Raw genomic sequence first — 121,896 nt, 5'->3', positions numbered from 1 at the left:
TTCCGCTGGTGCCCCCTTAAATCCTGCCACCAGTTTTAAGGCTTCTTTAATTCCTTCCCTGGGTCCTGGGGACCACCTTTAGTGACTTGAACCTAAGGGAGTCCCCACTTCCATTGCCTGGGATACCTCGGGGAGGCATCTAATCACACAGCAAGTGGGAGAGAAAGTTGTATTACGAATATCCCAGGTGGGGCCTTTGTGAACACATTCCCACAGATACACTATTGCTAGTGATGCTTAAGGTTTATGGTTTGATTAGTATAGAACTGTCTGTACAGGATAGAGTTGCAGGAAAATGTCCTTAAAGTTTCCACCAATGATCTTGTCATTGAACTTTGAGCACATGATTCATTTAAATGTTGGGACTTCTTATAAGCTGATTCTGCTTCTGTCACTAATACCTGAAAGAGTAGTCTCACTACTCCCATTTACTCTCATGTGGTCTTGCGGGAGGAGTCTGGAAATTTGATGTCAGTAAGTGTAAAAGAGTCTTTGCTATGAAGTTATGTTTGCAAGTTCTTTTTAAAAGTCATTGCTTCAAGGTAGTTGGTAAACCTATTTTATGACAACTGCTCGGAGATCCAAGTACTGTAGAGTGTTGTTTTGTTTTGTTTTCAGAAAGGTTGGATGGGAATACGTTAAAATGAAAATGGCTGGCAATGAAAAGAGGTAATAACTCCCTTCAGCCAAGTCATAGGTCCTAGTGTATGTCTAATAGTAGCAGACAGGTTAGACTAGACTGTGCTGCAGTAACAAACTACCTAACAATCTGCGGCTTATAACAACATTAGTTTCTTGATCACTCACACTGTATGTCAAGGATGGGCCATGGCTCTGCTCACGTAATCTTTACTCTGGGATCTTGGCACATGGAGCAGGCCCTATCTGGGATGTTGCTCATCGCATGGAGAAGGGAAAAGAGATGATGAATGACAAGTTGGCTCTTAAAGCTTCTACCCACATTTAATTGACCAAAGCAGGACACATGGCCATTTCCAAGCTCAACAGGACAGGGATGTATAATCCTCCACACGAAGGGGCAGTGGCCATTCTGAACAATAATAGAACCGACTACACTAATATTGTGACTTTAATCTCAGGTGCATATGGAAACTACAATGTCCAGACCAGTCCTCTCTCCAGCCTGCATCAATGCTACAGCTTCTGAAACATTCACGGTACTTCAGCAAAGGATGAGAATAGTTGAGGAACAGACCAGTTCTCTGAGGGATGACCAATAATGTTGGACTTTGGTGAAAAAAGGTAACAAATTGAAAAATTGTGTTACAATATCTTTGTAGGTTGAAGAATTTTGCCTCACTGGTTACTAATAAGGAGTCACAGTGTGGGTGGTTTGGCAGGTGAAATAGGTACTTAGAAAAGAATTGAGAAATAACATTAGAATATTAATTAGAAAATATTTGCAAGATAAAGAGTTGTCCTCCTGTAATGGAGCTACTACCACTATTCTAAACAGATTTTTAAAGTGTGTTAATTAGGTGCACAAACTTTGATATCCTATTCTCCTTCAATACTTGATTAAAAACAAATGTAATTTTTTACATAATTAGAAAAAAATTTGGGGGCCTTTTTTAAAATTAAAAATAGACTTTGATATTAGTTAAGGTGAACATCTACAACTTGATTCATGCCATTAATATGGTCTGTATTTTCTTTCTCCAGATTTATTGTAAATTAAAAGAGAGGTTATAAGTCTTAAAAAAAATTCATAGTTTAGAATGAAGTGCTCAAAAAAAGAACTGTGTTTTTCCTTTGTGCTCCTGAAGAAGTTATTGCCATTAAAAGTTAGATTGTCAAAAGGCCTTGAGGAATCTGGGTGCTTAAGTGGCCAATGTTGAATTTCCTGGTGTGATTTTCTTTAAAATTATGTATATATTTCCTGAATGTCTCTTACAAAGACCTAAAATTGGTATAGTTGGTATTATAGCACACGTAGAAAAATAACTCTTCAGCAAAGATTAAATTTGTACCAGTGTTGAGTATGTTAGAACAAAATGGGAATGTTTATTATCACTTTGTTTAAAAGTTTTCTAAAAAGGATGTGAAATATTGCCTCCATACTAACTTTAATTCTTAGTTTACCATTATAGAATTAGCATTTAACATGTTTTATATATCACTTGCTTTTACATACAAAATAAGTTTACAAAAAATTCCGATGAAAATAACCACTAAAAAATCAGTGGTCTTGGGCTTCCCTGGTGGCGCAGTGGTTGAGAGTCCGCCTGCCGATGCAGGGGACACGGGTTCGTGCCCCGGTCCGGGAAGATACCACATGCCGTGGAGCAGCTGGGCCCGTGAGCCATGGCCGCTGAGCCTGCGTGTCCGGAGCCTGTGCTCCGCAACGGGAGAGGCCACAACAGTGAGAGGCCCGCGTACCGCAAAAATAAATAAATAAATAAAAAATCAGTGGTTTTTACCCATCCCACATTGGTCTCATCCTCTTTACCTAATCGTGCTCTCTGTGTTTAAATTTGCAGGGGCTATCAGATACTGGTTAACTAAAGACTATAGTTTTTATACTCAGTAGAAGTGTTACATTGATTCGATGGTTGGGATTACCCTATAATATTGTTATATTGGGATCTTTGTCCAGAGGCCACTTGGAAACTCCAAAATGTTTAGAAGAGCCTGTGAGCCAGGACATCATTAGCCCTATCCAGAATGAAATAATTTGTTTAGGAAAAACAGATATTTTATGGAAGAACTGTGAGTTTCTGGTAAATTGAATGTGCCGTCTGGAAAGCCTCATCCAGTCCTTGAAGATGAACATCTTCGTCTGCAAACTGAAAAAGATTTGAACCCACAGAAAACAGGTATAGAGAGAAGAGGGTCATCAGAAATTTGGTCCTGTGTGGGTGCTTGATGAGTTCATGATTCTTTTCCTTTCCTGACCTTCTTTAAACTGCTTGATGACCCTCCTGTCCTGTCTGATAGATTTTCTGAAGGAAAGACTGAATACAATACAGGAGGAGCATTCCAAGGATCTGAAGCTATTGCAACTGGAAGTGACGAATTTGTGCCAGCAACTAAGAGATGTAAAAGAGAAAGAAGGCACGGCACAAGATGAGGTGCAAAGGTTGACTGTGACTCTGCAGCTTGCCTCAGAGACAAAGGTTTGAGTCCAGAGTTCTGGAATACAAACTCACTGTTAATGTGTTAGCTGGAGGAGGCAACAGACCCATAAAGCTGACTTTTAAAAATAGGTGATGTTGGTGTGAGGATTCTTGACATCTGAAATTTATCTACATCGATAGCCTATAACATTGTGTGCTGTCAGTAACTGAGTATTTATAGATTCCTACCCTCTACCTGTGACTGTGCGGATCCAGAGATATGAGGGAGTCTGTGCTCTTCGAGAGCTTGTATGCTAGCTGGGAGAACAAGGCACAGCAGGAGAAACTAAAGAGAGAAAAGAAGGGTATAAGAAATATTAAAGGACAGTGTAGGACAATAAGCAGATATTGCCAACTAAGTGTTCTGTATGCAGGTGGGTTTGAGAAGGTGCGCATGTCCTGTCTAGAATAGATTAGGCTAGGCTTCAAGGAGAAGACGGGACTTGAGATGAGCCCTTAGAAGGCAAAGCAGTGAAGTGAGGACATTTAAAAGACCACACACAGAGGCAGCAAAAGATAAGACTAGGGAAAAAAAACTAATGATTTTGTTTTCCCTCCACAGGCCAGGCAGTGTAACAGATGTTATTTTGTTTAAAACATGTTTTGTTTAATCTCTGCAAAACCTCAAGATGTAGGATATTGTTGTCTTTTTTTTTTTTTTTGCGGTACGCGGGCCTCTCACTGTTGCAGCCTCTCCCGTCGCAGAGCACAGGCTCCAGACACGCAGGCTCAGCGGCCATGGCTCACAGGCCCATCCACTCCACGGCATGTGGGATCTTCCCGGACCGGGGCACGAACCCGTGTCCCCTGCATCGGCAGGCGGAGTCTCAACCACTGCGCCACCAGGGAAACCCTATTGTCTCTATTTTAATGATAAGTGTACTGGGGCTCAGAGAGAAGTCACCTCTCTGAGATCACACTTGCCTGTTTTCTTCCTGTAACTCAGATTTGAACCTAGATCTTTCCCTTGGGTGCAGTTAGGAGGCAATGCATAAACTAGCTGGACAGGAGTGAGGATTTGTTTGTGTAAAAGAAGTTGGAAATTGGCAAGGGATAACGTCATAGAGGATCTCAAAATCAAGAATAATTAAGTAGTTGGGCTTGATCCTATGGGGAGTGATTAAATTTTTGATAAGAAAGTGACATAATGAAAAGAAGAAAACTAATCTAGCAGTAGTGTAGAGTATCAATTATAGGAGAAGAGATTGGAGATAGGAAAACCCATTAGGAATCCATTGCCTTATTTGAGACACAGACCTTATTAGGTCTGAACTACGGTTGTGGCATTTTGAGGGGAAAGATATGTTAGAATGTGGTATTGGATAGGGGCTGAAGGTAGAGAAGAAGGCAAGGACAGCTTTGAGTTTTTACATCTTAGATTGTAGTGCCATTAATAATAATATAAAAGAGAATGAATAGTGAAAATGTTATTTATCTGGCAATGAGATACTTTGATCGTTTGCAAACATGATGTTGTCTGCTTTGCACTCAGTATTATCTATTTTTATTTCCTGTATGGATGTTTAGAAATTCTTTATATGAAAAATAATTGCTGGTTTAAAATAGACCATTTTAACAAAGTAACTTTCTTTTTACAAAAATGCTATTTTTCTATGATGTAAACAATTGTTAGGTGGCAGATTTTTAAGGAAGTTTATTGTATTTAAGACTCTGTATCCTTTGTGTGAGAGGAACCCAAAGAGGGTTCACATTTGCTTTAAAGCATATAGCCCTTACCTGTTCACAACTCTGCTACTTTTAGTTTATCTTAGAAAGAGATGTCAATATAGGCATTTTTCAGGGTTAATAAAATTAACTTTTCACAAAGATTTTTTTACAAATAGAGCTGTATGGTTATATTTGAAAATAACCCTCTTAAAACCAGCCAACATCCTTACGACAAATTTTTGCTGCCATATCCACTAGAATTACCAAAAAACATAGTTTCATCTTTGTGTCTGTGGGGATCCGCCCTGAGACCATACTTCCCCTCCTCCCACCCCGCCCCTTTAAAGAAATATGTAGTTTTACCTAGAATCATCCTTAATTAGTGTCTGCATAGTTTTCAAAAGTGCTAGAGACATTATATGTATGCCATTACAAAAGTATTATGAGGCCTATGTATTCTACTGTTTACTATTGCATTAACCTGCGCAAAGTTTATGCATTTTTTATGCGTTTGTCCCTTCTTTCTAAGTCGGGCGTTCTTGGGAGCTAACATTTCCTGAATGGTTTCTTGTCTTGTCTCCTCCCTCCCTCCTTTTCCTCTCCTTTTTTTTCTTTTTTTCTTTCTTCTTTTCTTCTCTCTCTCTCTTTTTCAGAAACCACCTTATCTATTTTTAGGCATTTCAAATTCCTAAAATGTGAACTATTGGGTGGTCTGCAGTTTGGCCCTAAAACGACTCTGGGCTTTCATGGCCTGTTTTTATCTGTACCTTATGATTTTATTTCATCAGAACTTCATGTATTTGGATGTTAATAAACAACACAGAATCCAAAAAAAAAAAAAAAGAGAGAATGAATAGTGAAAGCTGTGTTTTTCATCCTCAACTCCTAAGCATAGATAATATTTGAGGCTAGAAAAAATGGAGTACTTAAAAAAATAGGACTATACCCTGTAAGAAAAATGTCTAGCAATTACCAGGTTTTCCTCTGATTATTGAATTTTACATAGGAGGTACATGTGACTAATCATTTTTTAATTATCTGAAAGGGAAAATGATAGAAGTCATGAATGAAAGTAATAAAATAACTTTAAATATCTCATTGTAATAATTACTTTAGACTCAATAAGAAGTGTTTATAACTGTATTCAGAATAGCATTTATAGGTTGCCCCAAAAAAGTCTAGATTTGAACTGTGATATACCATAGACAGTTTCTTCCTGTCATTTCAGATTATTTAGAACCTTTTCTCCTTCTATTTTTAGAAGAATGCAGCCATTATTGAAGAGGAACTGAAGACCACAAAACGTAAAATGAACCTTACAATTCAGGAGGTAAGATAAAAAGGAAGCTGGAAGGTGAAGGGGGCGTTGGAATTGCAGAGGGGGAAGTCAAGGTAGTGGATAGAATGAAAAGAAACCATTGAAGAAGAAAATATGTGGCTGTTTATTAGGAAGATTTAAAAAATATGCCACATGAAGTTATACCTGCCCATATGTGACATTAAGACTTCCTTTCACCTCAATACTGCCACAAAACCAGAAATAAAAAATAAATGCTCTCTGAGCCGGGAGGGAAACAGTTACCGTGAAACTCATGCAGTTGCCCATATACTAGAGTTAAGTGGACATAAAAAGACCTTTTACACTAAAGCTGTGTTTAAAATAAAAAGCTTTTAATAAGTCTGCTCATCTAATTTTACCTTAAAACTTTCATTTCAGTCTAAATTTAAGTAGATAACAGATTGGAATTATGGAGTAGGTGGCTGCTAAAAGTTGTTGGACTAAAAATTTGCAGCTGAAAGCAGTGGAAGAGTCAGAAGAATTACCAATTCAATACACCTTGACAGTGGCCTAAAAACCTCAATATTCCCTGACAATAATAGTTGACATTAGTCCAAATCAAAGGATCAAGTTATATTTAAAATATTCTGTTATACAAAACAGAAATAGATATACTATTTTAAAAATTATGAATTTCAGTGTGTTTAGGGTGGTAAGTGTAGCTATCTGGGACATTCTCTCATGTAGAGTATTTTTTTTTGCCAATAGTTACTTATAAAAGCATGATTGTTCATTGTTAGTTGGAGTATATTGTTTCATGCTTTAAAAAAATATTTTGGCTATTTTAATAGATTCTTTTTAGAGCAGTTTTAAGTTTTTAGAAAAATTGTACAGAAACAGAGTTCCCATATATCCTTTCTCCCCACCCCCAGAGCCTCCTCTGTTATTCACATTCTGTATTAGTCTGTGATGAACCAGTTTTGATACATGATTACTAAATTCACAGTTTAGATTAAGTTTTACTTTTTGGTCATCACAGTATACAGAATAGCTTCACGGCCCTAAAAATGCCCTGTGCTTTACATACACATCACCCCGCACCTCCCTCCCCGACCCCTGTCTTTCCCCAAGCCCCTGGCAACCACTGATCTTTTCACTGTCACTCTAGTTGGAATCATACAGCATGTAGCCTTTTTGGACTGGCTTCTTTCGCTTAGCATATGCATTTAATCCGCCATGTCTTTTCATGGTTTGATAGCTCCTTTCTTTTTATCAGTGAACACTAATCCATTGTCTGGATGTACCGTAGTTTATCCGTTCACCTACTGAAGGACATCTTAGTTGCTTCCAAGTTTGGCAGTTATGAATAAAGCTGCTGTAAGCATTCATATGCAGTTTTTTGTATGGACATAAGTTTTCAACTCCTTTGGATAAATACCTAGGAGTACGATTCATACTTATCATATGATAAGCTTATGTTTAGCTTTCTAAGAAATTAGGGCCTCCCTGGTGGCGCAAGTGGTTGAGAGTCCGCCTGCCGATGCAGGGGATACGGGTTCGTGCCCCGGTCTGGGAGGATCCCATATGCCGCGGAGCGGCTGGGCCCGTGAGCCATGGCCGCTGAGCCTGCGCGTCCGGAGCCTGCGCGTCCGGAGCCTGTGCTCCGCAACGGGGGAGGCCACAACAGTGAGAGGCCCGCATACCGCAAAAAAAAAAAAAGAAATTGCCAACCTGTTGCAGTGGCTATGCCATGTTGTGTTCCCACCAGCAGTGAATGAGAGTTCCTGTTGTTCCACATCCTCACCAGCATTTTGTGTTGTCAGTGTTTTGAATTTTTGCCAATTTTATAGGCATATGTATAGTATCTTGTTTTAATTTGCAGTTTTCTACAGACATGATATTGAGCATCTTTTTATATGCTTATTTGCCATCTGTCTATCTTCTTTGGTGAGGTATCTTAGATCATTTGCCCACTTTGCAGCTGGGTTTTTTTTCTTATTGTTGAGTTTTTAGAGTTCTTTTTATATTTTGGATACCAATCCTTTATCCAGTATATGTTTTACAAATATTTTCTCCCAATCTTTAGCTTATCTTTTCATTCTCTTAACAGTGTCTTTTGCAGAGCAGACGCTTTTAATTTTTTTTTTTTTTTTTTTTTTTTTTGCGGTACGTGGGCCTCTCACTGTTAGGGCCTCTCCCGTTGTGGAGCACAGGCTCTGGACGCGCAGGCTCAGCGGCCATGGCTCACGGGCCCAGCCGCTCCGCGGCATGTGGGATCTTCCCGGACCGGGGCATGAACCTGTGTCCCCTGCATCGGCAGGCGGACTCTCAACCACTGCGCCACCAGGGAAGCCCCAGACGCTTTTAATTTTAATGAAGTACAACTTACCCATTTTTTTTCATGGATTGTACTTTTGGTATTATATCTATTAATAAAATATCATTGCCAAACCCAAGGTCACCTAGATTTTTCTATGTTATCTTTTAGAAGTTTTATAGCTTTGCATTTTACATTTAGGTTTTGAATTATTTTTTGTGAAAGGTGTGAGGTCTGTATCTAGATTCTTTGGGTGAGTTTGTGTATGTGTATGTCTAGTTGTTCCAGCACCATTTGTTGAAAAGACTATCCTTTGGATTGCCACTTAACATTATTTTTTTATTGGGGAAGTCTTAATTCTTGGTGCTGTAGTAAAATGTTGAATTTTCATTGAACTTGTCAAGGACCTGAAGAAGGACTGTGCTAGTCAAATAGGGACATTTTGAGGGTATGTGAGGCAGGAAGGATGTATTAGTCTGCTGGGGCTGCCATAACAAAGTACCACAGACTGGTGGCTTTAACAACAGAAATTGATGTCTCAACATTCTGGAGGTGAAAAGTTCAAAATCAAGATATCATCAGCAGGTTTGGTTTTTTCCTGAGTCCTTTCTCCTTGGCTTGCAGATGGCTGCCTTTTTTTCTGTGTCCTCACATGGTCTTTTCTCTGTGTACACATCCCTGGTGTCTCTTTGCGTACAAATTTCCTCTTCTTATAAGGACAACAGTCATGTTGGATTAGGGCCCACCCCAGCGGCCTCATAACTTAAACAACTCTTTAAAGGCTCTATCTCCAAACACAGTCATATTTTGAGATACTGGGGTTTAGGGCTTCAACATATGGATTTCAGAGGGATGCAGTTCAGCCCATAACAAAGGACTATACAAAGGTAAAGTAAATGCAGTATATATCTTTCTAAGAGATAAGAAATACATATATATATATGAAATCTGGTTCTGATGAACATGAAATAGATTAACTGATAGCCCTTCATAATGCTTTAGGGATGAATATCATAGTAGTATAATTATCAAATAAAGATTCCCTTTATAAGGCACTTAAATTATATCTTGAGCAAATTATACTATATAATTCGATGTAGAGCTTAGAAAAGTATATTATGCTACTCTAAATTATAAAGTGATTATAATCTGATACTAAAATAAAACCTGAAAAATATAGCCCAAAACAGAAACTATAACTCATTCTTAAATAAGATTCTAATATTAATATTTAACTGATTATTGGATAAGGAAGGAATTTCTAAGCTTGAAAAGAAGGAACAGGATTATAAAAAGCTCGATAAATTTGACCATATAAAAATTAAAATCTTATATTGTATAAAAAAAGCAAAACTAATAAAATAACAAAAATAACAAAACTAGACAGTTAATAATCGTCCCTTTTAAAGAACTTAAATGACTTAAAAAAAACAGAGGACAAAGGATAAGAACGGTTCAGAAAATATATAAAGAACTAATAGCCATATTAGAAAATGTTTAATCTCACTAGGAACCAAAGAAATGCAAAAATATTAAGGTGTTGTTTTTCATTTATTAGCAAAGATTTAAGAAAATGATAATCTGTAGTGCTGATGAGATTTATTCAAATACTACTGATAAGATAAAATTGGAAGGAGAATTACAAAATGTATCAAAATTCTAAAAAATGTTTATACCTTTAACCTAGTGATTCCTTTTGTAGGATTTATCCCAAGGAAATCATCAGAAATTCAATGAAAGATTTATTCACAAGCATGTTCAGCAGAACAGTATTTAGAATAACAAAACACTGGAAATATCCAAATGTTCAATATTAGGTGTATGGTTAAGAAAATCATAGAACATTTCCAAAACGGGCTATCTTGTAACTATTTCATGTCAACATATTTTTCATCTCATTTCACTTTTTAAAAACTTCTTAAATTGTTAAATATATCATCCTTCAAGAAAACACATATAAAGTGCATATGTACAATGTAGAGAAGAGTTATAAAGTGTACTCTTACGTCATGTTTACTGGGGTTTAAAAATAGAATTTCTGGAACTTCCCTTGTGGCGCAGTGGTTAAGAATCCGCCTGCCAATGCAGGGGTCATGGGTTCAAGCCCTGGTCTGAGAAGATCCCACATGCTGCGGAGCAACTAAGCCCGTGCGCCACAACTACTGAAGCCCACTCACCTAGAGCCTGTGCTCCACAACAAGAGAAGCCACCACAACAGGAAACCCGTGCACCACAACGAAGAATAGCCCCCACTCACCGCAACTAGGAAAAGCCCACGTGCAGCAACGAAGACCCAACGCAGCCAAAAATAAATAAATAAGTAAATAAATTAAAAAGGAAATTCTTTCAATTTAACGTCACTTCATAAAAGGAACAGCATTTTTCAGTTCCCATTTAAATTAGAAAGGATTATTTTACTTCATGATAAAGGAGACTCTTAACCTTCTTTGTATCTTTATCTGACTCATTTTATAGTCATTTATTGATGGAGATAAGGTCAGTGTACCCAAATTTTTGAGTGTTGTTTTTGTCTGCTGCTTAACAACTACTTCATTATTTGTTTTGATCTTTAAGTTCCAATACATGAAAAAAAAAATTCCAGTACATAATTGAAACAGCTTTCAGAGGCATGTTTATAATACTATGGGATGATATGTATATATATATATATATATATATATATATATATATAGGTGAAGAAATCAAACTACAGGAAAATAAAGAGTTAAAAATAAAGTTAGAAAATAGAGAAATACAGAAAATACATATACTAAGACATATTAGTGTTTTTCAAACTTCTTTTGACAGCAATACATTGTAAGACATATTTTACAGTACAACACCATACATACATGCATATACACAAACATTTCATGAAGCAGTACTTACCCTTCCTTACTACTTGCTATGTGCTCTGATATTTTCTACTTTTTTCTCCCCCCTTTTTCAAGTGCTTCTTGCAACTTACTAATGCGTCTTGACCCACAGTTTGGAAAACAGACTTACACAGTAGGAAGATGAGGGTAACAAATTTGTCTCTGCGTTTCCTAGAAGGTTATCCGTTAGGGAGAAACAAAAGCATGTTTCTGAGTAGTCATAAATGAACAAAGAATGGGGGTGAGATGGCGTGTCTGGTAAACTTTTCATGGTGACTTTGATCTTTGTTAAACTGCTATGAAGTTCCCTTGGTCTTGCCTAACTGCAGTGTTGCTCTATAGCTAAGGAGACAACTGTCTCAAGAGAAGCACCTAAGGGAATCTCTTGAGAAATCTGGACCAGCCATGCTACTCAAAATTCAAGAAATGGGATCAACAGTGGAGGTGGAACGGAAACAGGTAGAGAGATTTTCTCTCCTTGTTTATGTTGGGAAAGTGAAACCAAAAGGGAAAAGCTAATGTTTTACCTACAAACCTATAGTTTTGCTTATTTCCTCTAGATTTATTAAATTCTTTTCTTTAGTATTCCTCTATTAACATTCTTACTACAATTTTAAAAATTTTAGTGCAAAATAAGAAAAGACTCTGATGCCATTTAGTCCAGCGCTCTTAATTTATGAATAAGGGAGCTAAGGACAGAGAGGTTATTTTGTCTCGGGCTTCACAGAAGTGAACTCTTAGTTCCTGGGAGGGAATCCTTCCCTCTACACCATATAATCTCTGTTACAAGAATTGATTTTGGAAGGCACTGACCTAGTCTCATGTTATATGTATTGTATATGATGTGCATAGAAAAGAAAGATTTAAACTGAGCTGACATTTGAAGCAAGGAATAAGTCAAATAATCAGGAATGTGTTTACACTGCTGTTTTCAAGTCTCATTATTTATTTTAGCATAATGTTTTTGCTTTCATCAAAGTTGTTATTTGAAATATCTATATGTAATTTAGAATATTTTAAATTCTAAGTACCAAGGCAATTAGTAGTTTCAAATCATAATACCTATTATTAGATTACATAATTTTTATTACTTTAATGAGTGCTGTCCTTCTACAATGTCCTTAAGTAGAATAAAGAGGATTCTACTTAAAGAATTTGCAAATGATCCTTTATTGCTATACTTTATACTGCCAATATAGTAGGCACTAGCCACATGTGGCTATTTAAATGAAAAATAATTTTATTTGTTAAAATTACACAAAATTAACGATTCAGTTCCTCATTCACTCTGGCCACATTTTGAGTGCTGTTGAAGAGTGCACAGAAAGTTCTCCTGGACAGCACTGCTGTAAGACACTGCACTCTGTTGAGATCTTTTAACTGTAACACATAAACACCGCTTCTTCCTCCAGGAACATTAAGATCAGAAAAATCTACCTTATACCTGTGCTATAAGTTAGCTTAGTAGAAATCTTTACCTTACAGAAAAGGAGTTTTTCTTATACGATTTCAGGTGCAAATTTTGCAGCAAAACTGCATTGCTGTTTTCAGACCACCCAAGAACTACTGGCACAGGAGCGACAACAGAAAGGAGAGTTGGAGACCGCTACCTCACAGCTCAAGTCTGATCTAGGTACGAAAACAGATGCTAGAAATTACACTTTTGTTAGTTTTTTGAGATTTCATGCGAAAACTCTTAAGATTCCAAATTCTCGAAGTGGCCAGTGTTACTGGTATTTCCCACAGACCTGAATGTAAAAAGTTGCTGATTTCCTTTTTATCTGTGGCACTGAGAAAGACAGAGAATGTTGGTAATAAAATAGAATTTGACCCTCTTAATTGTCAACTTATGTGGATTTTTTTCAGGTTTATTTAACTGTGGACTTGGGAATATTTGGGTTCTATAAATCTAGATTGAATATTGGATAATAGAATGCTAATAAGGAAATGAGGTCATTAATCCTTGCTATCCTACTGATTCTAACGATTTATCATGTCAGACTCTCCATTCTTCAGGTTATCGACCTGTTTTGGTCAACTTGTATTTGTAGAAATGGATAGTTGTAAGGTACCATAGAGAGAAGTTAGATTAACTACTCGTTTGAGGAGGAAAAAACATCTGTTTTAAAAAAGAGTCCTAAAAGGTGACAGAGCTAGGAAACGGAAGTGTCTAGACTTGATCCCAGGTTGCTCAGAGACATGCTTCTTCCAACCCAACAGCCCTTATCAGACGACTGTTTGTTAATATATAATTGTAACAGCAGTTTTCAGGTAGATCTCACTATAGAGATCACACAGAGCTCCAGTGCAGTGCTTTACGCATGAATAACACTTCATGGTTTACACAGGGCTTTCACATACATTATCTCATGTCATACACAAAACTATCTGTAATTCCTAAAGTTACAAAATGAGTAAATGGTGAAGTGAGGCCTCAACCTGGATCTTCTAACTGCAAACCCAGTGTTCTTGCCACTGTGGCCTCCCTGCTCTGTGGCTGTCATGAGGACAGGGAATACCAAAAGGGGAATGAAAATTAGAAAAAAGAAACCATAAAGGGTAACCCATTCAATGCTTTTACTTACTGCTTTTAGCAGAAAGTATTCTTTTTCCATATAGTTGTTGAGTAATGAATTATTCTGTGAAGTTCTCACTGATAATGTCCCTAAATAGTTTTCTGTCTTCCTGTGACCGCATGCCTACAAAAATACATGTTACATTTTATTGTACTACCACATTATCCCATTTGAGCCTTACAGCAAACTAGTGAGAAAGATAAGAAAATATACCCCATTCTACAAAAGGATGAAAAGATCTATAGTGAAGGACCCACAGTAAATAGAATAGCTGGGACTAAACACAGATCTTTCTATTATATTAGTTGTCCTTCTGATTAAGTGATTTTTTAAAATGTTACTTTCTTAAAGGATTAATGCTTTTTGAATTTTGTAAGAATATATGGAAGACCATTAAAAACATTGAGATTAGAATAACAGTAATTCAAATTAACATAAAAAAGGAAGCCTGTCTGAATACCAGCTATATGCTTCATATTGAATAATAGATGCTTTACATGCATGCAATTTTATTACTTTAAGGTACAAATAGTTATTCTAACTATATTAATAAAAGGAATGCCTTTAGATACTTGCTTCAATGAATTTTAAAATGTACTTATTAATAATTATTTATTAGCAATAAACATTATATGTATATATGTGTGTGTATATGTTTGTGTATTAATTAATTAATTAACTAATTAATTAATTAAAGTGATTAAATTGTTCTCCAAAGTAGGATAAACATTCCCCTTTTAGTCTTTCTTTGATTAGTGGAATTTTCAAAATAGATCATGTAGTTTATCTTTTTGATCCTTCACATATGTTAAATTAGAATTTATTTAAAATGAGTCTTGGACTCATTTTCAAGAAGTACAGTTTTTCTGAGTATATCATAAATAAAATGAGTTTTTATGTGTTTTATAATTTTCTGGCTTTAGAATTTTTAAGTGAAACAAAACTAATAGATCCTTATGAATTTTCTATGAAGCCAAACATTAACCTCAGAAAAGTTTATATCTCTTGGCTACTAGTATACAGTGCCAAACTGTTCTCCTATTTCTGCCTTTGGTTTTATTTTCACTGTATATACATACTCTGAGTGGTTTCAAATCTTTTTTTTTTCCTACACCAAATCATCCTCCTGAGCTTCAGATGGTATCTTACTGCCAACTAATCATCTATATTTAGATGCTTTGCAGATACCTCAAAACACATGATGAAAGCTTAAGTCTTGCAGTCATTTTTACTCATTATATCCCCCAAACCTGCTCCTTGCCCTGAATTCCCTGTTAGAATCCACCAACCACCCCCACTGTCCAGGTCTGTACACTAGGTATTTTCCTTGACTCATCTATTGCCTTTACCCCACCAGTCAGTCACCAAGTCCTGATAATTCTCCCTGCTTGCTTTTCACAAGTCTTTTCCTTCTGCATCATTACCTCAGCCAGCTCTCATTGTTTTACACTTGGGTTACTGCAACAGCTACTAAACTGATCTCCCTGTCTTTATTGAGCCTTTGTCAGGGTAATCTAACAAAAGGCTTTTTGATCTTTTTGATTGTGTGCCTCTCTGTCTTGAAATCCCTCGGACTCATTATCATCTGTGCACTGAGTAAAATGTGACCTCATTTGCCATTGTACGTGACTGTGGACTAGTTTCTTGATAATTTCAGGATTTAGTTTCCAGTCTATAAAAATATGATAGAAATACTTGCGGTCTCCTTATTTCTGCAAAATACAGACTAAAACAAATTTTTTTTTTAATCAAAGTTTCTCAGGGAAAATACCATGTGATTTCGATGTACTTGTAAGTTACTATCATCATAGTTATGTGGACTTTTTTTGTTTTTAGTTTCTAGAGATGACCTCATTTCCAAGTTGGTTGAAGAAAATAAGGTAGGTTTTGAGGTTTTGAGTACAGAGGTTTTCTTTCATATCTTCACTAAATAGTATTTCCTCACTCATGTTGGTTTACAGTCCTTCTGATTCTCCTAAAATCTTTATTAAAAAAAGTTTCAGTGTAAATGAGTGTATATCCAGAACTGTTGTCAACTGGGTATTAGGAAATAAATCATTTCATGCAGGTTATTATAGTTTGAAAAAAGGTGAGTTGGCAAACCTAATGAGACTTATTTGCATTTTATACCTATTGCAAATGAATTGCTGTGAAGCTTTTTCTATGAAATGTAAGAAATATTAACTATTTTTGGTGATGGTTTATCAACAACATGAATGTATGTACTTACTACCACTGAATTTAACACTTAACACTTAAAAATAGTTTTAAGTGAACTGTACTCTTAGAAATAGTTAAAATGAGTATAGTGCTATACAGTAGGCCCTTGCTGGTTATCTATTTTATATATAGTAGTGTGTATATGTTAATCCCAACCTCCTAATTTATCCTTCCCCACCCCTTTCCCCTACAGGGGAAAAGAATCTGAAAAAGAATGCATATTGTTATATGTAATTATATAATAATATAATGTATATTTGTATATAATATTAATATTATTATTATTATATATAACTGAATCACTGTGCTGTACACCTGAAACTAACACAATATTGTAAATCAACTATACTTCAGTAAAAAAGACATTTCATTAAAAAGACTTAAAAATGGTTAAAATGATAAATTTTGTTATGTGTATTTTACCACAATAAAAAATAAAAAATAGAATAAATGTTACTACTTTTATATCAAGACATTTCTAAATCAGTCTCATGGTGTAGATGTTATATGATGTTAACTTTTCTTGAGATGCTTCTTTTGGAAAGCTAGAAAAGTGGTTCTGTCTCTGAAGGAAGAGGACTTAGACTTTGTTCTTCCCCATTTGACTAAGTACCTATTAGGTAAAACCCAGCCCAAAACTCACATCCCCATCACCTTTCCCTCATCTCAAAGAGAACATTTTTTTTCACAGAACAAAGGTGCTTTCTTCTGCTCCACCCTCAGGTATTCCTTGATGAAAATCTCTTCCCCTACTAATAATTTTAAAAGATCCTTGCGTGTGTTTCTTTGAAATAATAAGCTCATACTGCTAATAGGAAGAAATGCGTATGTAACATAAACTAAAAATATTTCATCCTAGTAGAATTTTTTTGATGTAAGGATACTAGGTAAATAACAAGGTTTGTTTTTAGGCAAATTCTTTCTAATTGGAGTCCCAGTATGAGAATATTTTTAATAAATACTTTTGATAAATAATTTATAAATTATTGGAGTTGGATATATCAAGATTTTAAAAAATCCTTTATAAGACACTCATCTATGTATATTAGAACTTGAATTGGTACTAGCCACAATACAGAACAGGTATTTTGATAGGGATACATGTAATAGCTCTTACATGTAGAAAAAGAGAAATTCTTTTTTTTTCCTGTAGAATATACAGATGTCTTTCAATAAGGAACATGAAGAAAATGCATATTTGAGGTCTGAAATAATATCCCTTCATGAAGCCTCAGAAAAAGCACAGGTAAATCTTCCCGTTTCTCTAGTGTTTAGATGTTAATTTTGTTCAGTTAAAGAACCAAGAACCAAGATTAATTCTGGTTACATGAATTCATACCATTGCCATCATCCAAAATTTTTATTTCCGTAAGATTTACTTCATTTGTGAAACATCATCAAATTAACTACATTTCCCATTTCACCCTCTAAATTCCTGTGATACGTAGGTATTTGAGATATACTGCTAAACCATGCACTAGTTTAAACTTTGCCTTGTTTGCTTTCTAATTTACTCACTAAATGTATACCTTTTATTTCCCCCAATGAAACTCTAAGCAGTTCAATGCCAAGGGCTATCTTATACTTTCTTTGTATCTTCTATGTCAAAGCACAGTAGGAACCTAATAAATACTTGCTGATTTTGGAGTTATGTGTAATCATTTTATGTGGGATGGTGGTTCCCAAATTCAGCTGATGTTTTCTGTATATGCATGTATATGGAGAGGAGTCACCACATACGCAAGCAACCGAGTTATTTCTCATAGGGCCCAAAGAAATAGTATTGATCGTTTAAAATAACTTTTTGTTAGTACAATTTGATTATTTCAGTGTTAGGATCATAGTGTTGTTATGCTCTCTTTATGATAAAAAAAATACAAAATGTGATCTTTCATAAAATAATGATAACAGTAACTACTACTACTCTTACTATAAATGATAGTTAACATTTACTGAATCCATACTACAGTCATGGCACAATTCTAAGCACTTCATGTTACTAACAAATTGTAATCCTCTCAATAGGACTTCTTTAGAACTATTATTATTACCATTTTAAAAATAAGAAAGTTGATATACAGAGAAGTTTAATAATATAGCTAGGGCTTCCCTGGTGGCACAGTGGTTAAGAATCCGCCTGCCAATGCAAGGAACAGGGTTCAAGCCCTGGTCCGGGAGGATCCCACATGCTGCAGAGCAGCTAAGCCCATGTGCCACAACTACTGAGCCTGCTCTCTAGAGCCTGCGAGCCACAACTACTGAGCCTGCATGCCACAACTACTGAAGCCCTCGAGCCTAGAGCCCGTGCTCTGCAACAAGAGAAGCCACCGCAATGAGAGGCCCACGCACTGCAATGAAGAGTAGCCCCTGCTCACCGCAACTAGAGAAAACCAGCGTGCAACAATGAAGACCCAACGCAGCCAAAAATAAGTTAAAAAAAATATATATATATATAGCTAGTAAGTGACCCAGTTGGAATTTGAGCCCAGCAATCTAGCTGTAAAGAAAATTAGCTATTTCTTTTCAAGGAGCAAGAGTTCTCCTCTGTCTTATCCCCAAGTATTCCTTGATAAGTAGTTTGTGCATCTGGTTATACCTTTAAGATGCCCATGAATGTATTCCTGTCTTATGATGCTGTCCCACTTACGATGCTGTCCAGATAATCTTTATCTCTCCTTTCTTGTTACTGTTTTTTTGAGTGTTTTTTCTATTAACCCTTCAGAGTTATTTGCCCCATCCTTAAAGAGTTTATACATTAAAACATAAGATCCTTACCAAATATACTTTGCAAAAATAACTGAGAATTAAGATAAATATTTTCCACAGGAATACAAATTTTCAAAATACCAAAAGGACAAGAGAATTATAAACTAACTACATGTATGTTGCAGAAAAGATTTTTGTTTTATTTTGGAAGGTTAATCTTGTGAAATGGCACAGTGATCTGTATTTTGCTTTTTTGAATACTGTAGTTGGTGATGAAGGAGCTTAGGTATTTTGTTATCAGCTAAACAATTCTGAAAGCTCATCATCCAGTTTTGAGAATGGATTTCTATAACATTGGCCATGCATCTACATTGTAAATTCCATTCTGTAGATGTCTTGCTGTAATTGACCAGCATTCAAAATTATGAAGAATGGAAGATTGGTAAACTGCCAAATGCTTCAGTTGTTCCACTGTATCACCAAATTTCCCCTTTTAATTTACAGTTGTTTAGGATGATGACTCCAAATGTTTGAAAGTATTTTATAATCTAATGAAATATCAATTGGGATTAGGTTAAATAAATTAGGTTCACATGTATTGTGAAATACTATGCCGTTGTTAAAAATGATGATACGTAAGTAAAAAGACTTATTTATTGGAGAGATCTGTGATTTGCTATATATGTTGTCTTAGATTTTGAATGACCAACTGACTAGAAAGTGTTCAGAGCTGAACAGAATGCTTCAGACTGTTAGAATGGAAAATGCCAGAATCATTGCTGACCACCAAGCCATTCTGCAGGTATTCATTTTTAACACTAGTCAATTTCTGGTAGAGTCATCAGGAAGCCTCCTTGGCTAAGAGATCAGGAAATACAAATAGCCAACTGGATACATAAAATATTTTAGCCATTAATTTCAAGGGTTTTTCTGAACTATTTTATTTTTTAATTAGTTGTTTTCTGTTTTCATCAGAGGGGTCATTTGGCCTTACACTCAGAGCTTTCTTAATGGTTTCTTCTCAAATATCATTACTTTAGGAAAAGTAATTACCTGTCCCAGTATTGATAGAATTATGGAGAATACTTCTGACTGACCCTAAAGTATTTATCTTTTTCCCAAAGACCTGTGCTTTCCCATTTTGCTTATGCCATTCCCTCTGCTGAGAATGGTCTTTACTTCATTTTCAACTGTTTGAGATTGTGTTCATTCTTTAAGACTCACTTTCACCCAGAAGCTTGATCACTCCAATCAGAAAAAATCAGTTTTGTCTTTTAATTTCTCCTTCTAGGACACTGAACAGGCTGTAATAATAAGGCTCTCTCTCTCTTTTTTTTTTTTTTTTTTTTTGAGCATACTTACTATATACCAAGCATTGTGCTAAGGATTTTACATATATTACCTCCTTTACTCCTACCAGTTACGTAAAGGGATATTTGTCATCCTTGTTTTACAGATAATAAAAATAAGATTTAGAGAAGTTAATCAACTTGCCCAAAATCACCCAGCTAGTGTAGGGTGGAGCCAGATTTAAATCTAGACTTGACTCCAGACTCAGTGTTTTTAATCATTTATGTTATGTTGCTTCTCTTGTTCTGCATTCTATAGTAGTAGTTTATGTGCATGGCTCATGTCCTGTACTACATTCCTAGGACATTGTCTTACATACCTTTGTTATTACCTATAGGGCTAAGCGTGTTTTGCACATAACAGGTACTCAATAAGTATTTTTTATTCAGCAAGCATTTAGTGCTTACCTCATGCAAGTATGTTGCTAGATCTAGATAGAATTATGGCAGTGAACAAGACAAGTCCCTACTTTCATGGAACTTACAATTTAGTAGACTGAATAATGTGACTTATGTATGCAACACTTTCACAAACATTTTAAAACTTTGGAATATGACACAAGTGAGATCCCATTTTACCAAGTATGAAGGTGTAAAGGTTTACCTTGCAATCAAATATTGTTCAAAAAGAAGTGTTTTAAAATATGTTTACAACTATAGTTATTAATATATACTCTATTTACAGAAGCTTTATAACTTGTAGGTAGAGGAGGTGTGCATAAACATGCTGTTTTGATAATTGAAAATAGTAAAGCCAGAGGAAATTGTGCAGAACAGTCTTAGACATCTGCTGTAGCAATATATGAGTGCAATTTCAGATACTGTCAAAAGAATTTACACTAAACTATGAAACATGATTGTCCCTGGAGAATGGAATTATTTGGAAGAGATGTGGGGGAGATAGAGGTGGAGCGATCATTTCACTTTATATACGTTGATATTGTTTTACTTTTTAAAATATAGTATGTTGAAATTTTGAAGTACCAAAATATACTTAATATAGTTTTTTTTTAATCTTTTTTGGAGTATGGTTGCTTTACAATGTTATGTTAGCCTCCACTGCACAACAAAATGAATCAGCCGTACACATACAGATATCCCCTCCCTCTTGGACTTCCCTTCCATTTAGGTTACCACAGTGCATTAGGTAGAGTTCCCTGTGCTATACAGTATGTTCCTATCAGTTGTCTATTTTATGCATGATATCTAAAAATTTGTTCATGTTAGGAGTTTTATAAATTTTGCAGCAAGCTGGATAAATAATGCCTCTTGATTATTGGCTAGAAGAGCTATAAAATGATAGAATTGTGGTCAGGTCAGGGTAGGTACAAAGAGCAAGCTGGACATTAAGATAAATTCTTTTAAAAAGAGGTTTTATTTATATAAATTAAATTTGTCTTTTGTAAGTATCAGTATCTTTGATCAGTTGTTTAGAGTGATACCCTATCAAATGACTTCTGGCATCTCAACTTTTAATATTGCTTCTAACACTCAGGAAGAACAGAAAATGATGACACAGACATTTCAAGAACAAAACTTAATTCTGGATGCAGCCCATGCCAGTATCACAAGTGAGCTACAGACTGTTCAGAATGAGAAAACACAACTCCAAATGCATCTATAAGTAAACTGTGGGCAACTTTTCGCATTTGTATTTCTTATCTTTAATGAAAATGTTTAATTCTGCATTTGCTGGGCCAGTCACAAAAATAAAGACTCTGGCCTCAAGGAACTAGTTTTAGAACATTTCAGTAACTGCTCTCAGGCAGGAGATATGTTCTGTAAGAACATTTAGTCTTTCTGTTAAAGAAGAACTCTCGTTCAGCTTTCATTTCTCCTTGTTCTCTTCCTGCAGGGACCATTTAGTCCTTGAGCATAACCAGTGTATCCAGAAAGCACAGGATGCTGAGAAGAGGGCAGCTGTGCAAAAAGAGCTGCTAGAAACAACTATTGCAAGATTGCAAAGTGAACTGGAAGCATCAATGCAAGAGAAGACCTCTCTGCTAGAGGAGAAAGAAGGACTTCAGGGAGAGGTAGGTAGAGGCAGATTTATGTTACCTCCTGGTTGTGGTGGTGATCTTGTTTTAAAATTTTCTTGTAAGTGCAAAAGACAAGAAATACAACCCAGAGGCAGTTTGTCTGAGTTGCCCATGAAAGAAACCTTTGGGTGGCTAATCTGTGTCTTTTAGCATGTGAGTGCACTGTGCCAAATAGTTGCCCTTATATAGCGTGAGTGAATGTTAACCATTCATACATCCTCATGTTAGTTAAGGAGTCAGATTTAAAACTCGATTTTCCCAGTAGAAGTGGGACAGTGTAGTGGAAACAGTGTAAGGGGAAACAGCCCTGTCTTCCTAGTTAGGAAAGAACCGGCAGAGTCTGACATGCAGACGTGTCTTTCTAATTTCAGGGCTATTTGTGAAGTCTGCTCTGCCTCAGAGACTCCCCGAGTGGCCCCTTTTCTGAGAGGATGTGCTATCTCTGCAGTGTAGGTATTAATTGACATGCAGAGTGTATCTGCTATAGTAGAGCCTGTCAGCTGTTTTTAAAATGACCCATTTCTTTTTTTCCCCCTTCTCTTGGGCAGGTTAATAAAACCGAGAAAGAAATAGCAGAAGAAAAATGCAACTTGGAAGAGGAATTAGCTAAAAGCAAGGTATTCCACATTTTATTTGTTGTTATGTCATTATATTTAATTCCTTCTGTATTGCTGCCTCCTGTATCAGCTTATCTGAATGAGGAGATGGGTTATTTTGTTGAATACCAAAACATGGGGGAAATAGAGAAGCCGCGAAGCTGGATGCACTTGGAGCGCCCCAGTCACTTCAGCATAAGGCTGCGTCTGGGGAATGTTTGCTCGTTGAGCATCTCGTGTTTGCCAGTGAGTCCTCACTGCCTCGGACCCTAGTGTTCACCGAGGAGTTTAGCCACGGAGTCCCCTGAGAGTGAGCTAATGGGCCTGTGGGCTGCAAAGGGATGATTGCTGACGATGCTGGTGTTTTTGTTTGTTTGTTTTTTGGTTTTTTTTAAAAAAAACTAAGCTTCCTAACTTGTTAGCACTTGCCACTTTATTTGTGAGATACCCCTTTCTGGGTTCTATGAAGGTAGAATGGCCAGAGAAACAAATACAATCCTTATTCAATCAAAAAAAAAACTTTAAGACATTGCTGTTTGCATTTCAAAATTTGAACAGGGTAAAGATTATGTCTCACTATCATCTAGAGAATATATCTGGAGCATCAAGGACTCTCAGCCCATCCGCATGCAATAAACCCAGCAACAGGTGTCAGATATAGTCATCAAGCCTTGACTGTTTCTTGGCTCAAGTAAATAGCATTCTTAGTACCATATATGTGAACTTTTAGCTTAAGAACTGGGGAGAGAAGAAAAGCTAAATTCTGAGCTGGAGCTCAAAGACAGTTCACTAAGCTGGCAGGTCCCTTCTGTGGTTTAGTCACTCATATCTAGTGACTTGAAAACAGTCCACCCCAAAAATCTTTTAAATAAAGCTGACTTCCTGTGGCAAGGACTTTGCTGGTGTCAATGTGGCCTCAAATATGTTTTTTAAAATTTGGGAATTTGGTGGATACTATTCAATTCATTAATACTTTTTGCTTTAAAATGCTAGTGAATATTTCATGGCTAAGGCAAATGCTATTTGTGATTAAAACATGGTATTATTATTTTGCTTGTCTGATTTCATTTGTTTTAATGTAGACTAAGTGTATGTTCATGGGGCTGAAAGATACTTGCTCGTTAGAGAGGTTCTATTAAGCCAAATGACAGTGCTTCTACAGAGTTCCGTTTTTTGGTCTAACTTGATATTTTTTACATGTGTACTCATTGTAAAGCTATGTTTTCTTAAAGTCAGGCTTATTGAGTTATAATTTAGAGTGAAGTTCACCCTTTTTTTTACTGTACAGTTCTGTGAGCTTTGATAAACACAATCATGTAACCACCACCACAACAATCAAAATATAGAACATTTCTATCACCCCGGAAGGTTCCCTTGTGCCTTTTAGTAGTCAGCCTCTTCCTCCATCCCCATCCCCTGGCAACCACTGATCTGTTCTTCTATCCCTGTAGTTATATCTTTTCCAGAATATCGTATAAATTGTATCATACAGTATGTAGCATTATAAGTCTGGCTTCTTTTATTTAGCGTAAAGCATTTGAGATTTGAGATTCATGCATGTTACTGTATGTATCAGTAGTTTATGTTCTGTTATATCACAGTTTCTTTACCTATTTGCCAATTGAAGAACATTTGGATTGCTTCCAGATTTTGGCAGTTATGAAAAAACCTGTATAAATATTCATATGTGAACATGTATTTTTATTTCTCTTGGATACATATCAGGAATTGGACTTCTAGATCCTACAGTAAATATATGTTCAACTGTCTTCCAAAAGATGTGTGCCTTCTTGCATTCCTACCAGGAATATATGAGTTCCAGTTTCTCTACACTCTCACCAGCACTTGGCATTGTCAGTTCTTTCAGTTTCAGCCATTCTGATTGGTGTGTAGGGGTATGTCATTGTGGTGTACTTTGCTTTTCTCCAGTGACTAGTAACATTGAGTACCTTTTCATCTGCTTATTTGCCATCAACAACTTAAAGTGTCTCTTCAAATCTTTTAACCATTTTTAATTCAGTTGTTTGTTTTCTTATAATTTATATTTCAGAGCTTTAAAAATAGTGTCCTATTAATCCTCATGTAATAGTTATTACTATTTGTATATAAACAAATTTTATATGTGCTTTACCTACTTTTCTTCTGTATTATGCCTTTTCATGCTCTTTTAAAGAGCAGAAGTTTTATATTTTGATTAAGTCCAGTTTATCAATTCTTCAAATTTTATGGATGATACTTTTTGTGTTGTAGCTAAGAAATTTTTGCCTAATCTAAGATTACATAGATTTTCTCCTTTGTTCTCTAGAACTTTTTTGTTCAATATTAGGTGTATGATCCACTTCAAGTTAATTTTTGTATATCATGCAAGATGTAGTCCAAGGTTCATTTATTCTTAGGTGGATCATCTGATTGTTTTAGTACCTTTTATTATTGAGATATAATTAATATACCATAAATTCACCTTCTTAAAATATACAAGTTAGTGATTTCTTAGTATATTCACAAGTTTGCACAAATACCACCACTATCTTATTCTAGAACCTTTTTTATCATCCTAAAAAGAAACCTAGTACCCATTAGGAGTCACTCCCTATTTACCCCTGCCCACCTCTGGCAACTACTATTCTACTTTCTACCTCAATGGATTTGTCTGTTCTGGACATGTCATGTAAATAGAATCAAATAGTATGTGGCCTTTTGGGTCTGGCTTCCTAGCATGATGATTTCAAAGTTTGTCCATTTTGTAGTGTATATAAGTACTTCGTTTCTTTTATGGCTGAATAATATTGCATGAATATAACACACTTCATTTATCCATTCATCAGTTGATAGGCATTTAAGCCGTTTCCATTTTTTGGCTATTAAGAATAATGCTATGGGGCTTCCCTGGTGGCGCAGTGGTTGAGAGTCTGCCTGCCGATGCAGGGGACACGGGTTCGTACCCCGATCCGGGAGAATGCCACATGCCGTGGAGCGGCTGGGCCCGTGAGCCATGGCCGCTGAGCCTGCGCGTCTGGAGCCTGTGCTCCGCAATGGGAGAGGCCACAACAGTGAGAGGCCCGCGTACCGCAAAAAAAAAAAAAAAAAAAAAGAATAATGCTATGAACATTTGTGTACAGTTCTTTTTGTGAGCATATGTTTTCAGTTCTCCAGGAGCAAAACTACTGGGTCATGTGATAACTCTGTTTATCATTTTGAGAAACTGCCAAACTGTTTCACAAGTAAGGTAGTTGCACCATTTTACAATCCCACTAGCAATGTATGAGCATTCCACTATCTACGTCCTCACCTAAACTTGTTTAAAAAAACTTAAAAAAAAATTACACCCATCCTAGTAGGTGTGAAGTATCTCATTGCGGTTCTTTTTTTTAACTGAGGTGCAATTCACATACTATAAAATCAGCCATTTAAAAGTGAACAATTCAGTGGCATTTAGTACAATATTCACAATATTGTGCAACCACCACCTCTGTCTAGTTCCAAAACATTTCAATACCCCGAAAGGAAACCCCATACCCATTAAGCAATCACTCCTTATTCCCTCCTTCCCCCAGCCCCTGACAACCACTACTCTGCATTCTGTCTCTATGGATTTACCTATTATGGATATTTCATATGAATATAATCATACAATATGAGATCTTTTGTATGTGGCTTCTTTCACTTAGCATAATGTTTTTGAGGGTCATCCATGTTTTTGTATCAGTATGTATCAGTACTTCATTCCTTTTTATGGTTGAGTAATATTCATTTTGTGTGTGTGTGTGTGTGTGTGTGTGTGTGTTGAGTTGGCTAAAAAGTTCGTTTGGGTTTTTTATAAGATTTTACAGAAAACCCAAACGAATTTCTTGGCCAACCCAATATATGTATGTGTGTGTGTATACACGCACACACACACACACGTATATATATGTACACACACACCCCACAATTTCTTTATCTGTTTATCTGTTGATGGATGTTTGCATTGTTTCTGCCTTTTGGCTGTTGTGATTAGTGCTGCTATAAACACTTGTATGTGTATTTGTAAGTACCTGTTTTCATATCTTTGAGATATATACCTATGAGTGGAATTGCAGGGTCATATGGTAATTTTATGTTTAACTTTCTGAAGAACCACCAGACTGTTTTCCACAGTGCTGAACCACTTTTTCTTCCCACCAGCAGTGTACAAGGGCTCCAGTTGCTCCACATCCTCACCAACACGTTATTTATTTATTTATTTAATTTATTTTACTTTTGGCTGTGTTGGGTCTTTGTTGCTGCACGTGGACTCTCTCTAGTTGCATCGAATGGGGGCTACCCTTCCTTGCAGTGCGCGGGCTTCTCATTGCAGTGGCCTCCCTTGTTGTGGAGCGCAGGCTCTAGGGTTGCGGGCTTCAGTAGTTGTGGCACGTGGGATCTAGAGCGCAGGCTCAGTAGTTGTGGCACACGGGCCCAGTTGCTCCACAGCATGTGAGATCTTCCTGGACCAGGGCTTGAGCCCATGTCCCCTGCATCAGCAGGCAGATTCTTTTTTTTTTTTTTTTTTTTTTAGTTTCTGCTTTATAACAAAGTGAATCAGTCATACATATACATCTGTTCCCACATCCCTTCCCTCATGCATCTCCCTCCCTCCCACCCTCCCCATCCCACCCCTCCAGGCGGTGACAAAGCACCGAGCTGATGATCTCCCTGTGCTATGAGGCTGCTTCCCACTATCTATCTACCTTACATTTGGTAGTGTATATATGTCCATGCCACTCTCTCACTTTGTCACAGCTTACCCTTCTGCTTCCCCATATCCTCAAGTCCATTCTCTAGTAGGTCTGTGTCTTTATTCCTGTCTTACCCCTAGGTTCTTCATGACATTTTTTTTTAATTCCATATATATATGTTAGCATACAGTATTTGTCTTTCTCTTTCTGACTTACTTCACTCTGTATGACACACTCTAGGTCCATCGACCTCATTACAAATAGCTCAATTTCGTTTCTTTTTATGGCTGAGTAGTATTCCATTGTATATATATGCCACTTCTTCTTTATCCATTCATCCGATGATGGACACTTAGGTTGTTTCCATCTCCTGGCTATTGTAAACAGAGCTGCAACGAACATTTTGGTACATGACTCTTTTTTTTTTCCCCCAAGGTTTTCGCTTTAATGGCACCATAGATCTTTCCATACTAAAACTTACAAAAGTCTTTCATCTACCTTCTTACTGGATTAAAAGGAATGTGCAATTTAAGGGAAAATTATGATACATTAGTTTAAGCAGTCTAATGTAATTTTGCTAAAAATTAAGTCTAATATCTATTTCTCACTCCCAAGAAGCCTAAATATCAGAAGAATGCATTTATTCCTTTTTTTTTTTTTAGTTTCTGCTTTACAACAAAGTGAATCAGTCACACATATACATCTGTCCCCACATCCCTTCCCTCCTGTGTCTCCCTCCCTCCCACCCTCCCTATCCCACCCCTCCAGGCGGCCACAAAGCACCGAGCTGATCTCCCTGTGCTATGCGGCTGCCTCCCGCCAGCTATCTACCTTACGTTTGGTAGTGTATATATATCCATGCCTCTCTCTCGCTTTGTCACAGCTTACCCTTCCCCCTCCCCATATCCTCAAGTCCATTCTCAAATAGGTCTGTGTCTTTATTCCTGTTTTACCCCTAGGTTCTTCATATTTTTTTCTTAAATTCCATATATATGTGTTAGCATATGGTATTTGTCTTTCTCTTTCTGACTTACTTCACTCTGTATGACAGACTCTAGGTCTATCCACCTCATTACAAATAGCTCAATTTTGTTTCTTTTTATGGCTGAGTAATATTCCATTGTATATATGTGCCACATCTTTATTCATTTATCCGATTATGGACACTTAGGTTGTTTCCATGTCTGGGCTATTGTAAATAGAGCTGCAATGAACATTTTGGTACATGTCTCTTTTTGAATTATGGTTTTCTCAGGGTATATGCCCAGTAGTGGGATTGCTGGGTCATATGGTAGTTCTATTTGTAGTTTTTTAAGGAACCTCCATACTGTTCTCCATAGTTGCTGTACCAATTCACTTTCCCACCAGCAGTGCAAAAGTGTTCCCTTTTCTCCACACCCTCTCCAGCATTTATTGTTTCTAGATTTTTTGATGATGGCCATTCTGACTGGTGTGAGGAGATATCTCATTGTAGTTTTGAGTTGCATTTCTCTAATAATTATCAGTGTTGAGCATCTTTTCGTGTACCTCTTGGCCATCTGTATGTCTTCTTTGGAGGAATGTCTATTTAGGTCTTCTGCCCATTTTTTGATTGGGTCGTTTTTTTGGTATTGAGCCACATGAGCTGTTTGTATGTTTTGAAGACTAATCCCTTGTCGGTTGCTTTGTTTACAAATATTTTCTCCCATTCTGTGGGTTGTCTTCATATTGTTTATGGTTTCTTTTGCTGTTCAAAAGCTTTTGAGTTTAATTTGGTCCCATTTGTTTATTTTTGTTTTTATTTTCATTACTCTAGTAGGTGGGTCAAAAAAGATCTTGCTGTGGTTTATGTCAAAGAGTGTTTTTCCTATGTTTTCCTCTAAGAGTTTTATAGTGTCCAGTATTATATTTAGGTCTTTAATCCATTTTGAGTTTATTTTTCTGTCTGGTGTTAGGGAGTGTTCTGATTTCATTCTTTTACATGTAGCTATACAGTTTTCCCAGCATCACTTATTGAAGAGGCTATCTTTCCTCCATTGTATAGTTTTACCTCCTTTGTTGTAGATTAATTGATGATAGATGGGTGGTTTATTTCTGGGCTTTCTATCCTGTTCCATTGAATTATATTTCTGTTTTTGTGCCAGTATGATACTGTTTTGTTTACTGTAGCTTTGTAGTATGGTCTGAACTCAGAGCCTGATTCCTCCAGCTTCGTTTTTCTTTCTCAAGAGTGCTTTGGATATTCAGGGTCTTTTGTATCTCAATACAGATTTTAAGATTTTTTGTTCTAGTTCTGTGAAAAATGCCATTGGTAATTTGGTAGGGATTTCATCGAATCTGTAGATTGTCTTGGGTAGTATGGTCACTTTGAGAATATTGCTTCTTCCAATCCAAGAACATGGTATATCTTTCCATCTGTGTCATCTTTGATTTCTTTCATCAGCATCTTACAGTTTTCAGAATAATGGTCTTTTGCCTCCTTAGGTAAGTTTATTCCTAGGTGTTTTATTCTTTTTAATATGATGGTAACTGGGATTGTTTCCCTAATTTCTCCTTCTGATCTCTCATTGTTAGTGTATAGAAATGCAACAGATTTCTGTGTATTAATTTTGTATCCTGAAACTTGACTGAATTCATTGATGACCTCTAGTAGTTTTCTGGTAGCATCTTTAGGATTTTCTATGTATAGTATCTGCAAACACCTGCAAACAGTGACAGTTTTACTTCTTCTTTTCCAGTTTTGATTCCTTTATTTCTTTTTCTTCTCTGATTACCGTGACTAGGACTTCCAAAACTGTGTTGAATGAAAGTGGGGAGAGTGGACATCCTTGTCTTGTTCCTGATCTTAGGGGAGGTGTTTTCAGCTATTCACAGTTGAGTATGACGTTAGCTTTAGGTTTGTCATATACAGTCTTTATTATGTTGAGGTAGGTTCTCTCTATGCCCACTTTCTGTAGAGTTTTTATCATAAATGGGTGTTGAATTTTGTCAAAAGCTTTTTCTGCATCTATTGAGAGGATCATATGGTTTTTATTCTTCAATTTGTTGATGTGGTGTATCACACTGATTAATTTCTAGAGACTGAAAAATCCTTGCATCCCTGGGATAAATTCCACTTGATCATGGTGTATGATCCTTTTAATGTATTGTTGGATTTGGTTTGCTAGTATTTTGTTGAGGATTTTTGCATCTGTGTTCATCAGTGATAATGGCCTATAATTTACCTTTTTTGTGGTATCTTTGTCTGGTTTTGGTAACAGGGTGATGGTGGCCTCATAGAATGAGTTTGCGAGTCTTCCCTCCTCTGCAGTGTTTTGGAATAGTTTCAGAAGGATAAGTGTTAACACTTCTCTAAATGTTTGAAAGAAGTCACCTGTGAAGCCATCTGGTCCTGGACTTTTGTTTGTTGGGAGTTTTTAAAGCACAGTTTTAATTTCAGGGCTTGTGGTTGGTATGTTCATATTTTCTATTTCTTTCTGGTTCAGTCTTAGGAGATTATATTTTTCTAAGAACTTGTTCTTCTAGGTTGTCTGTTTTATTGGCATATAGTTGCTTTTAGCAGTCTCTTATGATCCTTTGTATTTCTATGGTGATTGTTGTAACTTCTCCTTTGCCATATCTAATTTTACTGATTTGAGCCCTCTCCCTCTTTTTCTCGATGAGTCTGGCTAAAGGTTTATCAATTTTGTTTATCTTCTCAAAGAACCAGCTTTTCGTTTCATTGATCTTTTCTGTTGTTTTCTTTGTCTCAATTTCATTTCTTTCCACACTGATCGTTATAATTTTTTCCCTTCTACTAACTTTGGGTTTTGTTTGTTCTTCTTTCTCTAGTTGCTTTAGGTGTAAGGTTAGGTTGTTTATATGTGATTTTTCTTGTTTCCCAAGGTAAGATTTTATTGCTAGAAACTTCCCTGTTAGAACTGCTTTTGCTGCATCCCATAGATTTTGGATCATTGTGGTTTGGTTTTCATTTGTCTGTTAGTATTGTTTTATTTCCTCTTTGATTTCTTCAGTGGTCCATCGGTTGTTTAGTAACATATTGTTTAGCCTCCACATGTTTGTGTTTTTTACAGCTTTTTCTTGTAGTTTATTTCTAATCTCATAGCATTGTGGTTGGAAAAGATGCTTGATATGATTTCAATTTCCTTAAAGTTACCAAGACTTGCTTTGTGATCAGTCCTGGAGAATGTTCCATGTGCACTTCAGAAGAATGTTTACTCTGCTGCTTTTGAATGAAATGCTCTATAAATATCAGTTAGGTCCATCTGGTCTAATGTGTCATTTAAGGCCTTTGTTTCCTTATTGATTTTCTTTTTTTTTTTTTTTTTTCTTTTGTGGTATGCGGGCCTCTCACTGCTGTGGCCTCCCCCGCTGCGGAGCACAGGCTCCGGACGCGCAGGCCCAGCGGCCATGGCTCACGGGCCCAGCCGCTCCGCGGCACATGGGATCCTCCCAGACCGGGGCACGAACCCGTATCCCCTGCATCGGCAGGCGGACTCTCAACCACTGCGTCACCAGGGAGGCCCTGAAATGCTCTATAAATATCAGTTAGGTCCATCTGGTCTAATTTAAGGCCTTTGTTTCCTTATTGATTTTCTTTCTGGATGATCTGTTTTGGATGAAAGTGGGGTGTTAAAGTCCCCCACTATTATTGTATTACTGTCAATTTCTCCTTTTATGGCTGTTAGTATTTGCCTTATATATTGGAGTGCTCCTGTGTTGGGTACATATATGTTTTCGATCGTTATAGCTTCTTCTTAGATCGATCTCTTGATCATTATGTAGTGTCCTTCTTTATCTCTTGTAATAGTCTTTATTTTAAAGTCTATTTCGTCTGATATGAGTATGGCTACTTCAGCTTTCTTTTGATTTCTATTTGCATGGAATATCTTTTTCCATCCTCTCAATTTCAGTCTGTATGTGTCCCTAGATCTGTGGTGAGTCTCTTATAGACAACATATATACGGATCTTGTTTTTGTATCCATTCAGCCAGTCTGGGTCTTTTGGTTGGAGCATTTAATCCATTTACATTTAAGGTAATTATCAATATGTGTGTTCCTCTTGCCATTTTCATAATTGTTTTGGATTTGGGGTTTTTTGTGGGTTTTTTTGGCTGCACCCCTTGTTTTCTGAAATCTTAGTACCCTGACCAGGGATTGAACTTGGGACATGGCAGTGAAAGTGCCAAGTCCTAACCACTGGACCACCAGGGAATTCCCTGGATTTGTTTTTGTAGGTCTTTCTTCTTTCCTTCCTCTTTTGTTCTCCTATCTTGTGATTTGATGACTACCTTTAATGTTGTGTTTTGATTCCTTTTTCTTTTTTGTGTGTATCTATTGCAGATTTTCGGTTTATGGTTCCCATGAGCTTTTGATATAGCAGTCTATATATAAAGAAGATTGCTTTAAGTTGCTAGTCTTTTAATTTCAAATGCAATTCCAATATCCTGCATTTGTGCTCTCCTATCTCACAGTTACTGGTTTTGATATCATATTTGTGTGCAGATGATTTCCTACATTAACTGCATGTTTACCTTTACTGCTGAGCTTTCCATTCATAATTTTCTTGTTTCTAGTTGTGGCCTTTTCTTTTCCACCTAGAGAAGTTCCTTTAGCATTTGTTGCAAAGCTGGTCTGGTGGTGCTGAATTCTCTTGGCTTTTGCTCGTCTATAAAGCTTTTGATTTCTCCTTCAAATCTGAATGAGAGCCTTGGTGGGTAGAGTATTCCTGGTTTTAGGTTCTTGCCTTTAATCACTTTAAATATATCTTGCCACTCCCTTCTGGCCTGCAGAGTTTCTGCTGAGAAATCACTTGATAACCTTACGGGAATTCCTTTGTATGTTATTTGTTGCTTTTCCCTTGTTGCTTTTAATATCTTTTCTTTGTCTTTAGTTTTTGTCAGTTTGATTACTGTGTGTCCTGGCATATTCCTCCTTGGGTTCATCCTACCTGGGAGTCTCTCTGCTTTCTGGACTTGGGTTACTGTTTCCTTTTCCATGTTAGGGAAGTTTTCAGCTATTATCTCTTCAAATATTTTCAAAGGTCCTTTCTCTCTCTATTCTTCTTCTGGGAGGCCTATAATGTGAATGTTGGTGCATTTAATGTTGTCCCGAAGTCTCTTAGACTGTCTTCATTTCTTTTCATTCTTTTTTCTTTATTCTGCTCCATAGCAGTGATTTCCACCATTCTGTCTTCCAGCTCATTTATCCATTCTTCTGCCTCAGTTATTCTGCTATTGATTCCTTCTAGTGTATTTTTCATTTCAGTTATTGTATTGTACATCTCTGTTTGTTTGGTCTTTAGTTCTTCTATGTCTTTTTTAAACGTTTCTTGTATCTTCTCAGTCTGTGCCTCCATTCTTTTCCTGAGATCTTGGAACATCTTCAATATCATTACTCTGAATTCTTTTTCCGGTAGATGGCCTATCTCCACTTCACTTAGTTGTTCTTCTGGTGTTTTATCTTTTTCTTTCATCTGGGATATATTCCTTTGCCGTCTCGTTTTGTCTGACTTTCTGTGATTGTGGTTTCCATTCCGCAAGCTGCGGGATTGTAGTTCTTCTTGCTTCTGCTGTCTGCCCTCTGGTGGATGAGGCTGTCTAAGAGGCTTGTGCAGGCTTCCTGGTTCCTGCCCACTGGTGGGTAGAGCTGGTTCTTGTCCCTCTGGGCAGGGCCATGCTCAGGAAGACTTTAAGCAGCCTGTCTGCTGATGGGTATGACTGTATTCCCGCCCTGTTGGTTGTTTGGCTTGAGGCGTCCCCGCACTGGAGCCTACAGGCTGTTGGGTGGGGCTAGGTCATTGGGAGGAAATGGCAGCCTCCAGGAGTGCTCATGCTAATGATTACTCCCCACAACTACTGCTGCCAGTGTCTTTGTACCTGCAGTGAGCCATAGCACCTCCCCTGCCTCTCCAGGAGACCCTCCAATACTAGCAGGTAGGTCTGGCCCAGTCTCTTATATAAGAGGTCACTGCTTTTTTTCCCTGGGTCCTGGTGCACATGAGACCTTGTCTGTGCCCTCCAAGAGTGGAGTTTCTGTTTCCCCAGTCCTGTGGAATTCCTGCGATCAAACCCCGCTGGCCTTCAAAAGCAGATTCTCTGGGGGCTCTTCCTCCTCTTACCAGGCCCCCACGCTGGGAAGGCTGACGTGGGGCTCTGAACTTTCAGTCCTGTGGGAGACCTTTTCAGGCATAATTACTTTCTAGTTTGTGGGTCGCCCACCCAGTGGGTATGGGATTTGATTTTATTGCAGTTGTGCCCCTCCTACCATCTCGTTGTGGCTTCCTCTTTGTCTTTGGATGTAGGGTATCTCTTTAGGTAGGTTCTAGTGTTTTATTTTCTATGGTTGTTCAGCAGTTAGTTGTGATTTTGGCGTTTTTGTATGAAGGAGTGAGCTCATGTCCTTCTACTCCCCCATCTTGCAACTGTCATCCTGCACCCATTTTTTATTCTAAAAATTTTATAGTTTTACAGATTACATTTTGGTCTTTGATCCATTTTGTGTTAAATTTTATATGTGGTATGAGGTAGAGGTTTAACTTCATTATTTTGCCTGTGGATATCCAGTTATCCCAGGACGATTTGTTGGAAGACTGTTCTTTCTATTGAATGATCTTGGCTCCCTTGTCAAAATCTAGTTAACCATAGATGCATGGGCTTATTTCTAGACTCTCAATTCCATTGCATTGATATATATGACTATACGTATGCCAGTACCACATGGTGTTGATTACTGTAGCTTTGTAATAAGTTTTAAAATTGAGATGTGTGAGCCCTCCAACTTTATTTTTTTTGAGATTGTTCTGGCTATTCTGGATCCTTGCATGTCTATATGAATTTCAGGATCAGATTTTCCATTTCTGCAAAAAAAAGAGGAGCTGGGATTTTGATAGGGTTTGTATGATCCTGTAGATCAATTTGGAGAGTATTGTGATCTTAACAATAGAGTATATATTTTCTCTATATAAGATTGTGCCATCTGCAAATGGAGATAGTTTTATTTTTTCCTTTCCAATTTGTTGCTGTTTGTTTCTTTTTCTTGTGTAATTGCTTTGGCTAGAACCTCCAGCCATGAGAGGTTGAATAGAAGTGATGAGAGTAGACATCCTTGTTTTGTTCCTGAGTTTAGAGGGTTAGCTTTCAGTTTGGCACCATTAAGTATGATGTTAGCTGTGTGCTTTTCCTAAATGCCCATGATCAGGATGAAGAAATTCCCTTCTATTCCTAGTTTGTTGGGAATTTTTATCATGAAAATATGTTGAACTTGTTCAGTTGCTTTTTCTATATCTGTTGGAATAATCTTGTGGATTTTGTCCTTTATTCTATTACTAAGGTGTATTACATTGATTGATTTCAAATGTTGAACCAAGTTTTCCTTTGGGGGATAAATTTCACTTGATCATGGTATATAATCCTTTTCATATGTTGTTTGATTTGGCTTGCTATTATTTTGTTGAGGATTTAAAAATCTATATTAATAAGGGTTATCCCATAGTTGTTTTTTTTTTCTTGTGACATCTTTGGTTTTGGTATCAAGGTATTCAATAATATTGGCCTCTTAAAATGATTTGATAGTGTTCCCTCTCCTATTTTAAGAAGACTTTGTGAGGGATTGGTGTTAATTCTTTCAGTGTTTTGTAGAATTCAACAGTGAAGCCATCTGGTTCTAGGTTTTTCTTTGTGGGGAGTGTTTTGTTTTTAATTATTATTATTATTGATCCAGTCTCTTTATTTGTTATAGTTCAATTCATATTTCTACTTTGTTTTTGAGTTTTAGTCATTTGGGTCTTTCTAGGAATTTGTCCATTTCATCTAGCCTATGTAATTTATTGGCATACAGTTGTTCATAGTAGCCCCTTTTTAACTTCTGGGAGTTCAATACAATGTCTCTTCTTTCATTTCTAATTTTAGCAATTTGTGTATTCTTTATATTTTTTTCTTGGTTAATACCACAGCGGTTTGTCAATTTTGTTGATCTTGTCAAAGAACCAACTTCTGGTTTTACTGATTTCCTCTATTGTTTTTCTAGCCTCTGTTTTATTTCTGCTATAATCCTTATTATTTTCTTCCTTTTTCTTGCTTTGAGTTTAATTTTCTTTTTCTAGGTTCTTAAAATGGATGCTTAGGTTATTGATATGAGATATTTCTCTTTTTTAAAATATAAGTTTATACAGCTACAGATTTCCCTCTAAGCACCACTTAAGCTGCATACGATACATTTTGTTTATCATGTTATATTTTCATTTTCATTCATCTCAAAATATTCTTTAATTTCCTTTGTAATTTCCTCTTTGACCCATTGATTATTTAGAAATATGTTGTTGATTTCCCCATATATGTGAATTTTCCAAATTTCCTTCTTTTATTCATTTAATTTTATTTCATTGTTGTTGGAGAACATACTTTATATAATTTCAGTCCTTTCAGATTTGAGAGTTGTTTTATGGTTTAACATGTGGTATATCCTAGAGCATGCTTCATGTGCACTTGAGAAAAACGTGTATTCTATTATTGTTTGGCGGAGTGTTCTAAAGATGTCTGTTAGGTCCAGTTGCTTTATAGTGTTGTTCAAGTCATCAGCTGTTTCTTCATTGATCATCTAACTGTTCCACCTATTATTGAAAGAGGGATATTGAAGTCTTCAACTGTTAGTGTTGAATTGTTATTTCTCCCTTCAATTCTGTCAGTTTTTGCTGTATTGTTTTTGCTTCATTGGGGTTGTGTTGTTAGATGCAAATGCATTTATAAATGTTATCTTCTTAATGGGTTGATCCTTTTTTCAATATATAATATCCTTCTTTTTTTTTTTTTTTTTTTTTTGGTTTGTGGGCCTCTCACTGTTGTGGCCTCTCCCATTGTGGAGCACAGGCTCCAGATGCGCAGGCTCAGCGGCCATGGCTCACGGGCCTAGCTGCTCCGCAGCATGTGGGATCTTCCCGAACTGGGGCACGAACCCGTGTCCCCTGCATCGGCAGGCGGCCTCTCAACCACTGCGCCACCAGGGAAACCCAATAATGTCCTTCTTTATCTCACAGATTTTTGTCTTAATATCTACTTTGTCTCATGTTAGTGTAGCCACTCCAGCTCTTTTCAGATTACTGTTTACATCATACATCTTTTCCCATCCTTTTATTTTCAACCCATTTGTGTCTTTGGATCTAAAGTGTGTCTCTTATAAACAGCATACAGTTGGGTCTTTTACAAATTTATTCTGCCTGTCTCTGCTTCTTAGTTGGAGTGTTTAATCCATTAATATTTAACATAATTACCCATAAGGTAGGATTTACATCTGCCACTTTACTATTTTTTTATATGTTTTATGTGATATTTGTTCCTCTGTTTCTCCAGTATTGCCTTCCTTTGTGTTAAGTAGATATTTCTGGTGCACTATTTTAATTCCCTTAACCTTTCTTTTACTATATATTTTTGATTTATAGATAACTGAGTTACAAACAAAAACTACATATTTATATGTCTTCTACATGTACCTATGTTGCTACATTTTCTGGTACCCTTTATTTCTTTATGTGGATTCCAGTTATTATCTAATCCCCTTTTATTTCAGCCTGAAGAGCTCCCTTTAGCATTTCTTACAGGGCATTTTTTTCTAGCCTCACAGTCTAGACCCCACCAAAGGGTGGACACTGGTAAATTATCCCACACAATTTAAATTGGGATTAGAGAGAATTGACATCTTAGCAATATTGTATCTTCCTAATACAGGGACACAGTATGTCTCTCCATTTTATTTAGGCTTTTGATTTGTCTTGTCAGCATACTGTAATTTTCAGCATGTCAAATATTGGACATATTTTGTCTTAGATTTGTACCTAAGGGTTTCATGGATTTTGGTGCTGTTATAAATGGAACTTTTAGGAAATATCAATTTCCAATTGTTTGTTGCTAATATATAGAAATACAATTGATTTGACCTTGTATCCTTCAACCTTACTAAACTCACTTATTCTAGGATTTCTTTTGTAGATTCTTTGGGATTTCCTATGTAGACTATCATGTCTGTTGTAAGTAGAGACAGTTTTATTTCTCCCTTGCCAATTTCTATGCTTTTTATTACTTTTTCTTAACCTTGTTGCACCAGCTAAGGCCTCCCATATGATACTGAATAGGAATGGCAAGAGCAGATATCCTTGCCTTTTTCCCAGTCTTAGGGGAAAACATTGAGTCTTCCACCAATACTGATATTAGTTGTAGGTTTTTACAGACAGAATTGATCACATAGAGATGGTTCCCTTTCATTTCTAGGTTACTGGGGTTTTATCATAAATTAATTTGAATTTTGTGAAATGCTTTTTCTGTGTCTATTGAGATGGTCATATGGTTTTTCTTCTATAGTCTATTGATGTGGTGAATTATAGTAATTAATTTTGAATGTTGAACAAGCCTTGTATTACTGGAATAAACTACACTTAGTCCTGATTTGTTATCCTTTTATATATTGCTGGATTCATTTTGCTAATATTTTTTGGAGTATTTTTGCCTCTATATTTATATGCTCGAGTTAATATATAAATAGGTACCAAGTACCAGAAGGACTTTCACTTCTAGTAAATGTACACTATGCAATTTGTAATAACTCTCCTGCTAAAGACAACTACAAAGCAGGGAAACATATTCATAAGATACCATTTATTTTACAGTTAAAAATGTCATTTTAAAAACAAGATAAGGGCTTCTCTGGCGGCGCAGTGGTTGAGAGTCCGCCTGCTGATGCAGGGGACACGGGTTCGTGCCCCGGTCCGGGAAGATCCCACATGCCGTGGAGCGGCTAGGCCCGTGAGCCATGGCCACTGAGCCTGCACGCCCGGAGCCTGTGCTCCGCAATGGGAGAGGCCACAACAGTGAGAGGCCTGCGTACGGCAAAACAAACAAACAAACAAAAAACAACAAAAAAAAAAACAAGATAATATTTTTGGATCTGGCACAGAATTCTTTTCTCTTTTTTCTTCTAAAGGTAGGCATAAATGCATTAACCCGCAACCTGCAGACTCTAGAGGAAAAGAATAAGCAACTGGCAGATCAAATTGCTTTCCTAGAACTTGAGCAAGCAACTTCTGATTACCATTGGGGGTATAAAAAGTCAGTCTAAAGTAGCAACTAATGACTATGAGTTTGAAAAACAATCAGAAATCAGGAGATGGGTTTCCTTCATTTTTTTTTTTTTGATAATTATCACAAGTCTGAATAATGCAGGCTAAATATGTCAGAGAGCCCTATGGTATTCAGACAATACAGGATTTAGGAAAACAAGAGTTTAAGACAGCCTTTAAATGTCTGCCTACACAGATGATCTATAATGCTGAAAAGCACCAATATTTCTAACGTTTTAAAATATTTTCTTTTCCATAAATTGTGAGGAACAAACTTGTATTTTTTTTCTCTTTCTGACAGTTCCATCCATTAGGAAATCAATAGTAAGTTTGATTCCTAAAAGCTACTTGACAAGGTCAATCCATTACAAATAAATGGTAGAATTCTTAAAACATCTCCGGATGAAGGAGATTTAAAGAGATGATTGTTATGTTAAACAGCTAATAAGTTTTCCATGTGCTTCTGAATACTTGAGAAAGAATTAGCCATTGCTTCTATAACATGCAAATCATCTTTCAAAATTCCAAAGAAGGCCCTGTTGTGAAGTCTGCCTTAATCTGAACTAAATTCTTTCAAACTCTGTCATAAGCTGCTCATTACTTCAACTATAAAAAATTACAGAGACTAAATCTAAATCCTGGGACTTCCCTGGTGGTGCAGTGGTTAAGAATCTGCCTGCCAATGCAGGAGACACGGGTTCAAGCCCTGGTCCAGTAAGATCCCACATGCCACGGAGCAACTAAGCCCATGTGCCACAACTACTGAGCCTGCGCTCTAGGGCCCACGAGCCACAACTGCTGAGCCCTCGTGCCACAACTACGGAAGCTCGCATGCCTAGAGACTATGCTCTGCAACAAAGAGAAGCCACTGCAGTGAGAAGCTCATACACCCCAATGAAGAGTAGCCCCCGCTCACTGCAACTAGAGAAGGCCCGTGCGCAGCAATGAAGACCCCATACAGCCAAAAATAAATAAATAAATAAAAATTAAAAATATATGTATAAATACTCTTACATTTTCATGGCTTTAGATCCAGACTATCTATGTTTCAATTTTGGCTGTGACCTTGGGTGTGATCTTTAACCTCTCGGAGCCTGAGTTTCTTAATCTCTGAAAATGGGGATAATCATACTATTATTAGGAGGTTGTTGAGGTTAAGTAAGTTAATACATGTAAAGCATGTAGAGCATTCTAACATTTATTGAATTCTTAGTATCTCAACTGTCTCAGAAGAAAGCCTGTAAGTTCCTATCAGAGCAACAAGGTGCATTAGCTCTAATTCCTGGTATTGTCTCAAACCACGCCTCCCTCCCCCAAGATTAAAGATTCATCCATGTCCTTTCCTGTTGGCCAGGCCTCAGCTGGGCTTATCCACCCACCTGGTTTGGGTCTCTCTGGAAGACCATATCTCAGTCTGCATGATTCTTTCATGCCTCTGCTGCCAGTGAGCAGGCCTGTGGCCTTATCCTATTAGTGACTTTGACGGGTCTTGCGAGTGATTTGCTCAATGTTGATTCTTGCCTGTCCACAGCATCTCTTGATTAAGGTCTCCCAGTGATATCCCATACCTCAATTCCAGCTTATATGTCTATGCATAGCATCTTCTCTGACCAAACCTGCCTGGAAGTGCTTCACTTGGCTGTATGAGTCTTGAGGAAAGAGGTTAAGAACTTTTTTTTTTCAATCCGAGCAATGTCATTAAACCTATTGTTCGTTGAGAATTAACACTTGAAATTCTCAATAAAAACTACCCTCTAGTATAACCTCTTACTGATTTTTAGAGATATACATATGAATATGTGTTGTGTATGCCACACCACAGATTTAAATTCAGACCTGGTTACAATACTCAGCTCCATTTACTGTGTGACCTGGGCAAGTTCTTAACCTCTATGGCCTTCAGCACCAAGGGGATCTGCCCTAACTGTGGGGTTCTACTGTGCAAACCCATATCAAAATAGTTACTACATTTCTAACTGCTAAGTTAGAAATTGACCTGCTTATGCATCTGCCTTCACTCTCTTCTAATGCAAGAAGAGTAGTTATTCATCTGTATACTCCCTTGCCTACCGTAACGCCTAATACATAATAGGTGTTTAAGAAATGTTGATTGGGTAGAGCACAAAGAGGGTCATGTGTGTCTTACCAGGCTGTGAGGATTAAATGTCATACTGCGAGTAAAGTGCCCCTCACAGGGCCAACATATACAGTATACTTGTATAAATATAATTTCTTCTTTTTCTCACACTTCCTAATTTTAGGTTTATGTTTGCCATTTCAGCCTTTAATGACTGTGTGATTTTTAAATTTTTATTGAAATATAGTTGATTTACAATGTTGTGTTAATTTCTGCTGTACAGCAAAGTGACTCGGTTATACTTTTATATTTTTAAATATTCTTTTCCATGTGGTTTATCACAGGATATTGAATATAGTTCCCTGTGCTATACAGTAGGACCTTGTTGTTTATATATTCTATATATAATAGTTTGCATCTGCTAACCCCAAACTCCCACTCCCTCCCTCCCCCATTCTCCCCTCCCCCTTGGCAACCACAAGTCTGTTTGCTATGAATAATGGTGTAATTTAAGTCCGTTACCACAGGCAGTCATGGAGGGAAACACAATGAGAAAAGATCCAAATGTGAGAAGGTTACTATTCCTGGATTCAAGTTAACTGACTATCTGCCCCACTTCTCATTTGTATTTTAAACATACATTTTCAAATGGTAGCACCAGACAGAAGTAGAATTAGTTGCATACACAACTAGGATTATAATGACTTGAAATTAAACAATGTATTAAATGTAGTATTTCTTAAAACTAGGGTGACATTCAGTCAGTGTATACTTGTGAGGGTGACAATTGGTTCCATTTCCGGGGGGGGGCTATGTCATACTGGTTGTTAAACATTTTGAATAAAATTCGTACTTAACAATCTACTTATAAAACAGCTTTACCAAGATGCTACCATCTCTTGGTTTTATGTATCCTTCTAACAGCTTCTGCTAGCTTTTAGAGTTTACCCAGATTTTAAAAATTATTTTAGAAATCACTTTGTGGCTTACTGTTGATCCTTGTCAACCTACCTTTCATATCTTAAGATAATTCTTTCTGTGTTAGCTTCCTGCTTTTCCAAGGAGTGATGTTTTTGTGCTTGAGTTAAAATGTATATTCTAACCATTAGCATTTTTCTTTGTATGCTGTTTCTCAGGTGATTCTCCAGTTTCTGTTTTGCTCTGTATATTAATAATTTTTATAGTATATTGCCAAGATTATTTAAGCAAAGGTTACATTGAGTTCTGCATTCCACAACTCAGAATCTGAGATATTCACTCATTTAAGTGGTCTCTCTCTAATTTTTGGTGTTCCGCCAATTTTCTTAAGTACAGGGCCTATTTAAATAATCTGAAAACGGTAATTTAAGTTACTGCCTTAACATCTACTTTCCTTTAGCAACTGGAACAATTTATTTTTGTTTGTCATAAATTTAAATAAGTGACTTTGTGTCAAACAGTATCACATTTTGATTTTTCTTAGTTTTCACTTATCAGTGCATTAGTGTTCTCTTGGGTGGCAAAAAGGAAATTATTTTAAAAGTGTATTTGAAAGAGTAATAGAATTCTTTATGCCTTTGCCTAAAAGAGGGAATGTTATTGAGGAAAAAAGTGCCATTATTTTAAAAATTCTTGGACACATTTTATAAGAGACCCAGACTATCCAAGTTATTTAAAAAAATAAAAAGCCTTCCACATTCCAAGAAGGCAAGCAAAGTTATTTTTGAGTGTTTTTATTTGTAATAGCTAGCATATTTTTGGTTAAATCTGGCTCTTGACTTTTTATAAGCTATACCTACATTTTGCAGCACATTGGGCACCTTGATTTATAGGACTTGGAACTGAATTTTAAGTTTTAAATAATTCAGCTTTTATGGTTATGGTGTAGCTTTGTTTTTGTAGCATTATTGGCCATCCTTGTCATATATTTTCTGCTGAAGACTTGATCAAAACATAATCCCAGGGCTTCCCTGGTGGTGCAGTGGTTGAGAGTCCGCCTGCCGATGCAGGGGATACGGGTTTGTGCCCCGGTCCAGGAAGATCCCACATGCCGTGGAGCGGCTGGGCCCGTGAGCCATGGCTGCTGAGCCTGAGCATCCGGAGCCTGTGCTCCACAACGGGAGAGGCCACAACAGTGAGAGGCCTGCGTACCGCCAAAAACAAAAAAACAAAGACCTCTCATTATTAAAGGCTGTTTGAATGATTAAATATGTAATTTCATGAAATATAGAGACTTCAGTAATGTTTGTCCTAGATAACATTATGTTGAGTACTTGATCAAACAATGTTGGAGTTTCTGACAAACATTTCTTTTGTTTTTTTTTCAGTTTTTTTTTCTTTTTTTACTGCCTTTTACTATGGTAACTGAGGTGTCTGTTATTGACCAAATGGTTGTGATCATTTGTAGCTCCCATTGTCTTAAATAACTACAGTCATCCCTCAGTATCTGTGGGGGATTGGTTCCAGGACCCCCCAGATACCAAAATCTGTGGATGCTCAAGTCCCTTATATAAAATGGTGTGATATTTGCATATAATCTATGCACATTCTTCCATATACTTTAAATCATCTCTAGATTACTTATAATACCTAACACAATGTAATGCTATTTAAATAGTTGTCAGTTGCCCGTGTGTGGCAAATTCAAGTTTTGCCTTTTGGAACTTACTGAAAATTAATTTTTCCTGAATATTTTTGATCCACAGTTGGTTTAACCAGTGGATGTGGAACCTGTGGATACAGAGGGCCGACTGCATATAATCCTCAAACTGCATACCTGCAACCACTGATAAAACCACCCCACATCTGGGTTAGGTTGCAACTACAAAGGAATACTTGACATAACAAAAACAGAATTAGGAAACAAAGAACAACAGTGAGTCCTAAAGCACTCATATTTTCATTAGCAGTCTCTCTACATGTTTCATATTACACTATGATCAGCTGTCTAAAGACAGACTAAGAGATAGCAGTAGCAAATAAATATGAATCCTGGATTCATAACTTTAGAATTAGTAAGGGTATAAATACTTAAGAAAGAAAATGATTATTCATTCTATGCCTAGAGGTACTGATACCTGTGTTTGCTTTATCAGCTTGCCCAACAGCAGGTGGAAAATGTCTTGGGAAAAATTACTGAGAGTAAAAATAAACTGGCCTATGAAAAGGGAAGACTACAGGTATGAGATTTTGTTTTTTGATTTTTGTTTTCTAATTTCTTAATGCCAGTTGTCAAGCTAAATTTTGCTGGATTTTGAGAGGACTTAGCTCTGTCATTTACTAATTCTATAACTTTGGACAAGTTTTTAAGCCTCCCTAAGTTTGGTCCCTCATTCAAATCCAGGTGACTTCTATTTACACACCTATAATATAATACTGAAACCTAAAATTGTGAAGCCAAGGCTCATTCTGTGACAGTATAAAACTTTATTATAATTATTTTATGCATGGTCATTTGCTGCCAATGTAGAAAGCCTATGTTCTCTCTTTCTTTATCGAAGTATAGTTGATTTACAGTTTTACATTAGTTTCAGGTGTACAACAGAGTGACTCAATACTTTTATAGATCATATTCCATTTAAAGTTATTATAAAATATTGGCTATATTCCCTGTACTGAACAATCAGTCCTTGTAGCTTGTTTATTTTATACATAGTAGTTTGTACCTCTTAATCCCCTACCCCTGTTTTGCCCCTCCCACCTTCCTTTCCCCCACTGATAACCCCTAGTTTATTCTCTATTTCTGTGAGTCTGTCTCTGTTTTGTTATTTTCATTGCTTTGTTTTATTCTTTAGATTCCACATATAAGTGCTAACATATAATATTTGTCTTTCTTTGTCTGACTTATTTCACTAAGTATAATACCTTTCAGGTCTATCTATGTTGTTGCAAATGGCAAGATTTCATTCCTTTTTATGGCTGACTAATATTCTCTCTCTATATATATATGTGTGTGTGTCTGTGTATATATACGTACACGTATGTATATGTATATATAGAGAGAGAGAAAGAGAGAGAATATATATATATATTCTCACATCTTCTTTATCCAGTCATCTGTTGATAGACCCTTAGGTTGATTCCATATCTTGGCTATTGTAAATAATGCTGCTATGAAGGTTGGGGTTTTTTTCCCCCTAAAATAATGGGTTTATTGAGATATAATTCACGTTTAAAGTGTAAAATTTAGTGGTTTATAGTACATTCACAAAGTTGTGGAATCATTACCACTGTCTAATTCCAGAACATTTTCATCGTGACAAAAAGAAGCCCTGTACCCACTAGCAGTCATTCCCCATTCTCCCCTTCCCTAGCCTCTGGCAACCACTAATTTACTCTCTGTTTCTATAGATATTCCTATTTGGGACCATGTTTAACTTTTTTGAAGTGTAAAAAAGAATTCTTTTTTTTTCTGTTTTTTTTTACCACCCCCCCCAGCTGCTTTCCCCCCTTGGTGTCCATACGTTTGTTCTCTACATCTGTGTCTCTATTTCTACCCTGCAAACTGGTTCATCTGTACCATTTTTCTAGGTTCCACATATATGTGTTAATATACGGTATTTGCTTTTCTCCTTCTGACTTAACTTCACTCTGTATGACAGTCTCCAAGTCCATCCACGTCTCTACAAATGACCCAATTTCGTTCATTTTTATGGCTGAGTAATATTCCATTGTTTAAACATGCCACATCTTTATCCATTCGTCTCTCAATGGGCATTTAGGTTGCTTCCATGACCTGGCTATGGTAAATAGTGCTGCAATGAAATTGGGGTGCATGTGTCTTTTTGAATTATGGTTTTCTCTGGGTATATGCCCAGTAGTGGGATTGCTGGATCATATGGTAATTCTATTTTTAGTTTTTTAAGGAACCTCCATACTGTTCTCCATAGTGGCTGTATCAATTTGCATTCCCACCAACAGTGCAAGAGGGTTCCCTTTTCTCCACACCCTCTCCAGCATTTGTTGTTCGTAGATTTTCTGATGATGCCCATTCTAACTGGTGTGAGGTGATATGTCATTGTAGTTTTTTTTTTTTTTTTTTTTTTGTGGTACGCGGGCCTCTCACTGTTGTGGCCTCTCCCATTGTGGAGCACAGGCTCCAGACGTGCAGGCTCAGCAGCCATGGCTCACGATCCCAGCTGCTCTGTGGTATGTGGGATCTTCCCGGACTGGGGCAAGAACCTGTGTCCCCTGCATCGGCAGGCAGACTCTCAACCACTGCGTCACCAGGGAAGCCCTGTCATTGTAGTTTTGACTTGCATTTCTCTAATAATTAGTGATGTTGAGCAGCTTTTCATGTGCTTCTTGGCCATCTGTATGTCTTCTTTGGAGAAATGTCTATTTAGGTCTTCTGCCCATTTTTGGATTGGGTTGTTTGTTTGTTTTTTTTAATATTGAACTGCATGAGCTATCTATATATTTTGGAGATTAATCTTTTGTCTGTTGATTTGTTCTCCCGTTTTGAGGGTTGTCTTTTCTTCTTGTTTATGGTTTCCTTTGCTGTGCAAAAGCTTTTAAGTTTCATTAGGTCCCATTTGTTAATTTTTGTTTTTATTTCCATTACTCTAGGAGGTGGATCAAAAAACAGCTTGCTGTGATTTATGTCAGAGTGTTCTGCCTAGGTTTTCCTCTAAGAGTTTTATAGTGTCTGGTCTTACATTTAGGTCTCGAATCCATTTTGAGTTTATTTTTGTGTTAGGGAGTGTTCTAAGTTCATTCTTTTACATGTAGCTGTCCAGTTTTACCAGCAACACTTATTGAAGAGACTGTCTTTTCTCCATTGTATATCCATGCCTCCTTTGTGATAGATTAGTTGACCATAGGTGCATGGGTTTATCTCTGGGCTTTCTATCTTGTTCCATTGATCTATATTTCTGTTTTTGTGCCAGTACCATATTGTCTTGATTACTATAGCTTTGTAGTATAGTCTGAAGTCAGGGAGTCTATTCCTCCAGCTCCGTTTTTTTCCCCCAAGACTGCTTTGGCTATTCAGGGTCTTTTGTGTCTCCATACAAATTTTAAGATTTTTTGTTCTAGTTCTGTAAAAAACGCCATTGGTAATTTGATAGCGATAGCATTGAATCTGTAGATTGCTTTGTGTTGCAGTCATTTTCACAATATTGATTCTTCCAATCCAAGAACATGGTATATCTCTCCATCTGTTTGTATCATCTTTAATTTCTTTCATCAGTGTCTTAATAGTTTTCTGCATACAGGTCTTTTGTCTCCCTAGGTAGATTTATTCCTAGGTATTTTATTCTTTTTGTTGCAGTGGTAAATAGGAGTGTTTCCTTAATTTCTCTTTCAGATTTTTCATCATTAGTGTATAGGAATGCAAGAGATTTCTGTGCATTAATTTTGTATCCTGCAACTTTACCAAATTCATTGATTAGCTGTAGTAGTTTTCTGGTGGCATCTTTAGGATTTTCTCTATATAGTATCATGTCATCTGCAAACAGTGACAGTTTTACTTCTTTTCCAATTTGTATTCCTTTTATTTCTTTTTCTTCTCTGATTGCTGTGGCTAGGACTTCCAAAACAATGTTGAATAATAGTGGTGAGAGTGGACATCCTTGTTCCTGATCTTAGAGGAAATGCTTTCAGTTTTTCACCACTGAGAATGATGTTTGCTGTGGGTTTGTCATATATGGCTTTTATTACGTTGAGGAAATTTCCCTCTCTGCCCACTTTCTGGAGAGTTTTTATCTTAAATGTGCGTTGAATTTTGTCAGAAGCTTTTTCTGCATCTATTGAGATGATCATATGGTTTTTATTCTTCAGATTTTTAATATGGTGTATCACATTGATTGATTTGCATATATTGAAGAATCCTTTCATCCCTGGGATAAATCCAACTTGATTGTGGTGTATGATCCTTTTAATGTGTTGTTGGATTCTGTTTGCTAGTATTTTGTTGAGGATTTTTGCATCTATATTCATCAGTGATATTGGTCTGAAATTTTCTTTTTTTGGTAGTATCTTTGTCTGGTTTTGTTATCAGGGTGATAGTGGCCTCATAGAATGAGTTTGGGAGTGTTCCTTCCTCTGCAATTTTTGGAAGAGTTTGAGAAGGATGTGTGTTAGCTCTTCTCTACATGTTTGATAGAATTCACCTGTGATGCCATCTGGTCCTGGACTTTAGTTTGTTGGAAGATTTTTAATCACAGTTTCAATTTCATTACTTGTGATTGGTCTGTTCATATTTTCTATTTCTTCCTGGTTCAGACTTGGAAGGTTATACCTTTTGAAGAATTTGTCCATTTCTTCCAGGTTGTCCATTTTATTGGCATAGAGTTGCTTGTAGTAGTCTCTTAGGATACTTTGTATTTCTGCGGTGTCTGTTGTAACTAACTTCTCCTTTGTCATTTCTAATCTTATTGATTTGAGTCCTCTCCCTCCTTTTCTTGATGAGTCTGGCTAATGGTTTATCAATTTTGTTTATCTTTTCAAAGAACCAGCTTTTTAGTTTTATTGATCTTTGCAATTTTCTTAAATTTACTGAGGCTTGATTTGTGAACCAAGATGTGATCTATCCTGAAGAATGTTCCATGCGCACTTGAGAAGAAAGTGTAATCTGCTGTTTTTGGATCGAATGTCCTCTAAATATCAATTAAATCTATCTGGTCTATTGTGTCATTTAACGCTTGTGTTTCCTTATTAATTTTCTGTTTGGATGATCTGTCCATTGGTGTAAGTGAGGTGTTAAAGTCCCCCACTATTATTGAACATTGGGGTTTTTGAATTAGTATTTTCATTTTCTTCAGATATATACTTGGGAGAAATTGCTGGATCATATGGTAGTTCTATTTTTAGTTTTTTGAGGAACCTCCATACTGTTTTCCATATGGCTGCAACAATTTACATTCCCACCAACATTGCACTAGGGTTCCCTTTTCTCCACATCCTTGCCAATGTTTGTTATTTGTGGTCTTTTTGATGATAGCCATTCTGACAGGTGTGAGGTGATATCTCATTGTGGTTTTGATTTGCATTTCCCTGATGATAAGCAGTGTTGAGCATCTTTTCATGTGCATGTTGGCCCTCTGTACATCTTCTTTGAAGAAATGTCTATTCAGGTTTTCTGACCATTTTTTTTAATTGGGGTGTTTGGGTTTTTTGATATTGAGTTGTATTAGCTGTTTATGTAGTTTAGATATTAACCCCTTATCAGTCATTCCATTTGCAAACATTTTCTCCCACTCAGTAGGTTGTCTTTTCATTTTGTCAGTGGTTTTCTTTGCTGTGCAAAAGGTTTTAAGCTTAATTAGGTCCCATTTGTTTTATTTTTGCTTTTGTTTCCTTTGCCTTAGGAGAAAGAACCAAAGAAAGATTGCTACAATGTATGTCAAAGAGTGTTCTGTGTTTTCTTCTAGGAGTTTTGTGGTTTCAGGTCTTAATTCAAGTCTTTAATCCATTTCAAGTTAATTTTTGTAAATGGTATAAATTAGTGGTCCATTTTCTTTCTTTGTCAAGTGCCTGTCCAATTTCCCCAACACAGTTTATTGAAGAGACTACCTTTTTCCCATTGTATATTCTTGGTTCCTTTGTTGTAAAATAATTGACCATATATGTGTGGGTTTCTTTCTGGACTCTCTGTTTTGTTCCATTGATCTATGTTTCTCTTTTTATTCCAGTACCATACTATTTTGATTACTGTAGCTTTGTAGTATAGTCTGAAGTCAGGGAGCATATGTGAACTCCAACTTTGTTCATTTTTCTCAAGATTGCTTTGGCTATTCAGGATCTTTTGTGGTTCAATATAAATTTTATGATTATTCTAGTTTTGTGAAAAATGTCATGCGTTTTTGATAGGGATTGTATTAAATCTGTAGATTGCTTTGTGTAGTATGGACATTTTACCAAAATTTCTGTGAACATGGGATATCTTTCCATTTCCTTATATCATCTTTAATTTCCTTCACCAGTGTTTTATAGTTTTGGAGAGTATAGGTCTTTCACCTTCTTGGTTAAGATCATTCCTAGGTATTTTATTCTTTTGGTGTGATTTTAAACAGGATTGTTTTGCTTTCTCTTTGTGATTGTTCATTGTAAGAGTATAGAAAAGCAACAGATTTCTGTATATTAATCTTGTATCCTGCAACTTTACTGAATTAATTTATTCTAATAGTTTTTTGGTGGAGACTTTAGGGTTTTATATATAAGTATAATGTCATCTGCAAATAGTGACAGATTTACCTTTTCCCTTCCAGTTTGATGCCTTTTATTTCTTTTTCTTGTCTGATTCCTGTGTCTAGGGTTTCCAATACTGTGTAAAATATAAATGGGAAGAGTAGGCATCCTTGTCTTGTTTCTGATTTTAGAGGAAAAGCTTTCAGCTTTCCAACATTGCGTATGATGTTAGCTGTCGGTTTGTCATAAATGGCCTTTATTTATGTTGAGATATGTTTCATCTATGCCAAATTTTTTTTTTTTTTTTTTGCGGTATGCGGGCCTCTCACTGTTGTGGCCTCCCCCGTTGCGGAGCACAGGCTCCGGACGCGCAGGCTCCGGACGCGCAGGCTCAGCGGCCATGGCTCACGGGCCCAGCCGCTCCGCGGCACATGGGATCCTCCCAGACCGGGGCACGAACCCGTATCCCCTGCATCGGCAGGCGGACTCTCAACCACTTGCGCCACCAGGGAGGCCCTCATCTATGCCAACTTTGATGAAAGTTTGTATCATGAATGTTTGTTGAATTTTGTCAAATGCTTTTTCTACATCTGTTGAGATGATCATGTGATTTTTATCCTTTGTTTTGTTAATGTGGTGTATCACATTGATTAATTTGTAGGTATTAAACCATCCTTGCATCCCTGGAATAAATCCCGCTTGATCACGGTATATAATCCTTTTTATAATTGTTGAATTCAGTTTTCTAATATTTTGTTGAGGATTTTTGCAACTATATTAATCAGAGATGTTGGCCTGTAATTTTCTCTTTTTGTGTGGTGTCTTTGTCTGATTTTGGTATCAGGATAATCGTAGGCTCATAGAATGAATTTGGGAGTGTTCCCTCCTCTTCAGTTTTTTGGAGTAGTTTGAGAAGGATAGGTATCAGCTCTTCTTTATATGTTTGTTATTGATAGAATTTCCCTGTGAAGCTGTCAGGTCCTGGACTTTTGTTTGCTGGGAGTTTTTTGATTACTAATTCAATTCCACTACTAGTGATCAGTCTGTTCAGATTATCTCTTTCTTCCTCATTCAGTCTTGGAAGATTGTATGTTTCTAGAAATTTATCCATTTCTTCTAGGTTTTCCAATTTGTTGGCATATAGCTATTCATAGTATTCTCTTCTGATGTTTTTTTGTACCTCTGTGATATCAGTTGTAATTTCTCCTCTTTCAGTTATTATTTTGTTCATTTGTGTCCTCTGTCTTTTTTTCTTAAAGTGCCTGGCTAAAGGCTTATTGATTTTATTTATCTTTTAAAAAAAAACAGCTCTTAGTTTCATTGATCTTTTCTATTGGTGTTTTTTTTTTTAGTCTCCTTTTCATTTATTTCCTCTCTGATCTTTATTATTTCCTTCCTTTTGCTGACTTTGGGCTTTGTTCTTTTTCTAATTCCTTTAGATGGTATGTTAGGTTGTTCATTTGAAATTTTTCTTTTTTCTTGAGGTAGTCCTGTGTCGCCATAAACTTCCCTCTTAGGACTGTTTTTGCTGCATCTTGTAGATTTTGGAAAGTTGTGTTTTTATTTTCGTTTGTTTCAAGGTATTTTCTGATTTCCTCTTTGATTTCTTTACCTACCCATAGGTTTTAATAGCATGTTGTGTAGTCTCCACATGCTTGTGGTTTTCCCATTTTTCTTCCTGTAGTTGATTTCTAGTTACATACCATTGTGTTCATAAAAAAATGCTTGATATAATTTCTGTTCTCTTAAATTTGTTGAGACTTGTTTTATGGCCTAGCATGTGATCTATCCTGGAAAACATTCCATGTGCATTTAAATTTTATTTTTTATTTTTTAAAATTTTTGGCTGCATTGGGTCTTCATTGCTGTGTGCAGGCTTTCTCTGGTTGTGGCACGCAGGGGCTGTTCTTCATTGCGGTGCGCAGGCTTCTCATTGCAGTGGCTTCTCTTGTTGTGGAGCACGGGCTCTAGGTGCACGGCCTTCAGTAGTTGTGGCATGCGAGCTCCAGAGCGCAGGCTCAGCAGTTGTGGCACATGGGCTTATTTGCTCCGTGGCATGTGGGATCTTCCCAGGCCAGGGCTCGAACCTGTGTCCCCTGCATTGGCAGGTGGACTCCCAACCACTGTGCCACCAGGGAAACCCCCATATGCATTTAAAAAGAATGTGTATTCTTGTTTTTGGACGAAAGTCCAGTAGATATCTATTAAGTCCAACTGGTCTAATGTGCCATTTAAGACCACTGTTTCCTTATTGATTTTCTGTCCATTGATACAAGTGGAGTGTTAAAGTCCCGTACTATTATTGTATTGTTGTCATTTTCTCCCTTTATGTCTGTTAATATTTGCTCTATATGTTTAGATGCTCCTGATTAGGTTCACCTGTTTTATGTACATATATGTTAATGAAAGTTAATCCTATTCTTGTACAGATCCCTTTATTATTATATAATGCTGTTTGTTGTCTTTTGTTATAGACTTTATTTTAAAGTCTACTTTGTCTGATATGAGTATTGCTACCTCAGCATTTTTTTCTTCTTCCATTTACATGAACTATCTTTTTCCATCCCCTCACTTTCAGGCTGTGTGTGTGTCTCTGAGATGAGTCTCTTGCAGGCAGCATATAGATGGGTCTTCATTTTTATCCAGTCAGCCACCCTATGTCTTTTGACTGGAGCATTTAGCCCATTGATATTTAAAGTGATTATTGATAAGTGTGTACTTATTGCCATTTTGTCACTAGTTTTCTGGTTGTTTTTATAGTTCTTCTCTGTTATCTTCTTCTTTTACTTCCTTCCCTTGTGGTTTGATGATTTTCTTTAGTGGTGTGCTTGTATTCTTTTCTCTAGTTTCTGTGTATCTATTGTAGGTTTTTTATTTGTGGTTACTGTGGAGTTCATATATGTTGACCTAGAACTTTATGTGCTTATTTTAAACTGGTAGTCATTTAAGTTCAGATACATTTATACACTTTTTAAAAGCTACATTTTTTATCCCCCCCCCCCACATTTTGTGTTTTCAATGTCATATTTTACATATTCATGTCTATCCCTTAACTATTTATTGTAGTTATGGTTGATTTTATAATTTTTGTCTCTTAATCTTGTACTAGCTTATTTAAGTAGTTGATCCACAACCTTTATCTTATATTTGCCTTTACTAGTGGGATTTTCCTTTCCTATAAATTCTTCTTGTAGCCTTTTCCACTTAGAGAAGACCCTTTAACACTTGTAACATCAGTTAGATGAGCTCTCTTAGTTTTTGCTTCTCTGAGAAGTTCTTCAACTCTCTTTCAATTCTGAATAATAATTTTGCTGGGTAGAGTATTCTGGCTTGTAGGTTTTTCCCTTTCAATACTTTAAATATATCATGCCACTCCCTTCTGACCTGCCAAGTTTCTATGGAAAAATCAGCTGATAGCCTTACGGAGGTTCCTTTGTGTGTTACTCTTTATTTTTTTTTCTTGCTGCCTTTAAAATGCTCTTGTTAACTTTTGCCGTTTTAATTATATGTCTTGGTGTGGGTCTTTTTAGGTTCATCTTTTTTGGAACTCTTTGTACTTCCTATACCTAGAAATCTGTTTCTTTCTTCATCCTCAGGAATAATTTTTTTCAGCCATAATTTCATCAAATACATTTTTAACCTTCTTCTCTTGCTCTTCTCCTTCTAGGACCCCTAAAATGGGAATGTTGTCCCAGAGGTTCCTTCAACTATCCTCATTTTTTAAAATTTGTTTTCCTTTTTGCTCTTCTGAATTGGTGATTTCCAATATTGTATCTTCCTGATTACTTATGCATTCTTCTGTATCTCCTAGTCTGTTATTAATTCCTTTTAGTGTACTTTTCATTTCAGTTATTATGATCTTCAGCTCCAACTGGTTCTTTTTTATATTTTCTAGTCCCTTGTTAAAATTCTTACTCTGTTCATCTATTCTTTTCCCAAGTTCAGTTAGCATTCTTATTACTAATGCTTTGACCTCTATATCTGGTAAATTATTTATCTCTATTTCATTAGTTGTTTTTTCAGGGGTTTTTTTGTTCTTTTGTTTGAAATAAATTCTTTTATCTTCTCATTTTGTTTTACTTTCTGTATCTCTAGGTAAAAGTTACTTATCCCAAACTTAAAGGGGTGTCCTTGTGTGGGAGTGTCCCTGTGCAGTCTGCTCGTGTCCAGTGGCTTTGTTGGGAGAGCTGAATCTGAAGTGAGCACAGGTTACATCTTCCCCCAGGGTGTGCTGGCAGTTACCACCTTAGTGGGAGGTAGGGCCAGAGACGGAGGGGCTAGAGCCAGAGCCAGGTGTGAGCTGGCATTTCTCCTCTGCTCAATGGCTGTAGCCACCCTATCAGGTGTAGGGCCAGGTATCAGGGTGCTGGAGCAGAAGCCCTAAGGGTCAGGTCCAGGCTGGTTTTGTTCCCTCTTAAGTGTGCACTCCCTCTCCCCTCCAGCAATGGCAGCCTTTGCCCTAGTGGGCAGCTGCATCAGAGCAAAAGGGTCCAGAGTAGGTGCCTGGCATGGGCTGGGGTATGCACTGGGATGGTCCCAGCACGTCAGTAGGAGTTCCAGGTAGCTCCTGCCCCACCACTTCTGCACACACTGGTAATGATTGCCCTCACCCTATTCAGATGTAGGGCCCAGTCTGAACTGCTCCATCTCTCCCAAGTGCTTATCCTCCTTGACAATGGCAGCCTTTACCTAGTGGGGAGCTGCTCCACAGCAAGAGGGGCTGGAGCTGGCATCCGTGCAGGCTAGGGCAGCTGTTGGGGTGGTCTTGGGAAACCGGCCAGAGCCCCAGGCCATTTTTAATCTGTTTCCTCTACCTTGTTCCTGGGAGTAAGCAAGCGTGTGTGCACTCTTCAGGAGCAGAGTCTCAGGTTCTTACAGCTCTCTGGTATGTCCCACTGATTTTCAAACCAGCTAGTGGGATTCATCTTTCCATTGTTGGTCCCCAGGACTGGGGTTCCTAATATGTGGTTCAAGCCCCAAAATCCCCAGGGAGGATCTCTGAACCTGTGATATCCCCTCCTCTTCTGTATCCCTACTAGGGACATAGGTCCTGACCTGATCACTTCTCCCTTCCTACCAAACTCTGTGGATCTTTCTTTGCAGCCTTGGTTGTAGACATCTTCCTGCCAGTCTCCAGTTTGTTTTCACTGAGAGCTGCTACACATATAGATGTGTTTTTGATTTGTTTGTAGGGGTAGGTGAGCTCAGCATCATCCTACTCCACCATCTTGATTCCCTCCATCGCATATGTTTTCCTTTTTGCAGAATTTTTATAACATTCCTAAAAAGAAATAACCCTGGAAATTGAGAGGCAAGGCAATAGAATTGACTTGTGCATGAGATGATACTGTTCTTTCACTCCATGTGAGTTTTGTCCCTAAAGTATCCTCAGAGCAGGAAGCTTGCCACTAATAAGGGTAGACCTGCCTTAAACCAACTTCAGTAGAAACACTGAAGTCTAAATTAGTGGTTCTCAGCCTTACCTACACAGTAGGCTCCCCTGGGGAATTTTAAAAACTCTTCATGCTAGGAAGTGTATGATGTCTGCCATTTACTTTGAAATGAATCATCAAAAAAAGAAAAAAGAAAATAGTTTGGTAGATTGATACAGGAAATGATGGATGGATATATGATAAGTAAGTATAAAAATGTTAATGGTTGAATTTGAATGGCAGGTGTATGCACATTTCAATTTTTCTGTATATATAAATTTTTTCATAATAAAATATAAAGGGAAAACTCCCCATGACTGGGCTTGCACCCCAGAGCAATTAAATCAGAATCTCAGGAAATAAGTCATAGGCTTCAATACTTTTTAAATCCCCGGTGATTCCAATGTGCACCCATAGTTGAGCACCACTGGACTGAATGGTATGAAGTGAAGTCTGGTTAGCCTTGGCAGCTATAGAGCTGACTGAATAAGTAATCTCCCTAGAGATTTGCCAAACACCTCAGTGTTAATCTTATCTCATCTTCCCAAAGGACTTACCATAGGGTTAGCAGACAAGATCCAGCCCAGAAATGGCAGGTGATCTGAAAGGCAGTTGATAAACCATGGTTGTGAAACAGTATGTTGTCCAGTAAAAAGATAAAGCTGGGCTTCCCTGGTGGTGCAGTGGTTGAGAGTCCGCCTGCCGATGCAGGGGACACGGGTTCGTGCCCCGGTCCGGGAAGATCCCACATGCCTCAGAGCGGCTGTGCCCGTGAGCCATGGCCGCTGAGCCTGCGTGTCCAGAGCCTGTGCTCCGCAATGGGAGAGGCCACAACAGTGAGAGGCCCGCGTACCGCAAAAAAAAAAAAAAAAAGATAAAGCTATTTGGCCACTATTTGTGTGCTTTTAATTAATATTTTCCAGAGGCAGCGATGCACTTAAATATAATCATCTATACTTGTGTAACCTTGCACAAGTCTTAATTTTCTTGTTTCATCTTATTCACCTATGAAATGAGCTGGGGAAGTACACCTCTCTTATTTACTTCTCACTGGGAAAAGTGATCAGTGTAATAGGCTGGGTATATACTTTCTCCTTTGTGAAACTAATCATCTCGTAGAAGCTGTGGCCCATGATTTTGACCTGCTTTTAGCTTTCCCAAGAGAAATGAAGTATATTTTTAAGTGGGTGAGAAAACTCTTAAATACTCATAGCCAAATCTTAAACCCTTGATGCCAAACTTTAGCTGGGAGTTGAATACATTTTAAGATTTATTAGTGAGTCTGGTGTTACCTATATAACCTTTTAAACCTTGATTACATGTTAGAGATCATCCTTATAATCTTAAGGAAAATACATGCCTTTTTTTCTGTCCATATTCCTGTAATAAGGGCTGAACCTTTTTGATAGCCTTTGAAAGGTGAAACACTTTTGAAACTATTGATTCACTGGTGTTTTTATGTCATGCCTTGGGTTGGCACATTCCAAAAGGCACTGACCTCATCAGCCCAAGGGAAAGTGCTCTTATATAGCACATTATTTTCTTTTTTAATTGACAATCTTGTGTTAGTTGCTGGTGTACAGCAAAGTGGTTCAGTTTTATATATATGTGTGTGTGTGTATATATGTTCTTTTTCATATTCTTTTCCATTATACTTTATTTAAAAATATTAAATATAGCTCCCTGTGCTACATAGTAGGACCTTGTTGTTTATTTTATACACAGTAGCTTGCATCTGCCACTCCCAAACTCCTAATTTATCTCCCCCCCCCCCCACTTTCTCCTTTGGCAACCATAAGTTTGTTTTTTATGCCTGTGAGTCTGTTTCTGTTTTGTAAATAAGTTCATTTGTATCATATTTTAGAGTCCACATATAAGTGATATCATATGGTATTTTTCTTTCTCTGACTTACTTCACTTAGTATGATAATCTCTAGGGCCATCCATGTTGCTGCAAATGGCATTAGTTCATTCTTTTTTATGGCTGAGTAATAGACCATTGTGTGTGTGTGTATATATATATATATATATATATATATATATATATATATATACACACACACACACACACACACACATACATATACACACACACACATCTTCTTTATCCATTCCTCTATCGATGCATATCTTGGTTGCTTCTATGTCTTGGCTATTGTAAATGTATAGCATATTACTCTCACAAGATAATCTAAAAGAAGAGCTACATATTAAATGTAATCAAAACAATAGTCTGCTGTGTGTTCTCTCAATTGGATTATAATCGATTAAAATATTACATGTGAACCATATTAGATAAAATATTGTATTGTCAAAATTGACTTAATGATGTAAATACCGGGTTTTACGTGTTAATGCAGACTGTCAGAAACTGTCACCTCACACTCAAACATGATTTCAGTTTCATATATGGTGCTGTATACTATTGCATTATCTAAATATGCCCAAATGTATCTATCCTTTCTTATGTCGATGGAAATTTAGGCAGTTTTCAGTTGTTTGCAAATAATGCTGATATGATTAATTCTTGCACATGTCTTTGTACTCATCCAAAATATTCTCTATTCTAGGTATAATTCTTAGGAGAATTGCTGGGTTGCATGATGTACATAAATTGAAATTTACTGGAGTTTTTCAAATTTCTCCGAAAAGTAATTATACCAGTTTAGAAAGCAGTCTATATAAGAGGATGTAGAGTGACATGTGTTAACATGGATGAATCTCATAAAATAATACTACATACTGTTGAGGGATACATTTATAGTAAAATTATTTAAAAGGAATAGGGATGATAAAACACCGAATTCAGGATAGTAGTTAACTCCGGGATGGAAGAGATTTAGTTGGATTAGGCTACACAGAGGGTTTCAACTATATTAGTAATGTTTTATTCTTTTTAAGTTGAGTGATGAATAGAAGGGATGTTGCTATATATGCCTGAAAGATTTCCAACATTTTTTAAAAATAAATTTATTTTATTTATTTTTGGCTGCATTGGGTCTTCATTGCTGCATGCAGGGCTGTCTCTAGTTGCTGTGAGCTGGGGCTACTCTTCGTTGCGGTGCATGGGCTTTTCACTGCGGTGGCTTCTCGTTGCAGAGCACGGGCTGTAGGCCCGCGGGCTTCAGTAGTTGTGGCTCACAGGTTCTAGAGCGCAGGCTCAGTAGTTGTGGCGCACAGGCTTAGTTGCTCTGCAGCATAGGGGATCTTCCTGGACCAGGGATCGAACCCATGTCCCCTGCATTGGCAGGAGGATTCTTAACCACTGCACCACCAGGGAAGCCCCACACCTTTTTCTTGTCTTTAAACATACGTTAGTGCTTTATGCTCACTTTAATCTACCACTGGCCCCATCACTCTTATACCAACTAGATTCAAATATTATGTTAGCTGCCTAGCCCCTTAGGAGCAGCTGCATTTGTGATCTTAATTTAGAGATTATTTAAAGGTTTTGTTTGTTTTGTTTTAATAAATTTTTATTGAACTATAACATATTATACAGAAAAGTACACAGGATACAGTTAATGGATTTTCACAAAGTAGAGGTAACCATGTGACCGGCACACAGAATATTCCCAGCACCCAGAACCCATTTCATAGCCTTTTTCAGTCACTATCCCCCATGATGTTACTATTCATCATCCTGACTTCTAATACCCCAGATTAATTTTTGAACTTTATATAATAATACAGTATATAGTTTTTGTGTCTTGTTTCTTTCACCCAGCATTATAATTGAGAGATCCATCCATGTTGATTGTTGTTGTACTTCTTTGATTTGAATTGCTTCATGGAATTATATGACTATTATTAAGGGTGCTGTGCTGAAATGATCAGTTTTATGAATGTATTTTCATACTTCTAGTCAAAATACATAACTCTGGCAGTTTAGGTTGTTTCAACTCTGTAGCTCATTTCAAACTTCGGGGTAACGTTGTAGGCTTGTCCTACTTTATTTCCAACTTATCATATGTATCGAAGAAGAAAAAACTTAGGAAATTTATTAATAGCATTAATTTAGAATACTTGCATTATAAAACACATAAAAATAAGGGCTTCCCTGGTGGCGCAGTGGTTGAGAGTCCGCCTGCTGATGCAGGGGACGCGGGTTCGTGCCCCGGTCCGGGAAGATCCCACATGCTGCGGAGTGGTTGGGACCGTGAGCCATGGCCGCTGAGCCTGCGCGTCCGGAGTCTGTGCTCCGCAACGGGAGAGGCCACAACAGTGAGAGGCCCGCGTACCACAAAAAAAAAAAAAAAAAATTTCCTTTTCATCCATTTCTTAGGTGTCTCACAGTTTCTATAGTGTTATGTTTTTATAGTTTTATATTAGAAAATATATGTAAGGGGCAATATTAGGGTAGGAGATTAAGAAGTACTACTGTGTATAAAATAAGCTACAAGGATATATTGTACATTACATGGAATATAGCCAATATTTTATAATAACTATAAATGGAGTATAATCTTTAAAAATTGTGAATCCCTATGTTGTATAGTTGAAACTTACATAATATTATAAATCAACTATACCTCAATTTTTAAAAATATGTATCTCTATATATTTAGATCATTTGAAACAATAGGAGGATATGACCTTGACCTAAATACTGGTATTTCCGAGACTGCCTGGTAAGCTAGCTTTGGAAGCTACTTGGATTTTAATGACACAGAAACATCAGATCTCTGAGGGCAGCAGGATTTATTTGCTTCTGTGTTCTTCCCCATTTCAGTGTCCTGAATTAGAAATTCTTCCAAAAAAGAAACCCAGTATAAAAAGTAAAGTGCTTTATAGATGAGAACATGCCATCTGACAAGTTTCAGGGCATTTTATTGAGTACTCTGAGGCTGGGGGTAGCATAAGTTACCTGAGAAATATTGTGGAATAAGGATATTCTGTGTTTTGTTTGAAGAGAGGCAAATCTAAAATTCTTGAGTGTTCATCAGTATTTTCCACTGAGTTCTAAGGTTAACAGCAGTTTGCTTACGTTTAAAATGAGAATAAGTGTTGCATCAATACCTCTCTTTAGAGGAAGCCATTCTAATTCTGAACCTTAAGTGAATACACTTAAGGGGGAGCCATGGAACATGTTTTATACTGTACACTGTGGAAAAGAGCACCAGAAACAGGCAAAGATGAGAAAAAGGATTCTGCTGATGGAACAAGAGAGATTTCCTAAGACAAAATGTGTTTTCATGTGTTTCTAAAAAAAACTAAGTATTAGCACTCAAATTTTAACAGTTCTTGAAAACAATTAGTGGCTACCACCAAGAGGAGTTTGCCCTTCAGAGGTGGGAAACAAGAAAAGATACTGAGAGAGGAAAAAGTTGATTTAAATTAAAAATTTTGGATGAAATTTTTTCTGATTCAGAGATAGGTTCAGTAATGTTAATTGTCTATTTGTATTGAGAGGGTTGGGAATAAGAGGAAGAAAATGTAGAAAAACACACAATTTGGAGATTTGTGAGTAAATATTAATGATTTTATTCCCCCAAATCATCTTTTCTTTAAAGTGAAAGATGTGAGTAGTCAGCTTTATGAGTTAGTTTTCAAATAATAATTCAGCCTATAAGAATTCTGTTAATTCAACTTTCGTAATTCTCTGTGGGTAAACACAAGACTCTTGTCTCCTTACATATTGACAATTCTAATTATCCGTACTCAGAAAGGGTTTTGAATACTAGATACCACAATTTCTTTAAAATTGAAATATTTTACCCACAAAGTCTCACTGTTATATTCATGAGTCATGTTAATTTGGAGTTTCCATAAATGCTATAAACCAAATGAATTACTCAGTACATCTATAGGGCTATAGCCTATTTTATTTGTTGAAATAGCAATTTTAGTTGAAATAGCGTCATTAGAAAAACAGGATCGCTTTTTACAAGTTTTAAGGGTTTTTTTTTTTTTTCTGCAAAGCTTGTGACATCTTTTTTTTTTCTGTTTTGGAGTATATATATATATTTCGTTAATGAGACTTGTTTTTTTATTCTTCTGTTTTTCCTCTAGATAAAAGTTAAGCAGCTAGAAGAACAACTACGTTCTTTTACTGAAACTAGTTCACAGAACGACCATCTACGCAAGTTGAATAAGGCACTAGAGGGCAAATATGCTCAGGTGTGATTAATAGCTATAAAACAGATTGCTTCTATGTTGTTTTAATTAGCTTTTAAGAAATTGGTGACTTTCTCCCCACCTCACCGTATGATCCCAGAAAGATGAATATTCTCTCACTTGACTCAATTTATCAAAAATATTTTAAACACCCTCGATGTACAAGGTTCCACTCATCCACAGAAGAATTCATAAAGATGCCTGAAGCAGTATTGGGACATTCAACTTGCATGCTCTAATTGCAGGATTAGTAATGTACTCGGCAGACTTTATTATAGAATAGAAGGTTATGCCTTTCAGAAACAAAATAGATTGTATTGTGAGCATGCATAGGGAACATCATCATGATGAAAGCATCGAGAATCTCTATCATAGAGGAAGTGGTTTTTCAATTTGAGCCTTAAAACTTTCGGCAGACGTGAGGAACAAGTATCTTTGGGTTTTTAATTACAGGCGAACGCAGAACTCATTGCCAACAAGATATACCTGCAATAGCGCACTTGAAAGAGGTATTAGTAGTGAAGGTGCTTACTTGTTAGCATGGTGGCTATTGAGACTGAGACTATTGAGACTATTAAAACTGTTCATAGGTCACATAACAATTTAACATGAACAGAGAAAATTAGACAAAGAAGATATCTAAAACATTTAGTGAAGAAAATAATCCAGGAATATGTTACTAAAAGAAAGTGATTCATTTCAATGACTTACAAATTTATCACATTATTTAATTTTAATTTTTAACAGTGTAAGCATGTGTAACTTCTTTAACTATAACGTTTGTGTATGTATACCCTTGGTAACCAAGCAACTAGAATGTGTCTTCAAATGGAATGCTGCTAGGGTTCTAACAGTCTGACTATACTGGTAAAGGGGACCTCATTAGACAAGCTTTGTTTCTTCATGAGGACATACTTTACACTAGTATTTTCTTCATTCTGAAAGCAAAGGAACACATTTTTAAGTATATTTTCCATCCCAGCTTCATTTAGAATATTGTGTTGTTTCTCATAGTAAAGGGGGCACTCACTGAAAAATAATTCTAGGTTTAGTGGATTTTGTCTTTTTAAATTGGTGATGCCTCCAAGAAGAAGGAAGTTTCCAGAGAGACCTGCATCTTCAAAATTACTTGAAAGCCATAGGCCCCGTGTCAACAATGTAAAGAAACGAAGTTTATCAGTTGTTTTGCCCAGGGTTAGGCCAAACCCTACACACCATGTGACCTTTGCACCTACCCTGACTTCTGTGAGGTCTTCTCAGGAGATCGGAGACTCTGAGATCTCTCTAAAGACTCTTTTGAATGCCATTAAAACCATGGAGGGAAGACTGGAAGGTAAAATAGACATTCTTGCCTCAAGACCATTAGAAAATGATGAGTCACCAAATTTTCTTCACCGGGATTCGGTAAGTGAAGGCCACAAATTAAATCATAAGGAAATTTCAGATTTATACAACAGTGAAGAAAAGTAGTAACATCTAGAAAGATAACGTTTGGAGGTGTGAGTAACAACATGGAAAGAACTTCTTCACAAACAGGAAAAACTGATGATGTAGATCAAAACCATCATTCTGGCTATTGCATACTTAGTTTTTGTTTTGGACACAGAAATGTCATATTTGGCTTAAGAGTAACCATTGAGATTTTTAATCTAATTTTCACTTTAAAAATTAATGCTAATAGTCTTAACATTTACCGTAAAATGGGTAAAGCCTGATTTTAAAGTAGAAATACATAAATAGAAGCCCTGAGAACTTGAACACTGGAAAATACTTTCCAAAGAAAACTTACTAGAGCATCCATCTTTGTTTGGTATTTAAAAATAGGAAGTACTATAGCTTGTCTTCTAGAGTTAACTACAATTTAGACCCTTTCTGTAAGCACTTTTGCTAGTGGCCTTTTCATTTTTATAAATATTTTATAAACACTGGTAAAATTATAAAAAACTATATGCTTCCTAATGTACTTTTCTAGAACAAAGTCCAATAGGTTTTCAAAACCTTATAAGTTAGCATCTTTGGTACTATTCTTGAATCCTTACAGAAGATGTTAAAGTATTTTTAATGTTACAGGTTAAAAGTTTTAAGGAAGTATAATATTGAGGAAGATGTGGGGAAAAGGCATTCTTCTTTGCTGCTGTTTGGAGTGCCCTTTTCCTGTGGAGGACAATTTGGCTTTATCACTCTACACCCACAGTTGTACTTTTTCCTACAGATACACTAGCTTGTACATAAGACATGTTTACAAGGTTACTTTCTGAAGTATTGTTTGTTATTAGCAAAAGACTAGAAACAACCAAAATTCCATCAGTAAGAGGCTGGCTAAATAAATCATGGTATATCCATAGTTTGGAATACTGTTTGAAGATATATTTATCTTAATCATAACATATCTACTATTAGGTTAAAACAGTCAAGGTTCAGAAGAGTATACAGAGTATTTTACTATTTGTGTGCAAAAGGGTTGGGGCGATGAAGTATACATATGTATTCACTTTTGAATAGAGTCTCTCTAAAATGAATCGTAATAAATTGGCAACATTATTTTCGAGGAAGGAAACTGAGTGGCTGGGAGATTTTTCACTTTATCCTTTTGTACCTTAAGAGTAATGTGAATGTGCTACCCTTCCAGAATAATTTTATGAACATTTTATTTTCAACAGAAGTAAAAGTAGAGAAAGGATGGTCTTTTCAACAAATGTGCTAAAGCAATTGGGTATCATATGCAGAAACAAAAAAACAAAATACCTTTGATCCATACCTCTTACCATATATAAAAATTAACTCAAAATGGATGAAAGCCCTAAAGGTAAAACCTAAAACTGTAAAACTTCTGAAACATAGGATGAAACCATTGTGACCTTGGATTACACAAAGATTTCTTAGATTTGACATCAAAAGCATGATCCATAAAGAAAAAATGTAACATTGACAATGTATGCTCTTCAAAGACATTGTTAAGAAAATGAAAAGCTACAGGCTGGGGGAAAAAAACATTTGCAAATCACATATCTGATAAAGGTCTTGTCTCCACAGTTTATTAAAAACTCTCAAAACTCACTAAGAAGGAAAAACAACCCGAAAAAAAAAGGCGCAAAGTATTTTATTTATTTGGTGAACACACGTTTCACCAAAAAAGATATACGGATGATAAATAAGCACCTGAAAAGATGTTAAACATCAGTCATTAGGGAAATGCAAATTAAAACTGCAGTGAGATACTACCACACACTATTAGAATGTCTAAAATTGAAAAACTGATTACCCCAAGTGTTAGTGAAGATGTGGAGGAACTCTCATACATTGCTGAAGGGAATGTAAAATCACTCAGCCACTCTGGAAAATAGTTTGGTATTTTCTTTAAAAGTGAGACATACTACTACCATACAACCCAGCCAGTCCACTCCTATGCATTCACCAAAGATAAATGAAAGCATATATCTACACAAAGATCTGTATACAACTGCCCAGAGCAGCTCTACTTGTAACAGCTTAAAACTGGAACAACTCAAGTGTTCAGCAGAACACTATTCAGCAACAGAAAGGAAGAAGTATTGATATATAAAGAAGAGTGAGTGAATCTCAAAATAATTGTGCTGAGTGGAAAATCATTCAAAAATGAGTACATAAAATATGATTTCATTTATATAAAATTCTAGGAAATAAAAGTGAATTGATTGTGACAGAAAACAGGTCAGTGGTAGCCTTGGGTGGATGTGTAGGAACAGGGAGAGATAGAAGTGGGGGAAATTACAAAAAGGCATAAGGGAACTTTTGGGATAATGGAAGTGTTCATTATCATGATTATGGTTTATACATATATCAAAATTGTACACTTTAAATATACATAGCTTATTGTATTTCAGCTATATCTCAGTAAGGCTGTTTTTAAAAATGTGAATGTATTATACTAAAATTAATTATTTTTAAATGTTTAAAATAACATTCTTGAAATGACAAAAACTGTAGCGATAGAGAACAAATTACTGGTTGCCAGGGGACATGGGATGAGTTTGGGGGAGGGTGTGAACACAGAGAAGTAGCACAAGTGAGTTCTTTGCGGCAGTGGAGCAGTTCTGTATCTTGATTGTCGTGATGACAGGAATATGTGCATGGGGTCAAATTACATAGAGCTATGTGCATGTGTGCATACACAGATGAATGCAGGTTAAAAAAAATGGTGAAGGGCTTCCCTGGTGGCGCAGTGGCTAAGAGTCCGCCTGCCGATGCAGGGGACACGGGTTTGTGCCCCGGTCCGGGAAGATCCCACATGCCGCAGAGCGGCTGGGCCCGAGAGCCATGGCCACTGAGCCTGCGCGTCCGGAGCCTGTGCTCCGCAACGGGAGAGGCCACAACAGTGAGAGGCCCGCATACTGCAAAAAAAAAAAAAAAGTGAAAATTGTAAGTTTTGTAGTCTAGTTAATCTCATTAAAGTCAATTTCCTGGTTTTAATGTTGAACTACAATATAAGATGTCATCATTAGAAGCAGGGAAAAGAGTGCATGGGGACTCTGCACTAATTTTATAAACTCCTGTGAGTCTGTATTTCAAGATAAAGTATTTTTTAAAAGAGTGGTATTTAGAATAGTATGATGAATCTGAAACAACTGTGTAGATATACTAAAAGTGTTTCAGAGATGTAAAATTCTAATACTTCTAACTAGGATTAGGACACTATTTAGAACACTTCTGTAACACTGTTTTCTTGACACTATTTAGTACTTATTCACCTTTGCTTTTATGATATTAATTTACGTTGTATTTTCAAATTCTGTGATAATCAGTTTCTCCCCCGTTTTTCATCTTAGCATCATTGTCTTATCTCCCTTACCTTCATTCTGCGCTTTCATAGAGATTGACATATATTAGAGATTTGCCCATGTTTATTAACAGATTTTTTTTTGCTTTGTAGTTTTAAGGGGAAAAACAGCTACTAAAGCTAGTTTTTATTTACAATAGTATATAAGCATATTTAATTAAACATTTTAAATTTGGTTTCTAAATTGCTGTGTCTTATTCTAATTGCTGATTTGACTGTGCTTTGGGAGAATCATTTATCATTTCTTTTTTTCTACTAAGGTGAAATCCATTCTTGAAAAGAAAGAAGGGGAGCTCTCACGAGTTGTGAAGGGTCGGGCTGCAGCCCTGAAAGAGAGTCAGAAGTTGAAACGTGACCTCGAAGCTTTGGAGGGCAGGGAGAACAAGAAGGCAAGACATCAGTCCTTCCTGAAGTCTGTTACTGAAATGAAGCGCTTCTGAAATCTTTCATGAGCCATATTCTTTCTTTTCTTGTTACCTTTAGTAAAAAAGAATGAGGATTGATCAGAGGAGGATTTTTTTTTCCCTAAAGAAAGGATAACTTTAGAAGAGCTCTAAAATATTTCCTTTAAAAATACATGATTTAGCTCCCAATGTTTTTTTTTCTTCCTGTCTTAAAATAATCAAAAGTCCTATTTTTTTCTGTTGAAACACATCTGACCTTGGTAATAATAACCACCTACTTATGTATTATTAATGTGATATAACACTGTTAAGATTTTATGTTAAGTCAAATTACCAAATGCTTTCTGCTTAACAGTGTGTGTACTTAGTGGGAAGAGAGGTAACATCCCAAACTTCTTGACAGCAGGTGCTAGATTTTGCCCCTCTGAAGAGGGCTGTGAGTCACATCATTCTTCAGCAGCTTCCACTTATGGTCCTCTTTCCTCAGATAATTCTGATGGGCTTCAAATGTGTTATCTTCTTCTGACCCCATGGTAAGATAGCTGAGGAGGGCTAGCACAGGCCAGTCTGGAACCACCTCTAGACCCAAGAAGCTGTTGGTCCTTATGTCTCTAGTTAATATATGTGCTGTGACACGACAATAGTTAGGATGCACTGCAGAGTTCTTCATAGGATCCATATGATCTAGGGTCTAGTTTTCTTTTTCTCAAAGTCAGAATAACTTAAGAAACAAAATAAATATAAAATATAATTTAATTATTCCTCTTAGCATTCTACCAGACCTGGTTTCCATACTCTTCTAGAAGTCATGGGACTCAGCAGAAGAATAACCAGAAAGGATCAAATATCTTTGTCTTATTTCATTTTCCATTAGGTGGGAAAATTTCAGCAACAACTGGCAGAAGCTAAAGAAGACAACTGCAAAGTTACAATCATGTTGGAGAATGTGTTGGCTTCTCACAGTAAGATGCGAGGCGCTCTGGAAAAAGTGCAAATAGAGCTTGGGCAGAGGGATGCAGAGATTGCAGGCCTCAAGAAAGAAAGGTACCAGAGATTATTTTTCTGTCTTTGTACTTGTATTTTTCTGCTGCCTTGTAGTAAAGAACAGAGTGCAGTCAAGAAACAGTCATTTTCTATTGATTCCCTTGTGAAAATAAAGTAGTAAAATGGTATTTAAAGAACTAGCAAATTCAGGAAAATCTGGAATTATAAATAAAAATGATATCCAAAAATTCTCATATTTTGTAGTGATGTAAATAAGTATGTATTCTAGAAATTCATGTGATATATGCTGTTTTATCCTTGCTGTTTCCTACACCATTTATACCTGCCCTTGGGTCTACAGAATGGTAATTGTCAAGATTAAAGCCAAGTGTCTACTTCTGTTTGAATTAATTATCCATTTATTAGTATCCTATTTATTTTAGATGAATCATTCTGAGAACTACTTTTAGCCATGTTTTATAAGTGAACTCCTTTAAATGTTTCAAAAATTACATAAAAGTTTCCCTTTTAGGTTAATGAACAAATGGTTTGAGTTTAATCAGACCTCTAAGACATATTTTAATACAGTAGTGGTGCATATTGCCTCTGTGTTGTGGGAGAACAAGTGAGTTTCATATTCTTCATTGTGCTTGTTTTTTTACATATTATGAATCTGTATTACCTCTGAACTTAAAAAAAGTCAAGGGGATGGTATTAAAAATAGTTTACTATTCACAATAAAATTCTGGGTAAAAAGCAGAAATCTCAACAGCAAGCCAGTCCATACAGAGGTGATATATTTTTGTACTAGTAATATATATAGTATAAAGTTACCAGCCCATGTTAGTCATTAACATGTACTGATACTTTAATATATAAAGCCAAACTGAATCATAAATGGGACAAGTTTTTAATCCATAGGAAAATTAGTTTCTTAACCTGAAGCTGAGGCTACTAATTGTCACCTGCCAACTCTCAGATATTCTGAGCATCTGTAGCCCACTGCATATGCCATTTGGGCTTCCTGGAAGGTGCCCTGTAACTCCCAGTGGTATCATTCCTAGATGGTACTTTTCTATGGTCACTCTCCCTGTGCCCTTCATTTACAGGGCTCTAAATCAAGAGCAGGTACAGAAGCTGGAAGCAGAAGTGGACCAGTGGCAGGCCAGAATCCTTGTCATGGATTTCCAGCACAACACTAAGGTAGAAGCCAGGTTTTTATAGATGATAATGTTGATATTTTTTATTTTATTGGGATATTGCTATTTTGGAAAAATGGAGTAAAACAATCGGGTAAATTTCCTTTCCATTCAAGTCTGAGTTTTGTACAGTGACATATTTCCAAATGGGGAATGGGTCTGTGATCTTACAGTGAACCATTTATTGGCAAACCAGGACCATAATTATGCCTAACTCTCTATCTTATATGGTCTGCATTCTTTTCATGTATTAATGCATAAGTGAAGTTAAAGGGCTTAGAAAACAACATAACTTTAGTCAGAAGTAGCTAGAGTGATCCCACTTAATAAGGAGGCACACTCACATGTTTATAGGTGTATACACACATGAATATGTATCTACACGTATGCACACATATAAAATAGAGATATTTCCTATAAAAAGCTTTTTCTAGAAGGATATACAAGGAACAGTTGCCACTTCTTATCTCTCTAGGCAGTGAGACCAGAGGGTCATAGGATCAGGAAGGGGAGTTTAACTGGTTTAAAACCTTAGAAATTAGGATAAATAAGTTGGCTCTATTTTCCAAAACTCTCTAGTGACCAGTGGAGCATACCCTTCCCACCACCTTCTAAGAGTCTCCTAAGGACTGTCTGTAATAAGTTCTCACATATATATATTCCAGGCATCTGGAGTCTTTGGTTCTGGTTCCAAATAATTATTGTTTCAAAGTTTAAAGAGTGAATATACAGTGTTATGGACTTCTTGTATCTCTTACAGTGGAATTAAAAACAATCTTCTTTCTTCTCTCTTTCAGATAGAGGCTCTACAAAAAGCTCTAGATGTAGCTAGAGAAGAACACAGGAAACTGGCTAAGAGCCTGGAGCAAGCTCTCCAGACAAATCATCAGCTGCAAACAAAGCTTTATCCTGTTCAGGAGAAATTGGAAAGCAAAGAACGTGAGCGACGGAATTTGGAAACCTTCATGTAAGGGCAGTATAGTCACAGTGGAATTAGGGAAGAGCCTCTGGGAGAGAAAGTTTGGCTAATTCACATAAACCCGTTAAACCCTTTTTCCCTACTTTGAGCTAGTACTCCCAGCAGAGCCATGTGAAGGAAGCAGGCGTAGTTGAGCAGAGCAGATATTAGCTGGCTGGGGTACGGTCCTTTTCAGCTCTTCCCTCATATAGTGTCGGTCTTCTTCTGTACATGAAGGTTTAAACCAAGTTGGAAGGGATACTTACATGTTTCTGCCAAACCTTTTCTATCAGAAGCTTATGTGTCCTTTAAAAGCATGATTTGGAAAAGGAGGAACAGAAGCATGGATGGGAATAACCCCTCCAGGAGTGGGATAATTCCATTTAAGCAGCTGCTAAACCATTCATTGTTTTCCATTTTTTTCCTGAGATTAGTTAGGTCAAACCCATCAAGTTCAGGTCAAGCCACTAAAGTTTTTGGTTAAACTTTATCTAGGCAAATAGGATTTAGATATTAATAACATCCCATGAAAATTTATACCCAAGGGAAATGCATTGTGCACGTGGATCTTTATTCCTTTCACGTAGTGAACATACTGATATAGCAGACAAGTATAAGCTAAAGCAAAGAAGGTATTTTTCATATTTGTAATCTGTACAAATTTTATATTCTGGTGAAATGTTGCTGGCTCAAGACTACTCAGTATTGGTTAAAACAAGAGCATGTGTTTCACTCTTTTGGGTGGATCTCTTTATATTGAATAACTTTTTGTTTTTTAATGCTGTAGGTAAATGCTTATTTCTTCTTCTTTCTGTTAATGAGTTCCAGATCAGTGATTTTTACCTGGTGGCTGATCTGCTTCTCATTGGTAAATGACGCCTACTAAGATGTTTTCTAAAGGTGATTTATCATGTCTCTTTTTCAAAACAGAGAACGGATGAGTGAAGAATCCAAAATAGAAGCAGAGTTGCATGCTCAACGCCTAAATGCTCTAAGAAAGCAGTTTCAAATTGAGAGAGAAACTGCAAACAAAGCAGCACAACGGGAAGTGACTGAGGTATGGAGGCAAGCGAGAAAAGTCTCCCTCTAGGTGAATGCCTTTGAAGAGGAGAACCAGCTACAGGAGTTCCGAGAATGGCTACAGTTGTTCTTTGGTCCTTCTAATCCCCCTTTTGCCAGCAAGCCAGATACGTCTCTATGCTGTTTGTAAATTAACACACAAAAAGTTTCTGATATACAGTTATCTGCCCAATGAAGGAATGCCTTGGTGACAGCCTTCCCATTGGAGAATAATAACTGAGTGGGAAGGAGGAGACCGCCATCTGCTAGACAGATGGCAAATCACCTGTCTCCTCAATTCACTTAACTAGCATCCATCATGCACCTATCTCCTCCTAAGAGGCACAAGTAAAAACAGCAGAAGATGTGGTCCGTGCTAAATTACCCCTTATTTAATTGTCATCTCCACTCTTTACATGAGACAACTAGGAAGACATCAGAAGATGTTTCCTGGATAGCTAGAAGCTGTGTACAATTTTAAAGGAATTCAGAAGTAAGGGAAAGTTTGCTTTAGGCTGGTTGGGTGATCGAAGAAGAGGGGAAGCTTGACGCAATTCTACAGGGTTGAGACTGGCAGAGCTGACAGGGCTGTGACACTCTATGTAAGAGGATGAACAAAGCTTAGTTACAGAAATAAATAGGACATGTGAGCAAAGAAAAAGGATTTGCCTCTCTTGGTCAGAGCAGAGACTTTAGGAAATTTCTGAGAAAAGGGGGTTAGCTTAGATGAGACCAGCTGGTAGATGGCCTTGACTCCCAGAATGTTGGATGGAAAGTATTAGGTAACAGTAGAGCACTGTAGGTTTCTGAGAAGGCTGTGAGCACAATGTTAGGTCAGTTAGTCTGTTAGCAGTGGAGAGTAGGTAAGAATGAAGAGAAACTGGAAACATGGAGGCTAAGGGGAACTAGAGCATTTACTCTGGGCTTCAGATGATTAGAGCCAAGCAAAGTGTTTCTGTTGAAAATAGAGAACAATCAAATCAAAAATCCATTTTAATTAATAGAAAAATCAGACACTAAATGTATCATAAGCAAAGGGGAGGGAGTAATTAAAATAATTCCAAGACTTGGTTGGGGTGGCCAGTCTGTATTTTGCCAAATTTAGCGTATTTAGCAATTGCACTTGACAGCGCACAGTCACAAAATCAGATTCAACCGTTTATATGATGCTTTGTAAATTGACAAAGCACTGTATAAGTGTTAAAAATATTACAGAAATAATTTCTGTGGGAAACAAAAATGGGCACTGAAATTAAAAGTACCTTTATTCAGAGAGAGTTGTTCAGAATATTTAAAAGTTTAAATCCTTTTAACAGGGATCAGTAAAGATGGTGAACTTGTGCAGGAGAGACCAAGGAACAGTATGAGTGTGATGTCTTGAGCAGTCAGTGGCAGGGGTGGGCTCAGGGTGCACTGTTTAAGACTCCCAGCGCTGCCTCTTATTAGCAATGTGTAAATTTACTATCTGTGCAGATGACTTCACTTTTGAGTCTCAGTTTCCTCAATCAAAATGGAAATCATCACAACTGCTTTCCAGGGTGGTTTTGAGGGTTAGTTTTTAGGGCTTACCCAGTTTTGACAAAGCTGTGATTGAGGTAATGGTGGAATATCTAACAGAAATTTAGTTGGGTGATAATAAAAGACTAACACTGTAGTGTGAGGTTAGGATCTGAGGGAATGAGCTAGTATAAAGAGAAAAGGTAACAAATAATTTTGACTTTTTTCTTTGACATGTTAAATACCAGCCACAGAGAATACCACCCTCCTATCGTCTCCCTCCTCAGCTGCCGTCTCTTCTTCCTAAAAATCCAGTGGTACTCATTTAAGGGCATAGGAGGGAACTCTGTAAAATGATTTAAGTAATGTTAAAAGATAAATTGAGGAATAATAAAATTAAGTTTATTTGAACAAAAATCAATTTGAATCAGGCAGTATGCAACTGATTGCAATAGACAGGCGCTCTGAGGAGTTGTATAAAATGAAAGACTTTTATAGGCAGAGGGGAGCAGGAACAAGGAAGTTATACTAGGCAAAAAAGTAGATTAGTTAGTAGTAGCAGAGTTACTTCCTTTAAGGGATGGCAGGGGTCTGTCAGGCAGATTACTCACCTAATGCTGATCAGGCCATTCCTGATTGACTGGTTTAAGAGTCCTTTTCTGGGAGAGCCAAAACTGTAATTAAGTCTCAGTTTGGTGACATAAGGTTTAGCATAAGTGACTTCATTGTGGGCCTGTTGTCTTGTTTTTAATAGTAATCACTATGTTATTTTTCCACTAGACAAGTTTATTAAAATTTCTAAACAAAAAGCAGTATTCATAAGAAGTATAAACTACTATGTAAATAAGCTACAAGGATATATTGTACAGCACAGGGAATATAGCCAGTATTTTATAATAACTGGAGTATAATCTATAAAAATTTTTAATCACTATGTCATACACCTAAAACTAATATAATATCATAAATCAACTATACCTCAATAGAAAAAAAGCAATATTATAAAAATACATGCAAGGATAGTCAATAACCGATAGGTGTATTTACATAAACTCCATATAATTTATTTTCACTTCTCCATACATGAGGTCACAAGTGACAGAAAGAGACGAGCTTAAGCTTTAAAAAAAAAAAAAACAAAAAAAAAACCTTTAAAGCACAGCAATGAGCACTGAGCAATTAGTGTGTGCCAGGCTCTATATTCCTTCTCTGCCTCCTCTTGTTTAACTGTTACATGAATCCTATGAAGTAGGCTATTCACATACTTTTCCAATGATGAACCTGAAGCTTAGGGAAGTTAATTATCTGAAATTACTTGACTAGTGTGTGGTGAAGCTGAGATTTTAACTTCTGTCTGATTCCAAAGCCATGCTCTTAGAAAGCAAATGACGAACATACATTTACATTATCTGTTCTAAGAAAAACTGTGTTCTTTAGTGTTAAAAATTATGAAAATCACTGAGAGTGTTTCTCCACAAATCTACTTATTATTATTGCCTCACTTACCCTCCTTTTTTAAATATCTATTTATTTGGCTGTGCCAGGTCTTAGTTGCAGCACACAGGATCTTTAGTTGTGGCACACAGGATCTAGTTCCCTGACCAGGGATCAAACCCGGCCCCCATGCATTGGGAGCACAGAGTCTTAGCCACTGGACCACCAGGGAAGTCCCATCACTTAACCTCCTTTTTAAAAGAAAGGTCCAAAGAGAACAAAATATAGGGACACAGCTAAACATAAGCTTCTCTTACTGAATGGAAGGTTAAAATGTTCTAATTTTCCCTTTGTATCCCACAGCTGAAGAAAGCCCTTGATGAAAGCAACTTCAGATCAGTGGAAGTATCCCGGACCAACCAGGAGCTGCGGCAGAAACTGACAGAGTTGGAAAAGATACTGAACAGCAGCAAGGAGAAAATAAAGGATCAAAAGGCCCAAATTAAGTTCCACTTGTCAGCTAGGGCGAATAATGCTCAGAACATAGAGAGGAGGAAGGTTGTATGAGAAACCCTGACTCTCCTCTCCTCCTTAGTATCTGATGAGGATCCAGGCAGGCAGTGGTGTCTGGGGAAGATGGTTTCAGAGCCCCCCCACCACCATGTGTTCTCTGGGAATTACAGCTACACCTGGGAAGTGGGCAGATTGCCTGGGGGGAGGTGGGGGGAGACTCTTTGTCCCGCAGAGATACTGCTGCATCAGTGTTTGGTTTCTCATTAGCTGCCAGTGTCACATTCTGGCTCCCCAGCTGTCTCTTCCACAGTGATTGTACAAGACTTAGCTCTTTCGGGGTCAGGGGGCTGGATGGGAAGGAGAGCCCAGCAGGAACTGGTAACTGTGGATCTCATGTGGGATTCTTTCTGTCAGCCTATAGGCAAAAAGAGCAAGCCAGTTTTTCCACTGATCATCTTTCTATGTTATTTCCACATTTACTTTCAGCAAACAGAAACAGAATTGAGGCAAGTGGAGCTAATTAAGGATCAGTATCTGAAAAAAAGCTATGAACAGGTAGATGATTTCCACACACTCTGTTTACCATTCACATGAAGTCCCAAACTTGGACAGGTTCACCGACCGTCTCCCTCTTTGTGCCCTACCAGGCACTGAGTATCCAGAAATGTGTATCTGAAATGACTAACCTACAGCAGGAGATGCAGCTGTTGGCCAAGAGCCAACATGATCTGTCAGCTCAGAAGAAACAGCAAGAGCTGCAACTCGAGGCAGAGCAGAAGAGGAGGTGGGAGCTGGAGCATCGGTGCCAGGTAAAAGGGTTCCTAAGATTCATCTCAGAGATTACCAGCAAAGGCCATGTGCAAAACCCAGCATGAGGGCACCTGGCTTTTCTAGGCTCTATAGAAGAAGACAAACTTACAAGTCGTTCATCTTAGCTAAGTCCTTAGAATCATATCTAGGAATGAAGCCTGGAGCTTTGACTATGGCACCTCGTCTTCATGTTCAACTTAATAAAAATGATACTCATTTTTAAAGAACGGCTAAAGCTCACATATGCAAAGTACTAGTTACTAAGCAAAACTTGTGAACTTCATAGTCTTTCAGGAACTTTACACCCCTTGGTTCTTCCCCATAGCTCAGATACATCTGTTGCCGTTACAGGACTTTTATCTACTCCCAACCTAATGAAAAGCACATTTTATTACCGAAAAGGGACTTCAAGAGACCATCAAGCTCTTGCCTTCCAACAGAGATTATCTGCTATGAAAAGTATTCCCCAATTCTGGAAAGAGATGTTAATCATCTTTTCTCAGGAGAATCTGTAAATCAAAATCTATAATCATATACACAAATGTATACTGTAGGTTAAACTGAAAATAATAGTTTTTATCTTATAGTCTGGTAGCACTCGGAGTTCGAAAGTACCCCATCATACTTTCATAATTTGGTTGCTCATTTATTACAATATCGAAGCTTTTTCTTCCATATATAGTACATTGGGAGTTTGTCAAAAATCTTTGTATCACGTTTTCAGGAATTGGAAGAAACAGTTAGACACCTGAAGAAATGTAAAGAGGCAACAGAGGATAAACTGAAAGAAGCTAGTGTGGAATCAGAACAGGTAAGCGAGACCCACAGACATGAAGACTTAGACAAGCTTCCTCAGACACGATGACCCTGAAACACAAGTCCGTGTAATATCCTTCAGTAACACAGTTGTCAGGAGTGCAAAAGGCAAGAACCAATACCTTAGTATAGCCTCCGTTATAAAGAATAGTTTTAGATTAAGATTCTGTGTCTTGATGAGACATCATAGAATGCTAAAAGATTGATTGACATTGACTAATATTAACTTGGTAGTCCAAGCCCCTGAAATTCCAGAAATCCCTGGAATTGGGATTGACATATCTACACTAATATGTATAAAATAGATAACCAATAAGAACCTGCTGTATAATAAATAAATAAAATTCAAAGAAGAAGAGATTCTTAAGCTAAAGGTATCACAGTGACATTGCTGCCAGTTTATCCCTTTTGTAGCCATTAAGTTACATGATAATATGACTGTCAGAATGGTATATTAAAAGGAATATGGGGGGCGGGGTGAAGACGGGGCACTAGGAGGACGCAGAATTCGCGTCTCCTCACAACGAGGGCACCTACCAGGCACCCCGGGGACCACGGATACCTAAGGGGACGGGAGGAACCCCCAGAGACCAGGTAGGACCTGGGGTGTGGGGGGGAGTGAGGGGGGAGGAGAAGCTGAGGTGGGACAGGACTGGCACCTGGCGGGCAGCTAGGGGAGGGGAAGGGATTCCATGCCTGAAGGGGGAAATTTGGGTACCACTGGGAGGGCAGAGGATCAAAAGGGAGCAGGGCCAGGTTTCCCCTGCCCACTTGGGCCCCTGGGAGCCTGCTGAGATCCCGGGCCTGACCCTCTGCCCACTGAGGCCCCCTCCAGCTGTGCGGGTCCTGAGGGAGTGGGAGGGAAGGGGGAACAAAAGTAAAGGCTGGACCTGTGGGACTGGCACCCCTGAGGGGTGGCTGGGGGAGGGGAGGAGTTCCTACACCCAGCGGGACCCACCCACGGTTAGGGGTCCAGCAGCAATGGGGGGAGACCCTGGAGGAGACAGTGGGGGAGGGCACAGAGGAATGGAAGGAAACAGGGCCAGCGCTTTCCCTGTTGGGCTCCTGGGCCTAATCCTCGGAGCCTCCCCCCTACTACGCAGAGCCCAAGCCCTGCCCCTACACCCCCCACCCAGGGCCCCACCTCTACACTCAGAGACCCCCTCCAAGGCACTGGGCCTAAACCCTACCCACACACCCTCATTCAGGGCCTTACCTCCAAACTCCAGAACTCCACACTGCAGAGGCCCTCCCTTCCTTCCACCCAGGTCCTAAGCAGAGGCCCTGCCCCACCTTAAACCCCACCCCTGCCTAAGTTCCACCCCTGCCTAAACCCCACCCCCCCATAGCTAAGGCTTTTTTTTTTTTCCTCTCTTAGATTGGGGTTCTGTTTTACCTTGTTGACTAATTGTTGATTCTCTTATATTTTTATATTTCCTAATCTTTTATTTTTCTAATTTTATTTTATTCTTTATACTTTGTTATCGTTCTCTCCTTTTGGCTTGTACCCCCCCTTTTCTTTTTCTTTTTTCTGTTGTGGTTTTATTTTACCTTGTTGCAGTTGTTTCAATTATAGTTTTATATTTCCTAATATATTTTTTATCTTTCTAATTTTCTTTTCTTTTCTATTCTTTGATATTGTGCTGCTCTGGTCCTTTTTTTCCTTTTTCTTTTTTCTTTTTATTTTTTACAATGCCACAAAACTTGCAAGATCTTGGTTCCCAGGACAGAGGTCAGGCCCGAGCTCCTGTGGTGGGAGCTCCAAGTCTGCTGCACTAACAGAGAACCTCAAACCCCAGGGAATATTAATGGGAGTGAGGCATCCTGGAGGTCCTCATCTCAGCACCAAGACCCGGCTCTATCCAACTTCCTGCAAACTCCAGTGCTGGACGTCTCAGGCCAGACAACCAGTAAGATGATAGATAGGAATACAGCACCACCCATCAAAAAAAAAAAAAATGAAACGACCAAAAAAAAAAATGTTACAGATGAAGGAACAAGGTGAAAACCTAAAACACAAATAATTGAAGACGAAATAGGCAAGCTACCTGAAAAAGAATTCAGAGTAATGATAGTAAAGGTGATCCAAAATCTCAGAAACAGAATGGAGAAATTACAAGAAACATTTAACAAGGATCTAGAAGAATTAAAGAGCAAACAAACAAACAGTTACTGAAATTAGAAATACTCTAGAAGAAATCAGTAGAAGAATAACTGAGGCAAAAGAATGGATAAGTGAGCTGGAAGATAAGATGGTGGAAATAACTGCCAGGGAGCAGAATAAAAGAATGAAAAGAATTGAGGGCAGTCTCAGAGACTTCTGGGACAACATTAAACACACCAACATTCGAAATATAGGGGTCCCAGAAGAAGAAGAGAAAAAGAAAGGGACTCAGAAAAGATTTGAAGAGATTATAGTTGAAAACTTCCCTAACATGGGAAATGAAATAGTCAATCAAGTCCAGGAAGCACAGAGAGTACCACACAGGATAAACCCAAAGAGAAACGCGCCGAGACACATTAATCAAACTATCAAAAATTAAATACAAGGAAAAAATGTTAAAAGCAGCAAAGGAAAAGCACAAATAACATACAAGGGGAATCCCCATAAGGTTAACAGCTGATTTTTCAGCAGAAACTCTGCAACCCAAAAGGGAGTGGCAGAACATATTTAAAGTGATGAAAGGGAAAAACCTACAACCAATATTACTCTACCCAGCAAGGATCTCATTCAGATTCAACAGAGAAATTAAAACCTTTACAGATAAGCAAAAGCTAAGAGAACTCAGCACCACCAAACCAGCTTTACAACAAATGCTAAAGGAACTTCTCTAGGCAGGAAACACAAGAGAAGGAAAAGACCTACAATAACAAACCCCAAACAATTAAGAAAATGGTAATAGTAGCATACATATCAATAATTACCTTAAATGTAAATGGATTAAGTGCTCCAACCAAAAGACACAGACTGGCTGAATGGATACAAAAACAAGACCCATATATATGCTATCTACAAGAGACCCACTTCAGACCTAGGGACACATACAGACTGAAAGTGAGGGGATAGAAAAAGATATTGCATGCAACTGGAAAGCAAAAGAAAGCTGGAGTAGCAATTCTCATATCAGACAAAATAGACTTTAAAATCAAGACTATTACAAGAGACAAGACACTACATAATGATCAAGGGATTGATCCAAGAAGAAGATATAACAATTGTAAATATTTATGCACCCAACATAGGAGCACCTCAAAACATAAGGCAAATGCTAACAGCCATAAAAGGGGGAAATCAACAGCAACACAATCACAGCAGGGGACTTTAACACCCCACTTTCACCAATGAACAGATCATCCAAACTGGAAAGAAATAAGGAAACACAAGCTTCAAATGATACATTAAACAAGATGGACTTAATTGACATTTATAGAACATTCCATCCAAAAACAACAGAATATACTTTCTTCTCAGGTGCTCATGGAACACTCAGAATAGATCATACCTTGGGTCACAAATCAATCCTCAGTAAATTTAAGAAAATTGAAATCGTATCAAGTATCTTTTCTGACCACAACGCTATGAGACTGGATATCGATTAACTACAGGAAAATATCTGTAGGAAATACAAATACATGGAGGCTAAACAGTACACAGCTAAATAACCAAGAGATCACTGAAGAAATCAAAGAGTAAATCAAAAAAATACCTAGAAACAAATGACAATGAAAACGGCGACACAAAACCTATGGGATGCAGCAGAAGCAGTGCTAAGAGGGAAGTTTATAGCAAAAAAATCCTACCTCAAGAAACAAGAAACATCTCAAATAAACGACTTAACCTTACACCTAAAGCAATTAGAGAAGGAAGAACAAAATAACCCCAAAGTTAGCAGAAGGAAAGAAATCATAAAGATCAGAAACAAATGAAAAAGAAATGAAGGAAACAATAGCAAAGATCAATAAAACTAAAAGCTGGTTCTTTGAGAAGATAAACAAAATTGATAAACCATTAGCCAGACTCATCAAGAAAAAAAAAGAAGCCTCAAATCAATAGAATTAGAAATGAAAAAGGAGAAGTAACAACTGACACTGCAGAAATACAAAGGATCATGAGAGATTACTACAAGCAACTCTATGCCAATGAAATGGACAACCTGGAAGAAATGGACAAATTATTAGAAATGTACAACCTTCCGAGACTGAACCAGGAAGAAAGAGAAAATATGAACAGTCCGATCACAAGCACTGAAATTGAAACTGTGATAAAAATCTTCCAACAAACAAAAGCCCAGGACCAGATGGATTCACAGGTGAATTCTATCAAACATTTAGAGAAGAGCTAACACCTATCCTTCTGAAATTCTTCCAAAATATAGCAGAGGGAGGAACACGCCCAAACTCATTCTATGAGGCCACCATCACCCTGATATCAAAACCAGACAAAGATGTCACAAAGAAAGAAAACTACAGGCCAATATTGCTCATGAACATAGATGCAAAAATCCTCAACAAAATACTAGCAAACAGAATCCCTACAGCACATTAAAAGGATCATACACCATGATCAAGTGGGGTTTATCCCAGGAATGCAAGGATTCTTCAATATACACAAATCAATCATGTGATACAACATATTAACAAACTGAAGGAGAAAAACCATATGACCATCTCAATAGATGCAGAGAAAGCTTTTGACAAAATTCAAAACCCATTTATGATAAAAACCTTCCAGAAAGTAGGCATATTGTCCTCAATGATGAAAAACTGAAACCATTTCCTCTAAGATCAGGAAGAAGACAAGGTTGCCCACTCTTACCACTATTATTCAGCATAGTTTTGGAAGTTTTAGCCACAGCTATCAGAGAAGAAAAAGAAATAAAGGGAATGCAAATCAGAAAAAAAAGAAGTAAAACTTTCACTGTTTGCAGATGACATGATACTATACATAGAGAATCCTAAAGATGCTACCAGAAAACTATTAGAGCTAATCAATGAATTTGGTAGTGTAGCAGGATACAAAATTAATGCACAGAAATCTCTTGCATTCCTATACACTAATGATGAAAAATCTGAAAGTGAAATTAAGGAAACACTCCCATTTACCATTGCAACAAAAAGAATAAAATACCTAGGAAGAAACCTACCTAAGGAGAAAAAAGACCTGTATGCAGAAAACTGTAAGACACTGATGAAAGAAGTTAAAGATGATACAAACGGATGGAGAGGTATACCATGTTCTTGGATTGGAAGAATCAACATTTGTGAATATGACTATACTACCCAAAGCAACTTACAAATTTCACAATTTGTATGGAAACACAAAAGACCCCGAATAACCAAAGCAATCTTTAGAAAGAAAGACGGAGCTGGAGGAATCAGGCTCCCAGACTTCAGACTATACTTAAAGCTACAGTTATCAAGACAGTATGGTACTGGCACAAAAACAGAAATATAGATCAATGGAACAGGATAGGAGGCCCAGAGATAAATCCACTCATGTATGGTCACCTTATCTTTGATAAAGGAGGCAAGAATATACAATGGATAAAAGACAGCCTCTTCAATAAGTGGTGCTGGGAAAACTGGAGAGCTTCATGTAAAAGAATGAAATTAGAACACTCCCTAACACCATACACAAAAATAAACTCAAAATGGATTAAAGATCTAAATGTAAGGCCAGACACTATCAAACTCTTAGAGGAAAACATAGGCAGAACACTCTATGACATAAATCACAGCAAGATCCTTTTTGACCCACCTCCTAGAGAAATGGAAATAGAAACAAAAACAAATGGGACCTAATGAAACTTAAAATCTTTTGCACAACAAAGGAAACCATAAACAAGATGAAAAGACCACCCTCAGAATGGGAGAAAATATTTGCAAATGAAGCAACTGACAAAGGATTAATCTCCAAAATATACAAGCAGCTCATGCAGCTCAATATCAAAAAACAGAAAACCCAATCCAAAAATGGGCAGAAGACCTAAAGAGACATTTCTCCTAAGGAGATACAGATGGCGAACAAACACATGAAAAGATGCTCAACATCACTAATCATTAGAGAAATGCAAGTCAAAACTACAATGAGGTATCACCTCACACCAGTCTGAATGGCCATCATCAAAAAATCTACAAACAATTGGGCTTCCCTGGTGGCGCAGTGGTTGAGAGTCCACCTGCCGATACAGGGGACACGGGTTCATGCCCCGGTCCGGGAAGACCCCACATGCCACGGAGCATCTGGGCCCGTGAGCCATGACCGCTGAGCCTGCACGTCCAGAGCCTGTGCTCCGCAACGGGAGAGGCCACAACAGTGAGAGGCCTGCGTACTGCAAAAAAAAAAAAAAAAAATCTACAAACAATAAATGCTGGAGAGTGTGTGGAGAAAAGGGAACCCTCTTGCACTGTTGGTGGGAATGTAAATTGATACAGCCACTATAGAGAACAGTATGGAGTTTCCTTAAAAAACTAAAAATAGAACTAGCCTACGACCCAGCAATCCCACTATTGGGCATATACCCTGAGAAAACCGTAATTCAAAAAGAGTCATGTACCACAATGTTCACTGCAGCTCTATTTACAATAGCCAGGACATGTAGCAACCTAAGTGTCCATCAACAGATGAATGGATAAAGATGTGGCACATATATACAATGGAATATTACTCGCCATAAAAGTAAACGAAATTGAGTTATTTGTACTGAGGTGAATGGACCTAGAGTCTGTCATAAAGAGTGAAGTAAGTCAGAAAGAGAAAATCAGATACCGTATGCTAACATATATATGGAATCTAAAAAAAAAAAAAGAACAAAAAAGGTCATGAAGAACCTAAGGGCAAGACGGGAATAAAGACACAGACCTACTAGAGAATGGACTTGAGGATAAAGGGAGGGGGAAGGGTAAGCTGGGACGAAGTGAGAGAGTGGCATTTACATATACACACTACCAAACGTAAACTAGATAGCTAGTGGGAAGCAGCCGCATAGCACAGGGAGATCAGCTCGGTGCTTTGCGACCACCTAGAGGGGTGGGATAGGGAGGGTGGCAGGGAGGGAGACGTAAGAGGGAAGAGATACGGGAACATATGTATATGTATAACGGATTCACTTTGTTATAAAGCAGAACCTAACACACCATTGTAAAGCAATTATACTCCAATAAAGATGTTTTAATTAATTAATTAATTAATTAAAAGGAATATGGACTCGTCTCTTGTGAGTTTGCCAACAGTGACGCTTACTGGGCCCTTAAGGAAGTTACATTTACTTTCTGTGACTCATCAGTTACCACTTCTATAATAGTCAGGAAGTTATTACCTACCACTGTTACTCTGATAGATGGCTTGGAGTAAGTTTCAATAAATGTTGGCTCCATTCTCATTCACCATACAAGAGGAGACATGACGTACAATGAATGTCATTTCAAGCATCTTTCCCTCCACTTCCGATAAAGAGAAAAGTGGGGTTTGGTTTGGGGGTGGATGGGAGTGTGTCTGTCGTCAGGATGCACAAACAGACCTGGAAAATACTTCAGCTTTGTAGCTTTCTAAAAGTTAAATGACAAGCAGAGCTCTATTTTCTTATCTCACTATTTTGTACTCACACTGTGACCTGGTTAATACAGGACAAGTACATAGTAGCACAAATTTATAAAGGACCTATTATATGGCTGGTGCCGTGCTAGGTGATGGAGCTACAGGGTGAAGAAGCCACAAGAAGCCCCTGCTCTCATCAAGCTTGCCTTCTCCCAAGCAAGAGAGAAATACACTCGTCTCTGAGACCTCAGCGTCAAAACATGAAAATGCTGTCCATGAAACATAAATAATCAAAGGGGGAAAACCAGTCATTTTACTTTTTATTCTAGAGGATATGTTCTACAGCTATTTTGAAGCAACCTTTATATATAATAAAAACCTGTTGGCTCTACCTTCAAAATCACAAAATATCCCAAATACATAGAAAAGTGCTAGGCACATATAGGCACTCAATAAATATTTGTCAAGTAAATGAATACTGATTCTAGATAATCTTCAAAGGCAGACTATTAGAGGGACTGTTTTCAAGTCTAACAGATCATTTGGAAGTTTGTGCTTAGGAACTAAAGTATAAAATATTTTGATAAAGGAAATAAAAAATACCATTTACACTAAGCTGGCCCAGTGTTTTTACTAATTCATTCTATTACCTTTATAAAGCACAGCAGGAAAATCTAGGCTTTACAGTTCAGGGACTTTGGAGAAGTGTTTAGTCTTAGAGAACAGAACTCAAAGTGTGGTTTGAACTACCACATGAATGTTCAGTGCCATCTTGTACTTTCACTCCTATCTTAACTTTCTCCCAAGCCCTCTCACCTCAGTTCACATCCAGGAAATATTAACAAATGCATGAAAATCAGCAGGTTTGCATTCATTGTTTAACTCCATATTCAGAAATTATTCTCTCATCTATAGGAGGATATGTATTATGCAAACAGGTTGCAAAGACCATGCAGTTAGAATTTGAGTCTTTTAATATCTAGGTAAAGTCTCTTGAACTGGCAACTATGGGAAGAAAACTTCCAGTTTAACTAATATGAAGCCCATTTGCTAATTGTGGGGGGAAATTAAGCTTTTAAATTATACAGTGTAAAAGGAAAGAGTCTCGGGCTTCCCTGGTGGTGCAGTGGTTGAGAGTCCGCCTGCTGATGCAGGGGACACGGGTTCGCGCCCTGGTCTGGGAAGATCCCACACGCTGCGGAGCAGCTGGGCCCGTGAGCCATGGCCGCTGAGCCTGCGCGTCCGGAGCCTGTGCTCCGCAACGGGAGAGGCCACAACAGTGAGAGGCTCGTGTACCGCAAAAAAAAAAAAAAAAAAAAAAAAAAAAAAGAGTCTCTTGAACTAATACACAAAAAGATTAAGTGTTCCTTTGTTGTAAATTTTAATGAGAACATTTGTATGTGCAGGTAACAGCTAAAGTGCAAGAAGCTTGGCTCTGGTTTAAGTGCAAATGCGATGACCCACAACTTGAGCTGATCAAAAACCCGTTGCAGAGGGAAGACAGGTGGCGGAAAGAGGTGGAATATTTGTGTGTCTTAAGCAATTCTGGATTTGTTCCTTCTCAGATTTCTAATTACACAAATTCTCTCTTCATCCAGCTACTCTCCACTAATCTGTAGATTTCTTTAAACTACTGTTTGGAAAACCAATGAACTGAATTTCTTTCTTAAAAGTTCTACCTCTCCCAAGCTGTCTAGTTTAGAACCACCTATCTTGAAAAAAAAATGACATCCATAAAGACAAAATAGGCCCTCAGCTCTGCATTTAGTTTCTAACAGTTTTGGGGTGTGTTTTCTTTCCAATAGGACCAAGATAAAAGGCACAGCAGCATATCCGATCAGTCTGCTCTACATTGATGGGAGAATAAACAGAATCTTAGACTTGTGCCCAAGAAGTGTCATTCTGAAGTAAAGAGAAGGTGGTGTCCTTGACAGAGGAGCTTCTTCACTTAGAACAGCTACATCACCCTGATTCCCTGAGCCCAGCAACTAGGGCTGGGCTGTTTCCACCGTCATCAGGACATGAAGTCTTTGATGTGGACTGAAGATTTTGGACCTGAGTTTATCCTTTTATGAACTCTTTGATATCAATACAGAACCACCCCATCTTTTTTGTCCCTTTCCCCATTTTCCACCCAGTAAGTTTATATTAATGTGTTGTATGATAGGAGATGCTGTTGGCTATTGTTTTAAGTAAATTTTATCAAAAAGCATTTAATGAGGTACTGGATGATTTGGCAACTAAATGATATGATACTTTATTTCAGTGAAATGTCCTGGTCTAACATCTAGTAGATACTCCCTGGAAATACGATCACCTGAAAAGTGGTAAAAACTCTCCCACTGTCTAGTAAACATATACCCTTCTATGCTGGGTAATTACTAGCACACCTTTTATAAGACCATATCTCTGTTCGTATATAAGATATCTCAGAGGTTGTATTTGCAGGTTCCTTGGACATTTACAAAGAAGTTTATTCAACTCTGTTCCAGGAGATTATGCCTGACCAATGTAGCTCTCCCTTACTATAGTAAGCAATAAATTCAGCTTTATCTTCTCATTTCAGATTAAGTAATCCAGATTTAAAGTATGTAAACAGCTGGCATAATACCTGGCTTAATTGATGCTCAAGTAATGGTAGCTGCTGATAATAGTATTAGGACCTAAATCAAATGAGCAATTATAAAATTAGAATATCAAATATAAGACTCAGAGGTTGATGAGCCCACCACTCAATATCTAATGTAAAAAAAAAAAACACAGCTGGGGACTTCCCTGGTGGTGCAGTGTTTAAGAATCCACCTGCCAATGCAGGAGACATAGGTTCAATCCCTGGTCCAGGAAGATCCCACATGCCGCAGAGCAACTAAGCCCATGTGCCACAACTACTGAAGCCTGCACTCTAGGGCCTGCGTGCTGCAACTACTGAGCCCGCATGCTGCAACTACTGCAGCCCGCGCACCTAGAGCCCATGCTCCGCAACAAGAGAAGTCACCACAATGAGAAGCCCACGCACTGCAACAAAGAGTAGCCCCTGCTCTCTGCAACTAGAGAAAGCCACACGCAGCAACGAATACCCAATGCAGCCCAAAATAAATAAATTTTAAAAATAGAACAAAATACTAAAAAATAAAAAAACACCACTGAATTTATTGCTTACTGTGGTAGGGGAGAGATGTTAGTCAGACAGTGGCCCCCCTGATCAGAGCAAACTGCTGATCTTATATAGGGTTTTGAGAAAGCATTGAGTTCAAGCACTGGAAGAGTTTCAGAGGTTTAAGTGGGTTGGCATCATCTGCAGATGTGTAGTACTTGAGTGAGACTATTGTTGATTAATTGACATTCAGAGGCAAGTTTCCTGGAGGGCATCCATTTCTGTGTCTGACTTTCAAGAGTGAGGGACTCACTGATTGGCAGGCTGGTAAAAGCCTCCTTAAGTTGTCTAACTCCTATAGTATTTATCCCTTTGGAGGTAAGGAGGTATTGTCAATTTGATGGTATTGGGGAGTCAGAATCTTGAAACAGCCTAACTAAGAGCCCCAGAGAACAATTAACCTGGTCCTGGGGTGGCACTGAAAACCTTGGTCCTGAAATATGCATAGGAACAAAGATCCCAATTGCTGCACAGGAGAGATGATCAATCTTAATGGGTTGCAAATGAGTGTTGTCGTGAGTCACATGCCAAGAATATTAATATCCTCATCCAGAACAAGAGGAGAATTACAGAGTTAGACTGGTGATCATTTCTAGTCAAGATGATAGTTAAAACAGCCTATTTAGTGTGATGATTTGTTAAAGCATTTCTATGATACTTTAGAAGTGTTTCTATAGTACGTTTAGAGTGTCTATCATATATACTAGCTTCTATTGTGACCCTCTACTTTCATTTGAAATAACAAAAAAACAGACAAAATATGAAACAATGGTTTTTAAGAGACTGGACATCAAGCAACAAAGCACTCTCATCCCTGAAAGAAAGGGAACAAGTGAGGTGGGCCCTGTTGTTGCCTCGACGACTTACAGCCTTGAGGGAGTTCAGGCTGTGATGCAAGGAGTGGAAATCAGGATGGGTTCCCTGGGTTAAGGAATGAGAATTGAGAGTCCAGGGAGACACAGGCTGCAAGCGTTCCAGGACAGAGGATGGGAGAGGAGAGAGCCGCACAGAGGGAGCACGTCAGAGACGCCCACAAGGTCCTCTCTGAGTACTGAGCTGAGTACTGGGCAGCACATGCCTTTGGGGAATCTACCTAAGGCTGGAGAAAAGGCCATCCAAAAGGGTTAGAAGTGACAGTGCCCAGCATGCACGTGCACGCACACGTGCGTGCATGCAGTACCAGTTCTCACCAGCCAGAATTGGCAACCTGGTGATTTCCGGGCACTGGGTAGTATCCAACAGGGCCTGGCCTCAGTGGTAGTGGATAGTGAGCCCTGGAGTCAACACAGCTCTGCTCCTAACACGGCCTAACAGCATGGCCCCAAGTGACCCATTTCCAAGTAACTGTGTTCCAAAACAGAGCTTAAGAATATTTAGAAGGATACAAAAAAATATGGTACCCATCAAGGTAGAATCACGATTTCTGGCAAAATTATCAGGCATGCAAAGAAGCAGGAAAATAGGGCCCATAATGAGAAAATCAAAATTGACCCAGAACTAACACAAACATTAGAGTTGACAGACAAGGACATTAAAACAATTATTGTAACTATTCTATATATTCAAAGAATATTATATCAGTAGATGGTAATATGAGAAAAAGAAAGTGGCAATAGTTTATAATTATTTAGTTAACTAGTAGAAAAATGATGAGAGATTTCCTTTAGCAATAGAGATTTACTGCCTGTGGTAACATCAGATTTAAAGGTGAGACTAACACAAGACCTGAAGATGCTTTGACTAATTTCTTGAAGACTGTAATTGTTCTGAAGCAAGGAGACTAAGCCATGGCTTCTACTGATTTAAGGGACAGGCAGTGCCATGTTTCTAACACCCCTAGAGCACGGCCTAACCATTTCATGTCAGTACAAAAAGAGATTTATGAAAATCTAGGAAGAATCAATCTGAACTCTAATTGACTTTGTTCCAGTTAGCCTGTCTGTAAAGTCTTTTATCCTTGGGGATTCTGAGACCATAGCTATTTCTTTGGTAATTTTTTGGTCAGCTTTATTGAGGTATAACTGACATTAAATTATAAGATATTTAAAGTATACATTGTAATAATTTGATATTCACTGTGAAAGATTCTTCTCAACTTGCTAATTAACACATCCATCACCTCACATCTTTTTAAAAAAAAATTTGGTGACAGCATTTAATTTCTACTCTGTTAGTAAATTTTAGTTATACAAGACAGTATTTTCAACCACAATCATCATGTTATACGTTATCTTATAACTGAAAGTTTGTACCCTTTTCCCAACTGCTTCCTATTTCCTCTACCTCCCAACCCCTGGAAATCACTTTTCTAATCTCTGTTTCTATGAGTTTGACCTTTTTTGGGGGGATTCCACATATAAGTATCTTTGGTAATTCCTTGAGTCATTTCTTTAGGCTAGTGTAGGTAATCTAATGTCACATCAGCTATAATTTGATAATATGAAAGGGCTGCAGTATATTTTCTCTGGAAGTAGATCCTGCCTATTAACTCTGTAGGTGCCACAAAGAAGAAAGGAATATTTCTCCAGCAGAGATCCCAAAGTATCAGGTATGGGTTGAGACTTAGAATTGTTGTAAATTCTCAGTTTTCAGAGCGGTTCTAGTAGACCAAATCAAATCAAGTTTATTTCTTCTCAAGCTTCTATGATTACATTTTCAAATTCTTCATCATCTTTTATCATGTCAGTCATTTTTACATTAAGACAAAATTCTCTCTCTCTCTCTCACTGTAAGTCATTTTGCTTTTTAGACAACCTCAAAACTCCTCTGAGGATCTGATGTTCCAGAGTAGCAGGATTAAGGGTAGAGAACACTAATATCAACAAGAATGCTATATTGTTCCACTTGGTAGTTTAGAGGAAGGACAAGGAACTGTTGTGGGCTCAGGTCTCCCTCAGAGCGGCCATGATTAGACAGATTTTGGATTGTCCTTCAGCTTCTTAGCCAGAATTGAACAATTGTTATTTCAGTGCTCCTTTCACTTGCACTATTCTCCTGGCTTCTTTACCTACAGGCTTCCAATTCTTAACAGAAGACCTTTTGGTCTAGTTTTTATCTCAGGGGTCAATTTTTATCTAGAGAGCCATAGCTTGTTTACTCTCTAAGCCTCTCTAAAAACATCTGGCCACATATTATATATTTTCTAAAAATAGTTTCACATTTCAATTTTTTTCTTAATAAGTTCCCTAGTTTATATTTGAGCCTGTTAAAAAAAAAAGGGGAGGACTAGTCCTCCTTTACTTCAGCTGTGGGGTCTACCCCAGAATACTTTCGAAAAAAGAGGAGATTTTCTAAGAAATTTGACTATTTGATAATATTTGACATCTCTCTTCTCAAGAGTGTTTATTCTGGGCTTTTATCTCTGATGATCTCTCACTGCATTGAGTGAGATGGCTCTATGGTGGCACCACACTATAATGTTTTCTCCACCTTGGATTTCCTTGGGCAATAGGGACTCTGTAAACCATTTGCTAATGTAATCCCTTTTCTAAATGGTCAGAAACGATGAACAATACATAGAAGACTAAAACAGACTGGAATATTTCCTGATTACCAGCCCCAGCAGAGTGTTTTTCTTTTCTTATATAGTTCTAATAAGAGATCAGGATTGAGTCTCATTGGAAGGATTGGTTCAATGCCACCCTCAACCAATCACTGTGACTTGAAAGATGAATTGTATACTGACTGGTTAGGTCTCTATGTGAGATATGTCCATCTCACTGAGGGTGAGGGTGAGGGTGAGGGTTAGGTCTCTATGTGAGATATGTCCATCTCACTGAGGGTGGTCCCCAAAGGAAATCTAAGTGATATTTCCAGAAGAAAGGGGAAATGGAGGTGGACCAGATCAAAACCATAGATGTCAAAAGTTTGTAAGTGGAGAAAATACACCAAGGTCACTAGTGAACTTCATTTACACTGCAGCCAGAAAGCTTTGAGTAGCGGATAGGGTCCTCATACTGACACTCGTTTTCCTCCAGAGCACTAATGGACAGCCACAAGCTGTCAAGTTCTTCCCGAAGCTTTTAAAACTATTTCATTAGTAACCTATGTATAGGGGCTTTCAGGTAACTAAAGACATGGCAGCTACTTAGCTGTCTGCCTCCTAATATTCCCTTCACAAGCAATATGAAACAAGAAAGAAAAAGTAAATTCTACACAAAACCATACTCTGTGTAACTCGAAGGCAGATAATGTCAAATCTTCAAAATAATTAAGTAAAATGAGGAGAAAAAAAAATCACCAAATCCCCATGCATGGCTCTCTCCCACTTCTGCCCCACCTCCCTCAATAAAAGGCTCTGTGGCAGACAAAGGTAGACCAAAATAACTGCAGTGAAGACAAAAAAAGGAAACTAAGGAAGGAGTCTAAGGTTGATCTGGAACCGCCACCACAAAGACTAAATGCACCCTAAATCTGGAAATACTAAAAAGTGTCCAGGCAGATCAGAGCATGAACTACAGGAAAGGGACTTCAAAGTACATACATGATTTAAAAGGTACAGGCATGATTTAAGGGGGCAGTCATCAAAATGCATAGATTCTGGAGGAGTAAAAAAGGCAAAAGGGAGAAGCCCTCTTTCGAAAGTGTTAAGGGGAAAGAGAAAAAAGGAAAATTTTAGGGCCAGTAAGAAAAAAGACAAGCATAAAATATCACACCTGTGAACAAGAGGAAAGTTAAGTCCGTACAGAGCTACTGCAGAAAGTCAGGAAGTGAAATTCCCTATATTTCAACTGAGGAAAATTTCCAATAGGCATTCATGGAGGAGGACACGAAAAGTGAACATTCCAAACAAATGTATTTCAGACAAACTTTTGAGGACACGATAAACCACTGGGAAACAAATTCAAAAACTGAGACCAGAAATGGACAAAAATCAGAAGTAAAAGGAGAGTTGTTTAAACTCAGGAAAGAAATGGAAGGAAAAGACAAAATTGTCTCAGAAATGAGGAATAAGTTACAAGATGCTCAAGGGAGAACAGATTCAGATGAAAATAACAGTCATTGAAGAAAGGCAGGAAAACAACCAAGAAAATGAAAATTGTATAAAGAAGTTCAGAGAAAATGTAAATGGAATGGAAAATAGGCAAAGAAGGAATAATAATTGTGTTATTGGAGGCCCTGAGGAAGAAAAAACAGTAGAATAGAAGTAATATTTTAACCTACAGCCCAAGCACACTTTCCAAAACTAGAAAAAAAAATGTATATCTGAATCTACATTATAAGGATGCTGTGGGTACCCTGGGAAAACTGATCAACTTTGAGACATATTCTAATAAAACTATTAGATTTCAAAGACAAAACGTTATCAAAGTCTACAGGCAAAAAGATCAAATAACTTAAAAGGCAAAAGAAACTGGCAATAGACATTTAAAAACCAACACACCAAGCAAAGCAACAGCGCAGCAGTGTGGTAGGCAGAATTCTAAGGCCCTGAGATTCCCTACACTCTGATATGCATGCCTACACCATCCCTGGGACTGTGAAAATGGTGATTTTACTCATGATTCAATTATATGTTACAACTGACTTTAAGAAAGGAAGAGTATCCTGGTCTAATCACGTGAGTCTTTTAAAAACTGTTTTCCCCACCTGGTTACAGAAGGGGAAGTCAGAGATTTGAAGCACAAGATTTCACGTGCCCTTGCTGCCTTGAAGATGGAGAAGGCCACATGGCAAAGAATGCAGGTGTCCTCTAGGAGCTGAGAACAGCCCCCGGTTGAAAACCAGCAAGGAAATGTTGACCTCAGTCCTAAAACTGCAAAAAAAAACAATTTTGCCAACAACCAGGTTGAGCTTCAAAGCAAATTCTTCCCTAGACCTCCAGAGAGAAGCACAGCCTTGCTGATACCTTGCTTTCAGCCTATGAAACCCTGAGTGAGACTCTAGCCTCGCTGTGTCTGTATTCCTGATGCACAGAAACTATGAAATAATAAGTGTGTATTATTTTAAGGGTTTAAGGTAGCAGCAATAAAGAAGTTAATACAAGTAGCATTTTTTTAAAACTCTAAGAATGTGTTAAAAAAAAAAACTCAAAGAATGTGTGTGAACCAAGGATTTTATATCCAGATACATTGTCCTTCAAATAGCAAGACTAAGAAAATTGGTTAGAAACATATAAAAACTTAGAGAATTCTGTACCCATCAGCCCTTCTTAAGGAATTTGCAATAGCAGAGGTCAGCAAACTTTCTCTGTAAAGGGCCTGATGGTAGATATTATGGGCTTTGAGGGTCATATATGGTTTCTGTCACTCATTATTTTTTGGTTTGTGTGTGTGTGTTTTATACAATCCTTTAAAAATAAGGAGAAAAATTCTTAGCTCACAAGCCATATAAAAATGGGCTATGGGCCATATTTGCCTGTGGGCCTTATTTGAACAACCTCTGTATTAAGGATGAGCCTCATCCAACCAAGTGATAACTGGGAAAATTTCAGGCAAAGGACTGATGGTGTGAGCATTTAAAAATATATAAAGCAATATATGAAGCAAAGGTCAGAATGACAATGGAAAACTGATGTACAAATGTTACATATTATGACAAAGCAGAAATGCAACTACAAAAATGGCAAAAAGAAGAAGGAAATACAAAAATAGAATAATGTTATATAGGCCACAGGAGGGCATTAAAGGATAAAAAAAACCTTGATAAACCAGATAGCCAAAGGTTAAATAAGGAAACTGGACTAACAGCTTTTTAAAAAGTACAAGCAAGGGAGGCAGTTCAAGACGATGATGTAGGAAGATTCTGGACCCACCTCCTCCTACGGACACACTGAATCTACAGCTATATATGGGACAATTTCCTCTGAAAACTAGCTGAGCATCTCTACATGGGGAAAATGAGCAAAAGGCCACATCAAAGTGGTAGGAGAGGCTGAGATCCAATTTCATCACAAACCCCATCCCTGGCATGGCAACCCACAATCAGGAGGAAACATAAACCCAGAGCTGCTCCCTGAGGAGTGAAGGGTTTGTACCCCAAAAAAGGCACCCCAACTTTTAAGATTTGCACATGAGAGACAAGCCTCCAAAACATCTGGCTTTGAAATCCAACAGGGCTCATGTCCATGAGACCCAAAGGGCTGCAGCAATCTGAGAAATGGCCCTTGAAGGGCTTGCATGAACTCACCATGGGGCCCAGCACAGAAGCAGCCATTAGAAAAGCACTTCGACTTTACAAGAAAGAGATTCAACTGCTAATCTTAAAGCATCCACCAGAAGGGTGGGATGCGCTGCAATACTCTCCAGGGATGGAGGATGGTGGGCACCATTTTCACACTCTCCCTCTGCATTGCTAAAGCCAGTGGGTGCCTTTTTCTCTCACCCCTTGGCAGGTGTCATCTCCACCCTCCAACCAGGGAGTGCCATCCTCACTAAAACTTTAATTTTGCTAAACCTAGAGTTGCCATCTCTTTTCCCCACTCTAGACCTTTGTTTTCTCTGCTTGGGGTGGGCTCCATCTTTGTGCTCTCTCTCTACTGTGCTCCAGAGTGTCAGCATCTCCCAGAGGGGAGGTTTTATATGCATCTGGTGCCTGGTTTTTGTGGGTGCCGCCCACAGGATGCCCCTTGATCACTTGGCTCTGGAGGCCTGGGGGCTTACATTCCTGGGTGCCAGAGGACTGTCACAATCAGAGACAGTTCTTGGCAGACTACTACCCCCAGGGCACTGCAAAGATAGCCTACTAAAACATACGTATCACAGAGTTTCTGAGAAAGAGGCCTATTTGCTCGTCCAATAGCTCTGACCTGAGCGGCAGGCTTTACTGGTCTGGCACGCTTCTAGGAGGTGATCTTGGGTAAGAGAGGCTGGTGGGCACAATCTTTGTGCTCTCCCCCTGCTTCACTCCAGCTTGCTGGTATATTCCAGAAAGGAGCTTATACACTTGTTTGGTGCCCCAATTTTTGCAGCTGCCACCAGGGAACACCTCTACATTTTCTGACTCTGGTGGCTTACACTATGGGTCCCACAGAACTATAGCCAGGAGAAAGAATTCTTAAACATCTACCACCCTTAGGGCACAGCAAGAGGCAAGGAGCTCAGGAGAGCCAGGAGCTCAGTCTTCTTATGAAAGAGGCCTAAAAGTTTAGCATCACTGATGCAGCATAGGGGCAAGGCTTCTAATTTAAAACACACCAAGGGCTGACTGTAAACCTTTCTAGAGACTGCAGAGGGCAGGCACAGCCTTCATGCTCTCCCTCCAGAGCAGGTACTGGCACTCCAGAATGCCAGTATTGCTTGGGCGGGAGCTCTTACACATGTCTAGCGCCCCAGTTTTTACCTCTGGTGCCCTGGTTTCTGTGGCTGCCACCCAGGAAACATCCCTTTATCACCTGGCTCTGGTAGCCACAGGGGCTCACCTTCCTGGGTTCCACAGGACTGTAACTATAGAAGAGAGAATTCTTGGCAGACTGCCACCCCCAGGGCACTGCACAGACAGAAGCCTGAAACACACCTTCGGTCTTTCTGTGAAAGAGGTATTTACTTATCCTGGAGCTTTGGCCTAAGGGACAGGATTCAGGTATAGCATGCATTTAGAGGCATGTGGAGGTGCTCTCAAGAAATATGGGCAAGAGGACACCATCTACACTCTCTCCCTCTGCCTTACTCCCAGAAAAGCAACTTATACACTCCTCTGGAGCCTTGGTTTTTGCAGCTGTTGCCCAGGGAACACCTCCAGATCACCTGGCTCTAGGGGCCAGCAGGACTTATGCCTGCAGTTCCATAGGACTGTATATATTTGCATGCTTTAAAAGCTGCTGCCTGAAGGTCTGGCTTCTAAATCTGCCTGAATCAAGGTGCTGACTGAAATACCCCTCTGTGGAACACTGACAGGTCTTGGCACACCCTCAACTACTGGGAACTATTAAAAATAAAATAGGCCGTGTGGACAGTCACAAAGGATTGAGAGACAACGAAGAGCTGGGGCAGGGCTGAATGATAAGGTTCATCTCCTACACAAGGTCACTCCTTCAAGACAGAGAGGTAGTTGTTTCGTCTACTATATAGAAACCAACAAAGAGTCATGTAAAATGAAGAAATTGAGGAATATGTTCCAAATAAAGGAAGAAGATAAAACCTATGAAACAGAGATAAGTAATTTAGCTGATAAAGAGTTCAATAATGGTCATAAAAATGCTCACCAAACTGGGGAGAACAATGGATGAACCTAGTGAGAACTTTAATAAAGAAATGAAAAATATAAGAAAGTACCAAATAGAAGTCACAGAACTGAAGAACACAGTAACAGAAATGAAAAATATACTAAAGGGTTTCAACAGCAGAGTAGATGAAGCAGAAGAAAGGATCAATCAACTCAAAGGCCAGGCAGTGGAACTCACCCAATCAGAGCAGCAAAAAGAAAAAGAATGAAAAAAGTTAAGATGCCCTAAGCGACTATGGGACATCAAGCATATTAACATTCACATTAAAGGGGTCCCAGAAGGAGAACAGAGAGAGAAAAGGGCAGGAAACTTATTTGCAGAAATAATGGCTTAAAACTTCCCTAACATGGGAAAGGAAATAGACATCCAGATCCAGAAAGTCTAGGGAGTTCCAAAAAAGATGAACCCAAAGAGATCCACACTGAAACACATTACAATTAAAATTTCAAAACTGAAAGACAATGAAAAAATCTTAAAAACAGCAAGAGAAAAATAGTTTGTTACATACAAGGGAACCCTCCCATAAGACTCTGAACAGATTTTTCAGCAGAAACTTCACAGGCTAGAAGGTAGTGACACAATATATTTAAAGTGCTAAAAGAAAAAAAATGTTCCAACCAAGAATACTCTACCTGGAAAAATTATTATTCAGAATTGAAGGAGAGATGAAGAGTTTTCCAAGCAAGCAAAAACTAAAGGGAAACATTACCATGAAGCCAGCCTTAAAAGAAATGTTAAAGGGATTTCTTTAAGCTGAAAAGGAAGGGCACTAATTAGTAACAGAAAAACATATGAAAGTATAAATCTCACTGGTAAATATAGTGGATCATTCACTTATAAAACTAAAAAGAAAAAAGTAGTAAAAATAACTATAATAATTAGTTAAGGGATACATAAGATTAAAAGATGTAAAATGTGACATCAAAAATATAAAATGTTGGGGGTGCATAAAAAGGTAGAACTTCAAAATATGTTCAAACTTATTATCAACTTATTGACTGTTATAAGTTGTTATATATAAGCCTCATGGTAGCCACAAAGCAAAAACCTATGGTAGATACACAAAAGATAATGAGAAAGGAATCTAAGTATACCACTAAAGGAAGTCACCAATCCACAAAGGAAGAGATCAAGAGAAGAAAGGAACAGAGAAGAAGTACAAAACAGCCAGAAAACAATTAACAAAATGGCAATAAATACATACCTATCAATAATTACTTTAAATGTAAATGAACTAAATTTTCCAATCAAAAGACAAAGAGTGGCTAAATGCATTAAAAAACACACATAAAAACTAAGACCCATCTATGCTGTTCACAAGACACTCCATCTGTAAGAACACAGACTGAAAGTGAAGGGATAAAAAAAGATATTCCATGCAACAGAAACGAAAAGAAAGCTGAGTTACCTATACTTATCAGACAAAATATTATAGTCTTTAAAACAAAGACTGTAATAAGAGACAAAGAAGGAGATAATGATAAAGGGGTCAGTCCAGCAAAAGGATATACCAGGTGTAAATATTTACGTTCCCAACATAACAGCCACCTAAATATATACAGCAAATATTAACAGGCTAAAAAGAAGGAGAAATAGACAGCAATACAATAATAGTAGGGGACTACAATACTTCACTTACATCAATGTATAGATCATCCAGACAAAAAATCAATAAGGAAACATAGACCTTAAATGACACATTAGATCAAACAGACTTAACAGATACACACAAAACATTCCATCCAAAAGCAGCAGAATACACATTCTTCTCAAGTGCGCTTGGAATACTCTCTAGGATAGATCATATGTTAGGCCACAAAACAAGTCTTAATAAATTTAAGAAGACTGAAATCATATCACGCATCTTTTCTAACAACAATGGTATAAAAGTAGAAATTAATTACAAGAAGAAAACTGGAAAGCTCACATATATGTGGAGAATAAACAACATGCTATGGAACAACCAGTGGGTCAAAGAAGGAATCACAAGAGAAATAAAAAACCTAAGACAAATGAAAATGGGAATAAAACACACCAAAATTTATGGAATACAGCAAAAGCAGTTCTAAGAAGGATGTTTATAGCAATAAACACCTACCTCAAGACATGAGAAAAATCACAAACAAACAACCTAACACTACACCTCAAGAAATTAGGAAAAGAAAAAAATGAAGCCCAAGTTAGTAGAAGGAAAGAAATAAAGAATAGAGCAGAAATGAATGAAATAGAGACTAAAAAGACAGCATAAAAGATTAATGAAACTAAGAGATGGTTCTTTGAAAAGATAAACAACACTGACAAATTTTAAGCTAGACCCACCAAGAAAAAAAGAGAGATACCACAGAAATACAAAAGATCATAACAGACTACTATGAAGAATTACACACCAACAAATTTGACAACCTAGAAGAAATAAATTCTTAGAAATATACAACCCTTGAGACTGAATCATGAAAAATAGAAAATCTGAATATACTGAAGAGAAATAAGGAGATTGAATCAGTAATCAAAAACCTCCCAACAAAATAAAGTCCAGGACCAGATGGCCTCACTGGTGAATTCTACCAAACATTCAAAGAATAATTAATACCAATCCTTGTCAAACTCTCCCAAAAAATACAAGAGGAAGGCACACTTCCAAAACTCATTTGACGAGTCCAGCATTACCCTGATACCAAACTAGACAAGGATACCATAAAACTACAAGCCAATATCCCTGATGAATAGAGATGCAAAAATTCTTACCAAAATATTAGCAGTGATCAGAATTCATAGCACTAAACATTTTTATCAATAAAAATGAAAAACTGAAAACCAATAAATCAAGTTTCAAGCTCATAGAAACTAGTGAAAGAAAAAAGTAAACCAAAAGAAGATACAAAGAAGGGAATAATAAAGATAAAAGCAGAAATTGATGATAGAGAATTTAAAAATAGATCTAGTAAATAAATTAAAATCCTATTTTAAAAAATTAACAAAATAGACAAAACCACTAGTTAATTTGATCATTAAAAAGGGAAAAAGCATAACTACTGAAAAATGACAAGGTAGAAATAACCATTGAAACAGAAGAAATTTTAAGTCATGAGAGACTAGTTTGCACATCTTGCTGCAAATAAATTTGAAAACTTAGATGAAAGGGATAATTTCCTAGGGAAATACAGCTGATCAAAATTGATGCCCTTGGGCTTCCCTGGTGGCACAGTGGTTGAGAGTCCGCCTGCCGATGCAGGGGACACGGGTTCGTGCCCCGGTCTGGGAAGATCCCACATGCCGCGGAGCGGCTAGGCCCGTGAGCCATGGCCGCTGGGCCTGCGCGTCCAGAGCCTGTGCTCCGCAACAGGAGAGGCCACAACAGTGAGAGGCCCGCGTACGACAGAAAAAAAAAAAAAATTGATGCCCTTAATTATAGAAAGCTTAAACAGACGAATTTCTGTAGAAGAAACAGAGAAAGTTATTAAGAAATTACCTAACATAAATGTGGAATTCTACCAAAGCTTCAAAGACTGGTACTCAAATGCTTCATCATTATTCCAGAGCATTAAAATGAAGGAAAACTTCCTAATACCTTTTTCTTTTTTTTTTTTTTTGGCAGTATGCGGGCCTCTCACTGTTGTGGCCTCCCCCGCTGCGGAGCACAGGCTCCGGACGCGCAGGCTCCGGACGCACAGGCTCAGCGGCCATGGCTCACGGGCCCAGCCGCTCCGCGGCATATGGGATCCTCCCAGACCGGGGCACGAACCCGTATCCCCTGCATTGGCAGGCGTACTCTCAACCACTTGCGCCACCAGGGAGGCCTCCTAATACCTTTTTTAAGGCAAGTATAACATTGATACCTAAACCTGATAAAGATGATAAAAAAAAAAACTACAGAGCAATATCACTCATGAATATTCATGCAAAAATACTAAAGAATCCGCAAACAGAATTCAACACCATACCAAGAAAGTAATATACTATAACCAAGTGGGATGTATTCCAGGAATGCAAGGTTGGTTCAATATTAGGATATCTGTTAATATCATATACCATATTAAAAACCAAAAGGGAAAAATATTAAAAATCTATGGGAAAAATCATAATTATTTTCATAGATGCTGAAAAAGCCTTCAATAAAAATCAACATCCACTGAAGATAAAAATACTCAAGAAAATAGGAATTGAGTTTTTAACAAGAGCAAATATATATAAAAATACAGATTTCACTTTATTTATCTATAAATATATGTTTATAAAATATATTATATAAAATTATATATACATATATATGTATGTATGTATATATACACATAGGTGATCCTTAAACAATATGGGTTTGAACTGCACAGGTCCATTTGCATGCAAATTTTTTCAATAAATATAGCACTTGTATTTTCATTTTACAAAACCTTAAATTAACTAAGTGTGGGGAAAAGTCTGTGTTCAATTAGAGATCACAATATGTAGAATCAAAAAAACTAGGATTTGAGTACTGATTCTATACCAACGGTTTTACCTTCCTGCCCTTGAGTGAGGCATCTATCAATTCCTTTGTCTTTGAGGCAGAAATAGCAGCACATGGATTTTCTAATGCAGTGGGGTGGGGTTAGGGGGAGCAGTCAACTGCACAAACATAAATTTTATACACACACACACAAACACACACACACATAGACACACACAAACTCCCCAAGCCAACCTTAACATGGAACCACTCAGAGAAAGGAATTCTGGAAAATGTAGTTCCACCTTAATTAGACTGACACAGTTCAAACCGCACATTCTGACCAGCAATGAGTATAGGTGGCCTGTAGGGGAGCTGGTCACATTCTATTTGATTTGGGTGGTGATTTCATGGTTGTGTTCACTTTGAAATAATTCACTGGCCCCTACACTTATGATCTGAGCCCTTTTCCCTAAGTATATTATACTTTCACTAAATAAGCCATTTTTAAAGAGAAAATAAATGTGTTATGAAGTTATAAATATTAAAATAATTTGGTACGGGCTCAGAAATAGACAAACAGTTCAGTGGAATAAAACAGAAGACATACAGATGGCCAAAAAGCACATGAAAATTTGCTTAACATCACTAATTATTAGAGAAATGCAAATCAAAACTACAATGAGGTATCAGCTCACTTTGGTCAGAATGGCCATCATCAAAAAGTCTACAAACAATAAATGCTGGAGAGGGTGTGGAGAAAGGGAACCTTCCTACACTGTGAGTGGGAAGGTAAATTGGTACAACCACTATGGAGAACAATATGGAGGTTCTTTAAAAAACTAAAAACAGAACTACCATATGATCCAGCAATCCCACTCCTGGGCAGATATCCAGAGAAAACCATAATTTGAAAAAATACGTGTACCCCAATGTTCATTGCAGCACTATTTACAAGACCCAAGACATGGAAGCAACCTAAATGTCCATCGACAGAGGAATGGATAAAGATGTGGTACATATATACAACAGTGGAATATTACTCAGGCATAAAAAAGGATGAAATAATGCCATTTGAAGCAACATGGATGGACCTGGAGATTATTATACTAAGTGAAGTAAGTCAGACAGAGAAAGACAAATATCATATGATGTCACTTATATGTGGAATCTAAAAAGATGATACAAATGAACTTATTTACAAAACAGAAACAGACTCACAGACTTTGAAAACCAACTTATGATTACCAAAGGGGACATGTGGAGGGGGGAGATAATTTAGAAAGTTGGGATTAACATATACACACTACTATATATAAAATAATCAACAAGGACCTACTGAAAAGCACAGGGAACTCTACTCAGTATTCTGTAATAACCTATACAGGAAAAGAATCTAAAAAAGAATGGATATATGTATATGTATAACTGAATCACTTTGCTGCACACCTGAAACTAACACAGCATTGTACATCAACTATACCCCAATATAAAATAAAAATTAAGTTCAAAAAAAAGAAATTAAATGTGTTGTAAAGTTATAATCATTAAAATAATTTGGTACTGGCTCGGAAACTAACAGTTCAATGGAACAAAACAGAAAGTCCAGAAATAGTCACCATTTGAATTTGCTATGTAATTAAGATAGTGGGAATAAAGAGTTAACAAAACCCTTTCTCCTTTTCCAAAAGGAAAAGACCTTGGATTCACTTTCTCCCAGCATTATTTGCCTGGAAACCTAATAGGGTAGGGTGTCAGCTGTATTACCAGGCAGCATTGCTTATAGTAAAAATGACCCCCTAATGAGTAAATTGCACCTAGTCTGGGAGGCTTTTAACGCCTGGTGGGAAGCAGGGCCCTGGGGCTTCACTATGAGGTTCACCCTGTGAGTGAGTGCACACTTCCATGCAGGGCCCTGGAAGTGATGTTCATGAGCTTTTACAAACAATATTGGTTCCTATGGTGGTCTTGGTTCTTGTGTGGCTTTGTTCCATTACACCTGTGCTGCTCCTTGGAGGCCAAAAGTCTAGTTCCTGGACTCTGTAAGGACCCCTGGTGATGACACATCTGATGCTGTTCTGCTGACATGCTGTAATTCCTGTCCTGTGTCCTCCTATAGATGTAAATGAGGCTGATGCCAGGTGTGGCCTATTGGTCTTGTGACTGAGTGTCCCACTGGACTGAGTCACTGTGCTGGTCAAGCAGAGCGGACATTGCAGGTGGCATTTCAAAACAGTGGTAAAAAATTATTCCGTAAAGTCAGTCGAGACACAGACTGGTTAGTCAGCCTTTTAGTAAAACAAAGGTGGGTTTCCACCTCATCCTACCTCAGTACCAGCCTTTATATTCAGATGGATTTCACACTTAAAGGGGAAGAACACCACATCTGGGTATATACTGAAAAGAACTGAAAGCAGGACCTTGAACAGAAATTTGTGCACCAATGTTCATTGCATTATTCACAATAGCAAAAGGTAGAAACAACCCAACTGCCTATCAATGGATGAATGGATAAATAAAAGTTGGTATATAATAGAATGGAATATTATTCAGCCTTCAAAAGGAAGGAAATTCTGACACATACTACAACGTGAATGAACCTTGAAGACATTATGCTAAGTAAAATAAGCCAGTCATGGGGCCTCCCTGGTGGCGCAGTGGTTGAGAGTCCGCCTGCCGATGCAGGGGATACGGGTTCGTGCCCCGGTCTGGGAGGATCCCATATGCCGCGGAGCGGCTGGGCCCGTGAGCCATGGCCGCTGGGCCTGCGCATCCGGAGCCTGTGCTCCGCAACGGGAGAGGCCACAACAGTGAGAGGCCCACATACCGCAAAAAGAAAGAAAAAAAAAAAATAAGCCAGTCACAAAGGACAAGAACGGTATGATTCCACTTATGAGTAGTCAAATTCAAGTTCCTAGAAACAGAAAGTAGAATGACAGTTGCCAAGGGCTGGGGGAGAGAGAATAGAGAGCTCTCATTTAACGGGTACAGCGTTCAGTTGAGAAAGATGTAAAAGTTCTGGAGATGATCGTGGTGATGGTTGCACAGAAATGTCAACGTACTGAATGTCACAGAACCATACGCTTAAAAATGGCTAAAATGGTAAATTTCATGTTAGTACATTTAACCACATTTTTAAGAGGTGGGGACAAAACCATAAAAGTACTAGATTATATGAGTGGAAAGTTTTGTCATCTTGTGGAGAGAAAGACATTTCTAAGAATGACACCCCAAACAGAAAACCTATAGGGAAAAAGAAAGACTAGAGGGCTTCCCTGATGGCACAGTGGTTAACAATCCGCCTGCCAATGCAGGGGACACAGGTTTGATCCCTGATCCGGGAATATCTCACATGCCGCAGAGCAACTAAGCCCGTGCGCCACAACTACTGAGCTTGCGCTCTACGGTCCGCGAGCCACAACTACTGAAACCTGTGCGCCTAGAGCCCGTGCTCTGCAACAAGAAAAGCCACTGCAATGAGAAGCCCGCCACCGCAACGAAGAGCAGCCCCCGCTCGCCGCAACTAGAGAAAGGCCACACGCAGCAACAAAGACCCAACGTAGCCAAAAATAAAATAAATTTTTTAAAAAACCAACTAGGAAAAAGAGTCCTTTATTTTATAAACAAAATTAACAAGCCAACAACATACCCACTGAGTTTTCTCCTCCTCATCTACCTGTGTCTTGCACCTGTGGCCCACCTGGTATGGCGATGAGGCCCCCACCTCCGGGCAGGCAGTTGGCACCCACACGGGTCCTGGCTTACAGCTGGGAGAGACCACTTCAGTCTGAACCTCACAGAGGATACACAAGGCCTCCTCACTGTCAGATGAGCAACCATGGCAAATGCGACAGGTTTCCTTCCCCCAAATCCTCCTGAAATAAAAAGATGTGTGATGAGCAAGACTTTGGGGGGTTTTCAAAGCCTCCGGTAGCACTGGGGTTGCCCCTCATCCACAGCCAGGTGCTCTGCCCTCTTTCCAGCCCCAGAAGAGGTCCTCCTGCTGCCAAGTTACGAGTCAAATTGGTGAATGGTTGGTGATTTCAGGACTGTCTCCAACAAACCACCTATCATACCCATTAAACTCAAAACAGAGCCTTAGTTCTCAGCAGCTGATGGACCAGGGAAGAAATCTATTTGAATCCGATGCTTATTAAAAATGATGTGTTTCACATACTTCTCTGAAATGCAAGAGAAATGATGCTTTTCAAGTGACAGATTTCTTCCCTCCTTACTTCCTGCAGGAGAGCCACCAGTTCAGGGACCTGTTTCTCATGCTCTTCCAAAGCCCTTTCAACATCATTGAATCGTTACCCACAGTAGCACCACCAACTACTTCATATCCCAACCACTCTCCAGTGACTCCCTGTACCGGCAAATGTGAGCTGTCTTCTCTTTCTTCTCCACCGTGAGCATCTGGGAACCCCTATTCCTGACACGCTAGTTCTGTTTGGCAGTTGAGGGCATCCTGAACTCAGGACAAACTCAAGTTTGCTTGTTCAGTACCTGTAATTCGTACACAGCCTCTACCACTGGGAGACTCTTTAAAATGCCTAAGAACTTTAAAATTCAGATAATGGCATTAATTAAGAATGTCTTAATATGGTCCCTCAAATCTGTACAGTCCAATATGGCTGCCAAAGCTATTTTAATTTTAATCTAAATTAAATTTAAATAAATTAAAATTAAGTACAATTTAAAATTCAGCTCCTTAGTCGCACTAGCCCCATTTCAACAGCTCAGTAATGTCTAGTGCCCACCGAATTGGACCGCACAGACATGGAACATTGACATCACAGGAAATTCTATTGGACAGCACTACCTTAAACCATGGATCTCTGCCCAAACTCTTTCCAGCACTCATTAAATGTCTGTGCTTCTATAATTCCCAGGTGTAGTGAGATGACATGCCTGTTCCTAGCCTTCAACTTCCATATTAACCTTCTTTCCATTTCTAGGTTGGGTGCTGGGGGAGCACAAAGCACTACCCTGCTCTTAATACCCTGACCTCACCACTCCCAGGAATTCTGGGGAACACTGAAGGGCTGTACCATAAAAAGGGGACATAAGCATGTGTAAGATACCTTCCTTAGCCTATTGCCAACAACAGCGAGTTCTAGGAGCTGGTTATAATCAGCTCCCCTGTTGCTGTGAGCCCAGGGATCCCTGGTATGACAATGCAGTGTGCCTACAACTTCTCTTACCTCTGCAAAGTGCTTGGAAATTAACGAGCGCATCACAGGGTATCCCAAGTATCAGTGACTTTCTATTTTCAAGCCACAGAGACCTTATAAGTATTAGCTCATAGAATGACTAGTAAAAGGCAGTTATTTGGGAGCAACAACTCTTGGCATGGCTCCCCTTGTGACAGCTTTTCACCGCCCCCCACCCCATCTAGAAGACAGCCAGGAGTTGCTTTACGGCCTGGAGCCAAGTAGAGACTGAGGTAATGCTGGGTCAGTCTGGACCCCCAGTCCATTCCTGGCAGCCTCTCAGCACTTCTGCACCTTTTCCAGTTCCCAAGGGAGTGAGCCTTTGGGTAGGTAGACTCTGCCACCAGTCAGTCATAAAGGATTCCCGCCAAAGAAAACCCCATGACCTACAATGGAAGATCTCTTCTGGACAGGTGAGGCTTATAGGTTTCTGATTCCTACTGCCTTTAATGGATTATTAACAACTCTTCTCACACCTACAAGGCCAATTCTGCCTCACCTGCTCCAAGGTGCTAGCTGATGGGAGTTGCCCTGTGTTGTTTTCTCTGATTCCCTGTAGTACAGTCCCCGCTTTCCCTCCTTCCTTCAGAATTAACAATTAGAAGAATCTCGGGAGTTTCTTTTGCTTCCTGAGATGCCTGAAGTTGGCCCACAGAAGCCAGTAGGCCTCCCCATCTCCACTGCCTTTAAAAACATATATAAGTTCTTGACTCTTCCTAGAGAAGACCTCTGGCTTGTGATGAGACTAGAATCATTTGTATAAGGCAAAGCCAAAGCTTGCTAAAAAGCCCTTCAGCAGGCAAGTACCTGGGCCATGTACCCTCTCCGTATTTTTAATTCTTACATCTCCAGGAGGGCCTAGTAAATCCTGCAAAAGCCACCTCTGTCTCTTAGTCTCTGAGAAGTCTAGCCGTGTTTCTATAGACGCCTATCCCTCCCCCAGCACCCACTTTCTGCTTCCAGAACACACCAGCTTTCCACCCAGGCTATTTCAGTGGTCCTACCATTTGTTCCCTACTTCCTGTCAGTCCAGATGGAGGTGGGGTTAGTCTGCCTTCTACTGGGATCTTCCTAAGAACCCCACCTGATGTTCCAGAATCTTCCTGACTTTCCTAAACACAGTCCAACTTTCTTCTGAAGCTTCATGTTGGCCATAAAAGGAAAACATTATAATAAATTTGATTATGCTGAAAACTTAAAACTTCAATTTAAAAAAAAAGACACCATAAAGTGAAAAAAAACAAGTGAAAGACAAATATTTAATTCCAGATTAAAGAATACCTACAATGAAATAAGAAAAATAGAACCCAATTTTTTAAATGGGCAAAGGATATGACAATTCAGAGAGGAAAAAATTCAGAGAAGAAAATTCAGAGAAGAAAAAAAATCCAAAGGTTTATAAACATGAGACGATTGATTTCAACCTTGGTAGTAAGCAAATGCAACAACCATTTTTCTCCTATCAATTGGGAAAAAAATATGGGGTGTGAAGTGGTCATGGGAGACAGCTAACCTCGCACAATCAACACAGCCACCTGGGAGTGCAGCTCGGTAGCATTTACCCGAAGATTCTGACTATTCTGACTATACACAGAGAGGCAAGCACAGTTCTTTTCTTTTTCCCCTGGAAGGGTTAAATCAGTAACTACAAGCCTTTTGCATCCTTAGAGGAAAAGTCTAGGTCTTTCCGGACACAGCAGAACTTCAATGTGTTAACATGCTAACCGGCTCTGTCTTTTCTCAGGCTTACCAGAGACCCTCTAGAAAAAAAGCAGGGCTGGGAAGAGATTAAGGAGAGGGGAAAAACCCCGTCCTGTCATTTAACACTTCTGAAATTGTCAGGATATTTTTACCTTTTGATAATCTCCCAGCAATAAAAATCAATGTGAATTGTTCTTTACTCATCCAAAGCTGGTTTTAATCTGCGCCTCAAAAATGGCACGAAAGGGGCTTCCCTGGTGGCGCACTGGTTGAGAGTCCCCTTGCCGATGCAGGGGACGCGGGTTCGTGCCCCGTTCTGGGAAGATCCCACATGCCACGGAGCGGCTGGGCCCGTGAGCCATGGCCGCTGAGCCTGCGCGTCCGGAGCCTGTGCTCCGCAACGGGAGAGGCCACAACAGTGAGAGGCCCAGTTAGCTAAAAAAAAAAAAAAAAGTCACGAAAGTAGTGCTCTCCAACCTTTTCCACGTCGTGGCACACGATAACTGGCACTATCTGTAGGGCACGCCGGCGGCTCCAGGATTCTCTGGCCTCCGCAAGGCCTGACGAAGTGATCAGCACGGCTCCGGCTGCAAGATTCTCGCGGTTGGGAAGGTCTGTGAATACCATGCTCCCTCTAGCGGTCAGAGTCCCTACCTTTCTCCTCCTTTAATCATGGAAGAGAAACACCTGAAACGGGGAAGACGCGCCTCACCCACGCACAAATTTACCAAGCATCTCTGTCCTAACAAGGCAGAACTAATTCTGCAAAGTGTTTGTTAGAAAAATACCTCTTTCAACTGTCCGTAGGTACGCAGGTGGGCTTAAATAAGAGACACGTTTTTTGCTGCATTCAACCCCCTCTGAAACTAGAAACTGAAATTAGTCTACACCACTACCTAGCTCTCAAAAGAGGCAACAACTGACATCCTAAGAACTCGCTATCCCAGGAGTGACTTCCTCCGGCCCTCTTGACACAGCTGCAGGCCCCTGAGTCAGAGCTGTGTTTATCAGCTTTCTCTTTCCTCTTTTCGCTTGCTTGAACTCCCTTTTCTAAATACAAACACCTGAGTGTCTTTGCTAAAATGCCAAGTGGTCTTGCTAATGGTCACTCTGATCCTAGTTTGCTTATCCTGAGTCCAAAAACCGGGTAGGTTTCTTTTCGTGCATGGTGTGGGTACCTTGATAGTTCCTAGACATTCTTTTGCTCAAGGCCAGAAAAATGGGCAGCAAGAAACACATGTTAGGGCTCCAGCTGTCCCCTCCATGGTGATGGAGAGCAGTGCAAAGGGACGGAGCTTTGGGGATGATTGCCCAAATGTGGAGAGTGATTTTGCAATTTTTTCTCTTCAAGTAAAAATAATTAAGCTTATTTTGGAGAAAAATGTTAAAAGCTGGCATAACTGTATTAAGACAATGAAATGATGAAGTACAATTCTAAATTTATAAAATGTACGGCCATCTACTGCATATAAAAAAATCATTGCTCCTCCTACTGGAATTATTTATAATCAAGCAATCACATACCTTGAAATATAAATGAATTTATAAGATATGGTAACTGCCGCAAAGAACTTGTATTAGACTGTTTTTGTAACCTTTAATTTTCTCATCTGAAATTTTCTCATCTCTTCAATTTTCCTTTTTGTCTTTTTTAAATTCTATTTTCCCCAGCCCTTTCATGGAATTAATTCTGGCAGTTACATTTTTAATTTGATAAATCTCTCTTTTATTCTTTGAATATTCCTTTTTATAGCATTTTCTCTTCATGTATACAATATCTTCTCATCTGGGAATATTAATTACATTTTCTTTAGTTTTCTACTTCCTGCACTAGTTCTGTTCCCTTGAGTTTCCCCCCATCCCCTACCCATTCGCTTATATGAATCTGTCATTTCAGAGGCTTTCTTCAAACATCTAATGATCATTAGCTGCCTGTTCAGATGAATATCAAGGTACCTCCAAGCTGACTGGGGCACAGTGAAAGTGGGAGGGGTTTGTCCACTGGCAGGTTTCACTGGGAACCCCCAGCTGTCAGTATCTACAGGTCTTTTATCTTGGGCCAGGTTTTCCTGAGAGGAATCCTCTAATCCCCTGCTTGGAGGATATTAACTTGGCTGCCAGCTTTCTGGCAGTTTAATAGGAGAAGGATGCTGAGATCACCGTTCCGTGTGTAGACTTTTACTTAATCCTCTGCTTTCGGTGTAACACTCTGTCTTCAGCTATGCTTGGTATTCCTGCATCCAGAGATCCCGATTCAACAGCTCCAGAAAATAAACCACTGGTGTTCTGCAGGGCAGGGTTGAAGTGGTAACCTACTCTGAGGTGAATAGGGCAACTGAGAAGATCTAATGGCTTAACAGACTTTTAACTGCTCCACCTATTTTTAGCCCCACCTCACCTGTCTTTGGAGGTTGCTGACATCTCTAATGCCTGAGCCTCTCAGAGCTTGAATCAACTGGCATCCGACTGACTCTCCACCACCTCCTGTGGGCACTTCGCTTTCATTTTCCTCTGGCATATTCAGTTGCCAATTGCCTATTTGCTTTTTACTTTCCAAAGTTATTTCATCTGCCTGTCTTTTATTCTCTGTGGTCTTGAGTTTATGCTTTATTTTTTGTTTGGTTTGCTTTTGTCTTTGGGTTTTTTGGATTTTTTGTTTTTTGATCTTGAAACCTCTGGGGTGTCTCTGTAGACCAGTTAGTTGACTGTTTTCAGCTCTTAGCGACTTCAAGCTATGCCTCAGCTTTGGAGCCAAGCCATGCTCTTCTCACGGGGGCCTCCAGCCAATGACTGAGCAAGGTGGAGATAAATAACCCAGATCATGCTCGTCTCTGCTGAATTCTAGGCAATGACTGAGCAAAGCTGGAATGCAAGGGCCTAGCCGTGTCCACCATTAAGGAACTCTTCCAATGGGCAATCTGTGCTCCAGAGCTCCCATTGAGCTGGCTCAGACCGTGTCGTCTGCATCAAAGTCTGATGGCTCCCCCTGCCCAGGCCTGGGCCTGTTTTCCTCACAAGTGTTACTCATCAATACACCTTTCGTTTTCAACACCTGCTTCCTAGAGAATGCAATTGGCATGCTAGCTTATGTAAGAAAGAGAATCTCTTGGAAGGATACAGAATTATCTTAGAGAATCAAATGAAGAATTCACTTGTGAAGGAAGAAGCACTCCAGGTGTCTCAGCAACAGGACTCTGCCAGACTTTCCCTTAAGGCACCGCATTGGTGTAATTTAGTTCCAAAGACACTGAACTTCACCATCATCTCTCAAGGCTGAGCTTCAAAATATCAGGAAGAAAGAATATGATTGGCCCAACTTGAGTCAAGTTCAATTAGCAGTGGCCAGGAGGACTTAATACTAATTGAGGGCCATTTCCATAGCGGGAGGAAGTGTGAGCTAATAGTCATCCAAAAAAGATGTTACTGCTAGGCAGATGCCATTTGCCAGTGACTGTACAGGTGAAAATGAGGGACAATATTAGGTAGATATGTCTTATGAGCTAGATTCAGAAAAAAGAGAAATACTATTTATTCTGGGTCACCCAGAAAAAAGAATAATCACCCTCCTACATGTCTGCCATTTACTATTTGAAAATAACTATCATGTTTCCTTTTCAGTCTTCTATAGTCTAGGCTAGGCATCTTAATTTCTTTCTAGAGTTCTCCATTTATTATATTTTAAAGAACCCTCACTTTCCTATTTGTCATTTTCTGGAGAGATTTTGTGTAAGTGGAATCTGATCAGAGTGAAGGAGACTCTTACTTTTAATGAGCTACTAGTAAACTAGCCACAATCTGCATTTTTAAAATTGATGTTCTTGACCTTAAGTGCTTATTTTTTTCTAAACTCTTATTTGTAGTTCATTTAGTTTTCATTCTTGATTCATATGGGTACTTATTATAACTTTTAGTTTTTTCACATGTATATTTGACAACCTCTTATATCTTCATCTAAATTGTTGATGTTAAGGAACCTGGTGGCATATTATCATTCGTGATTTCTCTCCAGCTGACATCAATCTATCAAGATTCATTCTTCAGGTCTGGTCATTCTGCCGCATTTCCCCATTCAATCCACAAGCATATTACCACAGGCTTCCTCAAATACTGTTGAAATCCAGATAGATTGAAGTTATGGTAGTCCCCTGAGCCACCAAGTCCCCTTCCAAGGAAAGGGGACCACGCACACAAATTGGCTAGAATCACATCAATATCATGCTCAAATGGTTTCCAGCATCTATCTCCTCTTGCCTGTTTCAAAAATTCAGTTCATCTGATTTTCTTCTTTAATATGCCTCAAAAATTACAGTTTGCAGTTTCAGAGCATAACAGCAATTGCTTTGGGGACTATGGACCTGGAGATGAAACTCATTTATAGTTATCCCATATCATACTGTTAACTACTTGGGCATTAACCCCTTCTCTTCCATGCTTTTCTACCCTGTTGAGTAGTAATGCTTCTTACAGAATTAACTACTATAAGAAGCACAGTGGTCAGACAATTCTAAGGTGTTATGTTGACTTTACATCACCAAACGGTAGGCACATTCCTACTGTAATTGCTCTGAAGTTTTTTAAAATCTCTCTGTTGTGGATTAGACTTCATAACACTACTTACAATTCAGTGACATCATCCCTGGTTGCTATATGTCCTTCCCTCTTGTGAAAAGAGCTGAAAAGCATGAATGTTAAATGAAAATGAAGATGGAATAATCGTGGATCAGTTAGGACTTTTCTGGGTGCACATAACAGACAAATTCAAGCTAGTGTAAATTTTAACGTGAAATTTATTACAGAATCAGGGCTATCTTACAGAAAGAACCCAAGGGTAAGAATGCAGCCTTACAAAGGATGGGAATGGAGAACTGGAAAGTCTCTGGGGACCCAGGGAGTGCTCTCTCCATCTCTCATCTCTGCTTCTATTAATGCACAGGCTTTTTGTCAATGGAATGGGTTAACTTCTAGTTGGCCCACAAGGAAAGCAGAAAATGTCCTCATAGCTCTCAAGTTCCAGTCCCACAGAAAGGCTCTATCTCAATTCTAAAATTCCCAGGCAAGGAGGGTGTAAACTCTTGACTGGCCCAACTTGGTTCAGGGGCAGACTCCCTGCTGAATCAACTGTGACCAGTAGAAAAGAATCTCATTGCATAAAGTGGCTCTCAGGATCCCATGGATGGGGCGAGGATGATGAGTTATTAGCTTTTTATTTATTTATTTTATTTATTTATTTATTTTTTCTTTTTGCGGTATGCGGGCCTCTCACTGTTGTGGCCTCTCCCGTTGCGGAGCACAGGCTCCGGATGCGCAGGCCCAGCGGCCATGGCTCACGGGCCCAGCCGCTCCGCGGCATATGGGATCCTCCCAGACCGGGGCACGAACCCGTATCCCCTGCATCGGCAGGCGGACTCTCAACCACTGCGCCACCAGGGAGGCCCGAGTTATTAGCTTTTTAAAAGACACACCAATAGATGTTTCCAGGCTCTTAATAGGCAGAAGGGCACCTTCAACCAAGAGCCGAGGGGGTAGGGGCAACTCCTCCCCCCATCCCCCTCCCATCTACCATACCACAGGCACTGGGCCTCCGCCACGTGAGAAAACCTCTTTGAATCTCAATTGCCCAGTTTTAGCAAGAAGTAGGCACTCAGTAAATAACTACTGAACAATGAATGTGAATTTCTGAAGGCAGGAATTGTGAGAAACTACTTATCTCCTGTTCTCTGGTGCACAGCTATGGTCTCTAGAAATTGCACAGATAGCAGAATAGGACTTGAGTTCACCTCCTCTCACAAAAACACCAAAATCACAACTAACTGGTGAACAACCATTGACAAAAAAGACTCAAACCTACAAAAAAAGATCTTCTAGGCCCAAAGACAAAAAAGAAGACACAATGAGATGGTAGGAAGGGCGCTTTTCTGGTATAATCAAATCCCAAACCCACTGGATGGGTGACCAACAAACTGGAAAATAACTATATCACAGAGGTTCTCCCATAGGAGTTAAGAGATCTGAGCCCCACATCAGCCTCCCCAGCCTGGGGATCTGGCATTGGGAGGAGGAGCCCCCAGAGCATTTGGCTTTGAAGGCCAGTAGGGCTTGAGTGCAGGAGCTCCACAGGACTGGGGAAAACAGAGACTCCACTCTTGCAGGGTGCAAACAAGGTTTCACGTGCACTGGGACTCAGGGCAAAGCAGTGACTCCATAGAAGCCTGGGCCAGACCTACCTGCAGATCTTGGAGGGTCTCTGGAGGAGGTGGGGTCAGCTGTGGCTCACTGTTTGGGCAAAGACACTAGTAGTGGATGCCCCAGAGAATACTCATCGGCCTGAGCTCTCACGGAGGTCGCCATTTTGACAGAGACCTGGACCCACCCAAAAGCCTGCAGGCTCCAGTGCTGGGAAGCCTCAGGCCAAATAACCATCAGGGTGGGAACACAGCACCACCCATCAGCAGACAGGTGCCTAAATTTGTCCTTAGAAAACAGTTGCCTATAAACATACCTCTTGACATGGCCCTGCCTACCAGAGGGACAGACCCAGCTCCACCTGCCAGTGGGAAAGCACCAGTCCCTCTCACCAGGAAGCCGGCACAAGGCCTTGGATCAACTTCACCCACCAGGGGGCAGATACCAGAACCAAGAAGAATTACAATCCTGCAGCCTGTGGAATGGAGACCACAAACACAGAAAGTTAGACAAAATGAGATGGCAGAGGAATATGTCCCAGATTAAAGAACAAGATAAAACCCCAGAAGAACAAATAAATGAAGTGGAGACAGGCAATCTACCTCAAAAAGAATTCAGGGTAATGACAGTAAAGATGATCTAAGATCTCGGAAAAAGAATGGAGGCACAGACCGAGAAGATACAAGAAATGTTTAACAAAGAACTACAAGATTTAAACAACAAACAGAGATGAACAACACAAAAACTGAAATGAAAAATACACTACAAAGAATCAATAGCAGAATAAATGAGGCAGAAGAACAAATAAGTGAGCTGGAAGATCGACTGATAGAAGTCACTGTTGTGAAACAGAATAAAGAAAAAAGAATGAAAAGAAATGAGGACAGTCTAAGGGACTTCTGGGACATTAAATCCACCAACATTCACATTATAGGGGTCCCAGTAGGAGAAGAGAGAGAGAAAGGATCTGAGAAAGTATTTCAAGAGATAATAGCTGAAAACTTTCCTAACATGGGAAAGGAAACACTCAAGTCCAGAAAGCACAGAGAGTCCCAAAGAGGATTAACCCAAGGAGGAACACAATGAGTCACATATTAATCAAACGGACAAAAATTAAAGACAAAAAGCAACAAGGGAAAAGCAACAAATAACATACAATGGAATCCTCATAAGGTTATCAACTGATTTTTCAACAGAAACTCTGCAGGTCAGAAGGGAGTGGCACAATATAGTTAAAGTGATGAAAGGGGGACTTCCCTGCTGGTCCAGTGGGTGAGATTCTCCACGCTCCCAATGCAGGGGGCCCAGGTTTGGTCCCTTGTTGGGGACTTAGATCCCACATGCATGCCACAACTAAGAGTTCGCATGCCACAACTAAGAGTCTGCATGCCGCAACTAAGAAGCCCACATGCCGCAACTAAGAGTCTGCATTCTGCAACTAAGAAGTCCACATGCTGACTAAAAGACCCACAAGCCACAACTAAAGATCCCACACGCAGCAACGAAGATCCCGCATGCCACAACTAAGACCCAGTGCAGCCAAAATAAAAAAAAAAAATTTTAATTAAGTAATTATAAATAAAGTGATGAAAGGGAAAAACCTATAATCAGGAATACTCTACCCAGCAAGGCTCTCATTTAGATTTGATGGAGAAATCAAAAGCTTTACAGACAAGCAAAAGCTAAGAGAATTCAGCACCACCAAACCAGCTTTACGACAAATGCTAAAGGAACCTCTAGGTGGAAAAGAAGAGGCCACAGCTAGAAACAAGAAAATTATGAATGGGAAAGATCACTGGTAAAGGCAAACATACAGTAAATGTAGGAAATCATCCACACACAAATATGATATCAAAACCAGCAACTGTAAGAAGAGAGTACAATAGCAAGATATTGGAAATGCACTGAAAATTAAGAGACCAGCAACTTAAAACAATCTTGTATATATAGACTGCTATATCAAAACGTCATGGGAACCGCAAACCAAAAACTACAATAGCTACACACACAAGAAAGAAAAACCAATCCAAACACAATTCTAAAGATACTCATCAAATCACAAGAGAACAAAAGAGGAAGGAAAGAAAAAAGAGCTGCAAAAACAAATCCAAAACAATTAACAAAATGGCAATAAGAACATACTATCGATAATTACCTTAAATGTAAGTGGATTAAATGCTCCAACCAAAAGACATAGACTGGCTGAATGGATACAAAAACAAGTCCCATATATATGCTGTCTACAGGAGACCCATTTCAGATCCAGAGACCCACACAGACTGAAAGTGAGGGGATGGAAAAAAGGTATTCCATGCAAATGGAAATCAAAAGAAAGCTGGAGCAGCCATACTCATATCAGACAAAATAGACTTTAAAATAAAGACTGTTACAAGAGACAAAGAAGGACACTACATAATGATCAAGGAATCAATCCAAGAAGATAAAACAATTGTAAATATATATGCACCCAACATAGGAACACCTCAATATATAAGGCAAACACTAACAGCCATAAAAGGAGAAATTGACAGTAACACAATAATAGTGGGGAACCTTAACACCCCACTTACATCAATGGACAGATCATCCAAACAGAAAATCAGTGAGGAAATACAGGCCTTAAATGACACATTAAACCAGATGAACTTAATTGATGGTTATAGAACATGCCATCTGAAAGCAGCAGAAGATACAAGAAATGTTTAACAAAGAACTACAAGATTTAAACAACAAACAGAGATGAACAACACAAAAACTGAAATGAAAAATACACTACATTCTTCTCAAGTGCACACGGAACATTCTCCAGGACTGATCACATGGTGGGCCACAAAGCGAGCCTTGGTAAATTTAAGGATACTGAAATCATATCAAGCATCTTTTCTGACCACAACATTATGAGATTAGAAATCAACTACAAGAAAAAAAAAACTGTAATAAAAACACGTGGAGGCTAAACAATATGTTACTAAACAACCAATGGATCATGGAAGAAATCAAAGAGGAAATCAAAAAATACCCAGAGACAAATGAAAATAGAAACATGACAATCCAAAACCTATGGGATGCAGCAAAAGCAACAGCAAAAGCAATTTTAAGAGGGAAGTTTATAGCAATACAATCTTACATCAGGAAACAAGAAAAATCTCAACTTAAAAAACCTAACCTTATCCCAAAAGCAACTAGAGAAAGAAGAACAAACAAAACCTAAAGTTAGTACCAATAGAAGGAAAGATATCATAAAGATCAGAGCAGAAATAAATGAAAGAGAAAGAAAATAGAAAAGATCAATGAAACTAAAAGCTGGTTTTTGAAAACAATAAACAAAATTGATAAACCACTAGCCAGACTCATCAAGAAAAAAAGGGAGAGGGCTCAATCAATAAAATTAGAAATGAAAAAGGAGAAGTTACAACAGACACCGCAGAAATACAAAGGATCATAAGAGACTACTACAAGCAACTATATGCCAATAAAATGGACAACCTAGAAGAAATGGACAAATTATTAGAAAGGTATAATCTCCCAAGACTGAACCAGAAAGAAATAGAAAATATGAACAGACCAATCACAAGCACTGAAATTAAAACTCTGATTAAAAAACTCCCAACAAAAGTCCAGGACCAGATGGCATCACAGGCGAATTCTATCATACATCTAGAGAAGAGTTACCACCTATCCTTCTGAAACTATTCCAAAAAATTGCAGAGGAAGGACACTCCCAAACTCATTCTTTGAGGCCACCATCACCCTGATACCAAAATCAAAGATACCACAGAAAAGAAAATTACAAGCCAGTATCAGTGATGAACAAGATGCAAAAATCCTCAACAAAATACTAGCAAACCAAATCCAACAATATGTTAAAAGGATCAAACACCATGATCAATTCGGATTTATCCGAGTGATGCAAGGATTTTTCAATACCTGAAAATCAATTAGTATGATACACCACATCAACAAATTGAAGAATAAAAATCATATGATCATCTCAATAGATGCAAAAAAAGCTTTTGACAAAGTTCAACACCTATTTATGATAAAACAAAACAACTCTCCAGAAAGTGGGCATAGAGGGAACCTACCTCAACATAATAAAGGCCATATATGACAAACCTACAGCTAACAGCATACTCAACGATGAAAAGCTGGAAGCATTTCCTCTAAGATCAGGAACAAGACAAGGGTGCCCACTCTCACCACATTTATTCTACACAGTTTCGGAAGTCCTAGCCATGACAATCAGAGAATAAAAAGAAATAAAAGGAAACCAAATTGGAAAAGAAGAAGTAAAACTGTCACTGTTTGCAGATGACATAATACTATAAATAGAAAACCCTAAAGATGCTACCAGAAAACTGCTAGAGCTCATCAATGAATTCAGTAACATTACAGGATACAAAACTAAGACAAAGAAATCTGTTGCATTTCTATATATTAACAATGAAAGATCAGAAAGAGAAATTAAGGTAACAATCCCATTTACCATTGCATTCAAAAGAATAAAACACCTAGGAATAAACCTATCTAAGGAGGCAAAAGAACTGTACTCTGAAAACTATTAGACACCGATGAAGGAAACTGAAGATCACACAGATGGAAAAATATACTATGTTCTTGGATTGGAAGAATCAATATTGTCAAAATGACTATACTACCAAGGCAATCTACAGATTCAATGCAATCCCTATCAAATTACCCATGGCATTTTTCACAGAACTAGAACAAAAAATTTCACAGTTTGTATGGAAACACAAAAGACCCCCAAAAAGCAAAGCAATCTTGAGAAAGATAAACGGAGCTGTAGGAATCAGGCTCCCAGACTTCAGACTATACTACAAAGCTACAGTAATCAAGACAGTATGGTACTAACACAAAAACAGAAATATAGGTCAATGGAATAGGATAGAAAGCACAGAGATAAACCCACGCACATATGGTCACCTTATTTTTGATAAAGGAGGCAGGAATATACAATGGAGAAAAGACAGCCACTTCACTAAGTGGTGCTGGGAAAACTGGACAGGGACATGTAAAAGTATGAGATTAGATCACTCCCTAACACCATACACAAAAATAAGCTCAAAATGGATTAAAGACCTAAATGTAAGGCCAGACACTATCAAACTCCTAGAGGAAAACATAGGCAGAACACTCTATGACATAAATCACAGCAAGATCCTTTTTGACCCACCTCCTAGAGAAATGCAAATAAAAACAAAAATAAACAAATGGGACCTAATGACACTTAAAAGCTTTAGCACAGCAAAGGAAACCATAAACAAGATGAAAAGACAACCCTCAGAATGGGAGAAAATATTTGCAAATGAAGCAGCTGACAAAGGATTAATCTCCAAAATTTACAAGCAGCTCACGCAACTCAATATCAAAAAAACAAACAACCCAATCCAAAAATGGGCAGAAGACCTAAACGGACATTTCTCCACAGAAGATATACAGACTGCCAACAAACACATGAAAGAATGTCCAACATCACTAATCATTAGAGAAATGCAAATCAAAACTACAATGAGCTATCACCTCACACCAATCAGAATGGCCATCATCAAAAAAATCTACAAACAATAAATGCTGGAGAGGGTGTGGAGAAAAGGGAACCCTCTTGCACTGTTGGTGGGAATGTAAATTGATACAGTCACTATGGAGAACAGTATGGAGGTTCCTTAAAAAACTAAAAATAGAACTACAATACGACCCAGGAGTCCCACTACTGGGCATATACCCTGAGAAAACCATAATTCAAGAAGAGCCATGTACCACAATGTTCACTGCAGCTCTATTTACAATAGCCAGGACATGGGAGCAACCTAAGTGTCCACTGACAGATGAATGGATAAAGAAGATGTGGCACATATATACAATGGAATATTAATCAGCCATAAAAAGAAACAAAATTGAGTTATTTGTAGTGTGGTGGATGGACCTAGAGTCTGTCATACAGAGTGAAGTCAGAAAGAGAAAAACAAATACCGTATGCTAACACATTTTTTGGAATTAAAAAAAAAAGGTTCTGAAGAACCTAGGGGCAAGACAAGAATTAAGATACAGACGTAGAGAATGGACTTGAGGACAAAGGAAGGGGGAAGGGTAAGCTGGGACGAAGTGAGAGAGTAGCACTGACATATATACACTACTAAATGTAAAACAGATAGCTAGTGGGAAGCAGTTGCATAGCACAGGGAGATCATCTCAGTGCTTTGTGACCACCTAGAGGGGTGGGATAGGGAGGGTGGGAGGGAGACGCAAGAGGGAGGAGATATGGATATATACGTATATGTATAGCTGATTCACTTTGTTTTAAAGCAGAAACTAACACACCATTGTAAAGCATTTATACTCCAGTAAAGATGTTTAAAAAAACAAAAACTTCTCCATATTTTTATTTTCATTTTATTTATTTATTTATTTGTTTGTTTTTGGCCACACTGTGTGGCATGCAGGATCTTAGTGCCCTGACCAGGGATCAAACCCGCATGCCTTACAGTGGAAGTGCAGAGTCTTAACCACTGGACCACCAGGGAAGTTCCTGCTTCACTTTGTATAAACGTTTTAAATGAATATTCTGACTTTGCTGAGATTGCTTTAAAAATCTATTCTTCCCTTCCTGTCAACATAGACTCTGCAAGAATGGTTTGTCTACTATGAGTGTTATCAAATCAAAACCTGAAACATTTTAGGTAGACATTATGCCTTGTGAGTAGCAGGTCATCAGCCCTATAAGTTCTGCAATTTCTTCTTTTTTCCTATGTTATGTTTGCTATTGTTTATTGGAATGCCTTTTGTTGGTTGAATCTAATAATAAAGACTTTGGGCTTATATTTTATATGTATGGTTTCTGTTTTAGTTTTCTAGTAACTCACAGTATCAGCCCATAATGTATTGAAAATTAAAATTTTAAAAAAGAAAAACTGGCCCTTCTCCAAAGAAATACTGATCTAGCCCCAGACTGCTAGAAAACAAGCCAGAGTTATGCAAACATAGCTTTCCCAAGGGCTATCTTTTCCAAAATTCAGGATGTGCTGCTTGGTAATAGGCTAGGCATTCAATCACGTTGAATCAGAGAGTAAGAACGTTTCTGCAAGCTGACCTTTTCGGAAGAGGTCTGGGTCTTTTAATCGGTTAAGGTAGGTACAAGCTATATATCCCACTCCTCACGAGCTTGCTGCTGGGGAGTATGTTAAGTCATAGACTAAATTCAGCCAAAGGTACACTTACTGTTAAGCAGGCATCAAACCTGTTTTGTAACTCAAGGACGTCCCACTCTCTTCCTCTGGTACGCAGACAAAAGACACTCTGAGAAAAACACCAGGGTGTCTTGATGGCAGGACAAGCCACTGTCCCGGGACCCTGCCCCAGTAGTGACTCCCGGGCTTCCCACAGCTCATTCATACAAATGGCACCCATTTCACAGATGAAAAATTACTCCTAACATCCCTTAAGGTAATGAAATCCTCTGGTATAGATTTCTATAACAATACTTGAAGTTCTAAATATCCAGCACTGAGGTGTTCATTCCTTATGAGGGTACCTGAAATAATAGCCTCTAAGAAGAAAATTAGGCAGGGATCACGGCATTTATTCTGAGGCACTTTTGGACTAAATTGACACACATACAATACAAGGATTTTATTCCAGTAATTCTACTGAAATAAAGTCTCTCTTTGATGATAGGGTGCTGTGAATAAAGCTTCAACACTTGCTAACCTCCCATTTTAACAGAGCAGAAATTTGG

The 121,896-nt window shown here is 38.2% G+C and overlaps 1 pseudogene; it reads left to right on the top strand.

Moving 5' to 3' along the window:
• Positions 1 to 2,617: 2,617 nt before the first annotated feature.
• LOC132495490 (coiled-coil domain-containing protein 150-like) lies at positions 2,618 to 86,510 on the top strand (annotated as a pseudogene).
• Positions 86,511 to 121,896: the final 35,386 nt, after the last annotated feature.

Source organism: Mesoplodon densirostris, chromosome 8 (assembly GCF_025265405.1).
Source record: "Mesoplodon densirostris isolate mMesDen1 chromosome 8, mMesDen1 primary haplotype, whole genome shotgun sequence".
Taxonomy (NCBI): domain Eukaryota; kingdom Metazoa; phylum Chordata; class Mammalia; order Artiodactyla; family Ziphiidae; genus Mesoplodon; species Mesoplodon densirostris.
Note: the sequence above shows the minus strand (reverse complement) of the source record. Positions and strands in the feature narration are given on the sequence as shown.